General features: G+C 41.9%; 3 protein-coding genes across 5 annotated transcripts; 2 read left to right on the top strand and 1 right to left on the bottom strand.

Annotated features, from left to right (window-relative positions):
• Nucleotides 1–59,500: 59,500 nt before the first annotated feature.
• Nucleotides 59,501–82,602, bottom strand: CDCA2 (cell division cycle associated 2). 2 transcript variants are annotated; one of them, XM_070765246.1, is made up of 12 exons: nt 82,283–82,602; nt 79,431–79,910; nt 78,275–78,408; nt 76,613–76,730; nt 76,136–76,326; nt 74,966–75,056; nt 72,656–72,855; nt 72,343–72,406; nt 66,636–66,703; nt 65,975–66,082; nt 63,296–63,485; nt 59,501–61,214 (listed from the first exon to the last, which is right to left on the bottom strand). In XM_070765246.1, the coding sequence occupies exons 2-12, from the start codon at nt 79,711–79,713 to the stop codon at nt 60,319–60,321; spliced, it is 2,343 nt and encodes a 780-aa protein (XP_070621347.1). In that variant the 5' UTR covers nt 79,714–79,910; nt 82,283–82,602; the 3' UTR covers nt 59,501–60,318. The 2 variants fall into 2 exon arrangements, with proteins under 2 accessions (XP_070621347.1, XP_070621348.1); XM_070765247.1 differs by having other exon boundaries at nt 79,431–79,906; nt 82,283–82,557.
• Nucleotides 82,603–82,893: 291 nt separating this feature from the next.
• KCTD9 (potassium channel tetramerization domain containing 9) lies at nt 82,894–119,963 on the top strand. Of its 2 annotated transcripts, XM_070765704.1 has the most exons (12): nt 82,894–83,013; nt 94,735–94,856; nt 98,534–98,577; nt 98,662–98,758; nt 100,702–100,760; nt 103,385–103,513; nt 106,795–106,862; nt 108,786–108,881; nt 109,810–109,959; nt 113,822–113,927; nt 118,292–118,425; nt 119,195–119,963. In XM_070765704.1, the coding sequence occupies exons 1-12, from the start codon at nt 82,966–82,968 to the stop codon at nt 119,309–119,311; spliced, it is 1,170 nt and encodes a 389-aa protein (XP_070621805.1). In that variant the 5' UTR covers nt 82,894–82,965; the 3' UTR covers nt 119,312–119,963. The 2 variants fall into 2 exon arrangements, with proteins under 2 accessions (XP_070621805.1, XP_070621806.1); XM_070765705.1 differs by lacking the exon at nt 94,735–94,856 and having other exon boundaries at nt 82,930–83,013.
• A 10,901-nt stretch (nt 119,964–130,864) lies between these two features.
• GNRH1 (gonadotropin releasing hormone 1) lies at nt 130,865–139,154 on the top strand. The gene is made up of 3 exons (XM_070765706.1): nt 130,865–131,058; nt 133,991–134,090; nt 138,945–139,154. Exons 1-3 carry the CDS (start codon nt 130,933–130,935, stop codon nt 138,956–138,958), a joined length of 240 nt encoding a protein of 79 aa, XP_070621807.1. The 5' UTR covers nt 130,865–130,932; the 3' UTR covers nt 138,959–139,154.
• The last annotated feature ends 5,025 nt before the right edge of the window (nt 139,155–144,179 follow it).

Raw genomic sequence — 144,179 nt, 5'->3', positions numbered from 1 at the left:
ATATTTACGCAGGCTTCAAATCCGAAATATTTTTAATATCTTATGCATTCATTTACTCAATTTAACATTGCTGATCATGAAAACAATATTTTTGGGGTGGTGGCTAATTTTTTTCTGGGCAAAGAAATATAATGCATTTTGCAGGCAAAATTATCAATAAACCTAAAAAAAATTCACAAAAACGGGGGGGGGAGGCATATTTATGTGCAAAATAAACCAATAAGGATTAATTTTTTCAGTTCAATTTTCATTCCATTGTCTGCAGAAATGTTCAAACTTGTTTCCAGGTGAAAAAAGCTTTCAAAAAGACCAAATATAAGTACCTAAAATGATCAATTTGCAGTCCGGGTCAAATAGACCCGGGAACATAAGATTAGGGAGTTTTCTCAAACAGAATAGCAGGGTTGATTAGCATGGGCTAATTGATTAAAACTACTTAAACTGAGAAGTTGGCTTCAAGTCTACATTTGGAGGAAATGTAATTTGTAACCAGAAGAGGCTGTAAGTTGGTTGAAAGATTTTCCTGGCTCATTTGTCAGCCATCTCCATTTGGAAAGGCCTCAACCATAGGATTGTAGTAGGTGGAGCTCTGCATCACCTTCCCAAGGCAAATTGTAAGACAAGACTTGACATAAATCAATAGCAGGTTGGGGCTAATTCACACCAAATGTTTTCACGGGATTTTCTCATCAACCACAGAACTGCAAGGAACAGGCAGTATTATCCAGGAATTGTCCTTTGCAACTTCCATCTGAAAATCAAGGTAACAGTACAAATAATTGCCTGTGTGATTCCAGCTCAAAGTCTATGCTGATAAAATACTTCAAACTGCAAAGAACTAGAACAAAAACAAACAAAAGTCATAGTTCCAAGGCCCTTTAAACCCAAAATTCAAATCAACTGCCAAGATACTTTTTTTTTTTAATGGTACCCATTAAATTAAGTTTTGGGACATAATTTCTGTATAGCGGTAGATTTTGAATTATTTCCAATTAGAAATAGATAAGGAACCAGAGTGGCTAAGGATATCTTTGTTACTCTTTGCCAGGCTATTGTCTGTGTTTGACTGCAACTTACAATGTATGTGGAAGAAACTCGTTTGCTATTAGCATCATCTTTATTTATAAGATCACAGCAGATGGCAGCATGTGACATTGTGACAATCTTTTTTTTTTTAGGATTAGCACATGAATGGGAGACTGCCAAGAAATCTTGGATTATAAACTAGATTGGGAAATTGGAAAGCCTCCCCAGAAGAAAGTGTGTGTTTGCCAAGGTGGATGGATTACATGGATGTGTAGTTACCGGGAATCAAACTTGACTTGAAGGAGTTTTTAACCTCTCTCCTGTTGTCATGTTGGGGGACTCAACCAGATAACTTCTTAGGTTCACTTACAGCATCTTACATGGAGGGATAAGTACTGATAGGTTTAAATGAGGCCAGAAAAACAAACACAAATACCTCGTCTTACAAACCCTCGTCATACAAACTTTTCGAGATACAAACCCGGGGTTTAAGATTTTTTTGCCTCTTCATCCAAACTGTTTTCACCTTACAAACCCAAGCCGCCGCCACTGGGATGCCCCACCTCCAGGCTTCTGTTGCCAGCGAAGTGCCCATTTTTGCACTGCTGGGATCCCCCTGAGGCTCCACTCCCTGGGAAACCCCATCTCCGGACTTCCATGTTTTTGCGATGCTGCAGGGGAATCCCAGCAGTGCAAAAACGGGCGCATCACTGGCAATGGAAGTCCGGAAGTGGGGTTTCCCAGCAAGGGGAGCCTCAGCGAAATCGCAGCATCACAAAAACACGGAAGTCCCGAGGTGGGGTTTCCCATGGAAGGGAGCCTCAGGGTAATCCCAGCAGCACAAAAAGCGGCGCTTTGGCTGGCAAAAGGGGTGAGTTTTGGGTTTGCACGCATTAATCGCTTTTCCATTGATTCCTGCAACTGTTCTTCATATGTTTTAGCCTTCAGTCCCCTAATAATCTTTATCGCTCTTCTCTTCACTTTTTCTAGAGTCTCAACATCATTTTTGCATCGTGGCGACCAAAACTGAATGCAGTATTCCAAGTGTGGCCTTACCAAGGCCTTATAAAGTGGTATTAACATTTCACATGATCTTGATTCTATCCTATTATAAGTCAAGATTAAAGCTTGAAAAAAGTTAAAATTAAAATATTCGGGAATCTTGTTCTTGGACAATGAAATGGAGCCTTGGATTGGTATGACACACAGCCTTTATGCTGAATCCTACATGATTTTTCCATAGGAAAAAGGCACCTTTGTAAAACGGAGTTTGCGCAGGCATTCTGACTCTGTAAAATAATACTTAAGGGGGGCCAATGGACCCCTTAATCTTTTGGTCCTTCTAAATCCTACTCTTGGACTGGAGAGTTTGAAAGTCTCTGAAAAAGAACAGAAGAAACGGTACAATGAACCTGCGTTATAGCTTTATCTCCACCGAGACATGCCGTTTTTTGACATTTTGAGACTCCACTGTAAAGGATTGCCTCTTTACAAGAACCACCTGCCCAAAATGACAGCTTGTTCCTTTAACTTCAGAACATATTTTTAAAGTTAATTTACCACTTTTTTTAAAAAAAGCAGGAGGGAAGTGGGGTTTCCCTTCCCCAGTTTTTAACACAGAGGTCTTCAAACTTGGCAATTTTAAGGCTTGTGGACTTCAACTTCCAGAAAAAAAGCCTCTAGAGTTGTTAACCTGATCCTACGCAGCTTCTGCTCAGGCAATCTCACTCTACTCACAAGAGCCTACAAAACTTTTGCCAGACCCATCCTAGACTACTGCTCATCTGTCTGGAACCCATACCACATCTCAGACATCAACACCCTTGAAAATGTCCAAAGATATTTCACCAGAAGAGCCCTTCACTCCTCCACTCGAAACAGAATACCCTACGATAATAGACTAACAATCCTGGGCCTAGAAAGTTTAGAACTACGGCGCCTAAAACACGATTTGAGTACTGCCCATAAGATCATATGCTGCAATGTCCTACTGGTCAATGACTACTTCAGCTTCAACCGCAATAACACAAGAGCATGCAACAGATTCAAATTTAATACGAACCGCTCCAAACCTGACTGTAAAAAATATGATTTCAACAATCGAGTTATCGAAGCGTGGAACACATTACCGGACTCAATTGTATTAACCCCTAGCCCCCAACATTTCTCCCTTAGACTCTCCACGATTGACCTCTCCAGGTTCCTAAGAGGCCAGTAAGGGGCGTACATAAGTGCACTGGTGTGCCTTTCGTCCCCTGTCCAATTGTCTTTCCTTTCTTTCTCCTATCTCATATATTCTCTTCCTTTCATATATCCTCTCCTCTAAGCTCACTTTCATCCTCTTTTATATTATCGCATGTCTATTTTCTTCCTATGTATTTGTGTATTGGACAAATGAATAAAATAAAATAAATAAAATAAATTCTCCAGCCAGCTAATCCTAGTCTTTATTGGTAGTCTGTTTTGTATAGATTTTTATTTCCTTGATCGGTTGAAGGTCTTTAATATTTCATTTGCCTTCGTTTGGGGCAGAGGTACAAGTCATATCATGACTTTTCACACTAGGTCTCAAACCCTTTATCCCAGTAGGGTGGACAGGGTTACAATGGATCAGATATCTTGATCATGCAGTAGATGGGTGAGAGGCCCAAAATAGTAGGGAAAAGCAGGATACAATATTGTCCTTATTTCATTTTGGACAGACAACGAAGTCAAGCAGTTAGCAAACTATAAGATTTTTGCTTTCATTTTTTGTAACTGAAAGCAAGGAGATAAATATTGTACTGATTCAGTGAAATAAACTAATTGCTCATTTGGCTTATAATAAATAATTGTTTATTAATTTATTTCACTCAGTTGATTTTTATTGCATTTATTACTTATGACTATTAATATTAATTAGTATTAATCAGCCAAAGAGTTACTGATTCAGTGGAATGGCTTATCTTTGGAAATTGTGGATGATCTAGCACTGGAGGTTTTCAAGAAGAGGTTGCCCAATTGACCCAGGGAGATATAGGGTTTCCTGCTTGAGTGGAGAGTTGAACTATCCTGTTTCCCCCAAAATAAGATATCCCCTGATAACAAGCCCAATTGGGCTTTTGGGTGCTTGGCAATAAATGTACAATAAATGTTCTCATATTTGTGCATTTTTCAATGAACTACTGAAGATCAAAAGTCTGATCTGCATTTCCTGTTTCACATAAAACTATGTCCCAAAGTTTGCTTACTGTCATCTCGAGCTTTTCAAAAGCATTTCCAAGGTCCAATTGGGCTTTTGGGTGCTTGGCAATAAGGCCAAGCGCTTATTTCAGGGTTCAAAAAAATATAAGACACGGTCTTATTTTGGGGAAAACATGGCAGAAAACCTCTGAAATTCCTCCCATCCCTATTATTCTATGTTCTATATTCTATGAATCCAGTATTCTGTTCCAAGAGTGGTCACCCACACAAAATTAGGGTAAGGTCAGGGGTGGGCAACAGGCGGGATGGAATGGAACACAGTTCCACTGGCAGAAATGAAGCTATGTGCCCAACTCCAGCTGACTATCCCCACCCTCCCATCCTCTTCCTCCTCCTCGGAAAGCGGTAGGGAGATCAGCACTGGAAGGAGTTGCAGGGGGGCCTTTCCGCCCCCTTTTTTCTCAACAGTTGATTGACACCCATTCGCCTAGCTACCCAGCCTGAGACAGGAGACGACCAAGGAAGGAGAGTGCAGGAAACACGAAGCAAATTGTCACCCGAGAGAGCGACACTGGTGAGGTTGTAAGTCGAGGACTTAACAGTTCACTTGAACGATGATGATCGTTCAAGCCACTCCCACATGGTCACATGTCCGGCAAGCCACTCCTACCCAGTCACATGACCATTAAGCCACACCCACAAAATAAGGCACACCCACCGTTTGGCAGTTAAAATTTTGGCTGCCCATTACTGGGTAAGTTGTACCCTTCCACTTATTAATTCTAAGAACAGCACAGCACAGAATCATCAAACAAATTTACAACAAAAGTGACCTTCAATTTATTTCAACGGCGAGATAGTAATACAATATATCCAACTCTCTCAAATTTAAATGCTTATTATTTCAACTAGCTTAAAATAATAACAAACATCCTTAAAATCAATATTCACATTATATTCTTTTCTTAATTTTAACCTAACACATAACAAATGGACAAATATGAATCACCATATATTTTTTAAAAAGCAAAATGTTTATCTGATCAAATCAGGTCTAATTCTCAAATTCCTCAAGTCAAAACTTTATTCTTCTGTAGAGTAGAGTAGAAATGATTTGAAACACAAAAATTTCGTCTCCAGTACAGAAACTCCCAATGAACATGCAAACCAACAGAGTAATAATTATAATATAATACCAATAAAATCCAACAATGATGACGAAATTGCAAAAAAAAAAATTGCCTCTACACAAAGCAGTTCATTTTGCCATCTCTGCTAATCCATTAGTTTCAAGATACATTTTTCTACTGTAGATATATAATCTTCATTCCATCTTTGGTGATATTTGTTTTGATTTTTGATTTGATTTTATTGGATTTGTATGCCACCCTCTCCGTAGACTCGGGGCGGCTAACAACAGTAGTAAACAGCATAGGACAATCCAATATAAACAGTTAAAAAACCTTATTGTAAAACCAAACATACATACAGACAGACATACCATGCATAAAATTGTAAAGGCCTAGGGGGAAAGAGTATCTCAATTCCCCCATGCCTGGCGCCAGAGGTGGGTTTTAAGAAGCTTCCGAAAGGCAAGGAGGGTGGGGGCAATTCTAATCTCTGGGGGGAGTTGGTTCCAGAGGGCCGGGGCTGCGCAGTCTGCATTGGTTGCCGATCAATTTCTGGGCACAATTCAAAGTGTTGGTTATGACCTATAAAGCCCTTCATGGCATCGGACCAGAATACCTCCGGGACCGCCTTCTGCCTCACGAATCCCAGCGACCGGTTAGCTCCCACAGAGTGGGCCTTCTCCGGGTCCCGTCGACTAAACAATGTCGTTTGGCAGGACCCAGGGGAAGAGCCTTCTCTGTGGCGGCCCCGACCCTCTGGAACCAGCTCCCCCCGGAGATTAGAACTGCTCCCACCCTCCTTGCCTTTCGTAAAGTTCCTAAGACCCATCTCTGCCATCAGGCATGGGGGAACTGACACATCTCCCCCGGGCCTATACAGTTTATACATGGAATGTTTGTGTGTGTGTTTGCTTTTAATAATGGGGTTTTTAGTGTTTTTTAAATTATTAGATTTGTTCTTACATTGTTCTTGTTATTGTTGTGAGCCGCCCCGAGTCTACATAGAGGGGCGGCATACAAATCTAATAAATAAATAAATAAAATAAATAAATATTTAGGAAAGCCCATAACTGCTCTCGCAGCTGCATTCTGCACGACCTGAAGTTTCCGAACACTTTTCAAAGATAGCCCCATGTAGAGAGCATTACATTAGTCGAGCCTCGAGGTAATGAGGGCATGAGTGACTGTGAGCAGTAACCCCCGGTATATATAATATACCTATGAGGGAAAGGAGCAGAAAAAGAAGGAAGCTCAGCTCTACTCAGGATCCCTTTTCTTCCCTTTTTTCTTGACAAAGGTGAAGAATGCAACAGATCGTTTTACACTATGCAGCCCTAACGTTTTTTCCTGCCACACTAAGTGCAGTCTTGGCTTCTTTTTTTACTATGTGTGAGCTGTTTTGACATGTTTATTTGTTTAATTTGTTTATTTTGACTAGCTCTGATTATAATTGGCAGCCAGGCGGAGAATTAACATCAGACAGTGTCTTCGACTCGTCAGTTGCAATAATGCAAAAGGCATGCAAAAACAACACTTTTCTGAAGAAGTGACAATCCTTAGAGTTGGTGGAGTTCCACCTCAGTCTCAGGCCTCACTAAAAGGAGAAGAAAAGGGGATGAGAGAGCAGGAAGTTGAAAAGACACAACCTGATGAGGGCAATCCATTCTGCAGAAAATATATTTCCCGGTTGATGAAATGGAACTTCAAAACCTTTTTAAATAAATGAGATTTATATTTGCATTGGGCATAGTAACACTGTCATGATCAAAAAGATGAGCCATCACTCAATAGATGATGACAGAGATAGATAGATAGATAGATAGATAGATAGATAGATAGACAGACAGACAGACAGATAGATAGATAGATAGATAGATAGATAGATAGATACCTAGACCAGAATACCTCCGGAACCGCCTTCTACCGCACGAATCCCAGCGGCCGATAAGGTCCCACAGAGTTGGCCTTTTCTGGGTTCCGTTGACCAAACAACGTCATTTGGCGGGCCCCAGGGGAAGAGCCTTCTCTGTGGTGGCCCTGGCCCTCTGGAATCAACTCCCCCCAGAGATTAGAACAGCCCCCACACTCCTTGTCTTTTGCAAGTTACTCAAGACCCACCTATATCGCTAGGCATGGGGGAACTAAGACATCTCCCCCAGGCTTTCTTATATTTTATATTTGGTATGTATGTGTTGTATGGTTTTTAACAGTTGGGGTCTTTTATATAATTTTTATTATTAGATTTGTTTCATTGTTATACTGTTTTTATTACTGTTGTGAGCTGCCCCGAGTCTTCGGAGAGGGGCAGCATACAAATCTAATAAATTATTATTATTATTATTATTATTATTATTATTATTATTATTATTAGATAGACAGACAGGCAGACAGACACAGATGGACAGAGAATTATAATCATAGAACTGACAAATAAAAATCTTTTTCTTTTTTGTTTTTCAATTTGATCTTCATTTCATTCTCTCTAAACGATTTAACTATATCACTGTTCTTCTTTTCTCCTTGTCAGTCCTACTTTTGCAAGGCTTCAGTACATTTTAATATTTAACCCTCTCTTATCTTGCAGACGTTAAGTCCCTCATTCTTCAAACACTCAACTTATTTTTGTGTTTCTCCCAACACAGCCAATTCTCACTTCCATAGCATAGTGTAGACAGAAACAGAAATGTCCTTTTGGCAAACAGCCATGCCTCACTGCCGAACATGTAGTACCTTTTTATCAACATTGGCATATCTTAAATTATTCCATTTCCCCAATTCATCATCCTCTTCAAAATTTTCATCATTTACTGTATGTATAACTTGCAATTACCCAGTCAGCACTCACTATCCAGCACAAATACCTGTTTTTTTAATATATATATGTATATTACATTTGAGATATATATTCTCCACTGCATGTACAATATTAACTGGTACTAATTTGGGATCTCAGCTGATGTGATGGCATTGTCTGCCTGTAAACATACAAACACATTCACATCCCCAAGCAACAACCTCGTGGCAAGAAGGGGTGGCAAAAAAAAATTAATAAAGAAAAAAGAAACATACAAATAAATAAATAAATAACCACAGCTATTCCTTACACATTTATCTATGAATGTGTTAAACAGCAAAAGAGAATATCGCACATCACACATGCTTACTTTTGCATCATTTGCTAAGCATTTAATTCTTGCTCGCCCCTTTTATTTCCTTTGCAGCATATACTGCATATGTCACATTCAGTAACCTGCATTCAACTCTATACTCACCGTCTGCTTTTTTCTAAATTAACAAATGTACAATAAATGTTCTCATATTTGTGCATTTTTTCAATGAACTACTGAAGATCAAAAGTCTGATCTGCATTTCCTGTTTCACATAAAACTATGTCCCAAAGTTTGCTTACTGTCATCTCGAGCTTTTCAAAAGCATTTCCAAGGTCTTTTTAAAAGATAGCCTTTCTGGTATTTTGTCTTCACTCTTGCTATCTTTTCCTTTATATAGTGCAACAATACAAACTGAATAATCAAATTATCACAGATAATCCCCACTCGGTTAAAAACCTTGGTATACTGCAGAATGCAGCTGCAGGTATGCCCATGTTACACCAACACTCCGCAGTCTGCATTGGTTGCCGATCAATTTCCAGTCACAATTCAAAGTGTTGGTTATGACCTTTAAAGCCCTTCATGGCATCGGACCAGAATATCTCCGAGACCGCCTTCTGCTGCACGAATCCCAGTGACCAATTAGGTCCCACAGAGTGAGCCTTCTCCGGGTCCCGTCAACTAAACAATGTCGGTTGGCGGGCCCCAGGGGAAGAGCCTTATCTGTGGCAGCCCCGACTCTCTGGAACCAGCTCCCCCCAGAGATTAGAACTGCCCCTACCCTCCTTGCCTTTTGCAAACTCCTTAAAACCCACCTTTGTCGTCAGGCATGGGGAACTGAGATATCTCCCCCGGGCCTATACAATTTATGTATGGTATGCTTGTGTGTATGTCTGTTTAATAATGGGGTTTTTAAATATTTTAAATTGTAAATTATTTGATTTGTTATAAACTGTTTTTATTGTATTGTGAGCCGCCCCGAGTCTACGGAAAGGGGCGGCATACAAATCTAATAAATTATTATTATTATTATTATTATTATTATTATTATTATTATTATTATTATAACAAAAGATTTAAGTGCCAAAGCCCACTGCAACAATATAGCCAAGAAGACTTCAAGAGTTGTAAACTAATCCTACGTAGCTTCTGCTCAGGCAATCTCACACTGCTTACCAGAGCTTACAAAACTTTTGCCAGACCCATCCTCGAATACAGCTCATCTGTTTGGAACCCATATCGCATCTCAGACATTAACACCCTGCAACCTTGTAAGGCAGAGAATTATCCTCTAGGCTACAGTATCCAATCCTTCAGCTCTGCACCAGGGAAGGGTTACATATTTTTGTGTCGAATCATATACACCAGAATCTTAAGAGCCCTTCCTGAAATGCCTTGTTCTTCTGCTATTCAAAAGGGGACCAACAGTGGAGTTCCAACAGTACCAAAATGATTTCCCAACAGAATCCTCCCTGCCATCCATCATTTTTAATCTTTTTTTTAAAAAAAAAACTTTTAATATAAAACTCTCCACTATCACAAAATGACAGGGTTTTTTTTTAGTTCTTCGAGAAACATTTTCATTTTTTTTCTGACCTTTTTACTATTTTATCCTTGTGAATAATGTTTATATAATTAAAATCTATCGTGCAAAATCAGATCTTCTCATTACTGTCCTGTATTTGGGGTCCTTTCTCTATTTTTGTTAAAGCATTGGCTCGGATTGCAATTGCATTTTCCCCCCTCCTCCTTAGGTATCTTGCCCGACACCTACATAAATAATGTTATGAGATATTGAAGAAGCCAAATAAGAAAATGTCTCTTGGCATCTCTTCGCCAATCCCCAAGAAAGGCAGAATCTGAAGTGTTTGGCTTGCAGTCAGTTAACAGTGTTGCTGTAAACAGAGAAGAAGCTACACATTTCCCAATCATGCCACCAGCTAGACAAGCAATTCTGATGTGCTATTGCAGTGCATATGGTCAACAGCCTCACACTTTTCATCGGCACCTAAGTAAATGGGGATGCTAGCAAACCCTCCTTCTGTCATGTAGACAATGCAGCCATGTGCCCAGAAAATATATGGGTAATTTTCTGTTCCTTGCAAACTGCACGCCCGGCTCTGCTTAGCACATATGTACAAGTACACCCACGCACCCACACACAAATTGTAGGCCTCTTCTCTTGTGCTCTTGTGATGTCTTTCTTAGCCATCCGTGGTATGATTCTCTTAGCCTCCGTGCTATGATTCTCCAAGTTGCGTACACTTTCGAGAAAGGCAGCCTTTGAACCCATAAAGGACCTCAGGATCAGTAGCTAAATTTGGCCCTTGGTTTAAAATTCGTTACCACCTGAGAAAATTAAGTGTTGTACTTCATGGTTCTTGACAAGTGTTCTACCTCATGATTCTTTTATGTACACTGAGAGCGTATGCACCCATGATAAATTCCTTGTGTGGCAATCACACTTGGCCAATAAAGAATTCTATTCTATTCTATTCTATTCTATTTCTGAAAGTCTCAAAATGGGTGAGCAGTGTGGTCGGGCAGTAGGAAAAGCAAGTAGGATGCTTGGCTGCATAGCTAGAGGTATAACAAGCAGGAAGAGGGAGATTGCGATCCCGCTATATAGAGCGCTGGTGAGACCACATTTGGAATACTGTGTTCAGTTCTGGAGACCTCACCTACAAAAAGATATTGACAAAATTGAACGGGTCCAAAGACGGGCTACAAGAATGGTGGAAGGTCTTAAGCATAAAACGTAGCAGGAAAGACTTAATGAACTCCATCTGTATAGTCTGGAGGATAGAAGGAAAAGGGGGACATGATCGAAACATTTAATTATGTTAAAGGGTTAAATAAGGTTCAGGAGGGAAGTGTTTTTAATAGGAAAGTGAGCACAAGAACAAGGGGACACAATCTGAAGTTGGTTGGGGGAAAGATCAAAAGAAACATGAGAAAATATTATTTCATTGAAAGAGTAGTAGATCCTTGGAACAAACTTCCAGTAGACGTGGTTGGTAAATCCACAGTAACTGAATTTAAACATGCCTGGGATAAACATATATCCATCCTAAGATAAAATACAGAAAATAGTATAAGGGCAGACTAGATGGACCATGAGGTCTTTTTCTGCCGTCAGACTTCTATGTTTCTATGTTTCTATGTTTCTATTCTATTCTACTCCACTCCACTCCATTCCACTCCACACCACTTCACACCATACCACACCACACTATACTACCGTGTTTCCCCGAAAATAAGACACTGTCTTATATTAATTTTTGCTCCAAAAGTTGTGCTACGTCTTATTTTTTTGGGGGTGCTGTATATTTCTCAAATAAGACAAATTCACAGGCAGAAAAGCTGACACCCCCAAAGAAAGTGTACCGTACGGTACACTGATTACAGTATGGTACCTGTCAGTATGGCACCCACACACACAAATGATAGCACTTATATGGTACAACAGTATACTCCCGCTATTGCAGCTCCCGGCCACCAGAGGAACTACAGTCTACGCACTGTAGTGGAGACTGTAATGGCGGTGAGACAGCAGCAGATTGTGTCTGCTGTACTGGACGGTACAAAGCGATGGAAGGGGCCAGCAGGGGACGCCACATTATTACGGTACCGCTATGAACAGCTTTGAATGGTACAGTATGTTTTTCCACCGTACCGTATGTAAACTTGACTACGCCTTATTTTCGGAGGGTGCCTTATATTAGCAAATTCTGCAAAACCTCTGACATGCCTTACTTTCGGGGTACGTCTTATTTTCGGGGAAACAGGGTATGTAGAAAAGCCAATTGGTTAGTTTTCTCTGTGTTTTCCTTAAGTAGTATATCTAGATTTCCAATCTTGTTTAGATTGAGGTCTGTCCTTAAACAGCTTGCCAGAGGAGCAAAAAGTAAGTGAATCCAGAAGAAAAGAACAGCTTGGCCAGACATCTAAATTATACTTAATATGAATGTGACGCCTTGGGTATCCATTTATTTCCTATTGTCATATTCTCCAATGCAATGTTCAGAAAAGCTTTGAAAGGAACACAAACACACCAAGGGCCACAGATAGATCACACAAGTTAGATTCCGAATGACCTCTGGAAGGAGAACCTCATAGATTAGACAATAAGAGACCAATTTTACCAGTGGCAGTAAGAATTATACAGACCTTAAGTGATCCAGAAAAATAACTCCCATAAATGATAAGGCTGCAACATCTTACTCTATTCTTGTGAAGGCAACCAAACCTCCAAATTCTTATCTGCTGTTGTGGTTAGCTCTGGCCCAGCTCCTGCCCCAAGGACTGTGGATGTGGGGGAGATATCCACATGCTGCAGGCCTGTTTTGCTCCCGGTGGAATCTGCTGATGAAGGTTCCTCTGACCAAGAAGACATGAGTGACAGGGAGGAGGAGAGTGTGGTAGACAGCTCAGAAGGAGATCAATTATCTAGCTCCTCCTTGGATTCGGAACAAGAGTTAATGATACAGCCACGCATGCGGAGAGTGATGCATAGGCAACAACAACTGAGAGATTATTATCAAAGAAAATGAGGCCACCTGTGGTTGGGTAGGGCTGTGGTAATTAGTGAGGCTGCTATAAATAGCAGCCTGTGGGTTTGGCCATTGTGGAGGATTATCTGATCGTTGTGTTTTGTGCCTGCTTTGCTGACTTTGACCTTTGTGTGCTGATTTTTCCCCACTTTGAAACTAAACCAGGGCAAAGTATGTTTCACTTTGTGAAAAAAGAAGGACTGTGAATTACCTCACAGCTGCAAGCTAAGTATCACAGAACTGATAAGGGACTTGTACAAATTACCAGTTTGTTTGGAGACAAGTGCTCTTGGCTATCCCAAAAGAGGGCTTGGTTTAAGTGAATTTTCATTATAAAGAACATTGTTTTGAATTTTCAAACGTGTGTGTGTCTGAAATTGTATCTGTGCATTTTTGGGAGGATTCTACCTGAGAGCTCAACAGAACATCTGCTGGATCAGATTCTATGCTGGAGAAATTGATGGGATTGGTACAGGATCATAGCCTAAACAAAGCTGTGTCCAGTTGAATTGGTCAGGATTCCATAAAATGTTACTGATTCTAGGAAATCTCAAATGAAAATAACGCACCTCAACCCAATACAACATACTGTAGTTGAAAAACATCTCATTCAGACTTTGTATTTTCTGGAATGAAGCTAGTGGTGAGTTCCTATTGGTATGGTCCAGTGTGCCATTCTGGTAATGACCCGACAATTGCGGGAAGTGCTGTCTTCGCTAGTCCCTTGCGGTGCCGTCTTCACTAGTGATGGGCGAACCCAACGGTGTTCGGGTTCGGCAAATTCGGACGAACCCGAACCAAACCCGAACCCGAACCCGAACGGGGAATCCCTCCCACGAAGAGATTCCGGAGGCGGAGCTCTACTAAATGAATAGAATTCTTTATTGGCCAAGTGTGATTAGACACACAAGGAATTTTTCTTTGGCGCATAGGCTCTCAGTGTACATAAAAGAATAAGAAACATTTGTCAAGAAACATGAGGTGCAACACTTAATGATTGTCATAGGGGTCAAATAAGCAATGAGGAAACAATCAATATTAATAAAAATCTTAAGAATACAAGCAACAAGTTACAGTCATACAGTCCTAAGTGGTAGGAAATGGGTGATAGGAATGATGAGAAAAAACTAGTAGAAATAATAGTGCAGACGTAGTAAATAGTTTGACAGTGTTGAGGGAATTTTTTGTTTAGTAGAGTGATGGTGTTCGGGGGGGAAACTGTTCTTTTCTCTAGTTGTGTTGGTGTGCAGTGTTCTGTAGTGATGTTTTGAGGGGAGGAGTTGAAACAGTTTGTGTCCAGGATGCAAGGGGTCAGTAAATATTTTCACCGCCCTCTTTTTGACTCGTGCAGTATTCAGGTCCTCAATGGAAGGCAGATTGGCAGCAATTGTTTTTTCTGCAGTTCTGATTATTCTCTGAAGTCTAAACCAAAATTAAACTCTGAAGTTTAAATCAAATGAGATGAGCATCCATAGACTCTTGTTTAATCCTCATGCTTGAATAGAAGACTTCTAGATCTCCAATGAATGGTCCCTTAGAACCCAGGAAAGAATGGAAAACCTAAATAAGGGTAGGCAATTCAAATTCTTCCAGAAGTATTGACAAAAATCCATAATATTTTGTTTTTGAATGACACTTTTTTTATATATTTATGTTTGGATATATATGTGTTGTTTGGTTTTTAAATATGATAGTGTTTTTATGTGCTTTTAATATTAGATTTGTTTTCGCTAGAATATTGTTTTTATTGTTGTTGTGAGCCGCCCCGAGTCTTCGGAGAGGGGCGGCATACAAATCTAATAAATTCTTCTTCTTCTTCTTCTTCTTATTATTATTATTATTATTATTATTATTATTATTATTATTATTATTCTGAAGCTGTACTCCTACAATTACTATCATTAACTCAGGACAATCCCTAAATTTAATTCACTTTTGCTTTCTATTAGTTTATTATTTTTCAGTCATGAATTTTCAAAAGCCTTCTTTCAATTATGTATGTTAAAAATAAATTCTGGAGGTCTTTGAAGCCCAAACCAAAGGCGTTGTAGAATCCCATGCCATTCTGGGTCTGAAGCAAGGTAAGGACCTACCAAAATTATGCCATCTATAAACTTTCAATCTATTTACATCTCTAGGTGTTTATTTCAAATTTATGTAATGTAAAAGACAACATCGTTTGGACAGCCACAGAATCCCATTAAAATCGACTGATACCACTTCAAAGTGTCAATGATAAAATTGCACCTTTAAATACAAAGCAACTTTTTCCCTGTTGAAGTTCACCTTTAATTATAAGAATAAGAACACTAGTAGGCAGCTCTCTAGTGCCATCCTATGGCAATCCTGTTGCACTAGCTGAGAAATAGGAAATCTATTTGAAAGCCCTTCTATAAGAATATTGGAAGTGGCGTCTTTAAAAGTGCTAGGAGTTCCACAGTATTCTGGCTTTGCGAGCTAAGATTGTTTGCTCTCTGTATTTACACCACATGGAAGTTGTTAGAAAGATATGAAGCTTTGATTTGGAGATTCAATTTCAATTCAATTTCAATTTATTAGATTTGTATGCCGCACCTCTCCGAAGACTCGGGGCGGCTCACAACAGTAATAAAAACAGTATAACAATGGAACAAATCTAATAATAAAATATATAAAAACCTCAACAATTAAAAACCATACAGCACATACACATCTGTTGTGGTTAGCTCTGGCCCAGCTCCTGCCCCAAGGACTGTGGATGTGGGGGAGACATCCACATGCTGCAGGCCTGTTTTGCCCCTAGTGGAATCTGATAAAGAAGGCTCCTCTGACCAAGAAGACATGAGTGACAGGGAGGAGGAGAGTGTGGCAGACAGCTCAGAAGGAGATCAATTCTCTAGCTCCTCCTTGGATTCGGAACAAGAGTTAATGATACAGCCATGCATGCGGAAAGCGATGCATAGGCAGCAACAACTGAGAGATTATTATCAAAGAAAATGAGGCCACCTGTGGTTGGGTGGGGCTGTGGTAATTAGTGAGGCTGCTATAAATAGCAGCCTGTGGGTTTGGCCATTGTGGAGGATTATCTGATCCTTGTGTTTCGTGACTGCTTTGCTTACTTTGATCTTTGTGTGCTGATTTTTCCCCGCTTTGAAACTAAACCAGAGCAAAGTGTGTTTCACTTTGTGAAAGAAGAAGGACTGTGAATTGCCACACAGCTGCAAGCTAAGTATCTCAGAACTGATAAGGGACTTGTACAAATTACCAATTTGTTTGGAGACAAGTGCTCTTTGCTATACCAAAAGAGTGCTCTGTTTATTTGCATTTTTCGTATAAAGAACATTGTTTTGAATTTTCAAACGTGTGTGTGTCTGAAATTGTATCTGTGCATTTTTGGGAGGATTCTACCAGAGAGCTCGACAGAACACACATCAAACATGAAATATAATAAGCCTGGGGGAGATGTCTTAGTTCCCCAATGCCTGGCGATATAGGTGAGTCTTAAGTAACTTGCGAAAGACAAGGAGGGTGGGGGCTGTTCTGATCTCCAGAGGAAGTTGATTCCAGAGGGCCAGGGCCACCACAGAGAAGGCTCTTCCCCTGGGGCGCGTCAAATGACATTGTTTGGTCGACGGGACCCAGAGAAGGCCAACTCTGTGGGACCTTATCGGCCACTGGGATTCGTGCGGTAGAAGGCGGTTCCGGAGTTTGTTTGTTTGTTTTATTTCAATTATTTTTAATTTTTATTTTAATAATGAAAAACAAAACAACATAGAAATAAACATACTTACAATCATAAAACGAGCACAAGGTCAATCAACTCAATATGTTACAATTCTGTTTTCAACTATTCTTTCCTGTCCTTAGACGTTAATTCGATTCTTTTTTCTTTTCTATCCAACTATATAGTTTTCCCCAAACTGTGTAATAGTCTTTATTTTGTTTATTCTGTAATTCATGTGCTGAATTTGACACAACCTAGCATTTTCCTAATCACCATTTCTTCATTTTGATTCAGTTTGGAGACAGTTCTAGAACCTTTGGACCAAACTGACTTTATGAATGGCATCTATCACACACTGCAGATGGAATCCGACGTGGCTGACTCAATATGAATGCAGAATTTCTTTTTTTTTTTAAATGAACTGGGGAAAATGGATAACTGGATTTGACTCTTCCAATCAAAGCATCAGATTGTCAAGTCAGATTGGATAGTGTTGTATCCTGTAATGGCTACCTTGTAACTCTGTAAATAGTTTGTTCCTCTTTCGGCGCTGTCTGAGCCCAAGCAGGAAGTCGCTCCTGATTGGCTCAGACGCGGCCGGCTCTGGCTTTGGCGGGAACCGCAAATATATAAAAGGAGCGGTTTCTCCAGCCAGAGTCAGTCGGTACTCGCTGAATTGTCACTTTACCTTGCTGAGCTGTCACTTATTCTCTGAGCTGAATAAAAGTACCGATTGCTCCAAACCCTGTCTCTGGGTCTACTTCACTGGCGACGAACGGACGGAAGAAACTTCGCGTGCAACATGGACAAAATCCAGATCGGCCAGGCTCCGGAACTCTTCGATCCCGAGAAATCGACATGGGACGAGTACATGGCCACCTTCGAGATCTTCCTCGAGGCGGCGGGAATGCAGGACGCCGAAGCCGATCGCAGATGGGCTATTTTCCTTAACTACTGCGGCGCAGAAATCCGCAGACTAGCCCAAACTCTCACCGAACCAGAACAAGCAAGAGCCACAGCGTGGGACGTCCTACAACAAAAACTGGCGAGCCACTTCAAGCCGACCAAACCAGCCATGGTTTTTCGGCATCAATTCCACATGATGGTTCAGAGGGAAACCGAGTCGATCAGCCAGTTTACAACGCGGCTGCGAACGGTACTTGCTCAATGCAAGTTTAAAGACCCGGAAGCTCGCCTCACCGACGCCCTGGTTTTCGGCATGAAAAGCAACACGGTGAGAAATAAACTCCTCATCGAAGAAGAGCCGACTCTACAAACCGTAATTAAACTGGCGCAAACCGCAGAAGCAGCCGACGCGGCGGCGAGAGAATTGAAAGAGCACGGAAGGCGAGAAATCATTGCGAAAATCGACTCCGCGTCTCCCAGCGCCGTGGAAACAGACAACCCCAGCCAACAAAGTTCCAGCGGAGACAACTGCCTCCTGGTGCAAGACCAGCCGAGACACCTGAGAGCTACTCACCCAGCCCCCTGCGCGGGCTGCCGGGGAAATCACCAGCGCCATCGATGCCCCTTCCGAGACGCTACATGCCGCCGTTGCAACCGGAGAGGCCACATCGCCATCGCATGCAGAGCAACAGCGCCAGAGGACACATTTGCCACACCGCAATACCAGCGACCTCAAAACCAGACCCCCCAAGCGCGAGAAAGGAGACCATTCCGCAACGCGGGTCAAAGGAACTACTCAACCGCTAACCGCGACTACTATAGAGGTAACTCTCAATTTTCCGTGAATAACACGGCAACCAAAAAGGGGGCTAAAATTGTTATATCACTGTTACTCAACAACCAACCTTGCTCAATGGAGCTGGATACGGGCTCTAGATATACCATCATGCCCTGGGAAAAATTTAAACTGTATATGCCTAATGTATCTAAGGCTGACCTAAATCAAACCTCTTTGGTGATTAGAGACTTTCAGGGGGGAGTAATCTCGGTCTTGGGAACAGCAAATGTACCTATCGCATTCAAGAATGTTAAATGTACCCTTCCCATGCTTATTGTAACAGGGGCCAAGCACTCTCTTCTGGGTTTAGCATGGATGGAACCACTGGGGATCGAGATTTCGGGTGTGTGTAATGTAAACTGTTATGATATGCCTAACTTTGTGAAAGAATTCCCTGAAGTGTTCAGCCCCACACTGGGATTGTATAAGGGGCCCCCTATATCTTTCTCTATTGACCCCAAGGTCCCACCGATCAGACTAAAACCTCGCAGGGTCCCCCTGCCGCTCCTCCCCAAACTAGATATACAGCTGGACAAACTCATTAGCCAAGGTATTTTGGTCCCTGTGGAGCAGGGGCCATGGGAAACTCCCATAGTTACCCCTCTGAAGCCAGATGGCTCTTTAAGAGTTTGCGCTGATTACAAATCAACCCTAAACAAGGCACTCCAACACCACCCCTACCCCATCCCGGTTGTGCAACAACTGCTACACTCCCTGGGGGAGGGGAAAAGGTTCGCAAAGATCGACCTGGCGCAAGCTTACCAGCAACTTCCGGTCGATGAACAAACAGCAAACGCTCAAACAATTGTAACGCACAGGGGGGCTTTCAAATGCACGAGGTTACAGTTTGGGGTAAGCATAGCCCCAGGAATATTCCAGAGCATTATGGAACGCCTATTGTCAGGGGTAAATGGGGCCATTCCATACTTTGATGACATCTTAATTGCAGGGGAAAACCAGGAACAAGTAAACAAAAGAATAAGGGAAGTACTTAAGAGGTTACAGGACAAAGGTTTAAGAATCAAGCCTGATAAATGTGTCTGGGGAACCAACAGTATAGAATTCCTAGGATATAAAATAGATAAGGAAGGTATCCACCCCACAACAGAGAAGCTGAGAGCAATTAGAGAAGCCCCAGAGCCACGAGATAAGAATGAGTTGCAGGCATTTTTGGGCCTCCTTAATTTTTATTCCGTTTTTTTAAAGCAGAAGGCAACAGTAGCAGAGCCTCTCCATCGTTTACTCCAGAAGGAAGCCCGCTGGACATGGGGGAAAACTGAACGTGAAGCTTTTTCTCAAATAAAAAATTTATTAACCTCTAAAAGTGTAGTAGTCCAATATAGTGCTTCACTACCCATTAGGCTCACGTGCGACGCTTCGCCGTACGGCATAGGAGGAGTCCTAGCTCACGTTCTACCTAATAAGACAGAGGCCCCAATAGCATTTTTTTCTAGAACCATGACCAGCACAGAAAGGAATTATAGCCAGTTAGACAAGGAGGCTCTAGCATTAGTGGCAGGGGTAAAGAAGTTTCACAATTACATTTTTGGAAGAAGCTTTGAGCTAGTCACTGACCACAAACCCTTACTAGGCCTGCTAGCCCCCAACAAGCCCACTCCACCTTTCATGTCTCCAAGACTAATCAGATGGGCTCTTTTCCTCTCAGGGTATCAGTATGAGCTCACCCACAAGGGGGGGAAGGAAATCAATCATGCAGACGGCCTAAGCAGATGCCCCATAGCAGACTTAGTGGAAGACCCTGTTCCTTCCACAGATGTGCTAATGATAGAACTCGAGGAAAACCCACTAACCACAGCAAAAGAGGTAGCTGCACACACGCAGCAAGATCAAATCCTTAAACAAGTGGTGAACTGTGTTCTAAAGGGATGGCAAAATGATGTTGTGAAACCTGAATTGTGTGATTTTAAAAACAAAAGACTTGAATTATCGTATGTAAAAGGTTGTTTACTGTGGGGGGATAGAGTGATCATTCCCAAAAGCCTAAGGGGAAAGGTACTCAAAATGTTACATGTGGGTCATCCTGGGATTGTCAGGATGAAGAGCCTGGCAAGGGGGCATTTATGGTGGCCAGGGCTGGATGCTGATATTGAAAATTGGGTTTCAAAGTGTGATCCGTGCCAAGAGTCACGACCCAGTCCCCCCAAAACAACTCCGGCTGAGTGGGAACAGCCTGCTGGTCCTTGGTCTAGAATCCACATTGATTTTGCGGGCCCAGTGGGGTCTCAGTATTTTTTAATAGTGGTTGATGCTTTCTCAAAATGGTTGGAAATAATAGCAATGAACAACATAACCACAAGTGCCACTATCAAGGTATTGAGCAGACTGTTTGCATCCCATGGTTGCCCAGATCTCTTAGTGTCTGACAATGGGCCACAGCTAACAGCCAGGCAATTCGAATTGTTCCTAGATGGCCTAGGGGTCAGGTATGCCCTCATCTCGCCTTATTCGCCCTGGGCTAACGGATTGGCAGAACGTTACGTACGGGTGGCAAAGGAGGCATTGCGCAGATCAGGCCCTGGGGATGTGCAACAGAACTTGGACCAATTCTTACTCACCCAACACATTACCCCTAACTCGCACACACATGTAAGCCCTGCAGAGTTATTGATGGGAAGGAAGTTGAGGTCACCACTAGACAGGTTAAACCCAAGGTTCTGTGTTAATAATAACCAAATGTGTACAAAACCTGAAAGAGAAATGTATTTGGGACAAAATGTATATGTAAAAAGTTTTGATGGAAATGTAAACTGGATGAAGGGAATTATTGTTAAGCAAAATGCACCTAAGACCTATGTTGTTAAACTAGAGGATGGTCGTTTGTGGAAACGACACATAGACCACATTCGGAAACGAACAGAAAATCAATTGCCACAAACCGCTGACATGGACTCTCCCCCTTCAACAGACTTTAGTACATTGCCCGAAATAAGAGACACGCAAAGAGACTTATCGGGCCAGGGGGAACCATCCAGCGACGCCGAACCATCCTCGTCCTCCGAAGCCTTCGTTGGGCCCGCCAGGCCAAGTCCGCAACACCGGGAGAACAGCGGCGAGCCATCCTCCACAGTCGGTGGCGAAGGAGAAATTGAACTGCGCAGGTCAGCGCGAGCTCCTCAGAGGCCCCACCGATTGGACGACTTTGTCACATGGCTTTCTTGATGGATGTGTCCAACTATGAGGGGAGGGGTGTTGTATCCTGTAATGGCTACCTTGTAACTCTGTAAATAGTTTGTTCCTCTTTCGGCGCTGTCTGAGCCCAAGCAGGAAGTCGCTCCTGATTGGCTCAGACGCGGCCGGCTCTGGCTTTGGCGGGAACCGCAAATATATAAAAGGAGCGGTTTCTCCAGCCAGAGTCAGTCGGTACTCGCTGAATTGTCACTTTACCTTGCTGAGCTGTCACTTATTCTCTGAGCTGAATAAAAGTACCGATTGCTCCAAACCCTGTCTCTGGGTCTACTTCAGATAGACTAGGGGTAGGCAAAGTTGGCTCTTCTATGACGTGTGGACTTCAACTCCCAGGATTCAAGGAGCTGCTGATACAGTTCTACAGAGGAATCATTGAGTCTGTCATTTGCACCTCTATAACTGTCTGGTTTGGCGCTGCACCCCAACAGGACCGACACAGGCTTCAGAGGAGAATCAGAACTGCAGAAAAAGCAATTGCTGCCAACCTGCCTTCCATTGAGGACCTGCATACTGCACGAGTCAAAAAGAGGGTGGGGAAAATATTTACTGACCCCTCACACCCTGGACACAAACTGTTTCAACTCCTACCCTCAAAACGTCACTACAGAGCCCTGCACACCAAGACAACTAGACACAAGAACAGTTTTTTTTCCGAACACCATCACTCTGCTAAACAAATAATTCCCTCAACACTGTCAGACTTTCTACTAAATCTGCACTTCTATTCTACTTTTTTTCCTCATCATTCCTATCACCCATTTCCTCCCATGTGGACTGTATGACTGTAACTTGTTGCGTATATCCTAAGATTTTTATTAATATTGCTTCTTCATTGCTTATTTGACCCCTATGACAATCATTAAGTGTCGTACCACATGATTCTTGACAAATGTATATTTTATTTTATGTACGCTGAGAGCATATGCACCAAGACAAATTCATTGTGTGTCCAATCACACTTGGCCAATAAAATTCTTTTCTATTCTATAAGTCATAGAAGAGCCAACTTTGCCTACCCATGGGATAGACCTGTGAGGATGAACCTTTTTTGACTCAGGCGCCAAAAGGGTGTGCGCGCGCACGATAGTGTGCATGCGTGTGCCCACAACCATAATGCAATGCCCTCCCAAGTGCATGTACACAACTCCTGCCCAGTCCTCCATGCTTCCCCCCTCACACACGTATGTACATAGGCCTCACTGAAGCTTTCTGGTAGATTTAGGCTGTTTTTTTGCTCTCCCTAGGGTTCAGGAAAGCTCCATGTAGGTTTCTTCCTACCTGAGAAGAGGCAAAGGAATCTTGAACACCCAGTTCTTATCTAGAAATGTTCGTAAGTAGAGGCATTCATAGGTAGAGGTATCACTGTATATGCAGTGATAAAATAACATCTTATTTTGGATCACTTTCTCTTTCTTTGCTTTCCAATTCAATAATTCCAGTTTTCAAATTGTGATTTGCAGGATATTAGAAACTCTGAATGAGAGTGGAATTGACCTAAGCCACATGATGACAGATTTCACATTCATTCATTCATTTATTGGAGTAGGGGTAGTGATTTCTGACAGTCTCAAAATGGGTGAACAGTGCAGTCAGGTGGTAGGGAGAGCAAGTAGGATGCTTGGCTGCATAGCTAGAGGTATAACAAGCAGGAAGAGGGAGATTATGATCCCGCTATATAGAGCGCTGGTGAGACCACATTTGGAATACTGTGTTCAGTTCTGGAGACCTCACCTACACAAAGATATTGACAAAATTGAACGGGTCCAAAGACGGGCTACAAGAATGGTGGAAGGTCTTAAGCATAAAACGTATCAGGAAAGACTTCATGAACTCAATCTGCATAGTCTGGGTCCCGCCAAGCGGCATTGTTTAGTTGACGGGACCCAGAGAAGATCCACTCTGTGGGACCTAACTTGTCGCTGGGATTCGTGCCGCAGAAGGCGGTCCCTGAGATAATCTGGTCCAGTGCCATGAAGGGCTTTATAGGTCACATTCCTGAAATATAAGAGTTTCAATATCATAGTGGCTGTAACATTTGCTTGGCATGTAGAATGTGATGAGTTCAAATCCAATGAGAAACGCAAAAGTCTCAGTAAGGAAGTTACTTAAATTTTAGATATTAATGTACCTCTAGCAAAAAATTGTCCCTGGCTGACATGAAGTCACTCTCTCTCTGAACAACTTATATCACATGTTGTAGTGGCGCGAAATAGATTTTTACTGCACTTGAGTATAAGGACAAATAAAAACATCTAAATTGTTTTGTTCCATTTGGGACAGAACCCAAAATATCTTACTCCAGCAAGCCAATTTCTGTTGAATGTTGACGTTGGAACATTGCAATTTAATTGCAGAAGAGAGCAATGCCAAATATGTATTTGATATAATGTTAATTGCATGCGCTACACATCGAATCATTCTCCCCAATATTGCAGATTCACAATTCTTTGTCATAAATTTAGCATACTAGATTCAGGATGTAGAAATCTAGACACCTGCTATATGGAAGCAAAAAGAATTGTCTGTATCCATTTAAGTCCACAAGTCTTAACGTTGGACACCTCTGTTCTAAAGAACCGTTTGTGCCTCCAATAATTCCCTGTGACTTTAGCAAGAAGTGGAAAGGTTCTGCAGTCTTTGGGAAACTTCATCTCCCAAGCGATTCCACATTTGGCGGATAGTAGCAATAACTATTGTGGAGTCCTTGGTGTACTCCGAAATGGTTATTTTCTTCCAAGGGTGAAATTTAAAAATTTTCCCTATCAGTTCTGTGGCTGTGGCTTGGCAGACTGCAGCCAACCAGAGATGGTATTTGTCAGTTCTCTGAACTACTCAAAATTTCCGCTACTGGTTCTCCAGAACCTGTCAGAAGCTGCTAAATTTCACCCGTTTTCTTCCAGATGTTTCATTATCCTACTACGTAATATCATCAGTGCTAGAAAGGAGTGGGATTTGTTCCCTGTGTCTTACCCTATCTGTATCGGTGGAAGTGTTGTTTTCTACTTGATACTTCCTTCATTAGGCTGTTGTTTACTTTTTTGTATTGCTGGTCTTGGTTGGTGGTTTCTTCTTTGGATATGGTTATTAGGCCAGAGAACATTCCTTGTCCTTGTTCTGTCGAGCTCTCTGGTAGAATCCTCCCGAAAATTCACAGATACAAATTTCAGACACACACACACGTTTGAAAATTGAAAACAATGTTCTTTATACCGAAAATTCAAATAAACTAAGCACTCTTTTTGTATAGCAAAGAGCACTCGTCTCCAAACAAACTGGTAATTTGTACAAGTCCCTTATCAGTTCTGAGATACCTAGCTTGCAGCTGTGAGGCAATTCACAGTCCTTCTTCTTTCACAAAGTGAAACACACTTTGCTCTGGTTTAGTTTCAAAGCGGGGAAAAATCAGCACACAACGGTCGAAGTCAGCAAGGCAGGCACGAAACACAACGATCAGACAATCCTCCACAATGGCCAAACCCACAGGCTGCTATTTATAGCAGCCTCACTAATGACCACAGCCCCACCCAACCACAGGTGGCCTCATTTTCTTTGATAATAATCTCTCAGTTGTTGCTGCCTATGCATCGCTTTCCGCATGCATGGCTGTATCATTAAGTCTTGTTCTGAATCCAAGGAGGAGCTAGATAATTGATCTCCTTCTGAGCTATCTGCCACACTCTCCTCCTCCCTGTCACTTATGTCTTCTTGGTCAGAGGAGCCTTCATCAGCAGATTCCACCGGGAGCAAAACAGGCCTGCGGCATGTGGATGTCTCCCCCACATCCACAGTCCTTGGGGAAGGAGCTGGGCCAGAGCTAACCACAACAGTCCTATTGAACAAATGTCAGAAAAGCATATGCTTCAACCAGCCTGGATTATATCTTTGGTCCTGTTGAGAAGGAATGATGAAGGGCAAAAAAATAAATAAAAATGGAGAAGACTCAAAATAGCAACAGTTTCTCTCTCCTCCTGCCCGCCAGCTCAGAGCTGATGTTCTGCCAGGCATTGGGCAATCTGTCAAAACACACCAGATGTGTTTTGATAGAGACATCAATGGGTGCTTTAAATAAAAAGAAGGAGCAATAACTAGTTTCTTCCTCCCCCTTCTGCCGCCCCCCCCCCCCAAATAAAGAAGCCTACATTCTGTCGCTTAACATAAAATAAAAAATAAAAAGGTATCCTTTGGGAAATTAAGCATTGCCCTCAACAGAAAGCACAGCATATGTTAACTGTGTTCTCAGCTTCCTTCATCATACACTCAAACATCAATGTTAAATTATAGAAATGTGCTAACATTATTAGCCGTAGTGGAATCCTACATCTGAATGAGGACCAGTGGATGATCTAGCCCAGGAGTAGGCAAAGTTGGCTCTTCTATGACATGTGCCAGAATTCCTGAGCTAACATGAATGTTTCAGGAATTCTGGGAGTTGAAGTCCACAAGTCAGAAGAGCCAACTTTGCCTATCTCTGATCTAGCCCATCAGTTGCAAAACAAAGCTATCCCTTCTTTCTAGAGTTCTTGTAGATTATGACATTGGATCAGTGATGAAATCCACATATTTTTTTTTACTACCGGTTCTGTGGGTGTGGCTTAGTGGTTGTGTTAGAAACATAGAAACATAGAAGTCTGACGGCAGAAAAAGACCTCATGGTCCATCTAGTCTGCCCTTATACTATTTTCTGTATTTTATCTTAGGATGGATATATGTTTATCCCAGGCATGTTTAAATTCAGTTACTGTGGATTTATCTACCACGTCTGCTGGAAGTTTGTTCCAAGGATCTACTACTCTTTCAGTGAAATAATATTTTCTCACGTTGCTTTTGATCTTTCCCCCAACTAACTTCAGATTGTGTCCCCTTGTTCTTGTGTTCACTTTCCTATTAAAAACACTTCCCTCCTGAACCTTATTTAACCCTTTAATATATTTAAATGTTTCGATCATGTCCCCCCTTTTCCTTCTGTCCTCCAGACTATACAGATTGAGTTCATGAAGTCTTTCCTGATATGTTTTATGCAGAAGACCTTCCACCATTCTTGTAGCCCGTCTTTGGACCCGTTCAATTTTGTCAATATCTTTTTGTAGGTGAGGTCTCCAGAACTGAACACAGTATTCCAAATGTGGTCTCACCAGCATTCTATATAGCGGGATCATGTTATACCTCTAGCTATGCAGCCAAGCATCCTACTTGCTTTCCCTACCGCCTGACTGCACTGTGTTGTGGTGTGGCGAGCGTGTCAGGGGAAGAATATTGCAAAATCTTCGTTCCCACCCCATTCTGGGGCCAGCCAGAGGTGGTATTTGCAGGTTCTCCAGAACCTGCCACTGGATTTCACCCTGTATTGGATGCAAGGAACAGTGCTAACCAGAGTCTAAAGAATGTTTGTCCTCTGGGAGCTCAACTGAGGAAGCTTACACCAGACTCAGCTATTTAATAATATTTCAGTTATTTATTATTTCGATCTCTAGGCTGTCCTTTTCCAAAGAAGAGAAACTCTTGGGACCACTCCTCTCTCTTCTGAACTAATTGTCATTATGGAAGAAGAAAAATGGAATGTAAATGTTGTCTGGCGGGACCATGGGGAAGAGATTTCTCTGTGGTGGCCCCGACCCTCTGGAATCAACTCCCCCCGGAGATTAGGACCGCCCCCACCCTTCTCGCCTTTCGCAAACTCTTTAAAACCCACCTCTGCCGTCAGGCATGGGGAAATTGATTCCCCCAGGCCGTTCCTGTTTCATGTATGGTTTTTGACTAGGATGTATGACCGTTTCTTATATTAAGGGTTTTAAATTGCTTTTTAACTATTGGATTTGTACTGTGTTTTTTGTTGTGAGCCACTCCGAATCTCCAGAGAGGGGCAGCATACTAACTAACTAACTAACTAACTAACTAACTAACTAACTAACTAACTAACTAACTAACGAAAGAGAGAGAGAGAGAGAGAGAGAGAGAGAGAGAGAGAGAGAGAGATAGATAGATAGATAGATAGATAGATAGATAGATAGATAGATAGATAGATAAATAAATAAATAAATAAATATTAACAACTATCATGGCCAAATTGTATGAATGGTATGCATGTATGCTAATTGGATAGTTTGACCGTGGGTTTTAATTGGGGTTTTATAGTTTTAGATTTTATATTTGACTTCTTTTTTATTGTATTCATAATTTTATATTATTGTAAGCTGCCAGGATAGAAGTCAAATTAAACAAACAAACAAATACATCCCTTCTTTCATCTTGAAACACAGTACAGGAGAATCCTTATTGATTGATTGATTGATTGATTGATTGATTGTTTGATTGATTGATTGATTGATTGATTGATACATACATACATACATACATACATACATACATACATACATACATACTTCTATGCCGCCCAGTCCCAAGGGGACTGCCGCTCAGACACTATACTTTTCCGCCCACCCCGAAAAAAAATTAGAGGGAACATTGCTTGAAAGGCTGGCATTTCAGACAAGAATCTTATGTATTCAGATTTCAAAAATGAGTTTTCAACTCAGGGTTTCCTCATTAGTTCTTTAGCCTCTTTGGAAGTTTCAACTAACTTGCTTTTCACTTGGGAAGAGAGAAGCAAAATTAAATGAATGGACTGAGAAAAACTGATTGAATGAGAATGTCTGGTTTTTTAGGGTTTTTAGTTTTAGATTTCATATTTAATTAATTGGACCTGAAATGTTACATATTGTTTTATTATATGTTGTGAGCCACTTCGAGTCCTCGGAGAGGGACAGCATTAAATAAATAAATAAATAAATAAATAAATAAATAAATACATACATACATACATACATACATACATACATACATACATGCAGCTGCGAGAGCAGTCATGGGCTTCCCAAGGTATGCCCATGTTACACCAACACTCCGCAGTCTGCATTGGTTGCCAATCAATTTCCAGTCACAATTCAAAAGTGTTGGTTATGACCTATAAAGCCCTTCATGGCATCGGACCAGAATATCTCCGAGACCGCCTTGTGCTGCACGAATCCCAGCGACCGATTAGGTCCCACAGAGTTGGCCTTCTCCGGGTCCCGTCAACTAAACAATTTCGTTTGGCGGGACCCAGGGGAAGAGCCTTCTCTGTGGCGGCCCCGACTCTCTGGAACCAGCTCCCCCCAGAGATTAGAACTGCCCCTACCCTCCTTGCCTTTCATAAACTCCTCAAAACCCACCTTTCTCGTCAGGCATGAGGAAACTAAGATATCTCCCCCGGGCCTGTACAATTTATGTATGGTATGTTTGTGTGTATGTCTGCTTAATAATGGGTTTTTAAAAATATTTTAAATTGTAAATTATTAGATTTGTTATGAACTGTTTTATTGTGTTGTGAGCCGCCCTGATTCTACTGAGAGGGGCGGCATACAAAAATAATAATAATAATAATAATAATAATAATAATAATAATAATAATAATAACAACATACATACATACATACATACATACATACATACATACATACATACATACATACATACATTTGTATTTGTATTTATTAGATTTGTATGCTGCCCCTCTCCGAAGACTCGGGGCGGCATACACATATACATACATGAATGAATGAATGAATGAATGAATGAATGAATAAATAAATAAATAAATAAATAAATAAATAAACAATTCCCTTGTTCTGATGCAAACCCATTTTATTCAGGTCTAATGGTCACATGAACTCTGAAAATCCATAGAGCTGAATTCATACAACACGTCATCTTCATCTTTGACATCTCAAGGAATCCGGATACCTGGTTTTTGTTCCTGAACGTCCAACTGCCCAAGATCAGTGAGTAAACTCATAGCTGCATTCTGATTGCCACCTTTCCAAAGCCTGCATGGGTCACCTTTTAAGATAGCCATTGTTTGAGACCTGTTCTTTGCTGTTAAAAGTCCTGAAGTTTTAATTGGTTTGACCAGAGGCCCCAAGGAACTCTCTCTGGTTTCAGCTTTGCAGAAGATGTCAGAATTATTAAAGGAGACACTCTTGACCTCAGTGGAAAAACCTCTCCTTAATTTTCGTCTTTATTGCTAGTCAGAAAGATATATATTCTCCAAATAATAGTAGTTTCCTTATGGTAGAGTTATAGTGGCTTTGTGGTACAATAAACAGCACCCTGTCATAAGTCTTGTGTAAAAAATGGCCTGACATTTCTTTAAAAGTAAAGAGTAACGTGATTACGGAGATGACCTCAGGGAAAGGTCACAGATGTTTCGTATGGCCCCGAGAATGTCAGTTACATATTCCTGAGCTGCAATATATGGTTTGCTTTTATTATTTTTTTTGCAGAATGTTCGCCTGAGAAACTGCAGTATATATGGGTGGCTGGAGGATCTCCGTTCAGTCCTGTTAGTTTCTTCCGTGATATAAACCAGGGGGAGAAAAGGTTGATGTAGAGAAAGAAGAATAACATAGCGTAGGAGTTTCTGAGAGTTTGGGTTCTCTTTTTAAAAACTTATCTCCTAGTTCTCTTAAAGATATCAGACTAATCTAGACAGGAATTAAGAGATGGGAAGCTACTTCTGGGTGTTCTAAATGTTTTCTTTTTAAAAAAATGAATGGGAGTTGGGGGAGAAACCAAGTTATAATCAGAGCCAAACAATGCAATTATTTGTGTGTGTGTGTGTGTGTGTGTGTGTGTCTGTATGCCTGCCTGCCTGCCTGCCTGCCTGCCTATCTATCTATCTATCTATCTATCTATCTATCTATCTATCTATCTATCTATCATCTATCTATCTATCTATCTATCTATCTATCTATCATGTAGTTAGGTAGGTAGGTAGGTAGGTAGGTAGGCAGGGAGGGAAAGAGAGAGAGAGATCTATCTATATATCTATATCTATATCTATCTATAGCTATAGCTATAGATATAGATATATTTATGTATGTATTTATTTATTTGTTTATTTATTTGTTTATTTATTTATTTATTTATTCAATTTTTATGCTGCCCTTCTCCTTAGACTCAGGGCGGCTTACAACATGTTAGCAATAGCACTTTTTAACAGAGCCAGCATATTGCCCCCACAATCTGGGTCCTCATTTTACCCACCTCGGAAGGATGGAAGGCTGAGTCAACCTTGAGCCGGTGATGAGATTTGAACCGCTGACCTTCAGATATACAGTCAGCTTCAGTGGCCTGCAGTACAGCACTCTACCTATAGATATAGATAGGAAGAAAGTGTTTTCAATAGGAAAGTGAACACAAGAACAAGGGGGCACAATCTGAGGTTAGTTGTTATTATTATTATTATTTATTAGCTTTGTATGCCGCCCCTCTCCGTAGACTCGGGGCGGCTCACAACAGTTGGGGGGAAAATTAGAAGTAATGTGAGAAAATATTATTTTACTGAAAGAGTAGTAGATGCTTGGAACAAACTTCCAGCAGACATGGCCGGTAAATCCACGGTAACTGAATTTAAACATGCCTGGGATAAACATATATCCATCCTAAGATAAAGTACAAGAAATAGTATAAGGGCAAATGGGAAAGAAAGGCAGGAACTAGAAGAAGAAAAATAGGGCTGAGAGTAAACAGGGGAAAGATGGAGAGGAGGTTGATCTTCATCCAATTTTCCATTTCAAATTAAATTAAGAACTTTCATAACCAGTTTTACTCCTGAGAGCCCGAGCAAGACATTGACAAACTGAAATAATCATAAAGTAAAATGCACTCCCTTGTACATTAATATTTGCTCCCAAACACCAGCAAAATAAATGTATGACAAGGAATGTGCAGTTTTAAAAATGGACCAATTGGGTATTTCGACTCCTATCCATCCATTGGGATTCCTCCGCTCTTTCATCTCTTTTCATGTTTTAGCATTTGCATAGTGGCTGGGGAAACAGAATGCCCAACACACTTGCAACAATCCTCAATTTGCCTCCATGTTTCCATATACAGTAAATCCCCACTCGCACTCCTGAATGGGTCTAGAACCACTATCTCTAGGAGGGTTCACCATGGCCAACTTGATGTAGGATAAAAGTTACATTAATATTGAAGAAATGGTACAAAGAAAGGATAATAATAATAATAATTTATTAGATTTGTATGCCGCCCCTCTCCGAAGACTCGGGGCGGCTCACAACAACGATAAAAACAATATTATAATGGCACAAATCTAATATTAAAAAACTAAAAACCCTATCATAATTAAAAACCAAACAGCACATACATACCAAACATAAATTATAATAAGCCTGGGGGAAAGATGTCTCAAATCCCCCATGCCTGGCGGCATAGGTGGGTCTTGAGTAGTTTACAGAAGACAAGGAGGGTGGGAGCAGTTCTAATCTCCGGGGGGGAGTTGATTCCAGAGGGCCGGGGCCGCCACAGAGAAGGCTCTTCCCCTGGGGCCCGCCAGACGACATTGTTTAGTTGACGGGACCTGGAGAAGGCCAACTCTGTGGGACCTTATTGGCCGCTGGGATTCAAAAAGAGGGACAAAATGAAATGTCAATGACAAATAAACAGTGTAATTAATTTAAATTGAAATGTTGAAATGTCCTGCAGTGAATTGGCCCATGGCTAGTTGGCTGTGGCAAGTTGACCACAATGAGCTAGCTATGGTGAGTTAGCCGCAGTGAGTTGGCCTGGGTAAGTAGTTGTCCCATTCCATTCCTGAACATGGCCTGATCTTCTTTTAAAAAACTCTCCTACAGGTAGTCCTCAACTTACAACCACAATTGGAAACCAATTTACATCCATAGGTCATTCCGGTCATAAGTCGCGCTACCCTTGAAACCGGACCTACATCTGCTGGAACAGATTAAAAATCAGCAGCGAAAATGATTTATTTATTGAGGAAAAAATTCCTGAAAAAAAGAAAACAAAAAGGCCCAAACACCACTTCACTAACAATCAGCATCCAGATGAGCAGAGACTATTTATTTATTTGTTTGTTTGTTTGTTTGTTTGTTTGTTTGTTTGTTTGACTTTTATGCCGCCCAATCCCAAAGGACTCAGGGCAGCTTACAACAATAATAAAAATACAATATAAATAGTTACAAGAGGATAAAAAGGAAGCCAAACATTATCTAAAACAAAAACATTATCTAAAACTAGAACCCCATTAAAAAGTTATTAAAAATGGCAGTCACAGTCATACATGTGCACACCATTCATAGAGTTGGCCATCAAGGATGTAAGTTTATGGCCCCCAGGCTTGCTGGCAAAGCCAGGTCTTCATGGTCTTACAAAAGGCCAGGAGGGTGGGAGTAGTATGGACATTGGGTGGAAGTTTGTTCCATAGAGCCGGGGCAGACACAGAGAAGGCCCTCCCCTGTGGTCCCGCCAACCTGCATTGCTTAGTCGACGGGACCCGGAGGAGGCCAACTCTGCTCTCTACATGGGGCTACCTTTGAAGAATGTTCGGAAACTTCAGATCGTACAGAATGCAGCTGCGAGAGCAATCATGGGCTTCTCTAAGTATGCCCATGTTACTCCAACACTCCGCAGTCTGCATTGGTTGCCGATCAGTTTCCGGTCACAAAGTGTTGGTTATGACCTATAAAGCCCTACATGGCATCGGACCAGAATATCTCCGGGACCGCCTTCTGCCACACGAATCCCAGCGACCGGTTAGGTCCCATAGAGTGGGCCTTCTCCGGGTCCCATCGACTAAACAATGTCATCTGGCGGGACTCAGGGGAAGAGCCTTCTCTGTGGTAGCTCTGACCCTCTGGAGCCAGCTCCCCCCAGAGATTAGGATTGCCCCAACTCTCCTTGCCTTTTGGAAACTCCTTAAAACCCACCTCTACCGTCAGGCATGGGGGAATTGAAACATCTCCCCCTTGCCCATGTAGTTTCTGTGTATGATTCGACTGTGTGCTTGTTTTTTATATATTGGGGTTTCTTTTGGACTTTTTAACCTAAAACTGTAATTTAGATTGCTAAATATTAGATTTGTTACTATGTATTGTTTTTTACCATTGTTGTGAGCCGCCCCAAGTCTATGGAGAGAGGCGGCATATAAATCCGCCCCTCTCCATAGACTTATTATTTATTATATAAATAATAATAATAATAGCGTCCCTCATTCCGGCAGCTTCGAGGAAGATCTCGAACTTGGCCATGTAGGCGTCCCAGGAGGATTTCTCCGGATCGAAGAACTCAGAAGCCCGGCCGATTTGAAGGTTGTTCATCTTGCACGGGTGGTTCTTCCGTCCGTCGTCGCCAGTGAAGAGTCCAGAGACAAGGCTTAAACAAGACGGTTCCTTTATTCAGCTCTTAAGACAAGTGACAATCAGCGGGAACACGTCTCTCTCAAAACTGGAGAACAGCCGCTCTTTTTATACTTTTGCGGCTCCCGCCAAAAGAGAGCAGTCAGCGTCTGAGTCAATCAAGCGCGACTTCCGGTTTTGCACAGAGACAGCGTTTTTCATGGAACCAACTATTTACATAGGATTCAATAATAATAATTTATTTATTATTTATTTATTACTTAGATTTGTATGCCGCCCCTCTCCGAAGACTCGGGGCGGCTCACAACATGTAAAAACAAATCATAAGCAATCAGACAAATTTAAAATATTTAAATATTTAAAAAAACCCCATATGCTAACAGTCACACACACAGACATACCATGCATAAATTAAACGTGCCCAGGGGGAGATGTTTCAGTTCCCCCATGCCTGACGGCAAAGGTGGGTTTTAAGGAGTTTACGGAAGGCAGGAAGAGTAGGGGCAGTCCTAATCTCCGGGGGGAGTTGGTTCCAGAGGGCCGGGGCCGCCACAGAGAAGGCTCTTCCCCTGGGGCCCGCCAACCGACATTGTTTAGTTGACGGGACCCGGAGAAGGCCCACTCTGTGGGACCTAATCGGTCGCTGGGATTCGTGCGGCAGGAGGCGGTCTCGGAGATATTCTGGTCCGATGCCATGAAGGGCTTTAAAGGTCATAACCAACACTTTGAATTGTGACCGGAAATTGATCGGCAACCAATGCAGACTGCGGAGTGATGGTGAAACATGGGCATACCTAGGTAGGCCCATGACTGCTCTCGCAGCTGCATTTTGCACGATCTGAAGTTTCCGAACACTTTTCAAAGGTAGCCCCATGTAGAGAGCATTACAGTAGTCGAACCTCGAGGTGATGAGGGCATGAGTGACTGTGAGCAATGAGTCCCGGTCCAGATAGGGCCGCAACTGGTGCACCAGGCGAACCTGGGAAAACGCCCCCCTCGCCACAGCTGAAAGATGTTGTTCTAATGTGAGCTGTGGATCGAGGAGGACGCCCAAGTTGCGGACCCTCTCTGAGGGGGTCAATAATTCCCCCCCCAGGGTGATGGACGGACAGATGGGATTGTCCTTGGGAGGCAGAACCCACAGCCACTCCGTCTTATCCGGGTTGAGCTTGAGTCTGTTGACACCCATCCAGGCCCCAACAGCCTCCAGGCACCGGCACATCACTTCCACCGCTTCGTTGACTGGGCATGGGGTGGAGATGTAAAGCTGGGTATCATCCGCATATTGATGATACCTCACCCCATGTCCTTGGATGATCTCGCCCAGCGGTTTCATGTAGATGTTGAATAGCATGTAGATGTTGAATAATAGTAATAATAATAATAATAATAATAATAATTCCAATAAATCTAATCTAATCTAATCTGTGATTTCTTATTGGTCTCTTGGAGGTATGTGGCAAGAGACGGTCCTATATATAGTCTGGCCCTGAGCTATATAAGGCTTTTGTAGGTAATAACTAAGATTAACACTAGACCAACAATCAAAAAATTAACCAGACTCCAATCAAGGAACCTGGAAATCGAGGCATGGTAAATGGACTTCTATTTATTCCGAAGCCTTTCACGGTTTATCCAAGTAGCTCCTCTCGATGCTTAGTTACTCTTGGGGAAAACGAAATCGGAGAATAAGCTAAGGTTTATTTTGTGTCCAAGATCAATGCAGAATTAAGCACCCCTATGATAGAGCTGATGCAGTTTCAACAAATCATTGCATTAGATGTCAGGGGCTGTGTATAGATTTCATCCTAATGAGAGCTATTTAGGGATGTTTGCTTGCTTGCATTTGCTGGAACCTTAGAGATGCATCAAAAGCCAAACCCGGAGTGAAAGAGATAGAATGTTCAAAAGAGTCCTTTGAGTATTCAGGTATAAGAGCCTTTTTAATGAGCCTAGAAGTTGTTTTAAGAAACAGAAGTGCATGGGATTTTTTTCTCTATATATGAATGAATACCACACTTTCTATCAGAAGTTTAACTTAAAGTAGAAATAAATCTATTGCTTAATATTGCTGGCCCATAACAAACACGCTAAAAATTGATAGAACTTCAAGAAAATCTTAACTTCATGAACTCAATCTGTCTAGTCTGGAGGACAGAAGGGAAAGGGGAGACATGGTCGAAACATTTAAATATGTTAAAGGGTTAAATAAGGTCCAGGAGGGAAGTGTTTTTAATGGGAAAGTGAACACAAGAACAAGGGGACACAATCTGAAGTTAGTTGGGGGAAAGATCAAAAGCAACGTGAGAAAATATTATTTCACTGAAAGAGTAGTAGATCCTTGGAACAAACTTCCAGCAGACATGGTAGATAAATCCACAGTAACTGAATTTAAATATGCCTGGGATAAACATCCATCCATCCTAAGATAAAATACAGGAAATAGTATAAGGGCAGACTAGATGGACCATGAGGTCTTTTTCTGCAGTCAGACTTCTATGTTTCTATGTTTCTAATATATTACTTCTATTTTGCTGATGCCTATAGAGGGAATGGCCGCTAAAGGTTAGGTTAGATCAAATATCCGAAGAAATACAATAGCGAGGAGCTGTTGGAGGAGTTAAAAATCAAAACCAGGAAAATTTTCTCTTTTTAATCAACCTTTCTATTCCTTTCACCGCACTGTGTGATCTGATTCCAGGAGCTTCAATTAATTGTCTACCGAGAGTTTAAATTTAGGAAGAAATGCATACTTGCTATTCCCAAATTGGTGTTCTCTCTAAATCTTTTGGGACTGCAAAAGATCAAACTTTTTGTAGTGCTGATGTAAGATGTATTATATTCAAAAAGAAATGCATCCACTTGCAGAAAAAAAAATATCCCCTCATCGGAATATTGTATTGTGCCAGCTACATGTACTTAATTTACATAATTGTACAGTATCTCTTGTTTGTCCTTTGTTTGCTCGCTTTGTCTCTCTTTGTTGCATCCACGATTCTTAGACTTTATTTTTAGATTAGAAAGCACAAAGTGACCTATGTGCAAATTATTTAGGGCTCCAGATGGGCTTTTGTGGGCTTGGAACTTTAAATTACACTCACAGTATTGTTAACATGACTAGTATATAAAGTTAGCAAGAAAACTTTCAATAGACTAGAACAGAGAATAGAACAGAACAGAATAGGGAATATAGAATAGAAAATATAGAATACAGAATAGAATAGAATGGAAGGGAAGGGAAGAGAAGAGAAGAAAAAAGAAGAGAAGAGAAGAGAAGAGAGAATAGAAAAAATATTAGAATAGAATAGAACAGAATAGAAAAGAAAAATAGAATGGAATGAAATGGAATGGAATGGAATGGAAAGGAATGGAATGGAAAGGAAAGGAAGGGAAGGGAAGAGAAGAAAGAATAGAAAAATAGAATAGAATAGAATAGAATAGAAAAATAGAATGGAATGGAAGGGAAGAGAAGAGAAGAGAAGAGAAGAGAAGAGAGAATAGAAAAATAGAATAGAATAGAAAAATGGAATGGAATGGAAGGGAAGGGAAGGGAAGAGAAGAGAAGAGAAGAGGGAATAGAAAAATAGAATAGAATAGAATAGAAAAATAGAATGGAATGGAAGGGAAGGGAACGGAAAGGAAGAGAAGAGAGAATAGAAAAATAGAATAGAATAGAAAAATAGAATGGAATGGAATGGAATGGAAGGGAAGGGAGAATATAAAAATAGAATAGAATAGAGAACAGAATAGAACAGAACACAACATAATAGAACAGAACAGAATTATTTATTGGTCAAGTGTGATTGGACACATAAGGACGTTGAGGACTACCTGTAATATATATATATATATTCCACCAAAAGACTAGTGTGATACTGGGGAGAAAAATCCCCTACCCATTCTCCATTCAGTTGAATAAAAGAAAAATGGCCAAAAAAAATAATATTGTTGACGTTGCCGTGGTTTTACAGGTTTGTCTGGTTAGAGCCACTTCCTCTCTGCAGGGGTCTTCAACTTTCCTGGCTTCACGCATTCCCATTAAATCCTAGGAGGAAAACCTCTTTAAAAATGTCTCCTCTGGGTGGGTTGATAAATGTAAGCATCCAGGGAGGGTCCAAAGCAAGGAGGAAAAAAAATAACGGCTAACGGGAAATGTCCCTGACAATAAAGTCAGCTCCACAACAACCCCCCAAGAACTTCCAAAGATTTTTTCCCAAGCAGCTTGAGAAAACAATAGACACAGGAGGGGGTTGGGTTGGGGTGTGTGTGTTAATTCAAAACTGTGCAACTCCTGCAAATGAGCAAAGCACGACAATGCAAAGGTCTTCCCAGGATGATTTCCCATTTGCTTGGGCTGCTTATAACTCCTATGAAAAAAATGGATCGCCCCTCCCTATTTCCCAAGCCGTTCTTCCTTAATGATCTTCCTCGCTCCCACCACCACCAACCACCCTTTGCCCCCCCTCGGCCCGCCTTACATTTCAGACTCTGTGTTTTTAGGGATCTACGGGCTATTTCCAAGCCCGCTCATTACCAGGCCGCTCGGTGACATTAATATGAGTGACTGCAGGAAAGAGGATGAAATAAAACATATCCTATTGAAAGGAAATGAGAGCTCCTTAAGCAAGGCAAACACACATAGGCTCGGGCAACCCGGAATACAAACGAGGCCACGGGGAGCTCTGAATTCCACAAGCATGATGTTACCGAAATGTTTTGATACCAGAATAAGCACCTGCAGATATGAATTACATCCTTGTTCAGACCAGGAACGCTGGAGTCCTGACATCTCAGGAAGTGCTTATGTTATATTTCAGACCCTGCTGCCAACTGCGCCATGATCAAATAAATCAATCAGAGCTACAGGAGGCCTTGGAGGGGGGGCTTGGGGGGTGGGGAGGGGTGGGAGGAAGGTTTCCTCCTCAATAACATCACCTGCCTCTTAAACGTCAAAGAGAAAGGCCTTTTTTTCTGGGAGGATTATGTAATAATAATTAATTAATTAATAATAATAATAATAATAATAATAATAATAATTTATTAGATTTGTATGCCGCCCCTCTCCGGAGACTCGGGGCGACATCATTGTGTTGGTTTTGACCTATAAAGCCCTTCATGGCATCGGACCAGAATATCTCCGGGACCGCCTTCTGCCGCACGAATCCCAGCGACCGATTAGGTCCCACAGAGTTGGCCTTCTCCGGGTCCCGTCGACTAAACAATGTCGTTTGGCGGGGCCCAGGGGAAGAGCCTTCTCTGTGGTTGCCCCGACCCTCTGGAAGCAGCTCCCCCCTGAGATTAGAACTGCCCCCACCCTCCTGGCCTTTCGTAAACTCCTTAAAACCCACCTCTGCCGTCAGGCATGGGGGAACTGAAATATCTTCCCCGGGCCTATACTGTTTATGTATGGTATGTTGTGTGTATGTTTTCTTAAATTATGGGTTTTTAGTTTTAATTATTAGATTTGTACAGTGGTACCTCGAGATACGAGTTTAATTCGTTCCGGACCTGGGCTCTTAAGTCGAGCAGCTCTTATCTCGAACGACTTTTCCCCATAGGAATTAATGTAAATAATTTTAATTGGTTCCAGCCCTCAAAAAACTCACAAAGTTAGTCTAAATTATGCAGAAAGACATGTTTTTAATGAAGAAATGTACATGTACATATAAATGAATAATGAAGTTTCTTTCACTTAACTTGTAAACTTTCTTAAACTTTTAGATTTACATATGTTCAACTTCTCTGCCACCCAATCCTGTAGGACAGAGGTCCCCAACCCTTTTTGCACCAGGGACCGGCTTTAAGCGATCAAGAGAGGAATGGGTGAATGAATGGACGGAGGGTGGGAAGGAAGGAAGGAAAGAGGGAAGGGACAGGAACAGAGGAAGGAAGCAAGGAAACGTATGAAAGGGGAGAGTAAGAGAGGAATGAGTGAAGGGAGGGAGGGAGGGAAGAAGGTGGGAAGGAGAAAGAAAAGAAGAAATAGAGGAAGGGAAGGTAAAAGAGAGAAAGAAAAAGAGCAAGAAAGAAAGCAAGAAAGAAAGAAAGAAAGAAAAAGAAAGAAAGAAAGAAAGGGGGAAGGGACAGGAACAGAGGAAGGAAGCAAGGAAACTTATGAAAGGGGAGAGTAAGAGAGGAATGAGTGAAGGGAGGGAGGGAGGGAAGAAGGTGGGAAGGAGAAAGAAAAGAAGAAATAGAGGAAGGGAAGGTAAAAGAGAGAAAGAAAAAGAGCAAGAAAGAAAGCTGCAAGCACACACCCCCCGAGCCCCCCAGGCCGGCTGCAACCTTTTAAAACACGCGCGCCGCTTCGCAGCTGTCTCCTGAAGCCGAACGCGGAAGTTAGCGTTCGGCTTCAGGAGACAGCTCCTTGGCGCTTGTATCTCGAATTTGGGCTTGTAAGTAGAACAAAAATATCTCTCCCCTCCCAGCTCTTATCTCGAGTTGCTCTTAAGTAGAGCAGCTCTTATGTCGGGGTTCCACTGTATTGTACATTGTCTTTCTATTACTGTTGTGAGCTGCCCCGACTCTACGGAGAGAGGCGGCATGCAAATTTAATAAATAAATAAAATAAATAAAATCATCCTCCAACAGTTACCCACCACCCAATACCACATATTGGCAAGAAAGGTTTTTTCCCCCCTACCTATCAGATTACACATACCAACCACTACTTCAGCTTCAACCACAACAATACATGAGCACACAACAGATACAAACTCAAAGTAAAATGCTCCAGACTTGACTGTAGAAAATACAACTTTAACAACCGAGTAGTTAATGCCTGGAACCTCACTACCTGAGTCTGTAGTTTCATCACCAAACCCCCAAAACTTTATCCTTAGACTATCCACTGTTGACCTCACACAATTCCTAAGAGGTCAGTAACGTGAGTTCCGACTTAATAATAGTTCATAAAATCATATACCAAAATGTCCTGCCTGTTAATGACTACTTCACCTTCAACCGCAACAACACACGAGCACGAAATCGATTTAAACTAAATGTCAGCCTCTCCAAACTTGACTGCAAAAAATACGACTTCAGCAACAGAGTAATCAACGCCTGGAATGCACTACCTGATTCTGTGGTTTCTACTCCTAACCCCAAAACCTTTAACCTTAGACTATCTACAATTGACCTCTCCCCCTTTCTAAGAGGTCTGTAAGGGGCGTGCATAAGCGCACCATTGTGCCTACCGTCCCTGTCCTATTGTCTACTTTTTATCATTACTTATCTAATGTTTTATATGTACAAATTATCACCCTATAATTGTTTGACAAATAAATTAAATAGATAGATAGATAGATAGATAGATAGATAGATAGATAGATAGATAGGTAGGTAGGTAGGTAGGTAGGTAGGTAGGTAGGTAGGTAGGTTGATAGATAGATAGATAGATAGATAGATAGATAGATAGATAGATAGATAGATAGATAGATAAGATTGATGGCAGAAAAAAAACTCATGGTCCATCTAGTCTGCCCTTATACTGTACTATTTCCTCTTATTTTATCTTAGGATGGATATGTCCTATTGTCTTCTTTTGTTACTTTTTATCATTACTTATCTAATGTTTAATTTGTACAAATTGTCACCCTATAATTGTTTGACAAAATAAATAAAAAAATAAAATAAAATAAAATAGAATAAAATAATAAAAATAGAATAAAATAAAATAGAATAGAATAAAATAATAAAAATAGAATAAAATAAAATAAAATAGAATAAAATAGAATAAAATAATAAAAATAGAATAAAATAAAATAAAATAAAATAGAATAAAATAAAATAGAATAAAATAGAATAAAATAATAAAAATAGAATAAAATAAAATAAAATAAAATAAAATAAACTTAGTGATGGGGGAAATACAGGGACTGCCATGGAATGTGACTCAGAAAGCCATCCATTTGAGAAGGTGACTCATCTAGCCCAATCCCAGCTAAAAAGGGAAGCTGATCTAAGATTAAATATTACAAAACATGCCACTAGTCTCAAGAGAGCTCTCCACCGAAAGGAAGCCAAGTTTTGTCAGTTCTGCCTCTGGAATTTTGAACTGCTCAGAGAAGCAAGGAGCAAAAAAAAGCATGGTCTTTTTTTTTTTAAAGGCAGTAATTCTTGCAAACTATTCATTGATTGGGTAAGTCCATTTTTTAGTCTGCCCATCCCTACGTCATGTTCCCAGTTGGTGGTTTTCAAGTTAAAATACGATTTCACCTGGGTAAGATATACAGTGCAATTTCTCAAATTAATGAGAGAGATGGGGGGGGGGGAGACCCTGATCTGTTTCCTCTGGAAGGAGGTGGCGTAAGCAAGTTTCAGTTTGTTTTTATATATTGGCTGTTCCATAAATCCACTTCTATCCATCCAGCTCTTCTGTTGCTTTAACCCCACACCTCTCTCCCCAATTCCAGGCAGATTGGTTGAGAAAGACACAATTGAGGCAGTTCCTTATTATTATTATTATTATTATTATTATTATTATTATTATTATTATTATTTATTATTATTTATTAGATTTGTTCCCAAAGAATGACCATTTTTGTAGTTGTAATTTCATTAACAATCAGCCCCGTCCAAAGAAACCCATCTAATCAAACTTAGATCAAATGATCTAAGTGCCAAAGCCCACTGCAACAATATCGCCAAAAAGGCTTCTAGAGTGGTTAACCTGATCCTACGCAGCTTCTGCTCCGGCAATCTCACACTACTCACAAGAGCCTACAAAACTTTTGCCAGACCCATCCTTGAATACAGTTCATCTGTCTGGAACCCATACCACATCTCGGACATCAACACCCTTGAAAATGTCCAAAGATATTTCACCAGAAGAGCCCTTCACTCCTCTACTCGAAACAGAATGCCCTACGAAAGCAGACTATCAATCCTAGGTCTAGAAAGCTTAGAACTACGTCGCCTAAAACACGATCTAAGTATTGCCCACAAGATGATATGCTGCAACGTTCTACCTGTCAATGACTACTTCAGCTTCAATCGCAACAACACAAGAGCACGCAACAGATTCAAACTTAATATTAACCGCTTCAAACTTGACTGTAAAAAATATGACGTCAGCAACCGAGTTGTCGAAGCATGGAACTCATTACCTGACTCAGTAGGGTCAACCCCTAATCCCCAACATTTTTCCCTTAGACTATCCACAATTGACCTCTCCAGGTTCCTAACAGGTCAGTAAGGGGCGTGCATAAGTGCACCAGTGTGCCTTCCATCCCCTGTCCAATTGTCTCTTTTTATCTCATTTATCTTTTCTTCCTTTCAAATATGTTCACCTATACTTTTATATCTTTTCTTCTATTCTTTTCTTTATTTATATTATTGCATATCTATTCTCTTCAATGTGTATTATGTATTGGACAAAATAAATAAATAAAATTAATAAATAAATCTAATGATGTCCCTCTTAAGAGTCTAGTTTCATTTCAGTCTAACTGTCAAAGATATGAAAAGGGACGAGAACAGCAAAGTTTGAGTTTCTTTCGGAAAAAGAGAAGAAGAAGAAAAATTGCAACTTCAACTGCAGTAACGTGAAAGGCTAAATGTGGACAGAATAGTAATATGTAAGCAGTTCCTAAAGTTTTCTGATGGGAATACTTAACGGCAGAAATATGCTTCCCCAAGAGAGCTCCTCCACCATTTGGCCCAACTTCTTACTCTGAGAACTGAACCAGTTCGTGATGTAATGCTCAGGGGAAGGCATTCCTCTGTAAAGCGTGCCTTTCCAGGGAGAACTCTGGAGTAAACATCTGAATATCGCTTAAATCAGTCTGGGTGTTTGCTAGCTGGGGTCTTTGAATTGTGAAACCTGGAAACAAAAATGCAAAGGAACTCCTGAATGTTGAGGACAAGTGCATTGTGCAATCCAAGACTTCTAAGATTATTTACGGATTCCAGGAACCTAGTGCAAGGGCGTCAAACTTGATTTAGTTGACGGCTGCATCAGGGTTTATTTATTTATTTATTTATTTATTTATTTATTTATTTATTTATTTATTAGATTTGTATGCCGCCCCTCTCCGTAGACTTGGGGGGGCTCACAGAAATAATAAACAATATATAAGAAATCTAATAATTTAAAAGAAACACTAAAAGCCCATTATTAAAAGCAAACATACACACAAGTATACCATACATAACTGTATAGGCCCGGGAGAGATGTTTCAATTCCCCCATGCCTGACGGCAAAGGTGGGTTTTAAGGAGTTTACGAAAGGCGAGGAGGGTGGGGGCAGTTCTAATCTCTGGGGGGAGCTGGTTCCAGAGGGTCAGGGCCGCCACAGAGAAGGCTCTTCCGCTGGCTTAACCTCAGGGGCTGGGGTGGGCATGACTAGGGAGGGTATGACCAGCTCAATGTTACTTGTCTGGGGGCACCTGTGGTGGCCCGAGCACTTTGCCATAGAAAATTTATTTATTTATTTATTTATTTATTTATTTATTTATTTATTTATTTATTTATTTATTTATTTATTTATTTATTTATTTATTTATTTATTTATTTATTTATTTATTTATTTATTTATTTATTTATTTATTTATTTGATTTGATTTGTATGCCGCCCCTCTCCGCAGACTCGGGGCGACTAACAGCAGTAAAAAAGACAAATATAACAAATCTAATAGAAAAAGTAATTTTAAAAACCCCAATTGAAGAGACCAATCATACAAACAGACATACCATGCACAAATTTTATAAGCCTGGGGGGAAGGGAATATCTCAATTCCCCCATGCCTGACGACAGAGGTGGGTTTTAAGGAGCTTACAAAAGGCAAGGAGGGTGGGGGCAACCCTGATATCCGGGGGAGTTGGTTCCAGAGGGTCGGGGCTGCCACAGAGAAGGCTCTTCCCCTGGGTCCCGCCAAACGACATTGTTTAGTCAATGGGACCCAGAGAAGGCCAACTCTGTGGGACTTAACCAGTCGCTTGGTTTCGTGCGGCAGAAGACGGTCCCGGAGATGGGCTCCTGAGATTCATTTTTGGCTGCAACGGCCTCCTGCAACCCTCTGTCAGAGAAAATGGAACTCGGGAGGGCTGCGTGCAGTCCCTGCAAGCTCAGTTTTCTCTGGCAAAGGCATCGCATGGACCAGTCCTTTGCTGTTTCCAGGACAGTCCCACAGGCCAGATCCAGTAAAGGGCTGCATTTTTTTTTACTACCACATTGTGGGTGTGGCTTACCAGCCATGTGACCAGGTGGGAGTTGCTTGACAATCATGTGACCGGGGTGGCTTAAAGGTCATGTGACTGGATTAAAGGTGGCCAACTTGACGTCACTGACATCAAAAGTTAGGGTTAGGGTTAGGGTGCCTGGCCTCTCCTTGCCTTAAAGAGATACAATTTCCCTATCTATTTACTATTACTAAACATCCAAAATATATTATTTAATTCCATGTATATTTTATTTTATTTATTTTATATTTTTTTTATTTATTTTGTCCAATACACAATAATACACAATGAAGGTTATAGAGGATATAGTAGAGAGGAAATACGAGATATAGGAGAGACTATAGGACAGGGGACGGAAGGCACTCTAGTGCGCTTATGTACGCCCCTTACTGACCTCTTAGGAATCTGGAGAGGTCAACCGTGGATAGTCTAAGGGTAAAATGTTGGGGGTTAGGGGATGATACTACAGAGTCTGATAATGAGTTCCACACTTCAACAACCCGATTACTAAAGTCATATTTTTTACCGTCAAGTTTGGAGCGGTTAATGTTAAGCTTGAATCTGTTGTGTGCTCTTGTGTTGTTGTGGTTGAAGCTGAAGTAGTCTTTGACAGGCAGGACATTGCAACATATGATCTTGTGGGCAATACTTAGATCATGTTTAAGGCGTCGTAGTTCTAAGCTTTCAAGACCCAGGATTATAAGTCTAGTTTCGTAGGGAATTCTGTTTCGAGTGGAGGAATGAAGGGCTCTTCTGGTGAAGTATCTTTGGCCATTTTCAAGGGTGTTAATGCCATATGTGTACTTTTTTCAGGCTCAAAGACTTGTACTTGGCTGTTGAAACCTATCCATTCTTTAACATTGCTCTTCAGACACAGTTTCTTCCTTAGTTCCCAATCCGGTTTCCCATCCCACTCTCTGCCGTCTCTCCCTTTTATTAATTTCTTATGTGACTGAACAACTTGTCCAGTCAGTGAGCAGGGGACCTATAGACATATTATTTTAGTGGAGAGGGATGGAAAGATGCTGGTTTTGTGAAATTGTCTGTCTTTATCTTTCAGCTAAAACCTGATGGAATCACATATAAAAATGTATTCAATGCCCCACTGTAATGGAAGGACACTCACTATTTATATTGATTTAATATGATTTAATAATAACATTGAGTCATTCTTAACAGTACTGTAGAAACTAATGAAGAATGAAGTTCTTTTAATCTATAATATGATAGCTGTTAATTTCATTTGCATATATATTATTATATATCATATATAATTAAGTACACTGGCCCAGTTAGCTTTTGACTTATGAAACCTGACTAATTGCAGTTTTGTGGTGAGGAATAATTTGGTTTTAATTGTGTGTTATATTTAGCTTTATGACACATTGTACTTTGCATTTTATATTTTGTTTAACTAGTAGAATTGCCACTGTTCTGTTGTGAAAACATCTTAACCTTTGTTGGCTGTATAATTTTCATTGTATATCATAGACAAAAACCTATTTAAAATCTTATTTTTAAAAACATGGAAACATAGAAGATAGACGGCAGAAAAAGACCTCATGGTCCATCTAGTCTGTCCTTATACTATTTCTTGTATTTTATCTTAGGATGGATATATGTTTATCCCCGGCATGTTTAAATTCAGTTACTGTGGATTTACCAACCATATCTGCTGGAAGTTTGTTCCAAGCATCTACTACTCTTTCAGTCAAATAATATTTTCTCACGTTGCTTCTGATCTTCCCCCCAACTAACCTCAGATTGTGCCCCCTTGTTCTTGTGTTCACTTTCCTATTAAAAACACTTCCCTTCTAAACCTTATTTAACCCTTTAACATATTTAAATGTTTCAATCATGTCCCCCCTTTCTCTTCTGTCCTCCAGACTATACAGATTGAGTTCATTAAGTCTTTCCTGGTAAGTTTTTGACTTTACTTAGGTAGTTTAAAGTTTTAAACAATGTTCTTGGAATCTCAGCTGCCTTTTTTTATTACCAGTTGCCAACTGGGGTGATATGAGAAAAATAATAAAAGATTTGAAAGGTATGGGGAGAACTAACATAAGGATAATTTATTTGCCAGTTAAAAACCTGTTTGAAAAATGTGTACATGGAGAAACAATACAGAAGAATATGTCAGAAGTGCATGAAACAATGCATTTGAATATTTGTGCATCATTATTATTATTATTATTATTATTATTATTATTATTATTATTATGTCAATACAACTCAGCAAATGAGATCACTATGCTGGGTTTCGTATTTTATCACCAGCCGGGCGCTTCCCAAGCACCTAGGAATGCGTGATGTAGCGGCGAATTATGTTTGCCGATCCCAGTAAAGCGGCCTTTTGCAACTGACAGATGGAGATTTTGTAAATTCCAATGGTTTTCAAATGTCCGCTGAGATCCTTTGGCCTTGCGTCCAGCATGCCAAGGACCACTGGGACCACTTTCACTGGCTTGGGCCAGAGTCGTTGCAGCTCGATTTTTAGATCTTCGCATTTCAATAATTTATCTAGCTGCTTCTCCTCAATTCTGCTGTCGCCTGGAATTGCGATGTCGATGATCCATACTTTCTTTTTCTCCACAATCAGGATGTCTGGTGTGTTATGCTTCAGAATTCAATCAGTCTGAAGTCGGAAGTCCCACAGTAGTTTTGCTTGCTCATTTTTGACCAACAGATCTTTAGAATATATTTGGCATTTATATCCAACTATTGAGTCCTTACCAAGGATCAGGACAAGCAGATGTTCTTTGATGGTGCTAAATAATAAGCTATCCCAAGTAAAGCTGCCTTTTGCAATTGATTTTGTCTATGCCGATGGTGTTCAAGTGATACTCCAGTTGTTTTAGGATTACATCCAAGGCACCTATTACTATTACAATTGGTGCTCTTTGGTTTTTTTGCTATGGTCATACTTCTACTACTTGCAGATCTTTATTTTATTTTATTTTTTTAACACTCTCCTATACATCAACACAAATACCATAAATCATATCAAAATTTAAATAGTTATTTATTATTACCCAATATTTATTTTATTTTATTATTTATTTTATTTATTTTATTTTATTACTTTACTTTACTTTACTTACTTTACTTACTTACTTACTTACTTACTTACTTACTTACTTACTTACTTACTTACTTATTAGATTTGTATGCCGCCCCTCTCCGTAGACTCAGGACTGTTCAAATCCCAGTAAGTGTATGGCTGGTTGACGAGATCAAATAAGCTTGAAATAGATCTATACTAGTCTCCCTTCTTTTTCATTATCAGCAAAAATATGTTACACACACAAAAAACACACACACATAATAATAATAATAATAATAATAATAATAACAACAACAAACAGTTAAAAAAGAGAAGTTGCCAATAAGAGAAAAGGAGTAAAAAATCCAAAACCTTTTTAAAATACCCTCACAAACTGTTAATAGATATCAATTCAAATATTAAAAAAAGGAAAAATTCCAATATTCACTGCACAATAATAAATCGACTCACACGGAGGGGGGAAAAAGGACCAAAAAAAGTATTCCTTGTGTACTTCAGGCTCTTCCTGCCTTAACCCATCTGACAGAGTTCAAAGGAAAAAGGAGAACATGTTCCAAAACATAAAACAAACAAAACCAAAGCACCATTTATCCACAAAAAACTCAATAGTGTATGTTATATGTCTGTATCCTTATCAGACCAAAAAAGAAAATAACAGCTGTTCTTCAAGGCTATAATATATAAAGTCTTGTGACTAGATGGCAGTGTAGCCCAGCCAATAAGTCAAATAACCCAGCACAATACAGTGATACCTCGTCTTAGGAACTTAATTGGTTCTGGGACGAGGTTTGTAAGGTGAAAAGTTTGTAAGACGAAACAATGTTTCTCATAGGAATCAATGGAAAAGTGATTAATGCGTGCAAGTCCAAAACTCACCCCTTTTGCCAGCTGAAGCGCCCATTTTTGCACTGCTGGGATTCCCCTGAGGCTCCCCTCCATGGGAAACCCCACCTCCGGACTTCCATGTTTTTGTGATGCTGCAATTTCTCTGAAGCTCCCCTCGCTGGGAAACCCCACCTCTGGACTTCTGTTGCCAGTGAAGCGCCCGTTTTTGCATTGCTGGGATTCCCCTGCAGCATTGCAAAACCATGGAAGTCCGGAGGTGGTGTTTCCCATGGAGGGGAGCCTCAGGGGAATCCCAGCAGCACAAAAACGGGTGCTTCCCTGGCAACAGAAGTCCGGAGGCGGGGCATCCCAGTGGCGGTGGCTTGAGTTTGTAAGGTGAAAATAGTTTGGAAGAAGAAGCAAAAAAATCTTAAACCCCGGGTTTGTATCTCGAAAAGTTTGTATGACGAGGGGTTTGTAAGACGAGGTATCACTGTAGTTCCTAATAAGAAAAGGCTTCATGATAACCACAGAAATTAAAAGACACTTGCTCCTGGGGAGGAAAGCTAAGGCAAATCTAGACAGTATACTAAAAAGCAGAGACATCATTCTGCCAACAAAAGTGTATATAGTCAAGGCTATGGTTTTCCCACTTGCAAAGTATGTGTCAGGCCGAAGCCATCATGTGGAGTTAGAGATTTTGGCCTGTCACAGCATAAGGCGGGATGGGAGGGGTAGTGAGTAGTGAGTGGGAAAATTACTAAACCAAAGATTCCTTCCTCCAAGCCAAGGTCACAGTTTGTTCTGCCTCAACTGAAGAGAAGAGGAAGTTGATAAACCCCTGCACACGGACTGGCTCTTGTGATGAACTTGTGGGTCTGAGGATGTAAGATGAACCTTAACTTAGGTGGGATTCTGGGAAGTATTCAGAATCGGAATGACTATGGCGTAACCAACATGGTTCTGTTAATAAGAGAGAATTGGACTGGGACTTGATTTATTTCTCAGGTGCTGTTGTATCCTTGTAAATAGTTTGGTTCCGTGTGGAAACGCTGTCTGAGCGAGAATCAGGAAGTCGCTATTTGGAACGCTGACAACCAGGGGTGATCAGTAGGCAGGACAGGGTGGAACACAGTTCCACCATTGGAAATGAAACTCCAGCTGATCGGTGGCAGTCACTTCCTGGATTACTGGGCTCGGCTCGGCTCTCCCCCCCCCCCCCCCGCTGCTGCTGTGTTTGCGCTCCTTGCTTTTTTCCTCTTTTCTCCTTTCTGGCCTCAGACAAGCTTCCGTCTCTCCTGCCCGGCTCCCCTCCAGCCTCATGCAGCCACCTCCCACCTGAGGTGCAAGCAGAAGGCGTGGGTGGAAGCGGCGCTGGCAGCATTTAAGCTTCTGGCAGCACCTGTTTGCCTAGCTACCCAGCCTGAGGTGGAGAGCAACCCAGGAAGGAGAGTGCAGGAAACGCAAAGCAAATTGTCACCCCAGCGAGAGACACTGGTAAGGTTGTAAGTTGAGGACTTAACATTTCACTTGAACGATGATGATCATTCAAGCCACTCCTACCTAGTCACATGGCCAGCAAGTCATGCCTACCCAGGCACATGACCATTAAGCCACACCCACAAAATAAGCCACTCCTACAGTGTGGCAGTAAAATTTTTGGCTGCCCATTACCGCATGTATGTGCTCATACAGGCAGTTGTTGTTTAACAATGACAATTAGGACTGACAATTTGGTCATTAAGCAAAATAGTTGTTATGTGAAATTGTGACTGTGCTTACAGTCTTTCTTTAACTTTCCTAAATTTAAAACACCTGCCAAGGTCACAAATGCAAGAACTGATTGGAAAATGGTTGCTAAACAAAGATTGGACATGCTTACGTAAGCTCCCCACCTGTCCGTGCGTTTGTTTCTCTACATAGATTGAATTTGTCTGCTTATAAATATAGGCACCCATGAGCATTTAGATAAATAAGCTCTTATTACCTTGCAATAATAATAATAAGGCCTCCTTTTCAAATTGGCCATGGAAATTAAACTTACCCGGATTCAGATTCAGGCTAGGTTTTGAGCACATGCCTGTCAAGAATCAGGGAAATCAGGAGATCCAGTCACTGAATAAACAAATTCTCACAGCCAACCCACACTCAGTAAAAGACCTTGGAATACTAATATCAAATGACCTAAGTGCTAAAGCCCACTGCAACAATATCGCCAAAAAGGCTTCTAGAGTTGTTAAGCTGATCCTACGTAGCTTCTGCTCCGGCAATCTCACTCTACTCACAAGAGCCTACAAAACTTTCGCCAGACCCATCCTAGAATACAGTTCATCTGTCTGGAACCCATACCACATCTCGGACATCAACACCCTTGAAAACGTCCAAAGATATTTCACCAGAAGAGCCCTTCATTCCTCCACTCGAAACAGAATACCCTACGAAAATAGACTTACAATCCTGGGTCTAGAAAGCTTAGAACTACGACGCCTAAAACACGATTTAAGTATTGCCCACAAGATCATATGCTGCAACGTCCTACCTGTCAATGACTACTTCAGCTTCAACCGCAACAACACAAGAGCACGCAACAGATTCAAACATAATATTAACCGCTACAAACTTGACTGTAAAAAATATGACTTTAACAATCGAGTTGTCAAAGCGTGGAACTCATTACCGGACTCAATAGTGTCAACCCCTAACCCCCAACATTTCTCCCTTAGACTATCCACAATTGACCTCTCCAGGTTCCTAAGAGGTCAGTAAGGGGCGTACATAAGTGCACCAGTGTTGCTTTCGTCCCGTGTCCAATTGTCTTTCCTTTATCTCATATATATTTTCTTCCTTTCATATATCTTCTCCTCTATTGTGTATTGGACAAAATAAATAAATAAAAATAAAAATAAATAAAAATAAATAAAACACTTCAAAGAAGTATAAAGATTTATTGCAAGCTTAAGCCCTCTGCAAAAATCTGTACTACTAATGGTCAAGGGGAATTAGGAGTTAAAAATAGAAAGGAATTCAAGGTGGTCTAGTCTTAGATCTCTTGTGGGTGTGAAGGACTCATTACTGATGAGGCATTTAACCCCTTCCTCTGGTTCAGAGACAGATCATCTCCGACATTACCTTCCACCATATAGTTGAACAAAGCCAACAAATTTGGAGATTAAATTATAAACTGAAATTAATTTCTTGGTTAGGGTTGTTTAGCTTGCTTAACTTTTTATTTGCCCAAGGAGATTTTATCAAGGAGGTGAGCTGTTAGTCTTAGAAACGTTACATTTTTCCCTAAAACGTGGAACGTTTTTGGCCAATCTCTTATTTTACAGTTCCTAAATGCCCTCGTAGGCTCCCTGCCAAAAAGTTGTAAGTTTTTATTAATAAATACAGTTGTTACACCATAAAACCCGATGTTGCATCGTGCGATACCTTTTTATGATTATTGAACCGTAGACGTTCTTCACCAAAGTGATTTATGCTCACAGAAAGAGCCCTAATGGCTATTCACAAGGAGGGCATTTAAAACAAAGCAGAACTTGGAAACTAGTCCAGAGAAAGCATCTATCAGGGGATTTGATTGCCGTCAGAGTGTTTAACTGTAAAATCTGCTCAACTTTAAAACATTTATGGAAACGTCGCCTGCATAAGCACTCCCTAAAATTTAAAACTTTTGATTCTCTGCTCGGCTTCATTGCCCATCAAGGAGTGACGTTCGAACTGTGTCTTAGGAAAGAAGCACCTTTTGAGCCGAGTTTGTTTCAGTAAACCCACAAGGTGCCACAAGGGTCTGTTCTGGGTCCTATTCTTTTTAATATGTTTGTGAGTGACATAGGGGAAGGTTTGGTAGGGAAGGTTTGCCTATTTGCCGATGACTCTAAAGTGTGCAATAGGGTTGATATTGATGATTTAGCTTTACTAGATAAATGGTCAAAGCAATGGAAACTGCAGTTTAATGTTTCCAAATGTAAAATAATGCACTTGGGGAAAAGGAATCCTCAATCTGAGTATTGTATTGGCAGTTCTGTGTTAGCAAATACTTCAAAAGAAAAGGATTTAGGGGTAGTGATTTCTGACAGTCTCAAAATGGGTGAACAGTGCAGTCAGGCAGTAGGGAAAGCAAGTAGGATGCTTGGCTGCATAGCTAGAGGTATAACAAACAGGAAGAGGGAGATTATGATCCCGCTATATAGAATGCTGGTGAGACCACATTTGGAATAATGTGTTCAGTTCTGGAGACCTCACCTACAAAAAGATATTGACAAAATTGAACGGGTCCAAAGACGGGCTGCAAGAATGGTGGAAGGTCTTAAGCATAAAACGTATCAGGAAAGACTTAATGAACTCAATCTGTATAGTCTGGAGGACAGAAGGAAAAGGGGGGACATGATCGAAACATTTAAATATATTAAAGGGTTAAATAAGGTCCAGGAGGGAAGTGTTTTTAATAGGAAAGTGAACACAAGAACAAGGGGACACAATCTGAAGTTAGTTGGGGGAAAGATCAAAAGCAACGTGAGAAAATATTATTTTACTGAAAGAGTAGTAGATCCTTGGAACAAACTTCCAGCAGACGTGGTAGATAAATCCACAGTAACTGAATTTAAACATGCCTGGGATAAACATATATCCATCCTAAGATAAAATACAGAAAATAGTATAAGGGCAGACTAGATGGACCATGAGGTCTTTTTCTGCCGTCAGACTTCTATGTTTCTATGTTACCCTACAACTTGAAAGTATTCCAAAAAGCTCTTTATGAGTCCTGATCTTATCTGAATTTCACCTGCAGAGGATAAATATAATCTCCCCCCCCCCCCCGCCCTATATTTTCTTTGGCTTTAATGTACGGGGCTGAAAACGTCCAACACCAAATCTAGTCTTGAGTGTAGAACTGTAACTCCTGCCAGTTTGAGTGAAGGACACATTGAGGGCTGGGGGAACACAGTTGTGTTTGTCTTGGCAGCCTCGCAGGGTAGAAACGGTTTCCATTCCATCCGAAAGCAGTCAAACGCTATTGAAATATTGCACAATAAAAGTCATTCATTATAACTGTCTTCTTGGCTTTCTCAAAAAAAGAAAGAAAGAAAGCAAAACAGAAAAGAGGCTGACCAGTTTCAAATCCAGGAAGTGGGGAGGCGAGAGGTCACTGGAAATAGACCAACACTGAGAATTTTTTTTCCCCTTCTGGGTCTGGGTTAGGGAATACATTTCATATTTTTATTTCCATCGCATACTATATTTCCCTCGAGTTCTCCAAAGACTAGCTCAAGTAGTTAATTGCTCTGTTATGCACAATTTACAAGGTTTAATTACAAAACTAATACATTAACCTTCTGGTCTGAGTGTCAAAAGCAAAGTTATGCCTTCCCCTAAGCCCTGCGGGGCAGTTACAGCCGTCTTCAGACATCAGCGTGAGTGCGAATTCTGACATTAGGAAAGACATAGGTCTGTACAGAACGCGGAGGGAGGGGAAGAAGGTTGGGATTATTTAATCATTATGACATTTCTTTCCTGCGTTCTCTTGGGGGCATCAAGCAAAGGTTTCCAACTCATGTTAGAACCAAGAGTTCTGTTGGGTAGGTTGGAAGTGTTTGGGAGCTGAGGTTGGAGTGGAGGTTGGTCTTAGGTCTCCCTGTTGCTGACCTGTTTAACAACTGCAAGTATACATGAAGAGAGACTTGATGTAGCAAATCCTATAGGTTGGGCTCTGGTTATGCCAAATTACCTAGAATGTATGTTTTGAAAACCTGTTAGCTTTGTTTTCCACTTGACCAGTGCTTTTATTTGCCCAGGCTTTGAACTATAGTATGTTTCCCTGGGAATAAGATCAGATGCATTAGGGCTTATTTTTAGGATATAACAATAATAATAATAATAATAATAATAATTATTATTATTATTATTATTATTATTATTATTATTATTATTATTATTATTATTATGTCAATACAACACAGCAAACGAGATCACTATGCTGGATTTTGTATTTCATCACCAGTCGGGCGCTTCCCAAACACCTAGGACTGCATGATGTAGCGGCGAATTATGTTTGCCGATCCCAGTAAAGCGGCCTGCTGCAATTGACAGATGGAGATTTTGTCAATTCTGATGGTTTTCAAATGTCCGCTGATATCCTTTGGCACTGCGCCCAGCGTGCCAAGTACCACTGGGACCACTTTCACTGGTTTATGCCAGAGTCGTTGCAGCTAGATTTTTAGATGATGATGATGATTATTATTATTATTATTATTATTTAGATTTGTATGCCGCCCCTCTCCGGAGACTCGGAGCGGCTCACAACAAGAATACAAAATACAAATCCAATAATTAAAACAGGAAAACAGTTAAAAACCATTTATTTAAAAACACTCATATAATCCAAACAAACCATACATAAAATGGAGCAGCTGAGGGGAATCAATTTCCCCATGCTGGGCGGCAAAGGTGGGTTTTTAGGAATTTATAAAAGGCAAGGAGGGTGGGGGCAGTCCTAATCTCCGGGGGGAGTTGATTCCAGTTGATATGGTACTAAATGACTAATGATCTGAGCTGGGGCTTATTTTTGAGATAGTACTTATATTATGAGAATCCTGGAAAAATCATGCTAGGGCTTATTTTCTGGTAGGGTCTTATTTTGGGGGAAATATTGTAGGACTTCAAGGGATACCAAAATTTTTACCAGCTCACTGTGTGTTGTCTGGGTCCCCACAGACGCCAACACCAACCAAAAAGGGTAGCCAGACACACTGGTAAAAAGCAAAGGCAGTTTATATAATTCAAAGCAAACACAGGTAACAAAAACTGTTCTTACAGACAGGAACACTATGAAGCTTCACAGAGGTTTCACGAAGGCCAGGCAATAAAACAGGATTCTTGCTGGCAAAAACAACGCTGGAGATAATAAAACCCACGCCTCCCTCAAGTCTTCCAGACTTCTAGGCCACAAGCCAAGATCAGAGACGCCGAGAATCAAAGCAAGGTCACAGGACTCCCAATTGATAACTCTCCACAAGACTGTAAGGGCGGGCCTGCCTTTTCAACCCTGCTGAGGAGAACCACACCCAAACCCAGCTGTTGCCAATTCAGGGATGGAAATACCTTTCTAATTGGCCCCTTCTTTGAGCTGCTCGTCGCTGCCTCATGTCTATTATAGCCTGTGCGTCTTCATCCAATGAATCCAGGCTACTAGCTGGGGAGAGCCCCCCCACGGGGGTCTCAGGCTGCTCTCCCTCCTCCTCTTCCTGACGTTCCTCTCCCCCGTCTGCCTGGTCCTCCCCCTCCTGTTCACTGTCCTCCTCCTCTGGGCATGGATCCAGCAGAGATCCAGCCGGTCCCTGAGGAGCCTCAGGCTGAATCACAACACTGTGGGTATGGCTTTTTTTGTGGGTGTGGCTTGCTGGTCATGTGACCAGGTAGGAGTGGCTTGCTGGCCATGTGACTTGACCAAGGAGTTTCTAAGAACCTCAAAACAATCCCCATATCAATGGACACAAAACAAGCAGGTCATCGAATTCACCCACATCCTAGAAGTGTGCAGCTATAGAACAGTAGAATGACAGAAACATCTCTTAGAATTTTGAAAGCACATTTTGAGCATTGTCATAAAGGGGCCTTCATGATTAAAATGGCCACTCACAAAATCATCACTTAGTCAAAGGCAACAATCTAAAGTGTCCCTTGCTACATTCACAGCCTAAGTGAATATCTTAAAATGCTCCGTTCCACATGTCTTAACCCTCTTTCCTGCAGACTACCAAACAAAATCAAGGTTTCTGGCAAAACATTAGGTTTCAAGGATTATTCATTTTATTTTCTAGAGCAGGGGTCCCCAAACTTGGCAACTTTAAGACTTTTGAATTTCAACTCCCAGAATTCTCCAGCCAACTATGAAGATCTCTGTTCTAGAGAATACTATAGCCATTCGGAAAGGAGGCGGAGACAGAAACCCAGATCTTATCTCCTTAAGTGTTCCTAGACACTTTCATTTGTAGCAGAATCGCTGGCTTAGGGGTTTTTAAATACTTTCGGGAAGAACGCAGAGGCTGCCCAAAGAGGACGCCCTGCATTTTCTTTCGGTGCAAATTGGGTGCTCTGGGGTGGAGCTCCATTTTCGTTACTCAACTGCGTTCCCCCCCCCCCGTCCAGGCAGTAGCCCACCCCTGGGTGCATCTCAGAATTACAAAAGCAACAATAGATTCTGCCCACCCTTCTTTTGAAATTACCTCCTCAATGTTTGCCTTGGCAAGCCCTGAGCCTACTAATCAGAAAGGCAACTATTTCCAAGCTGATAAAATCAAATCAGATTTTATCTGCTTCGTTAAGGGTTATATTGTCATTCTATCATTAAAGGTCCTTACAATGGCATTTCTTTCCTACACTTTTTTATAAGAAGTTATTCTGAACACATTTAGAAAATTATTTTTAGAGAAATAAACCCTAGCTACTATAATTTGTAAGAGCACCTGGGCTGGCTGGCTATGGATTTTATACTAAATTCAACATATAAATATCATATACAGTGAGACCTTGTCTTACGAAGTTGTTTCTGGGACGAGGTTCGTAAGGTGAAATGTTCGTAAGACAAAACAATGTTTCCCCTAGGAATCAATGGAAAAGCAATTAACGCGTGCAAGCCCAAAATTCACCCCTTTTGCCAACCGAAGCACCCGTTTTTGCGCTGCTGGGATTCCCCTGAGGCTCCCCTCCATGGGAAACCCCACCTCCGGACTTCTGTGTTTTTGCGATGCTGCAGGGGAATCCCAGCATTGCAAAAATGGGCACTTCGCTGGCAACGGAAGTCCGGAGGTAGGGTTTCCCAGCATCACAGCATCGCAAAAACACCCACCTCCAGATTTCGGTTAAAAAAAATAGGTCTTTTGAATAAAGCAAAGATGTCCAACTACAGATGAACAATCCTTCTCCACAAGATGACAGCACTGATCAAAAATAGGATTTAAGAAAATTTTACTTGTAAAGCCACTTATAGGGTAAACTCATCCATGTAAGATTAGACTAACACTAGGGCTGGATAATTCAGTTTGAAGTGGGAACAAAGCTACTCGGTATATTGTACATTGTCCTAAAAGGGCATAATGCAATCAATATATAGTTTGCACATCAACATGTTATGTGATTTCAATTGTGCACTGTAGCTGAATTTATTAACCTTTGTGCCCCCTGCGGCTGGCAACTTTTGCTAAGTAGTACAATGCAAATTCCCATGTTTAAATCTCTCTCCCAGTAGAGGGAAAATGAAACCATGCTTGAAACAGTTAACGTTCAAAATTCATGTTGCCCTTCTGGCATTCATCCAGATTTTCCAAATGGGAGGCAGATGTGTTTGACTCCAAACCCACAACAGGGAGCTGAGAGCCTTCAGATGCTATAAAACAGTGTTTCACAACTTGGCAACTTTGTAGAATTCAGCTCCCAGAATTCCCCAGCCAGCATGCTGGCTGAGGAATTCTGGGAGTTGAAGTCTATCCATCTTACAAGTTAAATTTGAGAAACCCTGCTCTAAAATATGCTATTCTTCCTAATTCAAAGATGCTGAGGCTTTCAGTCACTGGATGAAGTCTTTTCCTTACAGTTCAGAAATGAAGAACCTCTTGCAAATTTTCAAATCAAGAGTCCCAAATATGTAAGGGAGCAAGTTGCTAAGTGCTTCAGTGAGATTTACTTTACTCTTTAATTTACACTTCAAGCCCCAATTTTGCTCAGGTTACAATGTCTAGCTTTCAATTATTTGAACTGAAAGGCTAAATAGCTGTTAAGTCATCTTGGGATCATGGCCTTATTTACACTCAATCTTTTAAAATATATATTAGCAAGAGTAGGTTCCACTTACCTTCGCCACCATTTGCATCAGTGTTTTGAGTGTGCTCTGCTCATGTGTTCCCTCGTGCAATTTGGTTTCTGTGCATGCTTAGTAGTTCATTCATTCATTTAATTTTTATGCCGCCCTTCTCCTTAGATTCAGGGCGGCTTACATGTTTAGCAACATGTTTTTAATAGAGTGAGCATATTGTCCCCCACAATCAGGGTCCTCATTTTACCCACCTCGAAAGGATGGAAGGCTGAGTCAACCTTGAGCCGGTGATGAGATTTGAACCGCTGACCTACAGATCTACAGTCAGCTTCAGTGGCTTGCAGTACAGCACTCTACCTGCTGCGCCACCCCGGCTCTTATTTCCAATATTCTCAACAAAAGATAGCAGTACCCATGGATCAGCACCGACCAAACTGGATCCATGATGCCATCATCACATCACTAGGTCGCCAATGGTTCTGCCGATCTGGTCCGAACCAGGAAGAATCCACTCATGCCAAAGTGTACCGTAGAAGTAAATCAGAGTGATAGATGAATCCCAATCTATCTTTCAATCACGTATAGCGTAAAAATCTGCCATTCCCACCCACCTACGTTTTACCTACTGCTCCTCAGTACAAATACAGTCGAGAGCGTTTCACAGCATCCATAAAACCAAAACACAAAAGGTGAAATGATTTAAGGTAATGTGCATTTCAGACCATCAGAACTGGAAAGGAACACCATGTGTTGAAATGAAACTTTATTTATTTTTTGTCTTCTGGTAGCAATAAAAGGCTCTGGGGTCATTTGACTGCTTAACCTACGAAACTAAAATATGCACACTTTTTTTAATCATTTTTTTTATAAAGACAAATAACCTTCTCAAGTCTCCTGAACTGGAAACGTCAAAACTACACCCTCCAGAAAACTAGAAATTACAAATCAGATATATTTTTACTGATCTAAAAGCAGCTCCAATCCAAGCGTTGCCCAACTTCCTGGATTGGTAAATAATAACAGTATGAATTTTCTCACAAAATTAAAACTGTAATCATTTTTAAAAAATGTTTAGAAACACTCCGGTCACTACAGATGTGTGCAATTCATGCACAACTATACATTTTGAGCAATGAGGATGAGTCGTACCACCCTAAATGTCCTTTTAGTACTTTAATGATGTCTACTTCAAAAAAGTTTGGAGACCTGTTTCCAGTGATATGTGCTTGGTGTGAACTGTTATCCACATTTCTGGTGGAACTCAAGAGTCAGTAATAAGAACCACACTTCCTACAACGGATCGGTTTTGACAGCTAAGTGCAGTCTTACATTTCCAGTTACTTCTGAGTAGAACCTATTTGATTGCCATTCTTTTCTCCATTCCTGTTTTTAGTTCGCTTAGTTATTCTCTTTATTTTTTGGTGAAAACAATGGAAAGGGAAGAAGTGAAAGGTCTACGCAGTCTTCAAAAATAAATCTGAGCAACGACATTTAAAATCTCTGCGTAACTTGAATCTTTCACACATCTCCCTTTTGGACAGCAAGAGTCTTAATTTAAAGAATAGGTTAAATCTTCAAGAATGGACTGATTTCAAAGGATTTTCGATAGCAGCGGTCACTTTTGTAACCCAGACTGGCTCTTCTATTCCTTTGAACTTTGGAGGTGACACCTTGATCTTTTTCGGCATTCAATACGCAGAAGCTCCTCCTTCTTGTTCTTGGCCCATATGGGCTACTCGCCGCATGCTTTGACTCTTGAGGACCAGCAGTGGACAGCCTTTTGGGGACTTCGCAAGGGATCTCAACCCAGGCAAGGCCCTTACCTTCTACATCTTTCTGACCCCTCATGCTGCGTCTTACTTTTTTTGTCACATTCCTGTTTTCCTCAAAATGGCTTAAGAGTCCAATGTCATCAGATGTCCAAGAACAAGGTGACAACCCGCCCAGGTTTCCTCCAGGAATATCAGTGCTGTTTCCAGGACTTTTTGACTCAGTGCTCTCGGTGCTTGGAAAGTCTTCCGTCAGTCTTCTGCTGGTTTTTGGGTTCCTTTCAAAGTTCACCCCGTTGCTATCACTCATTACCTCGGTTGCAAACTCTACGGTGGAAAATGAATTTTCTTTGCCGTTTATATTTTTACTAGGTCCACAGATGTTCAGTAACTCCACCAGCTGCATTTCTGTCCTACTTGACAGACAGTCCCTTCCTACCACCTGTTCACTTCCATTTAAAGAACTCTTCCGTTTTTCAGGATAAATTTTTTTGGGCACGTCTCCAGGAAGCCTTTGTTTTCTAGTGTTCAGAGAAAGTTCTTGAAGCTGCGTGAATGAACTAGCTAGGCCTTCTTCTTCCCGAGGGCTAGAATGTTGATCATGGCTGTCCACTCCTACAGCAGAAGGTAGACTCTTTTTGTCTTCAGCCCTTTCATCAATAAACGTAGCATGCAGGTCACTTAAAGTATCGTCTAAAACAAAGTTTCAAATGAACAAGTCAGAATGTGATTTCATTTAGTTCTGCTAATCTATATTTAACTCAATCCCATTTCTTTAAAGACATTTTGTCTTATAATATCCTCCTTCTAGCTATTTTCACCACTTAGCTATGAAAGCTTAACATGCTCTCATAGCTTGTTTTTAATACAGTGGTACCTCATGATACGAACTTAATTGGTTCCAGGAGGAGGTTCGTAAGGTGAAAAGTTCGTAAGATGAAACGATGTTTCCCATAGGAATCAATGTAAAAGCAAATAATGTGTGCAAATCCTTCAGGAAAATCCCAAACTTTAGAAGGGAGGCAAACAGAGGGCAGGGAGGAGCAGCTAAAGGGGGCGGGTGGAAGAAGCAAGGCTAGGCTAAAGGGTGAGTGGGAAGGAAGAAAGGCAAGGGGGGCGCCCCTCCCCTTTCTTTCTTAAAAAGACACCCTTTCAATTCCTTTGCAACCACCTTGCTCTCGGCAAAATTCTTCCTCCCGCAAGCTGCCCCTCCCTCCTCCCCTTTCTTAAAAAGACACCCTTTCAATTCCTTTGCAACCACCTTGTTCTCGGCAAAAAAATTCCTACTCCAAGCCACCCCTCCCTTTTCTTTCTTCAAAAAAGTTGAAAAAAAGAAACCCCTTCATCCCAGCAGCAGCTGCTTGGGTTCGTAAGGTGAAAATAGTTCAGAAGAAGAGGCAAAAAAATCTTAAACACCGGGTTCGTATTTTGAAAAGTTCGTTAGAAGAGGCGTTCGTAAGATGAGGTACCACTGTATTAGATTTGTTTACATTGTCTTTTTATATTGTTGTTAGCCGCCCCGAGTCTTCGGAGAGGGGCGGCATACAAATCTAATAAATAATAATAATAATAATAATAATAATAATAATAATAATAATAATAATAATAATGCTATGTATTCTTATTATTTTAGCAAAGTCAGTTCATTGCAATCTGGCACTTTTGAAATACTGACTTGCTTGCTGACTTATGTCTTCCTTGTTTACTTTGCCTCTTTTTGAAATATTTTATTATCCTAGGCCAGTGATGGTTAACCAATGGCACGTGTGCCACTTGTGGCACGCGGAACCATATCTGAGGGCATGTGAGGCCCTATGTCAGCACCAACTAGTGAATATAAAGAATATAGAGGGAGTCTTTGACTTATAACCATGTTTAGCGACCAAAGATGAATGGCACTGGAAAAAGCTGCTTACACACAGTTCTCACACTTGTGATTGTGATAGTGACGCCTGTCAATTGGCATGTATTTATGATAATTGCAGGAGGCTTTTACAATCACCATTTGCAACCTTCCCAGACCAGAATGGGATGGGTGCCACAGCTAACTCGCTGCAGCCAACGTGCCATGGTAAAATTTAACGATTATATTTAATTATTTTAAATAAATAAATATATGTATTTATTTTTGGCATTCACATTTCATTCTGTCCCTCCTTTTGCATCCTTTCTTTCAAGATTCTATTCCACGATTTCTTTGAGATTAGTGTAAATCCTGTCCTGCAGTGAGTTGGCCATGGCAACTTGGCCTGAGCAAATTGTCATAGGCCTTTCCCAGACAGCTTGTCAATAGAGGAAGCCAGATCTGCGTATCAACCGCATCAAAAAATAACAGTAAAATCAGGCTTGGCTATGTGATAAGCTCTCTTACAACTGCATCACTTAACGATCCAGAAGTTCTAATTGTGGTGGTGAGTCAAGGTAATGCATATGGCTAAGCTATTTTTAAATAAACTGGCCAAAACTATATGCTATATGACATAAATCCATGATGCTTAATAGAAAGACGATGCATTTTGAAAAATACTCTGCTCCAAAGTAAAGAGAGACACACAAACATAGACATTACTATTTATCGTATATCTAAACTATTGTCAGTAGTAGTTCTACTGCAATTGCAATGCAACGTCCACCCAAAGTGGGCATTCTAGTTCCTGTCTCTGACATTTCATTATTTTTACTTTGTCTGTGATCTATTCTAACATAGCAATACAAGGAACCTTGTCAAGCCACTAAAGAAAAGATGAAGAAAGGCAACCTGTAACTTTACATACCTGAGGTGGAAACGTTTAATGTCGGTGTATTTGGGCAGGAGGAACAAAAGGAGCTATTTTCTATTATTTCTAGGATCGGACTTAAGGGAGGTTTCTTCGATACTTTCTCACGCAGCCCGTAAAATACTTTCTGCTCCTGTTTCTTCTCCCCCCTCTGCCTCTTCTTCCTTGCCACTTTGGGTCGGACAGCCTGAAAATAAATGGGAAGACACCCCATTAATACAGTGCTAAAGATTGCCAATATTTCTAGGCACTGAACAAACAAATAAATTGCATGTGAAATCACGCCATGAAGTGGCTTGGCTTTTTATCTTGCGTTTTTCTTAACCTTATCACAATAAGGATTAATATAACATCTAGTTCAGTTGACCTGAATTGTAGCAAAGGATATAGATAATAACAGAAAATAATAAATATAAACAATACAGATAGGCACGAATACAGGCACGAATCCCAGCACCTGATAAGGTCCCACAGAGTTGGCCTTCTACGGGTCCCGTCGACTAAACAATGTCGTCTGGTGGGCCCCAGGGGAAGAGCCTTCTCTGTGGGGGCCCCAGCCCTCTGGAACCAACTCCCCCCAGATATCAGAACTGACCCCACCCTCCTTGCCTTTCGTAAATTGCTCAAGACCCACCTATATCGCCAGGCATGGGGGAATTGAGACATCTCCCCCAGGCTTATATAGTTTATGTATAGTATGTTTGTGTTATATGATTTTTAAACGATGGGTTTTTAGATAATTTTTAATATTAGATTTGTTACATTGTATACTGTTATTATTATTGTTGTGAGCCGCCCCGAGTCTTCGGAGGGGTGGCGTACAAATCTAATAAATTATTATTATTAGTTCTCCATTTACAACTATAATTGAGTCTGGCAATTATGAAAGTGACAGTCATAGAAGTTAACAGACTCCTCGTTTGCTATGCTTCCTGGTTTTTGTTAAATTGGAACTAGCTGGTGGTGTTTAGCAAAAACATCATACATCACAGTCAAGTGACTACAGGGCATTGCAAAAGCCATAAATATGGGTCAATTACAAGGTGCCCAAAATGCAGTCAAGTGACCATATGGATCCCCCCCAATGTCAAAACTTTGAAACTAGGTCATAACTAGCTTGTGGAGTGGTGATGGTGTCCATTGAGACTTTAAACAGTTGCTAAATGACCAAGTGTATAGATAGAGCGATATTTTTCGCAAAGCCATCTTGGTCTAGGCCAGTGAGGGCAAACCTTTCTTAAATCGGGGCCAAAAGGTGCATGCGATAGCGTGTGTGTGTGCCACACTCATAATGCAATGCCCTAACTCCACATATGGGTGCACACCCCATGCTCTTCCCCCACGCATGCGTGCAGGTCTCACTGAAGCCTCAGGACTCTGTGGATGGTGAAAAACAATCCCAATGGGCCTACTGGAAGTTCATTTTCAAACTTCCGGTAGGCTCGTTGGGCCCATTTTTCGCCTTCCCCATGCTTCAGGAGGCTTTCTGAAGCCTGAGGAGGGCAGCAAATGGCGCAATGCACCTACCAGAATTTTGTTTTCGAATTTCCAGTAGGCCCATTGGGCCGTTTTCCACCATATCTCTGGGACCGTCTTCTGCCACACGAATCCCAGCGACCGGTTAGGTCCCACAGAGTTGGCCTTCTCTGGGTCCCATCGACTAAACAATGTCATCTGGTGGGCCCCAGGTGAAGAGCCTTCTCTGTGGCGGCCCCGGCCCTCTGGAACCAACTCCCCCTAGATATTAGAGTTGCCCCCACCCTCCTTGGCTTTCGTAAGCTCCTTAAAACCCACCTCTGTCGTCAGGCATGGGGGAATTGAGATATTCCCTTCCCCCTAGGTTTACAAAATGTATGCATGGTATGTTTGTATGTATGATTGGTTTCTTAAATTGGGATTTTTAAACTACTTTTAATATTAGATTTGTTTATATTGTTTTTGTTAGCCGCCCCGAGTCTACGGAGAGGGGCGGCATACAAATCTAATTAATAAATAAAATAGATAAATAAATCCACAGGCTCTGGAGGCTTTCCTGAAGCCTGGGGAGTGGGAAAACAGCTTCCTCTTGCCTGCTGGAAGGCCAAAAATCAGCTGGGTAGTGTGCACATGTGTGCTGGAGCTGACATACAGCAACGCCTTGCGTGTCCTCAGATATGGCTCTACATGCCACCTGTGCCACAGGTTCACCATCACAGGTCTAGGGGTTAAGGCGAGAAGCCAAGAGACTGAAAGTTCCAGGCATGAACGCTGGCTGGGTGACCTTCAGCCTAATTCACCTAACGGGTTTTTTGTTGTAAAGAAAACAGGAAGAGGAAGGAATGTAATAATTACGAGTGTGGTGTAAACCAGTGTTTCCCAACCTTGGCCATTTGAAGGTATCTGGACTTCAACTCCCAGAATTCCCCAGCCAGCATTTTCTGGCTGGGGAATTCTGGGAGTTGAAGTCCAAATATCTTCAAGTGGCCAAGGTTGGGAAACACTGGTGTAAACAAATAAATAATCACTAGTGTATTTTTCTAAAAAATAATAATACTGACCTAAGAGAATGTGTGAAGCCAACCACCATAAATACCACTATGAGATTCGCCTTGAGGCAAGAGGGACAGCAAATAAGTCAAACGAACAACAACAAAAAAAGACTGTAAAGTACATACATTTATAATGTAAATTACTTACCGAGGGTTTTTTGGATTTGGTTGAAGTTTTGGCTCTCTGCAATTGGCTGAGCCGATTCTGGGCTTTAGGTTTGATTGGAAGATTTTTTTCTTCTGCTTCCACTACACACTACACATTGGGAAATATCTGAATTAAGACTCAGGGTGTGCTACCATGCGGAAACTATAACTATAAACACAGCAACGGGCGAAAAAACAGTGACATGCAACTTGGAATTTTCAAAACAGAAGAGAGATGCAATAGATTTCACATTCTCATCTATTAAACACTTGACAAATAGCCATAATGAAAAATAACTATTTTAAAAACAGGTTATCTGTAAAGTGAATGGAAACTTCCAGCAAAGCTGTTCATTTATTGATTTATTTATTCAATTTTTATGCCGCCCTTCTCCTTAGACTCAGGGCGGCTTACAACATGTTAGCAATAGCACTTTTTAACAGAGCCAGCCTATTGCCCCCACAATCCGGGTCCTCATTTTACCCACCTCGGAAGGATGGAAGGCTGAGTCAACCTTGAGCCAGTGATGAGATTTGAACCGCCGACCTGCAGAACTAGCAGTCAGCTTTAGTGGCCTGCAGTACTGCACTCTACCTGCTTCGCCACCTCGGTTCTTTATGCCTGTTAATCAATTTACGGAATATTCCTTTTTAATTTATACCTTCCTTTTAGCAGCGCTTCGAGTGGTTCTAATCAAAGGAGCCTGATGGTCAGAATTATTTTTCCTTTCTAAAAATGAACAAAACATTAAGTTAGGCACAAATCTTTGGCTCTTGTTTCAACAACATGTACAGTAATTGCTTTATTAAAATCATGTACACTTCTTATTTTTGAAACCCAGCAGCTGTTTGAAATACAGTGTTCCCTCGATTTTCGCGAGTTCAAACTTTGCGGAAAGTCTATACCACGGTTTTTCAAAAATATGAATTAAAAAATACTTCGCGGTTTTTCCCTATACCACGTTTTTTTCCCACCCAATGACATCATGTCATCGCCAAACTTTCGTCCACCTTTAATAAATATTTTTTTTAAATAAACTTTAATAAATAAACATGGTGAGTAATAATCTAAATGGTTGCTAAGGGAATGGAAAATTAGGGGTTTAAAGTGTTAAGGGAAGGATTGTGATACTGTTCATAGCCAAAAACGTACCTGCCTCCCAGCTGCGTGTCAACAGCCCTGCCTGTGCTGCTCGAAGAGGTGGCCGGGCTGGCGGTGGAGTTCCCTGGACTCATTGTCCTGGGGGACTTCAATCTGCCGTCGCTCGGCGGTTCCTCAGGATTAGCACAGGAGTTCATGGCCACCATGACAGCCATGGACCTGACTCAAGTAGTTCAGGGTCCGACTCACGAGGGTGGACACACACCCGACATGGTATTCCTCTCGGAGCAATTGAATAGTGGTCTGAGACTAAGGGGCTTAGAAGCATTGCCTTTGTCATGGTCAGACCATTTTCTACTGCGGCTCAACTTCCTGGCTCCAATCCTCCCCCGCAGGGAGGCGGAACCGATTAGGAGGTTCCGCCCCAGACGCCTGATGGACCCTGAGGGCTTTCAGAAGGCGCTTGGGGTTTTACCAGATTCGCTCGTCCACAGCTCGGCAGAGTCTCTTGCTGAGGCCTGGAACAAGGCTGCAGCGGAGGCTCTTGACCGAATTGCGCCACTGCGACCTCTCTGTGGCACTAGACCCCGTAGAGCTCCATGGTTCAACGAGGAGCTCCGGGAGTTGAAACGCCAGAAGAGACGTCTAGAGAAGCGATGGAGGAAGAGTAAGTCCGAATCCGACCGAACACTTGTAAGAGCTTTTATTAAGACTTACAAAGTGGCGCTCAAGGCGGCAAGATGCGCGTACCATGCCGCCTTGATTGCATCAGCGGAATCCCGCCCGGCTGCCCTGTTTAGGGTGACCCGCTCCCTTCTAAATCAGGGGGGAGTTGGGGAACCCTTGCAGGGCAGTGCTGAGGAATTTAACTCATTTTTCGCTGATAAAGTCGCTCAGATCCGAGCGGAACTTGACTCCAATTGCATAGCAGTATCGTCTGACAATGAGTCAGTCGAGGTGACTGGGGCTAAACGTCTTTGTCCATCTGTCTGGGAGGAGTTTGACTTGGTGACACCTGATGAAGTGGACAAGGCCATTGGAGCTGTGAGTTCTGCCACCTGCTTACTGGATCCGTGTCCCTCTTGGTTGGTTTCGGCCAGTCGAGAGGTGACACGGAGCTGGGTCCAGGAGATTGTCACCGCCTCCTTGGGGAGGGGGTCCTTCCCGGCTCCTTATAAGGAGGCACTTGTGCGCCCCCTCCTCAAGAAGCCTTCCCTGGACCCAGCCGTGTTTAATAACTACCGTCCAGTCTCCAACCTTCCCTTTATGGGGAAGGTTGTTGAGAAGGTGGTGGCGCTCCAACTCCAGCGGTCCTTGGAAGAAGCCGATTATCTAGGGCCTCAACAGTCGGGTTTCAGGCCCGGTTACAGCACGGAAACTGCTTTGGTCGCGTTGATGGATGATCTCTGGCGGGCCCGGGACAGGGGCTTGTCCTCTGTCCTGGTGCTTCTTGACCTCTCAGCGGCTTTCGATACCATCGACCATGGTATCCTTCTGCGCCGACTGGAGGGGTTGGGAGTGGGAGGCACTGTTCTCCAGTGGTTCTCCTCCTACCTCTCCGGTCAGTCGCAGTCGGTGTTAGTGGGGGGTCAGAGGTCGACCTCTAGGTTTCTCCCTTGTGGGGTACCTCAGGGGTCGGTCTTCTCCCCCCTGCTATTTAATATCTACATGAAACCGCTGGGTGAGATCATCCAAGGGCATAGGGTGAGGTATCATCAATATGCGGATGATACCCAGTTGTACATCTCCACCCCATGTCCAGTCAGCGAAGCAGTGGAAGTGATGTGCCGGTGCCTGGAGGCTGTTGGGGACTGGATGGGTGTCAACAAACTCAAACTCAATCCAGACAAGACGGAGTGGCTGTGGGTGTTGCCTCCCAAGGACAATTCCCTCTGTCCGTCCATTACCCGGGGGGGGGGGACTACTGACCCCCTCAGAGAGGGTGCGCAACTTGGGCGTCCTCCTCGACCCACAGCCGACATTGGAACATCATCTTTCGGCTGTGGCGAGGAGGGCGTTTGCCCAGGTTCGCCTGGTGCACCAGTTGCGGCCCTATCTGGACCGGGACTCATTGCTCACAGTCACTCATGCCCTCATCACCTCGAGGTTCGATTACTGCAACGCTCTTTACATGGGGCTACCTCTGAAAAGTGTTCGGAAACTTCAGATCGTGCAGAACGCAGCCGCGAGAGCCATCGTGGGGCTTCCCAGATTCGCCCATGTTTCTACAACACTCCGTGGCCTGCATTGGCTGCCGATCAGTTTCCGGTCACAATTCAAAGTGTTGGTCATGACCTTTAAAGCCCTACATGGCATTGGACCAGAATACCTCCGGAACCGCCTACTACTGCACGAATCCCAGCAGCCGATAAGGTCCCACAGAGTTGGCCTTCTCCGGGTCCCGTCGACTAAACAATGTCGTCTGGCGGGCCCCAGGGGAAGAGCCTTCTCTGTGGCGGCCCCGGCCCTCTGGAATCAACTCCCCCTGGAGATTAGAACTGCTCCCACCCTCCTTGTCTTCCGTAAACTACTTAAGACCCATCTATACCGCCAGGCATGGGGGATTTGAGACACCTTTCCCCCAGGCTTATTATAATTTATGTTTGGTATGTATGTGCTGTTTGTTTTTTAAATTGATAGGGTTTTTAGTTTTTTCTTAATATTAGATTTGTGCCTGTACAATATTGTTTTATCGCTTGTTGTGAGCCGCCCCGAGTCTTCGGAGAGGGGCGGCATACAAATCTAATAAATTATTATTATTATTATTATTATTATTATTATTTACTTCCGCATCTCTACTTCGCGGAAATTTGACTTTCGCGGGGGGTCTCGGAACGCATCCCCCGTGAAAATTGAGAGAACACTGTAATATATTTTTAAATAAGGAAATAAGAGAATGCAAAAATTACCCAGTAGTAATGGCTAGGAAACCTTATCAGCATAAGATAAGGTTTAATAGACGCAAGGCACATATGAGAGGCAGCATGAAGTAATGGTTAAAGCACCAGGCTAGAAACCAAGAACTTGTGAATTCTAGTCCCACTTTAGGCATGTAGCCATTTGGGTGAACTTGGGCCAATCACTCTTTCTAAGCTCTAGGAAAAAGGCAATGGCAAACCACTTCTGAAATCATGCCAAGAAAATTGCAGCATTTTGTCACACAGGAGTCAAAAGTGACACGTGCACACAAACACACATAGCAGATACTATATGCACATGAACAACACAAAGTGGAAGCTATTCTGTGAGACAAGTATCGCTACTAAACAATTTCTACATAAATACCAAAAAAAACACAATTTCTAAGTAATTGTGCAGAGGGCAAGTTCCCGGGTAGGCTGATAGAGTTATCTATTTAATCAATCAGCAAGCCATTTCAATTGCCAAAGGAATTAAAGGTAGCATGCAATAATAAAAAATAAAAACACTCTGAGGGAACCAGAAACAACTCTATGTTGTTTAGGGTTTTGAGTATTCACACTAATATTTAGAGTCTGGTTCTCTAGCAGAGTGATACTAAAATACAAATTGTAGCAAGAATCTTATATGCCCAGACCTGGAAACAGAAGCAAACACCTACCATATTAAACATTGTAATTAAAATCATAGAATACGCAGAAATGGCTAAATTAACTATGGAATTACAAAATAGACAAGATACAGTATTTTACTAAGTCTGGGGCAAATGGTATGACTGGCTGGAAAAAAAGGAAAATCCTTCATTTAATACAAAACGATAGTAATCCAACAAAATAACCTAATTGTGTATACAAATTCCTGCAACATACTTTACCGCACACACACACACACACACACACACACACACAGAGACATACATACATACATATATATACAGTGATCCCTCGATTAGCACGGTCTCGATTAGCGCGAAACGCTGCAACGCGGTTTTTCAAAAAATATTAATTAAAAAAATAAAATATTAAAAAATAAAAAATAAGTCCACGCTAGTTCTCTCTCTCTTTCTCTCCCTGTTGCCGGCGTGGTATATGAGAGAGAAAGAGAGAGGCAGAGGTCGGGCGCATTACCGGGAGGTGGAGGCGGCGTGGGGACGCTGGGTGCCGGGGACACCGAGGAGGGGGTGGACGTGGCCTCTCAGCTGCAGAGCCGAACAAGGGCGGAGGCAACGGCGGAGTCCGGCGCTGGGGCCATGCGGGGCCGCTCATCCAGGGGGGCGTGGACTGGCAAGTCGCCCTCCTTTCTCTTTCTTTCTCTCTCTTATACCACACCGGTAACAGGGAGAGAAAGAGAGAGAGCGGAGGGCACCTTGCCGGTCCACGCCCCCCTAGATGAGCGGCTCCGCATGGCCCCAGCGCCGCCCAGGCAAAGGGGAAACCCCAAGATCGCTTGCCGCTTGCCGTATTGCAGCGAAGGAGGTGAAGCAAGGCTCCAAGCTGCAATACGGCAAGCGGCAAGCGATCTTGGGGTTTCCCCTTTGCCTGGGCGGCGGGAAGACCAAGGGAAGGTTCCTTCAGCCGCCCAACACCTGATCCGCTCCGCAGCGCGGCAGCAGCGAGGAGCCGAAGATGGGGTTTCCCCTTTGCCTTTACCCCATCTTCGGCTCCTCGCTGCTTCCGCGCTGCGGAGCAGATCAGCTGTTGGGCGGCTGAAGGAACCTTCCCTTGGTCTTCCCCGCCGCCCACACGCAAACTCCACCATCTGCGCATGTGCGGCCATGAAAAAAAATGGCGCACATGCGCAGATGGTGGTTTTTACTTCCGCACCACTATAATGCGGAAATCGATTAGCGCGGGAGGTCTTGGAACGTAACCCCCGCGCTAATCGAGAGATCACTGTATAACACAGGAAAAATTTTAAAACTACAGTCCTAATTTAACTAATAGATATTTACAATTACTCTTTTAAAAAAAAGGGAACGACACTCCAACGATAAATATGAACTTTACGTCGTAAGGATACGATACACCAGCCGTCCGCTGGTCCTATTCTCTATCTTTTCTTTATATGCTCCCACCCTTTCTTCTCTTACCTAGCTGTTTTATTCCTTTTCCTTCTTCATTTCTTTTTCCTTCTACCCCTCTTTTTCCCTGCTCTAAGTTTTCATCTCCCTTTTCCTCCCCCATGTAAATATGTATACTATTTTAGAATTGCATACTTTAAAACTGCACGAATTTGTACCAATGTCTAAATAGACCTTCCCCCATTTATTTGTAATAAAGATTATATATTTTTTTAAAAAAATAAAAAATAAAATACAAATTGTAAAAAATATAGGAACACATCTTCACCTTCAAGGTCAAACGATCCAGCACATATCAGTGTGGCCTTTTCCTCTGACGATCCTTGAAGATCCTTTAATAAGCAAGCAACATTTTAAGAATTAAGTTCTCGAAAGACTTGAATAAGGTTCTTTAATTCAGGGGTCTCCAACCTTGGCAACTTTTAAGACTTGCTGGCTGAGGAATTCTGGGAGTGGAAGTCCACAAGTCTTAAAAGTTGCCAAGGTTGGAGACCCCTGCTTTAATTGCCTTCAAGGTATTTATTGAAGATTTGCAAGAGAAAATAAACCCTAATTAAATAATTAAATTTATAAACACCAACCTTCAAGCCTTCGGATACAATTTTGACTGGTGTTTTCTTCAGAGCAGAATGAAGGGAATCGGGAAAGAACTGGCCCTTTCCCACAGGTGTAATGGGTGGTTTGCTTTCATCAAAGATTTGGAAGCTCTGTTTTTCTGAAAACCGAACCTTCTTACTGCTGGTTTGAGACGTGTCGTTTCGGCTCAGCTCTTTGTCTTCACCTCCATAGTACAACAAAAACAACATTTGCAAGCAGTTATGACAACGCTCACTCAAATGATAAGCCAGAAATAACTCTGTAGAACATGAGTCTATTGCTAAAATAAGGTTATCCCTTTCCTCTGCAGTTTATAAGCAATAACGTGCTTAAAAATTTGTTATCAGTCTTCATGCTCTGCATTTAAATTAAATAACAGTGAACAACTGTTGGGACTCAAGTGATTAGAATTTAATGTGCAGCTTCCATCACTGCAGAGAGTAGTCCTCGACTTACAACCATCTGTTTAGTGACACTTTGAAGTTACAACACTAAAAAAGTGAGTTATGACCATTTTTTTGCATGGCCATTGCAGCATCTCTATTTTTTTAATAAAGTGTTTTTTTACTTATATTACAGTTAAAAACAAAACATATATACAATAATTTATTTATTTAATTGGACTCTCCGAGGACTTGACGCGGCTCACAACATATACAAAGAGACAGTAGTAAAATCAATCCAATTAATATACACAAAAACAATCCTTAAAAATCTAACTTTAAAAACTTCCATTAACATTCATTCAACATAATACAACAAATAGAAAATATAAGGAAAAGTGTACTTGATGAACTATTAGCTTACTATATACATTAATCATTCCTTTTTTCTATTGATTTTTTCCAATTTCCATCTAAATTTAAGTTAATTTATAAACCTCTCTCTCATATTCGTTAACACTTAATTTGGGTTCCCTTTTTTCCATCCGGTTATATAATTTGTCCCAGGTTTCAAAATAGTCTATATCCAATTTGCCCTTCAGCTGTAGTGTCAATTTGCCCATCTCTGCACATGATAGAATTTTGAGTAGAATTTCTTCCTCTGTGGGGACATCTTTACTTTTCCATTTTTGAGCATATCCATTGCAGTTTCCCTATTGATCATAGGAACATAGAAGATTGACAGCAGAAAAAGACCTCCTGGTCCATCTAGTCTGCCCTTATACTATTTCCTGTATTTTATCTTAGGATGGATATATGTTTATCCCAGGCATATTTAAATTCAGTTACTGTGGATTTACCAACCGCATCTGCTGGAAGTTTGTTCCAAGCATCTACTACTCTTTCAGTCAAATATTTTCTCATGTTGCTTCTGATCTTTCCCCCAGCTAACCTCAGATTGTGCCCCCTTGTTCTTGTGTTCACTCTCCTATTAAAAACACTTCCCTCCTGAGCCTTATTTAACCTTTTAACATATTTAAATGTTTCAATCATGTTCCTCCTTTCCCTTCCGTCCTCCAGACTATACAGATTGAGTTCATGAAGTCTTTCCTGATAGGTTTTATGCTTAAGGCCTTCCACCATTTTTGCAGCCCGTCTTTGGACCCGTTCAATTTTATCAATATCTTTTTGTAGGCGAGGTCTCCAGAACTGAACAGTTTTCCAAATGTGGTCTCATCAGCGCACTATCCAGCCGGATCACAATCTCCCTCTTCCTGTGATCATGTGATTAAATGTTGACGTTTGGCAACTGGCTCATATTTATGACGGTTGCAGTTTCCCAGGGACATGTGATCCCCCTTTGTGACCTTCTGACAAGCAAAGTCAATGGGGAAGCCAGATTCACTTAACAATCGTGATACTAACTTATTAATAAATTCACTTAAAAATTGTGGCAAGAAAAGCTGTAAAATACGGCAAAACTCAAGTAACAAATGCTTGCTTAGCGACATAAATTTTGCTACCAACTGAGTTGGGTTGTAAGTCAAGGACTACCTTTACATGAACCTTTAACTTAACTACTTTCTTGTTATTAAGCAGCCATTTATAATCGAGCATCCCTGAAGGTATTGATAGGAACAACTGCAGATGTTGTTCAATATATTTAGAAAGTGGACTGTTTCTAAGAATCGGTGACATACATTAACTTACAAAGTTAAGTCAGCATTCAAAAGTATTTGTGTACCATTTTCATATTTGTGGCCAATATTCCAAAAACACAGTTAATGAGAGTTGCTATAAAATCACCATCAAAATGGATACTACAGAATTGTTGTCTTTGCTTTTAACTAGAAGGAAAATCTACACACTTTTGTATTAAAATAAAGCTTTAAAATGCAAGTTCATTCTTACCATTCTCACTCTTTGGTATGTCCATACTTGGAGTAGTCACCAAAGATGCACGTGTAGATTCCACAATATTCGCTGGCGAGACCAGAACGGCCTGGGAATACACAAGTCAAGTTTCTATTCTGCCACATTATTTTAGGTTTTATAGATAATAAATGGCCATCCTTGGGGTTTGGGTATGTAGCCATTCAAAACAATGCAAAAAAAAATCATTGGGAGTGGGGAAATAAAGGCTGCTGTGCTACCAATCCATTCGCTGGTTGTTTGGTTTCTAAGATTAAGGCCATAGAAAAACTTAAGAAAAAGAAATTAAAATTGGCTTCATTTCCTACACTTAGGTTAGATTAATTGTTGGAAGGGACATTGTAAGTCATCTAGTCCAACCCCCCACCCAAACAGGAGACCCTACACCAGTGATGGCGAACCTATAGCACGGGTACCACAGGTGACACGCGGAGCCTTATCTGCCCTAGCTCAGCTTCAACATGTATGTGTGTGCCGGCCAGCTGATTTTTGGCTTGCAGAGGCTCTGGGAAGGCGTTATTGGGTTTCAGAGAACTTCTGGAGGGATTGGGAGAGCGTTTTTACCCTCCCCTGACTGCAGGGAAGCCTTTGGAGCCTGGGGAAGGCAAAACATGAGCCTACTGGGCTCACCTGAAGTTGGGAAACAGGCCATTTCCAGCCTGCAGAGGGCCTCCGGGGGGAGGGGGGAAGCAGTTTTCGCCCTCCCCAGGTATTGAATTATGGGTGTGGGCACTCATGCATGCGTGATAGTGTGCAGGCACACTCTTTTGGCACCCCAGGGAAAAAAGGTTTGCCATCACTGCCCTACACCATTTCTAACAAATGGCAGTCCACTTTCTTCTTGAAAGTCTCAAGTGATGACGCTCCCACAACCAACCCCTATTAGATGAGCTTCACAGGCAAGCTGTATGAATTCAAAGGTAAGCAAGTAATATCACTACTCTTTTAAGTAGTCTGAAGCTACTAATAGTCTATAACAGTATTTCTCAACCTATGCAAATTTAAGACATGTGGACTTTAACTCACAAATTCCCCAACCAGCATAACTTAAAGGCTAAGAAACACTGGTCTTATACCATATTGTTTAGGGAGTACAGTTGGCAAAATCATACAACCCTACCTAATCCTACAGATATATATAATTCATACCTTAGGCATAACATTTGTGCCAGACAGAAGGGGTTTCCATGATGGAAATTTGGGGCTGTGCATCTGGATATCTACTGATCTACAATCTCCATTCATAAATTTATTATTTAAGTTTTCTTCTGAAGCATTATTCGTATCCTCCTGGGACCGTGTCTGGTTCAACGCTGATGGCTCAGGCTGTCTTGTGTTTGCTGCATTCAACACAAATGTAAACATTACTAAATAATACCCATTGTAAAGGACTGAGTTTTTTCAGCGATACAAATTTCTACAATGCAACTCATCATTCAGTTTCTCTCAGTGCCATATCCTTCACCCCCCCCCCCCCCCCAAAATAATCATAATTTAAGCCATGGGGGCAAAAACAAATCACCACATTTTGGTTAAAATACTCTGTACTTCTTTAACAAATCTTCTTTGTTCAATAATAAAAAAAAACTTCTTATAACTAACTAAGATTAGATGTGCGTTACTTACAAGTAGAAGAAATATGGACTGCCTTTTCTTCAGTTTCTTCAAGGACTTTAAATGAGGATTGGAAGGCAGCTATTTTGTCTTTCAGCAACTTGTTCCGATATTGACAAGGGCTGGACTGCTAAAAATACAGGGAAATATCCAAATGGGTATTATGTGATGGCAAATTTGAGAAGTCACTAAATAAATTTACTTATGTTGAGTCATGTAGAGGGTTTGCACTATGCACAACTAATCCAAACATTTAAGTTTTATTTTAGTAAAGTGTCATATTCTTATTTATTCAAAGTCGGCTTTACATATGTGTGTGTGTGTATGCATTATCTATGATAGATTATAAACACTTATTGATTGAATAAGATACATATGCTGGCTTCATGAAAAACGGGGTCCTCAGGTCCATGACCTAGTGCTGGGCTGCAGCCATTCAGAACCGGGCTGCAGAAGTGGTGGGCGAGCACACACATTCCAAGCTGCATTTGTGACAGTAGTGCATATAGGCGTGCAAAACCATCCCATCTGCCATTATACTCCTGCGCCAAGCAGAAAATGTTGGAGACCTCTAATCTGCAACATTACATGAGAAGCTATAATATACTGACCCTTATCTAGATATACACTGCTCAAAAAAAATAAAGGGAACACTCAAATAACACATCCTAGATCTGAATGAATGAAATATTCTCATTGAATACTTTGTTCTGTACGAAGTTGAATGTGCCCAACAGCATGTGAAATTAATGGTCAATCAGTGATGCTTCCTAAGTGGACAGTTTGATTTCACAGAAGTTTGATTTACATGGAGCTATATTATTGTGTTGTTTAAGTGTTCCCTTTATTTTTGGGGGACAGTGTACTTACAAATACACACATACCCACACATATATGCATTTATTTATTTATGGGAGATTTTAAACAATTGTTGGTTGATAAGCTACATTTTGCTCGCTTCATCTGCAACACTTAAAATGGTAAGCCATGATAGACGGATCTCTAGAATGAGATTCATATGCTATCCTAAAGGAGAATTCAACAAACTAAGTTTTGGCTTAGTACAAACCCAATTCCAGCCAACAAAACATATAATGCAGTTAGCTACTCCAGAACTTCTGAAAAGCCTTTCAGTTCCAGAGCGACAAGGGATTAACTCCTGTCAGCACCTACTTGGAAAAGGGAATAGGGGAAGACCTCCAGCATGGAAGCAAAGACACCACCGCCACCCAGTGGCAAACTGAAAGTGTCATAATCCAATATCTGAACTTGCCTCTTAAAGCAAAACTCCAAAATAGATCCCTGTTGAATATTGAAAGCATGACTTTCTCAGCACAGGCTTTTAGCCTATGCTAGATTTCAGAAATGAATCAATACTGAAAACAAAAGCTTCCATAGCCTTTTGTCAAAATATCCAAACTAAAACTACGAGTCTTCGGAGAGGGGCGGCATACAAATCGAATAAATAATAATAATAATAATAATTCTCCCCCCACCCCCACCAAAATTGGATCTGATTTTATCACCCATGTCCAATGTGGCTAGTTACTTGATCTGGGCTACAAAAATCTGTTTCCTTTTCTTTTCCTATCTAGCAATTATCTGGAGTTTTGCAGCCCAGATATTAACCTTTGCTCATTTTGAACTAAAGCAACATTTTTGTATACCACTTACTTGTGACAAATTTTCTTGCACCTTCATTATCTTTTGCCGAGCAATATATTGGATGAGAGAATTATTTTCTGGAGAACCTCGGGTTCCAATTGTAGACCGGCGTCTTAATTTTTTCAATGTATTCTTCAATTCCTCTAAAACAAAAACAGGCTATAAGAAAACACCCAGTGAAGATAAAACAGAAAAAGCAATTTGAAAACCCACTTTCATTGAGGGAAAATCTTTAATATTCTGCTTAGTTTGGGGATAAGAATTAAAATATCCATAGCATGTTCTTACTAATTTTCTTACTTCAGTCAAACCTTATGCTGTGATGCTCTCTGAATTTAGATGTTTGTTTACAATAGCTTGCCCTGCCAATGACATTAATTCTGGACAAACTCAGTCAGAATTTCAACTGGGCAACTATCAGCATTTTAGATCAAGCCAAATCTTAAATTAGGCCAAAATGCTAGAGTCTAGACCAGGGGTCAGCAACCCATGGCTCTGGAGCCACATGTGGCTCTTTCATCCCTCTGCTGCAGCTACATAATTGATAGAACTTTTGTTTAGGATAGGCAGAGGAAAAAAGAATGCCACGCTAGGAGACTCTATGGTAGGGGAAGTGGACTTCTGGTTGGCTCTGGAATTGAGCAAAGGGCTTCCAGTTGTGGCTCTCTGAATGTTTAAGGTTGCTGATCCCTGGTCTAGAAAATTAGTGGAAGCTTGGTATACAGACAGATCAAAACAGTAGACACAGAGACAAACCACAATCACACACCATTTAAAAGAGACAGTTAAAATACCTAGAAACAAAAACACTAGACAGCATCCCCTCAGAATCTGATTAGGGATCAGCACCAGACTCAAAAACCATCCTCTAATCAAAGAGCTACGAAGAAAGAAACTGCACCCTCACTGGCAGGGTAAGCTATTGAATATAAACAGGCAGCAAAGCCCGCTCACTTGCACTGATGACATTACCAAGTTGGGTAGTAAAACATCTGCAAGCAGGCAAGCTCAGAGAGCATAAATGACCCCAGTTCATTCCAGATTATTTTCTATCATAATCCTAATTCCGCTGTATGGCAGAGATAAATTATGAATATACTATTCTTCAAAATGCCAGCTGCCTGATGGTAATTTCCTAACCACCCCTGATGTTCATAATCCTTACCTTTATTCTGGCTTGTAGAAAACTCTGGGTTAATTTTATTATCAACACCCGTACTGTCAGACAAGCCTCTACATGGTGTAACTTGGTTGCTTGCAATTTCAACATTTGTATTATCTTCTGATTTTCTCCTGCGAGTTGTTAAATCATCTATATCATTCATGACGATAGGGCGATTTTTTATGAGGATGCTTCCCAAATTCTCAGAGACGACAGTGCTTGTACACAAATTTGCTGCTGGAACATCAGATGAACCACTTGCGAAGAGAGTGTCCATCTTCTTCATGTTATTGGGTTTCCCGGCCCCAAACACAAGTTGTGTTGTGTACTGGAACGCTCAAAAAGTACCTTTTAAGTATTCTGATTCTCCATCAGGAAACTGTTGCCAACTCATCAGTGATAGTGCTTCTTTCTTGAGAAATAGTTCGGTCTTCAGAGTGGGACTTTTAAACAATATTGTACTGCAGGAGTCTGGATATCTTTCTTTTGAAAGAAAGGGATAATATTAGACAAGGCAGATAACTAGTCCTTTGCCTGGTTATCTATATAGCACAGGATCTGCTCCATGATGAATTGTCTTTTTCAGGCTTCTCAAGTTTAGGCATTCAAAGTTCAACAAGGCATTTAAAAAGCACAATTCCCCTCCAAAAACCTCCCCATAGTGGGCAAAGTTTCCAATGCCCTCCTTCCTTCAATGGGATGGGATTCCTTTTGCATGACAATTGTCTTGCCTGCAGAAATTTCTCCTGTCTCCCAAACCATTGTCAGGATCAGGGCCTACCTAATGTAATATTCCAAATTGCAGAGGGAAGAATTGTAATCATTGTAATGACTTTAACAATGTAAAACTGCTTAGTCTTAGTCAAATATGCAGATTGTAATGTAACCTGATTGGTTGAAAAATGTATATATACCATGATGCACTTTAGCATAGGTGTGGCTTAGCTTGTGCCTTGGCTTGAAGGCATTATGGCTTAGTATGGTTTAGAGTGGCTTGTGAATTAGTGTGGCTTGTGGTGGCTGAAGACTTATAGATGAATATTGTAACTGAGTATAGTAGGTAGAGTATTGTGAGTATTTTGAATAGTAACTTCTAGAGAGAAATAGCTACAGTGTAAATAGTTACTGTAGGTTTGCTACAAAAGCAGTAAATATTTTCCTAAGAAATTCTGCAGTACTTGTCTTCAATTATCTTCAAGACAACAATTCATGATATCCTGGTCTGAGGCAGGCTGGCTGGCTGGCTGCTTTGGCTGAGCTAGCTTTTGCAAAACATTACTCCAACAACCAGACCTGGACATTTTATAGTTCCCAAATCACATCCCTGCCTGGACCACAAGAGGTCATATGGAAATGAGAAATCAACCGTAAATAAGGGCCACTGTCATGCCCGCAGTACAATTGTATTGCTTTTATTTTGCAAGTGACTTTCCACCCCCCACCCCCACCCCCAATTTCTGTATGTGTGTGCATGCTTATGCACAGTGAAGGGCTGCAAAAAATTTTGCTACCACACTGTGGGCGTGGCTTGACGATCATTTGACCGGACTGGCTTAAAGGTGGCCAACTTGCCATCACTCACATCAAGGGTTTGGATTAGGGTGCCTGTCCTCTCCTTGCCTTAAAGAGATGCAATTTCCCTTACTATTATTGAATGTACAAAATATACTATTTAATTATGTGTATTTATGTCCTATGTGTACGGACATATTACAAAAAGGCACACAAAAATATACATTATTTACTATGTAAAATGTATGTACACACACCTATGCACAACTCTTCTAAAATTAGTGGTACCTCTACCTAAGAACGCCTCTACGAACCGGGCGTTCAAGATTTTTTTGCCTCTTCTCAAGAACCATTTTCTACTTACAAACCAGAGCCTCTGAAACTGTAACGGGAAAAGGCAGGGAGAAGCCTCTCTAGGAATCTCCTGGGAGGAAACAGGGCCGGAAAAGGCAGGAAGAAGCCTCCGTGGGGCCTCTCTAGGAATCTCCTGGGAGAAAGCGGGGCCTCACCCTCCCTGTGGTTTTCTCAATTGCAGGCATTATTTGCTTTTACATTGATTCCTATGGGAAAAATTGCTTCCTCTTACAAACTTTTCTACTTAAGAACCTTGTAACGGAACGAATTAAGTTTGTAAGTAGAGGAACCACTGTATACACATTCAACCTCATTTACTGCAATAGGAAAAACATATCCAGAGCCCAGAAGGGGGAAAAAGAAAAAAAAATTCAACCATTTCTGTGTACCTGACTGTACCCATAAGAGCCCATCAATGCCAATGCAGGTTCACAGCCTTGTTAGACAGGGCCCTCCACAACAATCTCAATTTTCTCATGTGCCCCCACTAGGAAAATTAATTGCCCACCCTATCTCAGACCACTGCAATCCTGGACCAAGAGGTTGTCTAAACTTCTGCATCTGGCCACACTCCCTCTTGTACATCCAAAGAAGGGAAGGTGCTTTGCTTTCTCCTTCTTAGGGATTGTCTCTGGCACAGGGGTAGGCAAAGTTGGCTCTTCTATGACATGTGGACTTCAACTCCCAGAATTCCTCAGCTAATCATTCTAGTTCAGGACTTCTGGGAGTTGAAGTCCACATGTCATAGAAGAGCCAACTTTGTCTACCCCTGGTCTGGCATATGCAAATACTGTAACGCCTAGTTTCAAGCTTGGCCACTTTAAGATGGATGGCCTTCAATCCCCAGAATTTGTTTTGCTGTCTGGAGAATTCTGGAAATTGAAGTTCATTCATCTTAAAGTGGCCAAGCTTGAAAAAACACCCCATTCTAGAGCTTCGCTACCATAAATTTAATCCTTCGAAGCTTTCAGAGCTGCTGTTGGGCTTACCGTAAGTATGAAAAAGAATGCGCCCTCGGGCAACTAAAGAAACACGACCCGACCGCTCCGACCAGAGTTGACTAACTGCCTCAGCTCGCGCTCTTCATTCAAAATCTTTTCACACCGCTTGCCAGAGCCGTGTATCCCTCCGCCGGAGGAGGTGGCGGCTCCTCCTCTCCACTCAAACGGAGTCCGAGACGGTCAACCGGTCTTAGATACGAAGCCCACTGGGGGATGCCTGCCCTCTCCTCCGTTGATGAAGGAGACAAATCAAGAGGCCAGTCGCGGACTACTTTTTCGCCCCCTCCCCTTGGAAGAAATCCCGGCCCAGCGGATGGGTCCGTTGGTTCAGAAACGATGAAAGAACGGTTGGCGGTATCACGTGACGCCAGCCCGACCAATGCGGAGCGAGGCTCGCCTTTCGGTTGAGGAAAAAGACGAAAGTCTGCCGCGCCCGCTCGTCCGCCCCGCCCTTCTCCGTAAGCTCCGCCCTTTTCTGCTTCTGAAAAAGCAAATTGCAACAAACAGACGCCTTCCCAGCCTCAAAGTCCCGCCCTCTTTATTTCCTCCGGATCCGATTGGACGGAGGCAAAATCGAGCGGGGGGCGGATTGGTGGGTGGGCCTGTTGGTTAAGGAACGCCACTCTTCCGGGTTTGTAGCCAGGCTGGTACAGCGACTCCGGAGGGAGGACATGAAGAGAGTTACCCTGTTTGTTAATGGCAGCCCCAGAAATGGGAAGGTAAGCCGGCCAATGCCTCTCGGACGGGGCAGCGGGGTGGGGAAAAAAGGCCCGGCGTGGCTTTTTTGCAACAGGACTGACCCTTCCTCTTTGATTCTGGGTGCATCGGGATCACCACGAGGTCTCTACTCCTACAGTCTCCAGTAGGGAAAACAGCCGGGCAGGAAAGCTGCAGATGGAAGGGCTTTTTTTGTTTTTCCCCTGGGAATCCTGGAGTAGTTTCTAATGGGAGTAATTCCCATGGGATTTGATGAGAGTGGAAGTGCTCAGCGGGATTGCAATAGAAATCCAAGCTTGGCAACTTTTTAAGACTTGTGGACTTCAATTCCCAGAATTCGCCAGCCAGCCATGGCTGGCTGGGGAATTCTGGGAGTTGAAGTCCATAAGTCTTAAAAGTTGCCAAGTTTGGGGACCCCTATTTTACCTACATAGATGCTCTGAGATGCTCTAAGTTACTTTTCCTCATTATATCTGCTGATCTGATTGATATTTCCTTTTGATTTTAATGATCAACCTTTAAGAATCAAAAAGACACAAGTCATTTCCTGAATGCATTACGTAAAAAGAAAAGGCTCGACGGGTGGAGTTTATCTTCTAAATTATCTGTAAGGCCAGAAGGCTGCAGCTTCAAAGTTGCAGCTTTTCAGAGATGCTTTTCTGCATTGGATAACACAACATCTTTACACCTTGGAAGTTGGCATACTGCTGAGTTGAAGTCCACAAGTCTTAAAGTTGCCAACAGTGGACGCTCTTGGAGTAGTAATGCTTTCCAGCGCTGAGCTGATGATAAAATGATTGCAAAACAGCCAATGTCTGCTTTTAGCTTTTTTTGAAATTCCTCTCTCTATCCCCCAGAATTTTTTGAGTTACTTCCTCCAGGGTTGGCTGGAATTCCACCCCACCCTTCTCTTGAGCTGGCCACCTTCCCAGACAGGGGATGAGGAAGTCTGTCTTTGCAGAAAGAGAAATCTACGTAGGGTTTGGGAGGTGGAGGTGACTGGCTTCCCTGTTTTGCTTTTTTAAACTTCCTGATCTTAGCTGCAGCCCTTGGATTTCCTGGTGGTCTCCTAACCCTCCCTCCCCCCCGCAAGGATTTAAACAGCTGTCATCCTGTTTGGAATTTGGGATTAATCAGAGGAGGGAAACCACCTCATTTGGCAGGGCTTGGCACTCCCATTCCTGGTTTCACTCCCTATGAAGAGTGATGGGATGGAATGTTTGGCAGATCTGGAGGACATGAGAATATTAAAATAGAGGCATTGGATGTACTGTGTATTGGCTGGCATATCTGACTTGCAAAAATGTGAAAAAACGCCAGAAGAAAAGAGAAAACTTTGAAAGCCACCTGTCTCACCTTTTTAGATCAGCTATGTATATATTTCTTAGTAGTGAAGTTTAGCCCACAATAAAGTAATTAGTACTTATCCTATTCATTTTCTGGTGATTGCATTGTATTTCACTCAGTGATGACCTTAAGATTAGAAATAAGTATTTAAAGCATTTTTGATAAACAGTGCTGTAAAACATCATGTTACACGGAATCCACAAAATAAATAAATGATCGCTTTGATAAAAATGCAAACCATCCGAACTGATATACGTACAACAATACTGTATTAACTTTTTGATTAAAACTTTCTTCCCCCAACAAATTGTCAAACAATTTAAATTTTGTCCTTCTCCTTGGTAGTAATTTAATACCAATTATTGCAAAAGGAAGGACATTTGTTTGTTTGGTTAGTTAGTTAGTTAGTTAGTTAGTTAGTTAGTTAGTTAGTTAGTTAGTTAGTTATTAGATTTGTATGCTGCCCTTCTCCGAAGACTCGGGGCGGCTCACAAGTTTGCATTTACAGGTTAACACTCTTAACCTGTTTATTAATTTTTCTGTATTTTCACAGTGTATAAATTAAATGGACTGGTGCATGCAAATCACAGAGCCACAGAAATCCTATTATAAGTGTAATGTATTGTGCAGATACAGCCACCACATCTAATTCTCCAGTTACAAATATTTATACCCTTGAGCCCTCATGCATCAGACTTATTTCCTTCCCCTGTTTGCCTACCCTCAATCCCTAAACCCGGCTGGATTAAATATACAGGGGTATAAGGAGTGCACTGAATTATCATTGGTTGAATTAATAGAGGATCTTGATTTAGGAGAAAGAGAACAGGAGGAATTGCAGTAGAGTGAGGGACAAATTGGTCTAAGGTTCATTTGTTTAGGACAATTTTCTAAGGTCAAATTCTAGATTAGCCTATTGTGTTTTAGAACTGTGTTTGAAATTAGCCAGTGACTTAGCTGGTTGTGTGCCAGTCCCTTTCACATGAATGAAAATGCAAGCTTTGCATCACTTTTTCCTAGACCAAGGAACAGGCATAAATTAATGAACGCTGTGTACACTTATAAATCTGTTTGGAGACTGTTGCTGTTTTTCTTTTTTGGGGGGACAGAATAGACTAGAATTCTTTATTGGCCAAGTGTGAGTGGACACACAAGGAATTTGTCTTTGGTGCATATGCTTTTCTCAGGACGTAGCCTTTAAAAGGTCTGTGTCAGCACCCAGCTGTACAAATAATGTGTGTATGTTTATTTTGATAAAATGGAGCTTGGTTTCCTCCCAAAAATTTTCTTTTTCTGCACATTGTTTTTAAGGAGAAGAATGCAGTTCCATATTCCAACAATTTTGTACGGCTTTGCTCCACCTTCCCAGTACAGTGAAAAAATCCCAAAGGTCTAGCACAATGATGGCTAACCTTTTTTTCCTCGGGTGTCGAAAAAGGATGTGTGTGTGCTATCCCACATGCATGAGTGTCCACACCCATAATTCAATGCCTGGGGAGGGCAAAAACAGCTGCCCCCGTCCCATGGAGGCTCTCTGGAGGCTGGAAATGGCCTGTTTCCCAACTTCTGGTGGGCCCAGTAGGCTCATGTTTTGCCCTCCCAAGGCTCCAAAGGCTTCCCTGGAGCCACGGATAAAACACCTTCCCCTATCCCCCTGTAGGCTCTCTGGCAGCCAAAAATGCCCTTTCAGAGCCTCTGTTAGAGCCAAAAATCAGCTGGCCGCCACACATGCATGTTGGAGCTGAGCTAGGGCAACGGCTTGTGTGCCGGCAGATATGGCTCCATGTGCCACCTGTGACACCCGTGCCATAAGTTCGTCATCACTGGTCTAGCACAATGATGGTGAACCTTTTCGGCACCGAGTGCCAAAAAGGGAGCGCGGATATGCGCTGGACGGCCGTGCAACCTGGAAGAGCAGCTGCGAAGGGGGCATGCGTGTGCCGGGAAATTAACATCCGGTTTCCAACACGCGCATGTGCATCAGACACCTAGTCTTCTGGTTATTGGTGCACGGTGACCAGCTGGCCAGTGTTGCATGCCCACACCAGAAAAATTTCCGGCACGTTGTTTTTATTACTGTTGTTAGCCGCCCCGAGTCTACAGAGAGGGGCGGCATACAAGTCCAATAAAATGAAAATGAAATGAAATAAACAAAGGCCAGCTGATTGTTGTGTGTGTATGCACCCCAGAAACCCAGAAGAAGAACCGGCCCCGCCACACCTGTCAAGGGAAATGACTTCAGGCACATGTGCTATAGGTTCGCCATCACCGGTCTAACACATACCAAGATAGATTTTTGTTTTAAATTTTCCAAAATAGCTACATCATTTCGCAATACAGTGTTCCCTCGATTTTCGCGGGAGATGCGTTCTGAGACCATCCGCGAAAGTCGAATTTCCGCAAAGTAGAGATGCGGAAGTAAATACACCATTTTTGGCTATAAACAGTATCCCAAGCCTTCCCTTAACACTTTAAACCCCTAAACTGCAATTACTCACCATGTTTATTTATTAAAGTTTATTAAAAAAAATATTTATTAAAGGCGGACGAAAGTTTGGCGATGACATATGACGTCATCGGGCAGGAAAAACTGTGGTATGGGGGGGGGGGAAACGCAAAGTATTTTTTAATTAATATTTTTGAAAAAACCGTTTCGCGAAAATCGAGGGACCACTGTATTTGTATTCTTTTACCAATTTATAGCTAGAGTTTGTCTTTGTTATTTCCAGTGTTTGGCTGTTACAGTCATCTTTCCCACAAATTGTTTTGTCTGATGTTGTGCATCAAGGACTAATTATTTGGAAACAGCTGTCTCTTGTCTAAATTTCATTTCCTCCAGTCACTCTCTTCTGATTCACAGTGTAATAAAGGAAGCAGAGTTTAGGATTTAAATGTGACTCTTCTAAGCAGTGATAGTCACAGGAAGCTTCTGACCAGCTTATGGCTGTGGCAAAAGTTTATAGAATTTAAACTTATATGCCGATTTACAGCCCTGTTTAAGCGGCTTATAAAGTCAGCATATATCGCCCCTAACAATCTGGGTCCTCATCTTACCAACCTTGGAAGGATGGGAGACTGAGTCAACCTTGAGCATGGTGAGATTCGAACTGCTGACAGCTGGTGATCAGCAGAAGTAGCTTGCAGTATTGTACTCTAACCACTGCAGCCCCGTGGCTCTTTATAAAGAGAGCCTGTGAAAGCTAAACAAAGATTTAGGAAAATCTTCCCTTATTTTTCTTTGAAATACCTCCGGAACCGCCTTCTACCGCACGAATCCCAGCGGCCGATAAGGTCCCACAGAGTTGGCCTTCTCCGAGTCCCGTCGACCAAACAATGTCGTTTGGCGGGGCCCAGGAGAAGAGCCTTCTCTGTGGCGGCCCCGGCCCCCACCCTCCTTCTTCCGCAAATTACTCAAGACCCACCTATATCGCCAGGCATGGGGGAATTAAGACATCTCCCCCTGGCTTTCTATTTTATGTTTGGTATGTATGTACTGTATGGTTTTTAAATTATGTATATATTATATTTATATATTTATTCGATTTGTATGCCGCCCCTCTCCGTAGACTCGGGACGGCTCACAGCAATAATAAGAACAATATACGGCAACAATCCAATAACTAAAAACCTAAATAATTAAAAAACTAAAAAACCCTTATTTAAAATAAAACATACACTCAAACATACCATGCATAAAATATATAGGCCGGGGGAGATTTTATAGTGTGGTGACCAATTACATGTTTAATGTTTCACGGGAATTAGGTAATTGTGTGAAAACATATTGCATTGTAATGTCTTAAAATACAAAACTTTCATCATTTTTTAAAAAGCTTAGCAGTAAGTTTCATTCCATAAAATATTTTTTTTTAGAAAAAGCTTTGGCTTGTTAGGTTATTTGTAGCTCTCCTTTCCTGCAAGAAATATTTCAATTCAGGTATGCTTTGCACCAGTGATTTTCAACCTTTTTTGAGCCAGGGCACATTTTTTATATTTACGAAACCCTGGAGCACATTAAGTGCCCGGGGAGGGGGGGGTGTTAAAAAAAGTTTGGACCAAAAAATTATATATATCTCTCTTCCTCCCTTTCGCTCTATTTCTCTCTCCCTCTTTCTCTCCCTTCCTTCCTCTTTTTTTTTCTCTCTCTCCATCCCTCTTTCTCTTCCTTCCTTCCTTCCTCTCCTTTTTGTTCTCTTTCTCCCTCCCTCCCTCTTTGTCTCTCTCTCTCTCTTGCTCTCTGTGTCTCTCTCTTTCTTTCTCTTGTTCTCTTACTCTCTCGGTCGCTCTCTCTCTCTCTTGCTTTTTTTCTCTTGCTTTCTCTCTCTCTTCCTTTCTTTCTCTTTCTTTCTCTCTCTCTCTTGCTTTCTTTCTGGAACCAACTCCCCCCAGAGATCAGAATTGCCCCCACCCTCCTCGCCTTTCGTAAGCTTCTTAAAACCCACCTCTGTCGTCAGACATGGGGGAATTGAGATATTCCCTTCCCCTTAGGCCTATACAATTTATGCATGCATGGTATGTTTGTGTGTATGTTCGGTTTTTAAAATAAGGGTCTTTTAATTATTTTAAATATTAGATTTATTATATGTTGTTTCACTATTGTTGTTAGCCGCCCCAAGGGGCGGCAAAGAAATTTAATAAGTAAGTAAGTAAGTAAGCAAGCAAGCAAGCAAGCAAGCAAATACATACATACATACATACATACATACATACATACATACATACATACATACATAAATTTCTCTCTCTGAGCTTCGCGGCACACCTGACCATGTCTCGCGGCACACTAGTGTGCCATGGCGCACTGGTTGAAAAACACTGCTTTACACCAACTAAAAAGAAACAGCGTTTTGCTTTTTGTCATTGACATAATGCACAGCTCGGGCCCTGATCGGTTTTTTAGGAGAGGCAAGGAACCTTCTGGAGGACGTTGCCACTTGAAATTTCCCAGATGTTCCTCTCGCTTGACGTTTGCTCATTGTGATGGAGTGGGGACCCAGGAGGGCTGGCTAGGAAACGGTGGGGTGACGTTTGGACCGATCAAAAGTTTCCCCTTACTTCTGTTTCTGCTCACTCTAACAACAGGTGGCAGGGCCGTGATTGGGAACAGGTATGGAAACTCTGGATTATAAACAGCGGATGACTGGGGATTTTTTTTAAAAAAAATAAAAATCCGTGCATCAGATCAGCCAGCACCTGTGAAACCCTGTTGCTTTGGGTTTATGAAGTGACTGGCGTTTTTAAATGATGGCCCTTGACATGCGGATCTGCGCTTTACCTTGTTGGGAATGGAAAACAAATGAGAAGCATAGGATGTGGTTTGCCATCTGTGGTGGAGAGATGCACAAAATAAAACAGGAACAGTCCTCTCTTTGCCAGGGTCGACTCACAGAAACATAGAAGACTGACGGCAGAAAAAGACCTCATGGTCCATCTAGTCTGCCCTTATACTATTTCCTGTATTTTATCTTAGGATGGATATATGTTTATCCCAGGCATGTTTAAATTCAGTTACTGTGGATTTATCTACCACGTCTGCTGGAAGTTTGTTCCAAGGATCTACTACTCTTTCAGTAAAATAATATTTTCTCATGTTGCTTTTGATCTTTCCCCCAACTAACTTCAGATTGTGTCCCCTTGTTCTTGTCTTCACTTTCTTATTAAAAACACTTCCCTCCTGGACCTTATTTAACCCTTTGACATATTTAAATGTTTTGATCATGTCCTCCAGACTATACAGATGGAGTTCATGAAGTCTTTCCTGATACGTTTTATGCTTAAGACCTTCCACCATTCTTGTAGCCCGTCTTTGGACCCGTTCAATTTTGTCAATATCTTTTTGTAGATGAGGTCTCCAGAACTGAACACAGTATTCCAAATGTGGTCTCATCAGCGCTCTATATAAGGGGATCACAATCTCCCTCTTCCTGCTTGTTATACCTCCAGCTATGCAGCCAAGCATCCTACTTGCTTTTCCTACTGCCCGACCACACTGCTCACCCATTTTGAGACTGTCAGAAATCACTACCCTTAAATCCTTCTCTTCTGAAGTTTTTGCTAACACAGAACTGCCAGTACAATACTCAGATTGAAGATTCCTTTTCCCCAAGTGCATTATTTTACATTTGGATACATTAAACTGCAGTTTCCATTGCTTTGACCATTTATCTAGTAAAGCTAAATCATTTACCATATTACAGACCCTTCCAGGAATATCAACCCTATTGCACACTTTAGAGTCATCGGCAAATAGGCAAACCTTCCCTACCAAACCTTCCCCTATGTCACTCACTCACTCTGTTGCATTCTTGCATACACCGAAGTTATAAACATAAATATCGGAAGCTGTAAACTCTTAAGAAAAAGAGAGAAGAGAGAAAAAATAATAATCTCAAATGATAAAGCTAAAGAATTCTATATGGGATGATTAACTCTCCACCATCCTTCCATCTAATAGTGATGTGGCCTATTAATAGTTCTGAAACCAGTTTGACTTCTGATTGCTTAGTGACCCAGCTTCCTTCAATTAATAATGGGGCTGTTCTGAAATCATTTGTAACTCAGAAGAATCTTCCCAATTTAGAAATAGTTCCACCAATTGCTTTTATCAGCTACACAATGTATTTAATACGTACAATACTAGTTACTATATGATCAATATATACAATCAATTCTGGAGAGAATGGTATATTCATTCATTCATTCATTCAATTTTTATGCCGCCCTTCTCCTTAGACTCAGTGAAGGACTGCTACCGGAACGGTAAGGAGCTCCCTTCCGGTAGCGATTTTGAGAATGCGTGTACAGATAATAATTATTAATAATAATAATTTATTAGACTTGTATGCTGCCCCTCTCCGAAGACTCGGGGTGGCTCACAACAACAATGAAACAATACAAATAGAAATCTAATAATTAAAAACTGTAACTAAAACCCATTACTTAAAAAAAAACAATCAACACTACACAATCCCAACCACACATAGAGTAACTTTCAATGATTGGGGGGGGGGTACACTAGTTATCCCATGCCTGGTGACATAGATAGGTCTTGAGGCTCTTGCAGAATGCGAGGAGGGTGGGGGCAGTTCGAATCTCCGGAGGGAGTTGATTCCAGAGAGCCGGGGCTGCTGCAGAGAAGGCTCTTCCCCTAGGCCCCGCCAGACGACATTGTCTGGTCAACGGGACCCGGAGAAGGCTAACTCTGTGGGACCTAATCGACCTCTGGGATTTATGCAGCAGAAAGTGGTCCCGTAAGCATTCTGGTCCGATGGCATGTAAGGCTTTGTAGGTCATCACCAACACTTTGAATTGTGTCCGGAAACTAATCGGCAACCAATGCAGGTTGTGGAGTGTTGATGAAACATGGGCATATCTAGGAAGACCCATGATTGCTTGCGTGGCCCACGTGAGACTTTGCTTCTGTGCATGCGCAACAAGCGATATGTTGCATGTAGTTGCTCATGCAAGTGAGATTTCGGCAATTTTCGCTGGTTTTTTTGCTACTGTGCAAATCACCCAGTTTGCAGAAGGCGGTGTATCAAAGCAAAATGAACCATATTGAAATACAGGTAGTCATTTAGTGATTGCCTTGTTTAGTAACTGCCTCATTTAGTGACCGTTTGAAGTTATGACAGTGACTTTATGACCAATTCTTGCATTTACCACCTGGGCAGATCTGGAAAAGCTGAAATAAGATCGTAAGCAGAGTTGCATTTCACTTTGTGATTGCTTTGCTTGAATAACTAAGTTGCCAGTTCCTTTTATTTATTTATGTATTTATTTATTTATTGGATTTGTATGCCGCCCCTCTCGCAAGACTCGGGGTGGCTAACAACAGTGATAAAAAACAGCATGTAACAATCCAATACCAAACAACTAAAAAAACCTTATTATAAAACCAAACATACATACATACAAACATAACATGCATAAATTGTAGAGGCCTAGGGGGAAAGAATATCTCAGTTCCCCCATGCCTGACGGCAGAGGTGGGTTTTAAGAAGCTTACGAAAGGCAAGGAAAGTGGAGGCAATTCTAATCTCTGGGGGGAGTTGGTTCCAGAGGGTCGGGGCCGCCACAGAGAAGGCTCTTCCCCTGGGTCCCGCCAAACGACATTGTTTAGTTGACAGGACCTGGAGAAGGCCCACTCTGTGGGACCTAACTGCTCACTGCTCGTGCAGGTTTATTACACAAACTCGATTAATTGTGGCTTATTGCTGAAAACTGAAATAAATAAATTCACATTGCTGGCCACCAGTTTGCACAAACTGGGGCCCTTAATTCTGCAGGATAATACCTTGACGCTGTTTGGAGGCAATGCGAATCTAGAAATTGACTTCATTTAATGGAAAAGGCAGCACGACTGTTCTCTAAAATGCCTTAAATATATTAGATTTCAAGGGTAGATCAAACTATTTCCTTAGAAATATAGAAGTCTGATGGCAGAAAAAGACCTCATGGTCCATCTAGTCTGCCCTTATACTATTTCCTGTATTTTATCTTAGGATGGATATATGTTTATCCCAGGCATGTTTAAATTCAGTTACTGTGGATTTATCTACCACATCTGCTGGAAGTTTGTTCCAAGCATCTACTACTCTTTCAGTAAAATAATATTTTCTCATGTTGCTTTTGATCTTTCCCCCAACTAACTTCAGATTGTGTCCCCTTGTTCTTGTGTTCACTTTCCTATTAAAAACACTTCCCTCCTGGACCTTATTTAACCCTTTAATATATTTAAATGTTTCGATCATGTCCTTGTTGCAATCTACATTGTGGAAACTGGGAATGAGAAAGAAGCAGAGGTTTTCCAAGGCTGATCCACGTCTTCAGGGGAGGGGGAAAAAATTATCTCAGACTGACTCCAAAGCAGATCAAGAGTGCTGCATAACGCATGGATTTGCATACTACTGTAAAATGTAAATACAATGTTCCCTCGATTTTCGCGGGTTCGAACTTCGCGAAAAGTCTATACAGTGATCCCCCGATTATCGCGAGGGTTCCGTTCCAAGACCCCTCGCAATAATCGATTTCTCGCGATGTAGCGGCACGGAAGTAAAAACACCATCTGCGCATGCGCGCCCCTTTTTCCATGGCCGCACATGCGCAGATGGTGGAGTTTGCGTGTGGGCGGCAGGGAAGACCCCTTCGGCCGCCCAACAGCTGATCTGCTCCGCAGCGCGGCAGCAGCGAGGAGCCGAAGATGGGGTTTCCCCATTGCCCAGGCAACGGGGAAACCCCATCTTCGGCTCCTCACTGCTGCCGCGCTGCGGAGCAGATCAGCTGTTGGGCGCCGCCCAGGCAAAGGGGAAACTCCAAGATCGCTTGCCCGTTCGCCCCGCCCGCCCGGCTGCTCGCTTGCCGCTCACTTGCAGCTCGCTTGCAGCGCGGCAGCAGCAAGGAGCCGAAGATGGGGTTTCCCCGCCGCCCAGGCAAAGGGGAAACCCCAAGATCGCTTGCCGCTTGCCCGTTCGCCCGCCCGCCCGGCTGCTCGCTTGCAGCGCGGCAGCAGCGAGGAGCCGAAGATGGGGTTTCCCCCGTTGCCCAGGCAAAGGGGAAACCCCAAGATCGCTTGCCGCTTGCCCGTTCGCCCCGCCCGCCCGGCTGCTCGCTTGCCGCTCGCTTGCAGCGCGGCAGCAGCGAGGAGCCGAAGATGGGGTTTCCCCATTGCCCAGGCAATGGGGAAACCCCAACTTCGGCTCCTCGCTGCTGCCGCGCTGCCGAGCAGATCAGCTGGTGGGCGGCCGAAGGAACCTTCCCTGGGTGCCGCCTGCCGCTCGAGAGCAAGAGGGGGAGAGATAGAGAAAGAGAGAGAAGGAAAGAAAGAGATGAGAGAGGGAGGAAGAGAGTGTGAGAGAGGAAGAAGCAAGATAGAGAAAGAGAGAGAGAAAGAAAGATGAGAAAGGAAGGGAGTGACGTCATCGGGTGGAAAAATCGCGATATAGCGATTCGCAATGATTGGGATCGCGAAACTCGGGGGATCACTGTACCACGGTTTTTCAAAAATATTAAATTAAAAATACTTCACAGTTTTTCCCACCTGATGACGTCATATGTCATCGCCAAACTTTTGTCCATCCTTAATAACTATTTTTTAAAATAAACTTTAACAAACACACGTGGTGAGTAATAATCTGAATGGTTGCTAAGGGAATGGGAAATGGTAATTTAGGGGTTTAAAGTGTTAAGGGAAGGCTTGTGATACTGTCCATAGCCAAAAATAGTGTATTTATTTCCGCATTTCTACCTCGCGGAAATTCAACTTTCGCGGGCGGTCTCAGAACGCAGCCCCGGCGAAAATCGAGGGAACACTGTAGATGAAAAATCCAGAGCAGCTAACTATGTATTGAACTAAAAGACTAACTTTCCTCTTATAGGTTGTGGCTGTTTATGGAACACTGTCTGATTTGCTTTCTGTCGCAAGCAATAAGCTTGGAATAAAAGCAACCAGTGTCTACAATGGAAGAGGTGGACTTATTGATGACATTGCCTTAATTAGGTAAGATTACCCTGTATTGGAAATGTGTTCTTTAGAGCCCTTTTGAATAATAATAATAATTAATAATAATTTATTAGATTTGTATGCCGCCCCTCTCCTAAGACTCGGGGCGGCTCACAACAGACGATAAAACAATATATATAGGCACAAATCTAATATTAAAAAAAACTAAAACCCTATCATAATTTAAAAACCAAACAGCACATACATACCAAACATAAATTATAATAAGCCTGGGGGAAAGGTGTCTCAAATCCCCCATGCCTGGCGGTATAAGTGGGTCTTAAGTAGTTTACGAAAGACAAAGAGGGTGGGAGCAGTTCTAATCTCCGGGGGGAGTTGATTCCAGAGGGCCGGGGCCGCCGCAGAGAAGGCTCTTCCCCTGGGGCCCGCCAGACGACATTGTTTAGTCGACGGGACCCGGAGAAGGCCAACTCTGTGGGACCTTATCGGCTGTTGGGATTCGTGCGGTAGCAGGCGGTTCCGGACTTTAAATAAGCCTGATAGGCGCGGGAATTGCTTGGAAGGTGGAATAAAAGCGGATTCAGGAATCGTTGTTCTACAATAGAGTACAGTGGTACCTCTACTTATGAACTAATTTTTTTCCGTGACCAGGTTCTTAATTAGAAAAGTTTGTAAGAAGAAGCAATTTTCCCCATAGGAATCAATGTAAAAGCAAATAATGGTTGCAATTGGGGAAATCACAGGGAGGGGGGAGGCCCTGTTTCGTCTCATGATTTTGCTTTCACACATGCTCAGGAAGGGGGGGGGAATCACCAAACTCTTGCAAGGAAATGTTTATTTATTGATTTTTTTATTGATTTGATTTGATTTGATTTGTATGCAGCCCCTCTCTGCAGACTCGGGGCGGCTCATAGCAACAATAAAAACAATGTACAGTAACCAAATCTAATATTTAAAAATATCCAAAACCCCTTATTTAAAAACAAAACATACACACAAACATAGCATACATAAATTATATAGGCCTGGGGGAGATATCTCAATTCCCCCATGCCTGACGGCAGAGGTGGGTTTTAAGAAGTTTACGAAAGGCAAGGAGGGTGGGGGCAATCCTAATCTCTGGGGGGAGCTGGCTCCAGAGGGTCAGGGCCGCCACAGAGAAGGCTCTTCCCCTGGGTCCCGCCAAACGACATTGTTTTGTCAAAGGGACCCAGAGAAGGCCAACTCTGTGGGACCTAACCAGTCGCTGGGATTCGTGTGGCAGAAGTCAGTCCTGGATATATTCTGGTCCGATGCCATGAAGGGCTTTATAGGTCATAACCAACACTTTGAATTGTGATCGGAAACTGATTGGCAACCAATGCAGACTGCGGAGTGTTGGTGTAACATGGGCATACCTATGTGTGTTGGTGTAACATGCCCATGATTGCTCTCGCAGCTGCATTCTGCACGATCTGAAGTTTCCGAACACTCTTCAAAGTGAAATGCTCACTCGTGTGTGTTTTTGGCAATTTCTTGCTTCTGGGAATGTGTGAAAGCATCCCCTCGTGAGATTTTGCTTCTGAGCATGTGCAGAAAGCAAAAAATGCCCCAATTTTTTTTAAAAAAGATGGCGCTGCAGGACGGACTGGCAAAGACGGCACTAAAACCATGGCACGCAAATTGTGCAATCGGCGGGCCGTTACCGGAACAGCGCACCCTAGCACACCGGTAGGAACCCAACCCTAGTCTGAAAACCTCACACTGAAAATCATAACCCCAGCCCCATTTAAGCCATGATTTGATTCTGATTTGGAAATGACCCAAGATTAGCTAAAAAGTGAGTGAAGAATTCAAAATCCTTGTGAGCTAAGAGTAGGCAACCTGATGTCTTCCAGATGTCCAGAAATATGATTTTCATGCTGCTTGGACATGGCGAGAGCTGTAGTCCAAAGCATCTGGAGGGCATCAAACATTTATCCTTGTTGCACACTCTGATTACAATGAACGAAAAAACAGAGGAAGGAAAAGTGAGCTTCGGAGTCAAATTACATGATTTATATAGTTTCTCAACTGGGACAGGATTGTATGTGGATTCCATTGTGTAATAGGTTTGCATTCCATCTCTCTTGGCCAGAAAAATTGCTATCCCATCCTATAGTTTGCCTTCTAATAAATAATTTCTACTAAAAAGGTTTGTTTGTTCCATGTGTCCTATACTTATTGAGTTTGTTGGAGAATAGACTGTAAACAAAGCCTCGTTACCAGAGTATCTTTGCTTGACTCTTAACTCTCCAACTTTCCCAAACATGAATGTCATTTCATTTAAGGAGTTTGGATCAAAACCACCTGCAAAAGCAATTGAATTTAGAGCAGGGAGAGTTTGTTAATTTATCAGTGTATTTTTCCCCCTGACACTAAAGCAGTAGAGGATAAAAAAACAAAAAATCAAACTCTGAAAATGGATGATTTTAGATTGTGGTGCTCGTTTCCTGTTTTGAAAAGAATTTTAAAATAATAATAATAATAATAATAATAATTATTATTATTATTATTATTATTTTATTTTTTTATTTTTATTGGATTTGTATGCCTCCCCACAAATCACCAGTCTTAGTGATTTCACATTTTTTAAACTTTTCTTGCTCAAGCACTGCATTTCAGAGCAAGTCTTGATATACAGAATACCCACAAAGGACTGGCTCAAACTCCTTCCTATGAAGACACTTGACTTGGTTGAATTGTTATCTAGATCAGAGGACTCCAACCTTGGCAGCTTTAAGCTTGGAGGACTTCAACTCCCAGAATCCCCCAGCCTGGGGAATTCTGGGAGTTGAGGTCTTCCAGGCTTAAAGTTGCCAAGGTTGGAGACCCCTGATCTAGATCTCCATCATTTAAACCATTATCATAAGAGCAGTGGTTAGAGTGCAGTACTGCAGGCTACTTCTGCTGATCACCAGCAATTGGCAGATCGAATCTCACCAGGCTCAAGCTTGACTCAGCCTTTCATCCTTCCGTGGTGGGTAAAATGAGGACCCAGATTGATTGGTTGGTTGGTTGGTTGGTTTGACTTGTTGGGGGCAAGATATGCTGACTTTATAAACCAGGGCTATAAAGCACTGTGAAGCGGTATATACAGTGTTCCCTCGATTTCCACAGGGGATGCGTTCCGAGACCGCCCGCGAAAGTCGAATTTCCGCGAAGTAGAGATGCGGAAGTAAATACACCATTTTTGGCTATGGACAGTATCACAAGCCATCCCTTAACACTTTAAATCCCTAAATTATCATTTCCCATTCCCTTAGCAACCATTTACTCACCATTATTACTGGTACTCACCATGGAATAAGACACTTAGTGATCCTGATATTTATAAACATAATTATTTATTAACAATAATTATTTTTTTTGTTATTTATTTGCAAAAATTATTAGTTTGGTGATGACATATGACGTCATTGGGTGGGAAAAACCGCGGTATAGGAAAAAAACTGTGAAGTATTTTTTAATTAATATTTTTTGAAAAACCGTGGTATAGGCTATTCGCAAAGCTCGAACCCGCGAAAATTGAGGGAACACTGTAAGCCTAAATGCTAATGTTAATAATGCAATAGGATTGATTTTAGCCACTCTAAAACCTTGGAATCTTGAATTAACAACTGCTGTTTTCCAAAACATTTGTCGGGCTTATTCTGAATCCCTGGTTTTCTTTTCTCCTTTCCTTCAATCTATAGAGATGATGATGTTCTTTTTGTATGTGAAGATGAACCATTCATTGGTAAGTACACCAAGTTGTTTTCCTCCTGAAGAACAGGAAGTCTAAAGTTTTTACTGTATGTTGATATGCTTCCCATGTTCATAGATCCTCAGAATGACGTCAACTCTCTAGAAACATTAACAGGATCTCATTCAGATTGGATAACACTCAATGTAGGAGGACGGTTCTTTACAACTACCCGGTATGTATCTGTTTTGTAATTGTGAAGTTCATCATTGGAAAGATAAAATTGCTAAGGGTGAAATGTTCGGTTGAGATCGGCATATGTGGGACTGATTGGGATAGATTGAAGGGATGACTCCGAAATATAATTTTGTCGTATCTTATTTCTACATTAAATTATTGTATTTTATTCCAATTTCATTTTAAATTCTTTTTTTTATCAGATTTTAATAATAATAATTTGTGTCTGGAACTCTGCACTTTGATATGGCCCAAGGGCTAATCAATAAACTAAGATAAAATAAGATCAGGGTTAAATGCGTTGTCAATGAATAGAATAGAATAGCATTTTTATTTTTTTTATTTTTTTTAATAAATCTTTTTATTAATTTTCATAAAAGGACGCACAAACTTACAAACATTAAACATATAGTTTGGGGAGGTATCCTCCCCACTTATCTCAAAAGTATAAATGCAGATATAGAAAAAAGAATACATAATTGAATACATAGTTGAATATTAATACATAGAAAATAGCTAATAATAAAAAAACTAATAACAAGTAATTTAAACTAGGATAAAATCAAATATTCTTCTCATCTTATTACTATTGTATATATAAACTAATTCTAATACCATTCTTTAAAAAAGGTAAATCTCAACCATTACATATATATTTGCTTCTTTACATAGAATTTTATTGGCCAAGTGTGATTGGACACACAAGGAATTTGTCTTTGGTGCATATGCTCTCAGTGCACATAAAAGCAAATATACATTTGTCAAGAATAATGAGGTACAAGTGGTTGGATTAAGGCTTCATGCTAAACTGTAAGGTTGTTTGTGTAGCATGCTATGTGAAGGCAGTTGTTGTTATGATGGTGTTGATGATGATGATGGTGTACAACTCAGATCAAATGATTTTTCAAACATCCATGATTTTAAAATGTTGTTTAATATGACATTATCTTGGCTTTCTCCATTTTTTAAAAAAATTAAGCAATTCCGTTGTTCTGCCAGGCTCTATGGTATGAGTCTCCCGAAAATTCAAGGATACAAATTTCAGACACACACACACTTGAAAGGTCAAAACAATGTTCTTGTATTGCCAAGAGCACTCGTCCCAAAACAACCTGGTAGTCTGTACAATCCCCTTAATCAGTCTTTAAGTACTTAGCTAGCAGCTGTGAAGGAACGTCACAGCCCTCCTTCTTCCACGAAGTGAGACCCCCACACTTTGCTCTGCTTTGGTTTCAAAGTCATGAAAAATCAACAAACAAAGTCTAGAAACAGCAAGGCACGGTCCTGAAAAAACAATGATCGGATAATCTTCCACAACGGCCAAACCAGCATGCTGCTATTTATATCAGCAGCTCTAATTACTGGAGCCTTACACAAACACAGGTGGGCCTCTCTTATCTCCTGTAATATTTCCTCAATTGGTCTCTTCTATGCATAATTCTGCGCCCGCGTGGGTCTAACACTTCCTCATCCAAATCGACCGAAGATAATGGAGATTGGCTTCCTGGGCTGTGTGCCAAGCCCCCCTCTTCCAAGTCACTCCCACCTTCTTCGTCCGAGGAAACTGCACTACCTGACTCTGTCGGTAATAAAACAGGCCTATGACATGTTGATGTTTTCCCTGTATCCACCTCCACATTCCTTGGGGCAGGAGCTGGGCCAGAGCCAACCACAACATCCATAAATGAAAAGCTCAATCAACATTTCTCGATCTGATGTTGAACCATATTTCCCATTACTTAAGTCAATATTGGGACCTAACTTGCTTATCAAGATAAGATAATCTTTAATGTCACTTCTTTCTGTGGACATAAGAAGAAAATAAACAATAAATAAATAATAAGTAATAAATAAGCCAAGTGCTTTTTTAATTCCCCCAATGCTACTCCAAATACCAAAGTGGCCAATTTATTCATTAATTTCTCTACATTTCTTCCTTAGGAGCACTTTGGTTAGTAAAGAACCTGATAGCATGCTGGCTCACATGTTTAAAGATAAAGGTTGGTATGACTTGAGATACATATTTGAAAGCTCCATCCAGTACCCATTTTGCAAATCCATGTCACGTAAACTGTTCTTTGTTTCAAAATAAAGTTTAATGTAGATGATTCTACACTGGATCTACATGGACCCCAGTTTCTAAACACACTTTAGATTTGTGTCTATAAATAAGAGTTTGGTGTTGAGTGTTGTCTAGCTAGCTCTTTTTGAGGAACATATCCAAAGGTGCACGAAAAAGGAAGGAGCAGTTGAGCAGTTCATTTAAGTCAGGAATGAGGAATGATTTTCAGGCTATTTTGTTGGCGACAGACTACAGAAGTGCCACTAAAGAAGAACATAGTTACTAGTATCTTTACATACCACATGTAAACAGGTTCCGGGGCTCTTTCCTGAATCGGGGTTGGAGGACCTGAAGCTCTCTGGATGATGCCAAATTGCATCTTCCAACATTCTTTCCCCCAGGCTCTTTATATTTTATGTTTGGTATGTATGTGTTGTTTGGTTTTTAAACATGATAGGGTTTTATATGCTTCTTTTTTTTAATATTAGATTTGTTTCACTATAATATTGTTTTTTTATTATTGTTGTGAGCCGCCCCGAGTCTTCGGAGAGGGGCAGCATACAAATCTAATAAATTATTATTATTATTATTATTATTATTATTATTATTATTATTGTTGTTGTTGGAAGCTATTCCAAGTTCTGGAACTATATTTTAGATTAGACTTTCCCAGTGGGTGGCCCTTCACATAAGTGGGCTTCAATAACAATTCCTTGAATTATTAGCAGTCTCCACATTCAATGGGTAATGTAATTATTGAATGAATGCAAATGAATGTTTTAAAGTTAGAATTTAAAAAAATCTTTTTAGCATATTAATTGGATAAACTGTATTGTTATGTTTTTGCTATATGCTGTGAGCTGCCCCGAGTCTGCAGAGAGGGGTGGCATACAAGTCCAATTAACAACAACAAGAACAACAACAATAATATTTAGTTAGTTAGTTAGTTAGTTAGTTAGTTAGTTAGTTAGTTAGTTAGTTAGTTAGTTAGTTAGTTAGCGGCTCACAACAGTAATAGAAAAACAATGTACAATACAAATCTAATAATTAAAACTAAAAACCCATAATTTAAGAAAACATACACACAACATACCATACATAAACAGTATAGGCCTGGGGAAGTTATCTTAATTCCCCCATGCCTGACGGCAGAGGTGGGTTTTAAGGAGCTTACAAAAGGCTAGGAGGGTGGGGGCAGTTCTAATCTCAGGGGGGAGCTGGTTCCAGAGGGTCGGGGCCGCCACAGAGAAGGCTCTTCCCCTGGGTCCCGCCAGATGACATTGTTTAGTCGACGGGACCCTGAGAATAATTCTAGAAAACCACCCATGAGGAGATACTCAAAATGCAAAATAGAAAGTTTTGGTCAGATTATATAAATAGTTTGTTAGAACCTTTTCTGCAGCCTCGAGAGCACCTGGTTCAGACTGGGGCCAAAAATGTAATTCTATTGCATGGAATTGGAGGAGTATTAAGTTTTCTTCTTAAAACCATGACTACCCATTTCCCTGGTCCTGCCTGCCTTTAGAAGGTAAATGCAGTAGAACCACCATCAAACCAATAGAACACGTATTTCCAGTTTGAGAATGTCCTTTCCTTCTTATTTACTGTGTCCCCATTCTAAATTTGTGGTGGCCACCAGCAGCACTTAAGTCTAATTTCTACACTTTGCTTCAGATGATCCATTTTAATTGCTTGGAACAGAGAAGGGGAGGGTGGGTGAGAAATGGATTTATCTCAGGCTAAGGCAGTGTTGGCCAACCTATGGCACGGGTGCCACAGGTGGCACGCAGAGCCATGTCTGCTGGCAAGTGAGCTGTTACCCAGTTCAGTTCCAATGTTCATGTGTGTGCCGGCCAGCTGATTTTTGGCTCAAATAGAGGCTCTGAGAGGGCATTTTTGGCTTCCAGGGAGCCTCTGGGGGCATGGAGGAGGGTGCTTATATCCTCCCCTGGCACCAGGAAGCCTTTGGGGCCTGGGAAGGGTGAAACACAAGCCTACCGGGCCCACCAAAAGTTGGGAAACAGGCCATTTTCGACCTCCGGAGGGCCTCCAGGGGGCAGGGGAAGCTGTCGCCTGGGGGGACATGATCGAAACATTTAAATATGTTAAAGGGTTAAATAAGGTTCAGGAGGGAAGTGTTTTTAATAGGAAAGTGAACACAAGAACAAGGGGACACAATCTGAAGTTAGTTGGGGGAAAGATCAAAAGCAACGTGAGAAAATATTATTTCACTGAAAGAGTAGTAGATCCTTGGAACAAACTTCCAGCAGACGTGGTTGGTAAATCCACAGTAACTGAATTTAAACATGCCTGGGATAAACATATATCCATTGTAAGATAAAATACAGGAAATAGTATAAGGGCAGACTAGATGGACCATGAGGTCTTTTTCTGCCATCAGTCTTCTATGTTTTTGCACTCCTCAGACATTGAATTATGGGCATGGGCACTCGCGCATGAACAATAGCTTGCACACACCCTATTTCAGCACCAAAGGGAAAAAGGGTTTGGCATCACGGGGTTAAGGAAAACATTTTTTTTTAATGTGTCCATCTGCAACAGATGCTTGGGGAAACAAGCGAGATCACAGCGGAGCTTTTTTGATTGACCGAAGTCCAGAATACTTTGAACCGATCTTAAACTATTTGCGGCACGGACAACTCATCGTGAACGAGGGCATTAATTTGCGAGGTATGTATTGGGACGTGTAAAACATTTTGTTGCCTTTGTTATAACCAGTGATGGCCTGCTACCGGAATGGTAAGGTGCTACGTTCCGGTAGCGATTTTAGAGACATGCGCGCAGCTGCGTGTCCCTGATGTGCGCCCCTGCGTGAGATTTGGCTTCTGCACATACGCAGCAAGGGAAATCTTGTGTGAAGACACTCGGGCGAGATTTCTTATTTTTTTTAATTTTTTAATTTTTTTTTTTAAAAAAATAATTTATTGGATTTGTATGCCGCCCCTCTCCGCAGACTCGGGGCGGCTAACAACAGTAACAAAACAGTATAATCCAATACTAAAAACAGTTAAAACCCATTATATAAAAACCAATCATACATACAGACATACCATGCATAAAATTTTAAAGGCCTAGGGGGAAAATGTATCTCAATTCCCCCATGCCTGGCGGCAGAGGTGGGTTTTAAGCAGCTTACGAAAGGCAAGGAGGGAGGGCCGGGGCCGCCACAGAGAAGGCTCTTCCCCTTGGTCTCGCCAAACGACATTGTTTGTTTGACGGGACCCGGAGAAGACTCACTCTGTGGGACCTAACTGGTCGCTGGGATTCGTGCAGCAGAAGGTATAGAGATAGTCTGATCCGGTGCAGAAGGCAAAATATCGCCAAAAATCACCAAAATCTCACTCGCGTGCACATCTTCACATGAGATTTCGCTTGATGCGGATGCCCAGAAGCCAGTCTCGCACCAACGAGTAAGCGCCCATGCGCCGGATGTCGTCACAACGGTCTCAGAGGGAGCACCGGTAACGCCGAAGACAGCAGCCCTTCGCTGGTTACAGCCATGCTTGTTCTCAGACAATTTTAAAGCTAAGCTTCCTAAATGTGGATAGAACGGTGATCAATGTTTTTCAATTATATTGAAGCTTTTAAAGTCTTTGTAGTCATATTAATTGGGTTTTTAGATGTGTTGCTATGTTCTTTTGATAGGTTGTGAGTTGCCCCGAGTCCTCGGAGAGGGGCGGCATACAAATCCAATCAGTCAATCAATTAATCAATCATTAATAGAACCAAGGTTGTGAAAATGTCACACAAATTGTTTGGCGTTTTGGTGCAATCTTGGATTTCTCCAGTACCTAGTCCAACACCATAACCAGGACACTATGCTATACTCATTGAAGTCACTGAATGATTTGGGCCAGTGGTTCTTTCTCTACCCTAACTGATGGGGTTGCTGTTGTGGGGCAACATTGGAGGAACAGGTATTACCTAAACAGCCTATTTATTTATTTTTTTATTTATTTTATTTATTAAATTTGTATGCCGCCCCTCTCTGCAGACTCGGGGCGGCTCACAACAGCAATAGAAAACAATACAGTGTTCCCTCGATTTCCACGGGGGATGCGTTCCGAGACCGCCCACGAAAGTCAAATTTCCGCGAAGTAGAGATGCGGAAGTAAATACACCATTTTTGGCTATGGACAGTATCACAAGCCTTCCCTTAACATTTTAAACCCCTAAATTACCATTTCCCATTCCCTTAACAACCATTTACTCACCGTTATTACTGGTATTCACCATTGAATAAGACACTTAGTGATCCTGATATTTATAAACATAATTATTTATTAACAATAATTATTTTTTTTGCTATTTCTTTGCAAAAATTATTAGTTTGGCAATGATGTATGATGTCATCGGATGGGAAAAACTGTGGTATAGGAAAAAAACCGCAAAGTATTTTTTAAGTAATATTTTTTGAAAAACCGTGGTATAGGATATTCGTGAAGTTCGAACCCGCGAAAATCGAGGGAACACTGTATATAATACAAATTCAGTAATAAGAAAGCTAAAAACCCATAATTTAAAAAACATGCACACAACATACCATACATAGACAGTATAGGCCTGGGGAAGATATTTCAGTTCCCCCATGCCTGATGGCAGAGGTGGGTTTTAAGGAGTTTGCGGTAGGCAAGGAGGGTGGGGGCAGTTCTAATCTCAGGGGGGAGCTGGTTCCAGAGGGTCGGGGCCGCCACAGAGAAGGCTCTTCCCCTGGGACCCGCCAAACGACATTGTTTAGTCGACGGGACCCGGAGAAGGCCAACTCTGTGGGACCTAATTGGTCGCTGGGATTCGTGCGGCAAAAGGCGGTCCCTCTTGAGCTCTTCAGAAGAAAATTTGGGTTAATCAATCAATCAACATGTGGGCAAACAGAGGGAGTTTGGGAGTTTTAATCAAACATCTGGAAAAGAGATTTAAAATTAAGATGACTAGATAGGTTTTGTTGTTAACATGTGGATGCTGACTTGGCTTCCAATAAAACGGCAAGCTGCATGAAGCTGGGGTGTGGCGCGGTGGCCTAGAGGTGGCGCTCTCACTTCACAATCAGGAGGCTGTGTGTTCGATCCTAGGTGCCTCTCTGGGCACACTGGGAATATATCTGCTAAAAACACCTCCGCGTTGGTGACATGACGGGCATCGGGCCAGACTCCACCCCTCAAGGGATTATGGGGTCATTAAATGAGGATGATGGTGGCGAGTGCATGAAACTGGGGAATTGTGGTTTACAGTTCATCTTCAAACTGTTGTTTCAGGTCACAATTCAAAGTGTTGGTCATAACCTTTAAAGCCCTACATGGCATTGGACCAGAGTACCTCCGGAACCGCCTGCTACCGCACGAATCCCAGCGACCGATAAGGTCTCACAGAGTTGGCCTTCTCCGGGTCCCGTCGACTAAACAATGTCGTTTGGCGGGCCCCAGGGGAAGAGCCTTCTCTGTTGTGGCCCGGCCCTCTGGAACCAACTCCCCCCAGAGATCAGAACTGCCCCCACCCTCCCTGTCTTTCGTAAACTACTCAAGACTTATTTATACCGCCAGGCATGGGGGAGTTGAGATATTCCTTCCCCCTAGGCCATTACAAGTTATGCATGGTATGTTTGTGTGTATGTTTGGTTTTATAATAGGGGTTTTTAGTTGTTTTTATTATTGGATTGTACATATTGTTTTTATTATTGTTAGCTGCCCCGAGTCTACAGAGAGGGGTGGCATACAAATCCAATAAATTATTATTAATTATTATTATTAATTATTATTAAGTACTAAATCATGGTTGATATCTAATACTAATTATGATTGAAACCAGTCCTGGCAAAGCATCTTGGCCCAGTGAAACAGTCTGATCCTGTGCATGGTTCGTATAACTTGCATTAGACAGCAGGGAGGTTGAGTGGTGATTCTTGTCATTATCCCTATGTATTGTTAGCTTGTATTGTATCCCTCCTCTTTTGCTAGGTATCTTAGAGGAAGCGAGATTCTTTGGAATCGACTCACTAATTGAACACCTGGAAGTAGCAATTAAGGTAATGCTAATTTTTGTATCTCCTTCCTTTCTGATCATTCGCTTTTGTTTTGGTTTTTCTGTTGTATTTTGGTTTTTTGTGAACATGGAAATGTTTCTATATCTTAAAAACAAAAACATTTTGCAGAGAAAGATTTTTTTCCCCCCACTTTGTATTTTTTTGTTTCTTTGTTCATATTATATCGTATTATCTCTTAGCATTGTTAGAATCCCTAATAAAAAAAATATGAAAAAGGGAACAAAAGCGAGTGACATTTAATTCACAACATTCTGAATGGATCCCAGTCAGGTTAGTTATTTTCAAAGACATGCACACCTACTGTATATGGCTTAACATAATTTCAATTTAATTTTCTTGTATATCATAAAGAGGATTTTCAAATTGCTGCACCACAGTAACTTGGCATGCCAACAATGTACAGTGATACCTTGTCTTACAAACTTAATTGGTTCCAGGACGAGGTTCTTAAGGTGAAATGTTTGTAAGACGAAACAATGTTTTCCACAGGAATCAATGGAAAAGCAATTAATGCGTGCAGGCCTAAAATTCACCCCTTTTGCCAGCCAAAGCGCCCGTTTTTGCACTGCTGGGATTCCCCTGAGGTTCCCCTCCATAGGAAACCCCACCTCTGGACTTCTGCGTTTTAGCGATGCTGCAGGGGAATCCCAGCAGGGGAATCCCTTCATCGCAAAAACGAGCGCTTTGCTGGCAACGGAAGTCCGGAGATGGGGTTTCCCAACGAAGGGAGCATCAGTGAAATTGCAGCATCGCAAAACCACCGAAGTCGTCGAAACCCCACCTCCGTACCTCTGTGTTTTTGCGATGCTGCGATTTCACTGAGGCTCCCCTCGCTGGGAAACCCCACCTCCAGACTTCTGTTGCCAGTGAAGCACCCGTTTTTGCGATGCTGGGATTCCCCTGCTGGGATTCCCCTGCAGCATCACAGAAACACGGAAGTCCGGAGGCATAGTTCCCTCTAAGCTGAGCAGTGAGCAATCGCTCACTTAAAAATCATCATCAACTCAGAGTTTTCCAAACCTGCCCAGAAGCCGAGAGGGAAAGAGTGAGAGGGAAGGAGAGAGAGAGGAAGAGAGAGAAACAGATAGAAAAAAGAGAGGAAGGAAAAGAGAAAGAAAAAGAATGGGAGTAAGGAAGAGAGAAAGAACATCAAAATCTAGTTTGAAACTAGCTCAACTATTTAAGTGGCATTTTGATATTGATAGAGTTGCCCTATTATGAGCTCACTGTTATAGACACACAGTACAGTATTTTATTTTGAAATTCTCTGAGGCAAAACAGGGTGGGTTTTTTATTTGTTTGTTTGTTTATTTATTTATTATTTCTGTGCCACCCAGTCCCGAAGGGACTGCCGCTCAGACACTATACTTTTCCGCCCACCCCCCCAAAAAATTAGAGGGAACACTGTCCGGAGGTGGGGTTTCCCATGGAGGGGAGCCTCGGGATTCCCAGCAGCACAAAAACTGGTGCTTCGCTGGCAATAGAGGGCCAGAGGCAGGGCATCCCAGTGGCGGTGGTGGGTTTGTAAGGTGAAAATAGTTTGTAAGAAGAGGCAAAAAAATCTTAAACCCCGGGTTTGTATCTTGAAAAGTTTTATGACGAGGCGTTTGTAAGACGAGGTATCACTGTATATTGCTTTGTTCTTCAGACATAGAGATTAATGGGCTCAGACGTACAGCGCAGCCAGAAGATGTAAATAAGAAAAACGAATAATTTCTAGATGTGGTTTAGACTAGGAAAGAGACAGAATTAGATGTAACAAGCCTGCAGTGTTAAAATCCCCAAGAGCTTTTCTGTGAATAGTAAATATCCTTGAAAATGCCTCAAAAATCCCCACACAGTATTTTGCCCAGTTATTCCATCTTGTATTGTTTAGGCTTAAGTGCTTCTTCCCTTCCTTGACAGAATTCCCAACCTGCAGAAGACCACTCCCCGATTTCCCGAAAGGAATTTGTCAGGTTCCTCCTTGCAACCTCAACCAAGTCTGAGCTACGCTGTCAGGTACTATGATTGTCACTGGAAATAGACAGACAGACAGACAGATAGATGGACGTCTTTGCAGAACTATTTTGCACAACTTGTAAAGGGAAAAGGTCCCTCTGCTACATTCAAAATCCATCACAGGCAACATGCAACCTTGGATAGGTAGTAATTTATTTATTTATTAAATTTGTATGCCGCCCCTCTCCACAGACTCGGGGCGGCTCACAACAGCAACAGAAAACAATATTTAATACAAATTCAATAATTAGAAAGCTAAAAGCCCATAATTTAAAAAACATGCACACAACATACCATACATAAACAGTATGGGCCTGGGGAAGATATTTCAGTTCCCCCACGCCTGACGGTGGGTTTTAAAGAGTTTGCGGAAGGCAAGGAAGGTGGGGGCAGTTCTAATCTCAGGGGGGAGCTGGTTCCAGAGGGTCGGGGCCGCCACAGAGAAGGCTCTTCCCCTGGGACCCGCCAAACGACATTGTTTAGTTGACGGGACCCGGAGAAGGCCAACTCTGTGGGACCTAATCGGTCGCTGGGATTCGTGCGGCAGAAGGCGGTCCTGGAGATATTCTGGTCCGATGCCATGAAGGGCTTTAGAGGTCAAGGCCAACACTTTGAATTGTGACTGAAAATTGATCGGCAACCAATGCAGGCTGCGGAATGTTGTTGTAACATGGGCATACCTTGGGAAGCACATGATTGCTCTCGCAGCTGCATTCTGCACGATCTGAAGTTTGGGAGTTGAAGTCCAAATATCTTCAAGTTGCCAAGGTTGGGAAACACTGGTGTAAGCCACCCAGAGCCATTCAGTGAGATGGGCGGAACTGGGAATTGAACAAATAAATACATGAGAATTGAATTGAAACAGTAGTTTTGAACTTAGATTCTTTGTGAACTAGGTGACCTGACCTCTGCTCTCTTCTTCCTCCAGGGCTTAAATTTCAGCGGAGCAGACCTCTCTCGTTTAGATCTCCGGTACATCAACTTCAAGATGGCCAACTTGAGCCGATGCAACCTGGCCCACGCAAACCTCTGCTGCGCAAATCTTGAACGGGCTGATCTTTCCGGATCCGTCCTAGATGTGGGTGTTATTCGGATAAGGCCTGACACACATGCAAACTGGATTAACCACTTCATCTGATGAGTGGTTAGCCTTGTTCCGTAGTAGTATGCCTAAAGTAGTGAGTATACCCTTTGAAAAAGACAGAATCTGAAGAGTAGCTGCGCTGTGGGGCATGCATGGTCTAGAAATAAATCTTAAGAGATGACTAGTAATGACAGTTGTCAATCACAGCAAATGCCCTACTCATCAGTGTGAGCAATGCTATGTCTAGCATAACTAGAACAATATCCAGATGTCTACCTGTTGACAGCTTCTAGCTCTATAAATGTTCCATGTCTCTCTTCTAGTTTGCATTTGTTTGCAAAGAAATACAGTGGTACCTCATGATATGAACCCCTTGCCATACGAACAACCTGAGATACGAACCCGGGGTTCAGAAATTTTTTGCCTCTTCTGACGAACTTTTTCGTCTTACGAACCCGATGACGACGACGAGAAGCCCCGCCGCCCAGCTGTCACTTTTTGAAACAGCCGGGGGGCTTCTCAGCGTCCTCCTGAACCCGAATGCCAAACCCGAACTTCCGGGTTCGGTGTTCGGGAGGCCGCCGAGAAGCCCCCCGGCTGTTTCAAAAGGTGACAGCCGGGCGGCGGGGCTTCTCGGCGGCCTCCCGAACTTTTGCTGAACTTCCGGGTTCGGCATTGGGAGAACGCTGAGAAGCACCCGGTTGTTTCAAAAGGTAACAGCCGGGCGGTGGCGTTTTTTTGCGGGTTTTTTTGTTGTTGTTGTACGCATTAATTCATTTTACATTGTTTCCTATGGGAAACAATGTTTCGTCTTACGAACTTTTCGCCTTACGAACCTCCCCCGGGAACCAATTAGGTTTGTAAGACAAGGTATTACTGTACCAAGAAACGAGGGAGGTGGAACATACTGTACTTCAGGGGTGTCAAACTTAAGGCCCCTGGGCTGGATGCGGCCCATGGGGTACTTAGATCTGGACCATAGTGCTACCCTGGAAACAGCGAAGGACTGGCCCGCAGTATCTAACAGTGGAAACTGAGCTAGGGAGAGCTGCCCGTGGCCCTTCCAGTTCCATTTTCAGCCACAACAGCCTCCTGTAGCCATGTGACAGTGAAAATGGAGTGCAGGGAGGCTGCACCCTGTTTTCCTTTGCAGAGGGCTGCAGGAGACCGTCTTGGCTGAAAATGGGCCTCAGAGGGGCGGCTTCGTTTTTGCTGGCTGAGAGCTGCAAGAGACGGTCCTGGCTGAAAACAGGGCCCTGGGGGAGAACTGCTCTGTTTTTGCTGGCAGAGAAGTACAGGAGGTTGCAGAGGGCTCCACTCTGGTCACACCCATCTCCCTGCCCCCCATCCCACCCCCTGGAGATCAAACACAACCCTGATGCAGCCCTCAATGAAATTATATAAACGTGGGTTTTTTTTCTCCACAACAAAAACATACATAACATTACATATAACATCAATGCAAATCGGTATGCATAAACTGGACATAAACTGTTTCAACTCCTACCCTCAAAACATCTATCTATCTATCTATCTATCTATCTATCTAATCTATCTATCTATCTGTCTTCTATCTATCTATCTATCTATCTTCTATCTATCTATCTATCTATCTATCTATCTATCTATCTATCTATTTTTTGATTTGATTTGATTTGATTTGTAGGCCGCCCCTCTCCGTAGACTCGGGGCGGCTAACAACAGTGATAAAAGCAGCATGTAACAATCCAATACTAAAACAACTAAAACCCCTTATTGATAAAACCAAACATACATACAAACACACCATGCATAAATTGTATAGGCCTAGGGGGAAAGGAATACTGTATCTCAATTCCCCCATGCCTGACGACAGAGGTGGGTTTTAAGGAGCTTACAAAAGGCGAGGAGGGTGGGGGCAACTCTGATCTCTGGGGGGAGCTGGTTCCAGAGGGTCGGGGCTGCTACCAAGACAACTAGACACAAGAACAGTATTTCCCCCAATGCCATCACTCTGCTAAACAAATAAAACTATTTACCAAGTCTGCACTTCCATTACTACTAGTTTTTTTCTTATCATTCCTATCACCCATTTTCTCCCACTTGTATGACTGTAACTTGTTGCTTGTATCCTTAAGATTTTTATTAATACTGATTGTTTCCTAATTGCTTATTTGACTCCTATGGCAGTCATTAAGTGCTGTACCTCCTGATTCTTGACAAATCTATATTTTATTTTATGTACACTGAGAGCATATGCACCAAAGACAAATTCCTTGTGTGTCCAATCACACTTGGCCAATAAAGATTTCTATTCTGTTCTGTTCTATTTGATTCTATTCAATTTTATTCTATATTATCACTTAAAAACAATAATGCAATAACCTAAGTTACATTCCAATTTTAATTTTTAGTATACCATCTATCTTAATCATCCCTCTATCCACTCCATTCTTTCTATCCCAGGTGGCTATTCCACCTCTAATACTACTTTCTTACACCTTCTCTCCCCTTTCCTACTACCCTCTCCTCCTCCTTCTCTACCTCCCCTTCTACTCTCTCCTTTTCTACTTCCTCTTACACCCTCTAAATCCTTCCCTGAGTGGATAATTCTAATTACAATTTTTTTAATTATTTTTCTCCCCACTGAAAACATACATAGACTATCATATACTTCAATACAACTTAATAAACAGATATCATCTACTAAATATAATCATTAATACTTTTTAATTTCATATCGATTAGTCTCGGTATATGTCATTAATCCCATGCTGCCTCCTTTATCTGATTTCGTCACCCGGATAACACAGAATATTTTATTTTCCAATTAAATTTTGATGCTATTGTTTACTTCCTCTGCTGGTTGCCTTTGTCATATACACGAAAACAACCCTCAATGAAATTGAGTTTGACACCCCTGCTGTACATGATAAGGACTTGGTATGATGGACTTGAAAAGATGAAAGAGATGATTAACCATGGAATGAAGCACGAGGCAAATTTAAAGAGAGTAGACAAAAGTGAAGTGCTATAAACTTCCTCTGCATGAGTAGTTCACATTTTGAATAAGAATTATATGTCACGTGGGTAGAAGGGTTCAGGATTTTAGAAATGCTTAGGTGGGGCATGGCCAAAAACCACTGGTTTAAAGAAAGATAAAGTCCTTTATCTAAAGTTCTGGAGAGTTTAGATAAAGGCAAAGTCCCTTAGTGTTGGTAATGACCTTTAAAGCCCTACATGGCATTGGACCAGAATACCTCCAGAACCGCCTTCTACCGCACGAATCCCAGCAGCCGATAAGGTCCCACAGAGTTGGCCTTCTCCGGGTCCTGTTGACCAAACAATGTCTTTTGGCGGGCCCCAGGGGAAGAGCCTTCTCTGTGGCGGCCCCGGCCCTCTGGAATCAACCCCCCGGAGATTAGAACGGCCCCCACCCTCCTTGTCTTTCACAAGTTACTCAAGACCCACCTGTATCGCCAGGCATAGACATCTCCTCCAGGCTTTTATATTTTATGTTTGGTATGTATGTGCTGTATGGTTTTTAAATTGTTGGGCGTTTTATATATTTTTATTATTAGATTTGTCCCATTGTTATGCTGTTTTTTATTACTGTTTTTTATTACTGTTATAAGCCGCCCCAAGTCTTCAGAGAGGGGCAGCATACAAATCTAATAAATTATTATTATTGTTATTATTATTATTTAGATAAAGCACTGTGATTTGACACCTGCAGACTCTGCCAACAAAGGCTGTGGAATTTTCTTCGTAGTACTTTAAGCAAATATGATCAGTGCAACGCATTTCAAATTTCTAGATCAGATGAAATGTGGCCTTTTCTCCATCTGAGATGTTTGTTTTCCTTTTTCTTTGGCAGTATGCCAACCTCCAAGGTGTAAAGATGTTGTGCTCCAATGCAGAGGGAGCATCCCTGAAAAGCTGCAACTTTGAAGACCCTTCTGGCCTTAAAGCTAATTTGGAAGGTGAGCTCCAGCCGTCGAGCCTCTTCTTTTCATGTAATGCAGTCTGCGTCGTTCAGGAAATGACTGTGTCTTTTTGATCATTAAAGGTTGATTGTTAAAATCATAAGGAAATATAAATCAGATCAACGGATAATATGAATATCTGCGAGACCGCCTTCTGCCGCATGAATCCCAGCTGCCGGTTAGGTCCCACAGAGTTGGCCTTCTCCGGGTCCCGTCGACTAAACAATGCCGTCTGGCAGGACCCAGGGGAAGAGCCTTCTCTGTGGCGGCCCCAACCCTCTGGAACCAGCTCCCCCCAGAGATTAGGATTGCCCCCACCCTCCTTGCCTTTCGTAAACTCTTTAAAACCCACCTCTGCCGTCAGGCATGGGGGAACTGAGACATCTCCCCTTGCCTATGTAGTTTTATGTATGATATGTTTGTGTGTATGATTTTTAAATAATGGGGCGTTTAGACTTGTTAGATTTGTTATTTTAGACTTTTAATATTAGATTTGTCATTGTATATTGTTTTATCACTGTTGAGTCTGCGGAGAGGGGCGGCATACAAATCTAATTAATAATAATAATAACAATAACAATAACAACAACAACAACAATAATAATAATAATAATAATAATAATAATAATAATAATAACAATAACAATAATAATAATTTTAAAAAAGAAGAAGAAGAGGAAAAGTTGCTTTCAGAGCAGAGGAAAAGTAACTCAGAGCATCTGCTATGTAGATAAAATAGGGGTCCCCAAACTTGGCAACGTTTAAGACTTGTGGACTTCAACTCCCAGAATTCCCGAGCCAGCCATGGCTGGCTGGCAAATTCTGGGAATTGAAGTCCACAAGTCTTAAAAAGTTGCCAAGCTTGGATCTCTATTGCAATCCCTCTGAGCACTTCCACTCTCATCAAATCTGACAGTCTCGAAATGGGTGAGCAGTGTGGTCGGGCAGTAGGAAAAGCAAGTAGGATGCTTGGCTGCATAGCTAGGGGTATAACAAGCAGGAAGAGGGAGATTGTGATCCCCTTATATAGAGCGCTGATGAGACCACATTTGGAATACTGTGTTCAGTTCTGGAGACCTCACCTACAAAAAGATATTGACAAAACTGAACGGGTCCAAAGACGGGCTACAAGAATGGTGGAAGGTCTTAAGCATAAAACGTATCAGGAAAGACTTCATGAACTCAATCTCTACAGTCTGGAGGACAGAAGGAAAAGGGGGGACATGATTGAAACATTTAAATATGTTAAAGGTTTAAATAAGGTCCAGGAGGGAAGTGTTTTTAATAGGAAAGTGAACACAAGAACAAGGGGACACAATCTGAAGTTAGTTGGGGGAAAGATCAGAAGCAACGTGAGAAAATATTATTTGACTGAAAGAGTAGTAGATCCTTGGAACAAACTTCCAGCAGACGTGGTTGGTAAATCCACAGTAACTGAATTTAAACATGCCTGGGATAAACATATATCCATCCTAAGATAAAATGCAGGAAATAGTATAAGGGCAGACTAGATGGACCATGAGGTCTTTTTCTGCCGTCAGTCTTCTATGTTTCTCCAGCCAGTGTAAAACTGCCAGGTTTGAGGACCTCTGAGAGAAAAGGTCCAGGTTAAATGACCAGGAAGCAGAGAAGGAAAACAAGACTACTTCAAACCCAACCCAGCGAATACATATTTAACAATTAAATGACATCTGAGCATGTTGCATGAGCCGAGGTGGCACAGTGGGTTGAGTGCAGTACTGCAGGCCACTAAAGCTGACTGCTAGATCTGCAGGTCAGCGGTTCAAATCTCATCACCGGCTCAAGGTTGACTCAGCCTTCCGTCCTTCCGAGGTGGGTAAAATGAGGACCCGGATTGTGAGGGCAATATGCTGGCTCTGTTAAAAAGTGCTATTGCTAAGATATTGTAAGCCGCCCTGAGTCTAAGGAGAAGGACGGCATAAAACATCAAATAAATAAATAAATAGTATGTGGTTTGGATACCACAGTAGCTAGGTTTTCGTGGCTCTGCCCCACGTCTGATCCCAGGGGTAAGTAGATTTTAAAAAGAAAAAGAAATATTGACAAAACCCACTTCACAAATATTGACTAAACATACACGCAGCATAACATGTAGTGTTGCAAATTCATGGCCTCTTCAACCATTTCTGAAGGGCTATGACTTCCATTGCTTATACACTTGCACTTTGATTAATAATGAGGCAGGGCCTGGAGACTGCAGAATGCCCTGTTTCCCCGATAGTAAGACACCCCCGATTGTAAGACGTATCGGCGGTTTCAGGGGGGTCGGCTAATATAAGCCGTACCCCGAAAGTAAGACATATGTCTTACTTTCGGGGAAACACGGGGGTATTGCCGGGGGGGGAGCCCGATGACGTCGCTTCCAAGCTCCCCGCGCGCCCCTTGCCTTCGCCTCGCCGCGGCGCCACCGCCTCTTCCCCGGCTTGGCAAAACAAAGGACGGCGCTGGGCCGAAGCGAGCCGAGTGGGCAGCGGCTTGCAGCGAAGGCGCTCGTCCCAGCAACCGAGTCCTGCCGAGGCTCGGCTGCAAGTGGCCAGCGAGGCCGACCGGCTCCGAGGCGAGCGGCCGGAGCTGCGCCCTCCTTCGCCCGCCTCCTTTCCGGCAGGCAGGTGGGGCTGCCCAACTGCGTAGAGTGGCTCCTCCCCTCCAGACACACGCTTCCCCGACACGCGTCTGCGGCTCCACGCATGCACGCCGCTTGGAGCCCTGAGGTTGAACTTGGAAAAGGGCTCACGAGGCTCCTGTCCCGCGGCTGCCCTTCTGGACTCTGGGGAGATGCCTTCGGGAACGCGACCCTTTCAATTTTTTTCCAATGTAAGACATACCCCGAAAGTAAGACGTAGTGGGGCTTTTGGGGGTAAAAAGAAAGTAAGACACTGTCTTACTTCTGGGGAAACACGGTAGAAGTGAAGGAGCTGGAGCAGATAATACAACTTAAAGACTTGCAATTAGAAATAGAACGACTGTGGCAAAAGAAAGCAAAGATTGTGCTAAAAGTCAGAGGCATCTTGGGTACAATCCTAAACCCACTGGACCGCAACATGAACACTATCGGCATTGACAAATTCACCATCAGTCAATTGCAAAAGGCAGCTATACTCAAAACAGCTTACATCTTGCGAAGATATCTGTAATGCCATTAAACATCCATATAGACCAGTGATGGCGAACCTTTTTTTTCTCAGGTGCCGAAAAAGCATGTGTGTGCGCTATCACACATGTGTGAGTGCCCAAAGCCATAATTCAATGCCTGGGGAGGGCGAACACAGCTTTCCCACTAGAGGCTGGAAACAACCTATTTCCCAACTTCTGGTTGGCCCAGTAGGCTCATGTTTCAACCTTCCTAGGTTTGAAAGGCTTCCCTGGAGCCAGGGAGGGTAAAATGCATTATCCCATCCCCCTAGAGGCTCCCTGGAGGCCAAAAACACCCTCCCAGAGCCTCTGCAAGCCAAAAATTAGCTGGCTGGCATATACATGCTCATTGGAGCTGAGCTAGGGCAATGGCTCTCATGCCAGCAGATATGGCGACACGTGCCACCTGTGGCACCCATGCCATAGGTTCACCATCATTGATATAGGCCATCCCAGTTCATTGGGAAGAACTTGACAGGCAGGCAAAAATAATAATAATAATAATAATAATAATAATAATTATTATTATTATTATTTATTTATTAGATTTGTATGCCGCCCCTCTCCGAAGACTCGGGGCGGCTCACAACAATAATAAAAACAATATTCTAGCGAAAACAAATCTAATATTAAAAAGCACATAAAACCCTATCATATTTTCAAAAGCAAACAACATATACATACCCAAACATAAATATATATAAAAAAATGCTAAAATCCAGTCTGAGCATCTGCAATGAACAATAATAATACTAACAATATCAGCCTATCCCAACTCTTAGGAAGGACTTGATAATAAAAATGCCAAATCCAATCCAAACACCTGGCTGACTATCCAACCAACTATAATAATTGATTAAATTTGTGTACCATCTGGCTCTCAATGACTCTAGGTGGCTCACAACATTAAGTAAATAAATTACAATAAAATAAATAAAACAGAAATATAAAATATGACCAACTTTTATAATTGCATTCCTTTGTTAATGAATAACGGTGTCCTAAGGTTTTTATGATTTTTTTTACTGGAAAAGGAAGAAGAACACGAGATAATTTAGCTTGTGTATAATATTTACAATGGTTCAATCAATATACAGTAAAAGTCAGCATCTTTTGCTATATCTGGTAATAGGATGCTAAAGGGACCAGTGAGAGAGAAAGGAAGTTCTACTTTTTGTTTTTGACCGGCTTGGATTTTGTGGCTACAGGTGCTAACTTGAAAGGTGTTGATATGGAAGGAAGTCAGATGACTGGCATCAATCTCCGAGTCGCAACGCTAAAGAACGCAAAATTGAAAAACTGCAATTTAAGAGGAGCAACCTTGGCAGGAACTGATTTGGAGGTGAGATTTCCATCTTTTGATATCTATCTATCTATCTATCTATCTATCTATCTATCTATCTATCTATCTATCTATCTATCTATCTATCTACCTACCTACCTACCTACCTACCTATCTTATCCATTCATCCATCTACCTACCTACCTACCTATATTATCCATCCATCCATCCATCTAATCTATCTATCTATCTATCTATCTATCTATCTATCTATCTATCTATCTATCTATCTATCTATCTATTTGAGTTGAAAGGGACCTTGCAGGTCATCTAGTCCAAGCCCCTGCTCAATCAGGAGACCCTATATCACCCCAGTCATACGGCGTCCAATCTCTTTGAGCATGTCGAGTGTTGGGGCGTTTACAACCTCCACTGGCAAGTCGTTCCACTGGTTGATCTTCCTTATCTCCACGTGGAATCTCTCTTTTGTCAGTTTCCATCCCTTGCTCCTGGGTCTGGCCTACTGGTGCCCTGGAAAATAGGGCGAATCCCTCCTCTCTGTGGCAACCCCACAGGTACCTGTATACTGCTATCATGTCCCCCAATAGTCCTCCTTTTTGCTAGACTATCCATGCCCAGTTCCAGCAACCTTTCTACGGGACCACCTTCTGCCGCATGAATCCCAGCGACCGGTCTGGTCCCACACAGTCGGCCTTCTCCAGGTCCAGTCAACTAGACAATGTCTTTTGCTGAGGCCTAGGAGGAGAGCCTTTGTAAGCGAGTCATCCGATATCTGGACTTCTGCTAATATCTCGCTCTGTTGTTTCAGAACTGTGACCTGTCCGGCTGTGACCTACAAGAGGCCAACCTGAGAGGGTCGAATGTGAAAGGCGCCATCTTTGAAGAGATGTTGACCCCACTGCACATGTCTCAAAGCGTCAGATAGGGGGTGCTGCTGAAGACTTTTGGTGCTCAACAAGGGAACGACGTTCCTTCCACAGCCTATTTTTTTTTGCTCAGTGATATCTGAGAAGCTGCTGCTGGACAGAGAGAAGGACCTTCTCTCGTCTTAGATATAGGAATAGCTATTGAATCCAGTTGGGACAAGAAGCTTGCTCGTAGCTCCCAAAGACACTGCTATCTTGGCCCTACCTTGCTTTAGAATGCTCCTCTAGAAAAACAAAAATATTTATGAAAGCACAATATATGCAATTTATATTTATTCAACTTCCAGTGAGGGTTTTTAAAAACATGATGAGTTTCACACACAGTAGCAAACTTTCAGCCTGGATCAGCGAACTTTTATTTACGGTGGCTTATTAAATGGAGGAGGAGGAAGAATTGGAAGGTCGAAAGGTTTGAATCTTCTTGGCAAAACAGAAAATAGCTGCATTTCTTTAAAAAGATATATTGCCTGCGTGGGTTCCTTGACTTAGAACAGTGTCATAAGTATTAATTGCAAAAGGGGAACACTCAACTGTTCCATTTTTTAAGATCATCTGCTCATCCCTAATAATCAGGAATTGAAGGTGCAAATGTAACATTGTGAGCCCTGAATTGCTAGGTTGTACTTCTTAAATTGTCACTGGACCTACAAACCTTGTGGACTAGAAACATTAGTAGTTAGCCATTTGCTCTTATATCAGCATCGGGGAAGTACGTCCTGAACATTTTAATATAGGCTGAACATCATTACACGCTTCCATCGCAGTGATTAATACCTCACCATTGAATTCTCCTGGTCAAAAGTTGGGCGATATACCCTGGGGATCCTGGATAAAATAGGGAGCAATCAGAAATAGTTCAGGTCATTTTACATAGGGATGTAAACCTTGTTTGGTAATGAAACCTCCATTAGATTAAGGATCGGACAGTTCATATTCTCGTTTGTCAGTACAGTGATACCTCATCTTACGAACTTAATTGGTTCCGGGACGAGGTTCGTAAGGTGAAAAGTTTGTAAGACGAAACAAAGTTTCCCATAGGAATCAATGGAAAAGCGATTAATGCGTGCAAGCCCAAAACTCACCCCTTTTGCCAGCCGAAGTGCCCGTTTTTGTGCTGCTGGGATTCTCCTGAGGCTCCCCTCCATGGGAAACTCCACCTCCGGACTTCCGTGTTTTTGTGATGCAGCAAGGGAATCCCAGCAGTGCAAAAATGGGTGCTTTGCTGGCAACGGAAGTCCAGAGGTGGAGTTTCCCAGCCAGGGGGAGCCTCAGCGAAATCGCAACATTGCAAAAACACGGAAGTCCTCGAAACCCCACCTCCAGACTTCCTTGTTTTTGTGATGCTGCGATTTCGCTGAGGCTCCCCTCGCTGGGAAACTCCACCTCTGGACTGCCGTTGCCAGCGAAGCGCCCGTTTTTCCACTGCTGGGATTCCCCTGCAGCATCGCAAAAGCATGGAAGTCCGGAGGTGGTGTTTCCCATGGAGGGGAGCCTCAGGGGAATCCCAGCAGTGCAAAAACGGGCGCTTCACTGGCAACAGAAGTCCGGAGGTGGGGTATCCCAATGGTGGTGGCGGTGGGTTTGTAAGCTGAAAATAGTTTGGAAGAAGAGGCAAAAAAAATCTTAAACCCCGGGTTTGTATCTCGAAAACTTTGTATGACGTGGGGTTTGTAAGACGAGGTATCATTGTACTAGGAAATAAAGGGCTAGGAACATACGCAGCCAAAAGAGACCCTGAAAATTTTGAAATGTTATGAAAAAAGGAAAAGTCACATACTATATCGTTGCACACCATCCACGACTCTTACGGGTTTTTTAAAATAGAAAAACAATTCTACAAAGTTTCCAAAAAGTGGTGGAAACGTTCAGCTCTTTCATTCCAATTATGTCAATACGAAAAACCTCAGCAGCCCTCTATGTCAAGAAGTAAAACAGGGTTAACTTTGACCCAATTCAGATATCACAATGTTAAGATTGGATCTTAAAATGTACTTCCTACCTCACTCCCAATTCTTTTTATGTTCCTATGCAAATAAAAACATGAACCACCTTCATAGTTTTATAGGGGTGGGGGGGCAGAAGAAATCAAGGAATAAGGCTTGTTTTAAAATTGCAAATGGAAGTTGATGTTTCATCAGCCTATAAATCAGAGCTCAAATGCTCCCAATTCGCTCATGCCTGTCTATTTATTGATTTATTGATTTGATTTGATTTGATTTGATTTGAATGTCGCCCCTATGGAGAGGGGCGACATACAAATCTAATAAATAATAATAATAATAATGCCGCCCCTCTCCGCAGACTCGGGGCGGCTCACAACAATAACAATGTATCACAAATCTAATATTAAAAAGTCTCTAAAAACCCCTTATTTAAAAAAACAAGACGCACACACAAACATACCATTCATAAATTATATAGGCCAGGGGGAGATGTCTCAGTTCCCCCATGCCTGACAGCAGAGGTGGGTTTTAAGAGGTTTGCAAAAGGCAAGGAGGGTGGGGGCAATCCTAATCTCTGGGGGGAGCTGGTTCCAGAGAGTCGGGGCCGCCACAGAGAAGGCTCTTCCCCCGGGTCCCGACAAACGACATTCTTTAGTCGACGGGACCCGGAGAAGGCTGACTCTGTGGGACCTAATCGGTCACTGGGATTCGGGCGGCAGAAGGAGGTCCCGGAGATCTTCTGGTCCGATGCCATGAAGAGCTTTATAGGTCAAGACCAACACTTTGAATTGTCACCGGAAACTGATTGGCAACCAATGCAGACTGTGGAGTGTTGGGGAACATGGGCATACCTAGGGAAGCCCATGATTGCTCTCGCAGCTGCATCCTGCACGATCTGAAGTTTCCGAACACTTTTCAAAGGTAGCCCCATGTAGAAAGCATTACAGTAGTCGAACCTCGAGGTGATGAGGGCATGAGTGACTGTGAGCAGTGATTCCCGGTCAAGATAGGGCCGCAACTGGTGCACCAGGCGAACCTGGGCAAACGCCCCCCTCGCCACAGCTGAAAGATGGTTCTCTAATGTAAGCTGTGGATCGAGGAAGATGCCCAAGTTGCGGACCCTCTCTGAGGGGGTCAGTAATTTCCCCCCCAGGGTAATGGACGGACAGATGGAATTGTCCTTGGGAGGCAAAACCCACAGCCACTCCGTCTTATCAGGGTTGATTTTGAGTCTGTTGACTCAACAGATATTGGAGACCTGGTTGTGAAGGGAGCGCAAAGCTCCGCCCACCTGCCTGGATGCCACCATTTTGGATTCTTTTACCCTCTGCACATGTGCAAAGCGCACAAGGTAAAATAACCCAAATGGCGGCAGGTGGGCGGAGCCTCACACTCCCTTTGTGAACGGTTTTCCAGTGACTGACAATCACAAGCGAACCGAGAGCATTTCACCCCTGCTATAAATCTGGAAGTGGTTTTACATGCTCGGATTGCCGTCCTCATCATTCATTGTCATCAGCTAATTCACTAGGTCTGTTGGGAAAGGTAATTTAACCCCACCTATATAAATCTGGCCTTCTAGATAAACACATTTCAGCTGCAACAGGAATAAGATTCCAGCTATATTTTTCTTGCTAGAATATAATTAGGGAATCCGACCTCTCTGGATACATGCCAATGGAGCATGGGGCTGCATGCAAACCCTTAACCTATGCACATTTCTAGCTGAGTTACAGAAACAAAAGTAGTGGGTCTTCCTGTTAAATGTAACCAGAGCACCCATGATTCAAGCGGTCTTAGAAAATGTGACCGGGACCACAAATCCATGCTAAGCTATGGGCTTGTAATTCAGCCCAAATTGGAGAATTTGTATCACATGCTCAAGTCGCGCAAACCAGATCATGCTTTACAAATTCCCGGGGTTGTCAATACAGAATCTTTCAATGCTCTCTGTGCCTGTGGGCCTGTAGCCAGATCGTGCAAACCCAGATATAAATGAATCTCGGTGAGCACTTATCAATCAATATCAACTTTATTTGATTAGTCAATCGACCATATCAAAGCGAGGAAAAGGACCACATCGGTCGTCATAAAACTCACCGGTTAAAATACAATACAATTGGCTAAAATAGAGGGAATTTGAATAAATAATAAGTTAAAATGCAGTATAATATTCTAAAATTGAGTAGTAAAACATGAGAATATAACTCGTGCAAAGGATTATATTAAACAAATCTAAGACACTGATATAAAATATTCTTAAGTGAGTTCATCTCCTTTGCATGCCACCCCAATATGTTCTATAAAACGTATTCTCATCTGAACAGCCCTGACTATAAACTTAGCGGTTCTAGAAACTACATATATATTTGTACCCTGAAGAAAATATGATAATTGTTTATTACAGTCCCAGTGTATGATTTTGTCAAGTAGGGGCTGTAAATACTGAGGTCTTACTGAGGAGTATAGTTTACAATTGAGTAGCACATGTGCAATGTCTTCTATTTCTGGTGCACCGCAAATGCATGTTCTCTCAAAATATGGTACTTGGTGGAATCGTCCATATTTGACCATAGAATCTAACTGCTCAAATCTTGCTCTAGTGAGTGCTGTTCTATGGTATTGGGTCAGACCCATTGTCAGGTATTTTTCTAGTTGAAAGACTGTTTTGTTCTTGGCTAACCATTTCAGTGACCTGCACTTAGAAAGTGCCTCAATATCAGTTCGTGCATTAACATCTAAAACTCTTTGTTTAAATATTGCCTTGGCCTGATGTCTGGCTGAAAGCAGGTGTTGCATTGAGAAACCGAAATATAGGGGAGCACTTATCGTAGACTCAGAGCTACAATCAGCATCAAAGTGTAGAGATTGAAGGAAATTTCCCACCAATGAGATAAGGCAGTGATGGTGAACCTATGGCACCGGTGGAACATGAAGCCATATCTGCTGGCACACAAGTCGTTGCCCTAGCTCAGCTCCAACATGTATATGTGTGCCGGCCATCTGGCTACCTGTTCCTTAATCTGTTCAGCCAGGAAGATCATTAGCATCTTGTTAGGGCTGAAAAGAAAAGCTGCAGAAAAGCTACATCCGGAGTATAAGACGCACCCAAAATTTTCAACCTCTTAGGAAGGAGGAAGCTCCATCTTATACTCCCATTGTACTTAATAGTTTTTAATTCCGCTTGTGAATGGGGAAGGGAAACAGGTTGGGGAATATGGGAGTACCCTAGCCTAGTGTTTCCCAACCTTGGCAACTTGAAGATATCTGGACTTCAACTCCCAGAATTTCCCAGCCAGCAAATACTGGCTGGGTTGGCCACGCCCCTGAACAAGCTCTAATGGCAGCACCATAGGTGGCACCATTTTGTTTTTCGCACAGAAACTTGGTTTTTGGCAATGCGCCCATGTGGCACAGGAGGAAGCGAACCAGTGGCGAGGTAAGTTAGAACTCACCCCGGATATAGGATATTATAACAAAAACAAAACTAAATCCTGGTGCTTATAATTTCACCAAAGTTTTTTAAAAAGCAGGGTGGGGAGAGTAATAATGACATTGTTTCAAGGATACCAAACTAATTTACGCAAGAATATATAATGAGACTTTTCAAGTTTGAAGAAATCAGATTTAGGGTGATTTGGTATTGATCGATGCTAAATTGAGGAAGAAACCGATTTAGCTATATTTCCCCTCCCCTGCGTTTCTATTAAACACCTATTTCTCACAAAGGAATAAGATCTTCCATTGCAGAATTCTATTTTCTTAATTCTTTCTGTGTAAGTCCCATCCATTTTGTTGCAGCTTGTTTGTCTTAAATAATCACAATATCTTCACCTATGCATAAGAGACCTTCGTGACTTCTTTCATCAAATCACGGAATACCTTCTGTTGTGATTCAGCCTGAGGCTGCTCAGGGACCAGCTGTGTCTCTGCTGGCTCCATGCCCGGAGGAGGATGACAGCGTAGAGGAGGGGGCTGAACAGTCGGACGGGGGAGAGGAGAGTCAGGAATGGGATGAAGGAGAACAGCATGAGAGCCCCGGGGGGGGGGGGGGGCTCTCCCCAGCCAGTAGCTTGGAGTCATTAGGTGATGACGCACAAGCTGTCATTGACATGAGACAGAGACGTTCAGAGCAACGAAAGGAGCAGTTAAAGAAATATTTTCATCATTGAATTAGAAACAGCTGGGTTTGGGTGTGCTCCTCATCAGCAGGGTTTAAAAGGCAGGCAAGGCCTTGAAGCCATGTGGAGTGTTATCAATTGGAGTTGCGGTGACCTGTTTTGATTCTCAGCGTCGCTGATCTTGGCTTGTGGCCTCGCAGTCTGGAAGACTCGATGGGAGGCGTCTGTTTGCTATCTACAGCTTCGTCTTGGCAGCAAGAATCTGGTATTGCTTCATGGGCTATTCCCTTCGTGTATATATTTGAAGTCATAGTTCCCTCTAAGCTGAGCAGTGAGCAATCGCTCACTTAAAAATCATCATCAACTCAGAGTTTTCCAAACCTGCCCAGAAGCCGAGAGGGAAAGAGTGAGGGAAGGAAAGAGAGAGGAAGAGAGGAAGAGAGAGAAACAGATAGAAAAAAGAGAGGAAGGAAAAGAGAAAGAAAAAGAATGGGAGTAAGGAAGAGAGAAAGAAAATCAAAATCTAGTTTGAAACTAGCTCAACTATTTAAGTGGCATTTTGATATTGATAGAGTTGCCCTATTATGAGCTCACTGTTATAGACACACAGTACAGTATTTTATTTTGAAATTCTCTGAGGCAAAACAGGGTGGGTTTTTTGTTTGTTTGTTTGTTTGTTTGTTTGTTTATTATTTCTGTGCCGCCCAGTCCCGAAGGGACTGCCGCTCAGACACTATACTTTTCCGCCCCCCCCCCAAAAAAAAAATAGGGGGAACACTGCTTGAAGTTCCAGCATTTTTCCTGTTTGTAAGGACATTTTCTGTGACCTGTGTTTTCCTTGAATTCTATAAACTGCCTTTGCCTTTTACCAGTGTGTCTGGATTCTCTTTTTGGGTTGGTCTTGGCTTCTGGAGTGACCCAGACAGAACACCTTCAATATAAATAAAGAACATCAGAAATCTGCAAGCGTTTGTCTATGAATTTGGAAAATAACACTATTTAGGCTGAGTTTGGGAAGTTTAATCAATTAATCCTTAGATATAAAAGTAATTTGATATTTTGCAGCTAAGTGCGTTGAGGGGGTTCCTGGAATTGTAAAACGTGGCAAGAGTTTCCTCTGATTTTGCAAATAAGTGCCATCTTCCACTATAAAAATTCAAAATTTATTCTTTTTACTCAGAAAACATTTCCGGGGTCTTTCAAATTATAGTTATTTTTAAATGTACTTTGTTCAGGTTTATCCAGGTGTGTTGGATGTGTTCACCACCTTGTGTTGTTTGTTAAAAAAAATGAAGGCAGGATATAATTTAGCATAATGTATCCTTCTGTTTCTTTTATATGCTGTTATCCACCCCAAGTCCTCGGAGGGTGTTCTGTCTGGGTTCCCCCAGACCTCAACACCAACTGGAAAAAACAGCCAGACACTCTGGTAAAAGCAAAAGTACTTTATAGCTGGAAAAAATAAACACAGAGGAAAACCTGTTCTTCCCAACAGACAGGCTATAATACTTTACAGCAGAGTCCTGATGTCCAGACAATACAGCAAGCTTCTTGCTGGCACACCCACCCCAAGGTTTCAGTAGTCAAAGGCACAAACCAGGATTCCAAGACGCCAAAGTTCACAGCCAGGTCCCAAGACTCTCAAAGATAAAACTCCACAAGCCAGGAAGGGTGGGTCTGCCTTTTAGCCTTTCCAAAGAGCACCACACCCAAACCCAGCTGTTGCCTCTTTAATGCTGAAAGTACCTAGCCAATTGGTCCCTTCGCTGTGTAGCTCTTCTCTGTCGCAGATCAATTATGGCTTGTGCATTTTCCTCTAAGGAATCCAGGCTGCTTGCTGGGGAGAGCTCCCTCTGGGGGGACTCTGGCTGTCCTCCCTCTTCTTCAGCCTGGGATTCCTCATCCTCATCTGCCTGAACCTCCTGTTCCTCATCCTCTCCCTCTGAGCTGGAAACTGACAGAAGATCAGCCATTCCCTGAGGGGCCTCAGACGGAACCACAACAGAGGGGAGGGCATATAAATCTGGTGAATGAATGAATGAATGAATGAATGAATGAATGAATGAATAAAAGCAAACAAGTTATAAATCTGTATGATTGAGATTTCTCAAGGATTCATTCAGCAGTGAAGGGAATTAAACGAACAAATAATAATAATAATTTATTGCATTTGTATGCCACCCCTCTCCCAAAACTCGGGGCGGCTCACAACAATAATAAAACTGACAATGTAAACAAATCTAATATTAAAAAAGCTTCTAAAAACCCACCATTTAAAAACCACAAGAACAAGGGGACACAATCTGAAGTTAGTTGGGGGAAAGATCAAAAGCAACGTGAGAAAATATTATTTCACTGAAAGAGTAGTAGATCCTTGGAACAAACTTCCAGCAGATGTGGTTGGTAAATCCACAGTAACTGAATTTAAACATGCCTAGGATAAACATAGGTCCATTGTAAGATAAAATACAGGGAATAGCATAAGGGCAGACTAGATGGACCATGAGGTCTTTTTCTGCCATCAGTCTTCTATGTTTCTATGCGACAAATGTAACCAGAGTCACCATGTTCCCCTGAAAATAAGACTTCTCCCCAAGTGGGTTTTTTTTTAATAAAATAAGACCGGGTCTTATTTTCGGGAAAACACGGTATCATTGGATACTTCACCTGGCCATCGAACCCATTCAGCCAAAATGCATATGGAGCATTATGCCACAAATATCCCACTTGCTTACGGCAGCCCCGTTTTTCTTTTAATTGCAAATAAACAGCTTTCACAGCTTGAATGTTCGCTGTCCTACAGGAGTCCTTGCCAACGCGCTGAGATTGAAGGAAAAAATACATTAACCTTTAACAAATCCTCATGAAATATTTTCTGCAAATTACCCTTATCCATTAACACCCCGTGGAAACAGGAGGGAAACGCTGAAAGAAATTACAGTGTAAAGCCTTATAAAATCTGAGAGGCGTGGAGTGTAATAATAGTCTTGTTCACATCTAAAACGCAGTTGACAATATTTTAGAAGTTAATTCTCTTGAATGCTCTAGGGCAGTTGATTATACCTCCGTTATTTTTCATTTATTTGTTATTTCAGGCGATGATGGACCAAACACCTTCTGCAAGACTGAAATATTAAGCTGCTTCTAGGTGGTGGTCAGGGTTAAGATTGTCCTGACTTATCTATCTATCTATCTATCTATCTATCTATCTATCTATCTATCTATCTATCTATCTATCTATCTATCTATCTATCTATTTAGTCCAATACACAATACACATTGAAGAGAATAGACATGTAGTAATATATATAAAGAAAAGGATAGAAGAGAAGATATAAAAATAGAGGAGAAGATATATGAAAGGAAGAAAAGATAAATGAGATAAGGAGAGACAATTGGACAGGGGACGGAAGGCACACTGGTGCACTTATGCACGCCCCTTACTGACCTCTTAGGAACCTGGAAAGGTCAATCGTGGATAATCTAAGGGAAAAATATTGGGGGCTAGGGGTTGTTACTACTGAGCCAGGCAATGAGTTCCACGCTTTGACAACTCGATTGCTGAAGTCATATTTTTTACGGTCAAGTTTGGAGCGGTTAATATTAAGTTTGAATCTGTTGTGTGCTCTTGTGTTGTCATTGACAGGTAGAACATTGCAGCATATGATCTTATGGGCAATACTTAGATCGTGTTTTAGGCGTTGTAGTTCTAAGCTTTCTAGACCTAGGATTGATAGTCTGCTTTCGTAGGGTATTCTGTTTCGAGTGAAGGGCTCTTCTGGTGAAGTATCTTTGGACATTTTTGAGGGTGTTGATGTCCGAGATGTGGTATGGGTTCCAGACAGATGAACTGTATTCAAGGATGGGTCTGGCAAAAGTTTTGTAGGCTCTAGTGAGTAGTGTGACATTGCCGGAGCAGAAGCTGCATAGGATCAAGTTAACAACTCTAGAAGCCTTCTTGGCGATATTGTTGCAGTTGGCTTTGGCACTTAGATCATTTGATATTAGTATACTTCAAGCAGTTCCACCTCAATGTTGCACTTTGCTCTTTTGATAGTAGACACATTTATTGTTGTAAGCTGCCCTGAGTCTCCGGAGAAAGGTGGCATAGAAATCCAACCCAATCAATCAATCAATTCTTATTTGCATTATGGTTTGCCTATCAGAGTGATTCTCAAAGCAAGGTCTGGGGAAGTCTTATAAATAAATATTTTAACATTGCTCACTTTTAATTTCTAATACTGCACATATCAATAAATGGAAACAAATGAAATCCAACCAAAGCTCACTGGAGTCCTCAATCACACTTTGGAATTATATTGTATGTACCTCATGTGTCTATTCTTGAAGAGCATCCAGAGACTTCTGCTGTTGCAAAAGGCAGTGGCTCATGCAATAATGGGCGTATCAAGATAAGCGTGCATCATTCCAACTTTACACGAGCTGCACTGGTTACCAGTCAGTCCCTGGATGCAATTTAAGGTGTTCCAATTCCTATTTTAAAAGTAAATATCATATTAAGGTACTACAGAAGGAGGGACAATAAAAAAACATATTAAGTATTCAATAAATAGTGCATAAACTTACTATCCCCCACTGCCCCCCAGCAGGCCATTAGTGGAGTTAATGCAGGGATGCAAAAAGGAATGAGAAAAGGCAGGTTATAAATCATGCAACAGATATAAAAATACAATACATTTGTAAGATAGGAACAGAAGATGATTCTCCCTCGCTAGATCCTGAACTCATAGCCCTATCCTGTGGCTGGCCTCCCACCTGTTCTACTACCTGTAACCCCGGGCCCCCCACTACTTCATAAACACTATCTGAATCCGAGTCCTCAATATTTTCATCATCCTCCAACTGATCAGGAGTATGTACAACAGTCATAGGAACACCTAGTGGGAAGATTTTCCTCCCTATTTTCCTCCACCAAAACTAAGGTGCAGCTTATATTCTGGTTCATCTTAATCACTAAAAACATGGCGCTTGGAGAAGCAACGAAATGCTTCAAACCAAAAGAGAAAAGAAGTCCAGTTGCTGTGACTCATTTTCCAGACTCAAGAAAAGTTGTTAGGCTTTTAAAGAGAAAAGATCAACTTTGTTTACCAGCTAGCCAGGAAGGACATCCAAATCCTTTCTTCTCATTATGACTTAAATAAGGCCACAATTATAGTCAGCATGGTGCTTCCTGGGGCAAATGCGTCAAGGATGGGGAAGCGGTATATTATATAAGGCAAGGATGCACATTATCCCACACCTAAGAAGGTCTATCTTTGACCATCAATCAGGTAACATATTTATTTATTTATTTATTTACTTACTTACTTACTTACTTACTTACTTACTTACTTACTTACTTACTTGTTTACTTACTTACTTACTTATTTACTTATTTATTTATTATTTAGATTTGTATGCCGCCCCTCTCCGAAGACTCGGGGCATAATGCACGTTGGCATCGTCAATAATAACTGTTCAGAGGAACCTGTTAAGATTTTTCTTTATTTCTTCTGCATTAGCAGAGCTCCTTCTTGGTCTCCAGATTGTGCCAAAATGCAGAAGATCAGCTTCTTCTTGTTGCTCATCTCTTTGTCGACCTGCTTTGCCCAACATTGGTCATATGGCTTCCAACCAGGTGGGAAGAGAAATGTGGAAAACCTAAGAGACTCCTTCCAAGAGGTAAGTTAGCTTTTGGTAATTTCAACCACATTATGATGCGGTTTTTTGCCATTTATGGTGGTCTTGTTTTTTTGTTTTTTTAATTAATATTTTTATTGATTTTTATAATATAAAAACACACACACAACATATAACATGTGCTCAGTGACTATGCCCACCACCAGACAATCAATCATACCCCACCACCAGTTGGGGGTATTTCTTGTATAAATCATTTAAACCAAAGAGTGAAATATTTCTTTATATATTATAGAGTGATTCCAACTTGTTTTTTATAGCTTGGTCTCGGATCCTACTCACCTTATATCGTCTTACCTTGCCCCATCGCCCCATCAGCTGTTGCAAATAAGTTTCATTAATCGAATTCATCCTTTTATCCATAATCTCGAATTGAATGTGGTCCACCATATGCCTATACCAATTTTGCATTGTCCATTTTGTCGCGTCTTTTCACCCCAAGACTATTACCGCCTGAGCGCTTTCTATCGCTGCTTGTTTTATTTCCCTGTATTCTCCCATCTCACTACTTTTTACTAATACTGCCACTTCCTTAGTAATCGTCCATCTTATATTTAATATCCTATTAATATCCTCTTGCACATTTAGTTCTGCACCACTGGGCATTCCCAGAGCATATGCATAAACACTGCTTTATCTTGGCACCCATGCCAACAGATACCTCGTTTTGCTGAAAGTGTGCAAGTTGAACGGGTGTGTAATACAACTTATGTAATATTTTCCTTCTCATTTCCCTAACTCTTGTATTCTTGATTTTCCTTATATTCTCTACTATATTTTCCATCTCTTGCACCTCTACTTGAATCTCATTTTGTCACCATTTAGTCAATCCTTGGATCACATCCCCATCTGACTTCACTAACATCTTATATATATTGCTTGCTTGCGCCTTTGTACCCTCAGTTTTTTCTCTTATTATTTTCTCTAGCTCTATCTCCTCCCTAAATAGTTTTGATTCCCACAATGGATGAATAGTTGTGAAAGTTGGTGGAGTTAGCAGAGATGGCTTAATTGATTGCTTTGATTGAAGAAAAGAATACAATTAATTTTGTTTCTAATTGGAAACCCCTTTTGGACTTTGTGCTTGAGGTGGAAAAAAATGAAACGTTGATTTTAGATTTTGCTGATTACATCGATTGGTTATTACAGAAATGACACTGCTCAAAAGAATAAAGGGAACACTTTAACAACACAATATCACTCTCAAGTAAATCAAACTTTTGTGAAATCAAACCATCCACTTAGGAAGCAACACTGATTGACAATCAATTTCACATGCTGTTGTGCACATTCAACTTTGTATAGAACAAAGCATTCAATGAGAATATTTCATTCATTCAGATCTAGGATGTGTTCTTTGAGTGTTCCCTTTATTTTTTTGAGCAGTATATTATTATGTAAAAGTAAAAAGTCACGGTTGTATGTTATTACCTCATTTGCACTCCGGGGCATCGGAGGGTGAAGTGGCCTTCCACAAAGTCAAAAATCTATTGGCTAGCACATTATTACTATTATTATTATTATTATTATTATTATTATTATTATTATTATTATTATTATTAATTAGATTTGTATGCATGCATGTGTACTGGAGCTAACATAGGGCAACGCCTTGCGTGCTTTCCAACATGGCTCCACACGCCCCCTATGGCATGCATGCCATAGGTTGGCCATCACTTCCTAGAATATTTCGTTCTTCTGTGAGATAGGTGGGTGTTAACATTCTACACAGGAAAGGAGATGTTGCTTACATTCTGTTGTTGGAAGATACTTGGAGCCAGTTATGGGCAGCCAAACTTTTTAATGTGGGTGTAGCTTATTTTATGGGTGTGGCTTAATGGTCATGTGACTGGGGAGTGGCTTACCAGCCATGTGATCAGGTGCGAGTGAATTGAACGATCATCATCATTCAAGTGAGCTGTTAAATCCTCGACTTACAACCTTACCAGTGTCGCTCACTGGGGTGGCAATTTGCTTTGTGTTTCCCGCACTCTCCTTCCTGGGTCATTCCCCCACCTCAGGCTGGGTAGCTAGGCAAACGGGTACTGCCAGAAGCATAAATGCTGCCAGCGCCGCTTCCACCCACGCCTTCTGCTTACACCTCAGGTGGGAGGTGGCCATGTGAGGCTGGAGGCAGGGGTGGGCTGCTGCCCGGATGCGGGGGAACACAGTGGGGTAGCAAAAATAAGAGCCGGGGTGGCGCAGCAGGTAGAGTGCTGTACTGCAGGCCACTGAAGCTGACTGTAGATCTGAAGGTCAGCGGTTCAAATCTCATCACCAGCTCAAGGTTGACTCAGCCTTCCATCCTTCCGAGGGGGGTCAAATTAGGACCCAGATTGTGGGGGCAATATGCTGGCTCTGTTAAAAAAGTGCTATTGCTAACATGTTGTAAGCCACCCTGAGTCTAAGGAGAAGGACGGCATAAAAATTGAATAAATAAAAAAAATAAAAATGGAGCTCCACCCCAGAGCATCCTCTTTGCACTGAAAGATGTTGAAAGAAAATGCAGGGCGTCCTGCATAAGCCACACCCACAGTGTGGTAGAAAAATTTTTGGGCAGGAGAGAGGGAAGCTCGTCCAAGGCCAGGAAGGAGGAAAGAGGAAAAAAGCAAGGAGCGCAGATGCAGCAGCAGCAGCAGCAGAGAAAAAAAAAAGGAGAGCCAGGCCGAGAGCAGTAATCCAGGAAATGACAGCTGCCAATCAGATGGAGCTGTGCATTTCCGTGGGTGGAACTCCATTCCACCCCATCCTGCCTGCTGCCCACCCCTGCTTGGAACACTAGAGTATGTTCCACTGATTATTCTCCAAACGTGGCAGAGACACTAAACAATTCCACTGCACAGACTTTGAGGTTTCCAACCCAAAATTACATAATTCCAGACCGTCACTTGTGAGTCCTTTTTCTCTAACGCAGGTTGAAAACGAGATGGACAAAGCTGGGGAACTGCAGCCCTTTGAATGCAGTGTGCCACACCAGCGTTTCACACTCAGAGGGCTAAAAGGTGTTCCTACAGGTGAGCTTTCTTTTAAACGTTATTTTCAACTTTGCCGTATTTTCTGTGAAGGTGATTTAGCAACAGGAGAATGTAATTGTCAGCCCCATCGGGCTGATGAGAGCAGAAAATCATCACCCCGTAAGATTAGATTAGATTAGATTTATTGGATTTATATGCCGCCCCTCTCCGAAAACTCAGGGCGGCTCACAACAAGATAAAAACAATACATAATAACAAATCCAATACCCACCAATCCAATTACAATTTTAAGCTAAAAATTTATAAAAACAACCCCAGAATATTAAAACACGCATACAATCAATCTAACACCAAAACAACATGGGAAAGGGGGAGATGTTTCAGTTCCCCCATGCCTGACGGCAGAGGTGGCTTTTAAGGAGTTTGCGAAAGGCAAGGAGGGTGGGGGCAATCCTAATCTCAGGGGGGAGCTGGTTCCAGAGGGTCGGAGCCACCACAGAGAAGGCTCTTCCCCTGGGTCCCGCCAGATGACATTGTTTAGTCGACGGGACCCGGAGAAGGCCAACTCTGTGGGACCGAACCGGTCGCTGGGATTCGTGCGGCTGGAGGCGGTCCCAGAGATATTCTGGTCCGGTGCCATGAAGGGCTTTATAGGTCATAACCAACACTTTGAATTGTGACCGGAAACTGATCGGCAACCAATGCAGACTGCGGAGTGTTGGTGTAATATGGGAATGCAGAGTGCAGCTGCATTCTGCACGATCTGAAGTTTCTGAACAGTTTTCAAAGGTAGCCCCATGTAGAGAGCGTTACAGTAGTTGAGCCTCGAGGTGATGAGGACATGAGTGACTGTGAGCAATGACTCCCGGTCCAAGTAAGTCTAAAAACTACCTTTATTGAGATGGACTGTAGAAACCGAATCTTACAAATCTGATTGTGTTGCATCACCTCTCTTTCTTATACGTTTGTGAAGTAGTGAGATGCATATCTGAATCCCTTCTGAATATTTTCTGGTTTTTTGAGGACCCAGCAGGTTTTCCCCTTTTGTTCTTTTGCCAATAGAACTAATCAGGAGTGGGTGCCACTTACCTTCGCCACCAGTTTGCACCGTGATGTTTCACATGTGCTTCCCCTCTTGCAATTTTATTTATCAGCCTTGAAGATAATTCAGACTCTTTGGCAATAAACAGACATTATTTTGACATCATTGCAACCCTCGGCCAATTTGCTAAGAAGGCAGTATATTTTGGTGTTTCGGAAACTCCAGTCTGTGTGTTTGATTTTGACTTTAATTATTGCTCATCTATCACGCCAGGCAGAACATAAACTCAGAGTCCCCAACTCCCATCCCACTACCGGGCCAGTGCCAGTTTGGAAGTGGGCCATGCAAGTGCAGCTTGACTTGTAGGAGTGGCAGGTTGGCACACATATGCATGCATGCACCAAATCCTGTTTGCATGAGCCAGTTCCCTCTCCTCTCCAGTAGACTGCTAAGCCATAATGGCTGGGGACCACTGGTCAAAACTATTTCTCTAGACTTGGAGAAGGAGAAACAAATAAAGCCAAGTATAAGTTCTAAGTTTCTTTCATTTCTTTTCTTTTCTTTTCTTTTCTTTACTTTACTTTACTTTACTTTACTTTACTTTACTTTACTTTACTTTACTTTACTTTACTTTACTTTACTTTACTTTACTTTACTTTACTTTACTTTACTTTACTTTACTTTACTTTACTTTACTTTACTTACTTACTTACTGTTATGCCAGACTTCACATTACGAGCCCCAATTAAGTCAGAAATGTAAATTCAAACACACACACTGTTACAAAGTAAACAGAAATGCAGTTTATCCAAAATAAAGCTGTGCACACGCACTTTAAACTGAGCAAATTAGCTCACACAGAGATAACAGTCTTTGAAAGCTGTGAGAGACAAAAACAAACAGAGCAGATAAGAGCAGCTATAAGCAGCCAAACCTCTTCGAGGGAGTCCACAAGATTTACTTAGCTATGAAATCCCCAAAAGTCCAGGAACAAAGCAAACATGATGTATCCTTCTCCAGATGGATAAACTCCCACATGCACTCTCTGCAATGCTGGTAATTTATCAGCAACCCATTAGCCTAATTGCCTCAGCCACAGGTGTTCTCCCTTATCTCCGATGATACTTGTGCAGTTGGTCCCTTCTAGCCATGAGCCTGCACATACTGGCATCTATCCACCGATCCTCCTCCTCTGAGTCCGATGTCCCACTAATGGGGTCACTAATTAATGGGCTGGCTGCATCCATCTCTCATTTCTTCTTCTTCCCCAGCATCTGACCTTGGCAAAGAATCCTCACTGTCAGAAGCTGATGGCAGTAAGACAAGTCTCTGGGAACCTGAGGACTCTCCTAAGCCAACATCCAAATTCCCAGTTGCAGGAGCTGGCCCAGAGCCAACCACAACACTTAGTTACTTAGTTACTTAGTTACTTAGTTATTTACTTACTTGCTTACTTACTTACTTACTTACTTACTTACTTACTTACTTACTTACTTACTTACTTACTTATTGGACTTATACGCGGCTCCTCTTCGAAGACTTGGAGTTAGTTAACTTTAGTTAATTAAATCAATTACGTTAGGGCACGGTGGCCTAGAAGTTGAAATGCTGGGCTTGTCGACCAGAAGTTCAGCAATTTGAGACCCAAGCACCACATAATGGGGTGAAGCCCTGTTGTTGCCCCAATTCCTGCTAACCTTCCAGTTCATAAGCATGCAAATGCAAATAGATAAATAAGTACAACCGGGGAAGGTAACAGAATTCTGTGCATCTTTGCCATATATGATTTTTTAAAGTTTAGATATTTTATATATTGTATTATTGTATTTATTTTTGTTCTGAGCTGCCCTGAGTCTGCGGAGAAGGGTGGCATAGTAAGTAAGTAAGTAAGTAAGTAAGTAAGTAAGTAAGTAAGTAAGTAAGTAAGTAAGTAAGTAAGTAAGTAAGTGTTGTGATTCAGCCTGAGGCTCCTCAGGGACCGGCTGGATCTCTGCCGGATCCATGCCCAGAGGAGGAGGACAGTGAACAGGAGGGGGAGGACCAGGCAGACGGGGGAGAGGAACGTCAAGAAGAGGAGGAGGGAGAGCAGCCTGAGACCCCCGAGGGGGGGGCTCTCCCCAGCTAGTAGCCTGGATTCATTGGATGAAGACGCACAGGCTATAATAGACATGAGGCAGCGACGAGCAGCTCAAAGACGGGGCCAATTAGAAAGGTATTTCCATCCCTGAATTGGCAACAGCTGGGTTTGGGTGTGGTTCTCCTCAGCAGGGTTGAAAAGGCAGGCACGCCCTTACAGTCTTGTGGAGAGTTATCAACTAGGAGTCCTGTGACCTTGCTTCGATTCTCGGCATCTCTGATCTTGGCTTGTGGCCTAGAAGGCTGGAAGACTTGGGGGAGGTGTGGGTTTTATTATCTCCAGCGTTGTTTTTGCCAGCAAGAATCCTGTTTTATTGCCTGGTCTTCGTGAAACCTCTGTGAAGCTTCATAGTGTTCCTGTCTGTAAGAACAGTTTTTGTTACCTGTGTTTGCTTTCCAGTATATAAACTGCCTTTGCTTTTTACCAGTGTGTCTAATACTCCTTTTGGTTGGTGTTGGCGTCTGGGGGGACCCAGACAGAACAGTAAGTAAGTAGATAAGTAAGTAAGTAAGTAAGTAAGTAAGTAAGTAAGTAAGTAAGTAAGTAAGTAAGTAAGTAAGTAAGTAAGTAAGTAAATAAATAATATAGTCACGCTGGTCACATGACCATGGAAGCATGATGTGCTGGCTCCCTTGGCTAGGAAAGAGAGGTGAGCACCACATCCTACAGTCGGACACAATTAGGCAGTGGAAACCTTTACCTATTTTTTTTTTTAAAGTTCTTCAAGGAAACCACTGAGCATGATGGGACAATTACAGACTAGTATGAAAAATGGTGATTCTTTCAAAGCTCAGAAAAAAAATCTTACTTTTTTTGACCCTGCCTCCTAAGGATTCTGATAAAACACAGACCGATCTGGACATTATGTTAGACAGAGACGGAAATTCTATTGCCTGATTTACTTTTTATTTCCCTCTTATTTTTCTCCTTCCGTTTTGCCTTGTTTCTGTTTTGAGTCTGTCAACACCGACCTGTAATAGCTTTACAATATTGAGAAAAGCGTTGGTACTTCAGAAAAAAAAGTATTAACAATTCCAAATGATGATTAAAATTATTTTGAAATGTTGAATGGTATTGGGAAAAAAGACTTTAAAAGTGATTTTTTTTAGAGATCTTTAAAACTGTCATCAATGTGTATTTTAGGCAAGCCTAATTGAAGACTTGAACAATGGGTGACTGTAACGCTCACTACATGGGGCTACCTTTGAAAAGTGTTCGGAAACTCCAGATCGTGCAGAATGCAGCTGCAAGAGCTATCATGGGCTTTCCTAAATATGCTCATATCACACCAACACTCCGCAGTCTGTATTGGTTGCCGATCGGTTTCCAGTCACAATTCAAAGTGTTGGTTATGACCTATAAAGCCCTTCATGGCATCGGACCAGAATACCTCCGGGACCGCCTTCTGCCGCACGAATCCCAGCGACCGGTTAGGTCCCACAGAGTTGGCCTTCTCCGGGTCCCGTTGACTAAACAATGCCCTTTGGTGAGACCGAGGCGAAGAGCCTTCTCTGTGGTGGCCCCAGCCCGCTGGAACCAACTCCCCCCAGATATCAGAGTTGCCCCCACCCTCTTTGCCTTTCGTAAGCTCCTTAAAACCCACCTCTGCCGTCATGCATGGGGGAATTGAAATATTCCCTTCCCCATGGCTTATAAAAAAAAATTATGCATGGTATGTCTGTATGTATGATTGGTTTTTCAATGTGTATTTTAGGCAAGTCTAATTGAAGGAACAAAGAGACGAAAGAAGATCCTAAGCAACGCAAACCCAGATGAAAAATAAAGCAGAATGGAACCTTTGCAAATCAGACATTTAACTGCACCATCTCACTTAAGTATGCAGTAAATGAAACCAAGAGGGGGAAAAAAATCCAGTTTGCCATTGTGTTATTGAGCTTCAAATAAAATACCCTTAAGCTACCTACCAACAGACTGCAATTCTCTTTTGGAAAATGTAAACACACCTATTCTGATTTGGTTGAGTCAAACATGCTTATGATCGCTTGCAGATCACTTCGCTTAGTTGACCTAGAATAGGGGTCTGCAAACTTGGCAACTTTACAACTTGTGGACTTCAACTCCCAGAATTCCTCAGCCAGCAGAGGAATTCTGGGAGTTGAAGTCCATAAGTCGTAAAGTAGCCAAGGTTACAGAGCCCTGTTCTAGAAGACAGGCTCAATATCCTAACAATGGGTGATTGTTCAAGAACAGTCCAAGAAAATTTGGGTTATTTACCCGTAGGCCAGTGGTTCCCAAACTTGGCAACTTTAAGACTTGTGGCCTTCAACTCCCAAAATTCTTCCGCCAGCTATGCTATGCTATGCTGGCTGGAGAATTCTGGGAGTTGAAGTCCACAAGTCTTAAAGTTGCCAAGTTTGGGAACCACTGCCGGCATGGGCTGTTCTCTCAAAGTTTGGCACACCAACGACATCACTGAACATGAATGCTGCCATGATTGGTCCTTGTCATCTCTGCTGATATAAATCACGCCACGAGAGAACATAAATTTTACTTGGTTGATTCCTATTCACTTTTCTGCTACCAAGTGTTCTGTCTGGGTTTTCCCAGACCTCCACACCCACTGAAAAAACAGCCAGACACTCTGGTAAAATCCAAAAGTATTTTATAGCAGGAAAAAATAAGCACAAAGGAAAACCTGTCTTCACAGCAGACAGGTTACAATACGTTACAACAGGGTCCTGATGTCCAGTCAATTTCACAAGCTTCTTGCTGGCACCCCCCCCCCCCCCCAAGGTTTCAATAGTCCAAGGCACAAACCAGGATTGTAGCCACCAAAGTTCACAGACAGGTCTCACGAATCTCCAAGATAAAACTCCACAAGCCAGGAAGGGTGGGGCCGCCTTTTATCCTTTCCCAAGCACCACACCCAAACCCAGCTGTGACCTCTAATGCTGGAAATACCTAGCCAATTGAGTTCGTCTCTGATTAGCTCTCCTGTGTCGCATATCTATGATGTCATGAGCATCTTCCCCCAGGGAATCCAGGCTGCTTGCTGGGGAGAGCTCCCCCTGGTGGAACTCTGGCTGTCCTTCTTCTTCAGCCTGGGATTCCGCTTCCTCGTCAGTCTGCACCTCCTGGTCCTCAGCCTCTCCCTCTGAGCTGGAAGCCGACAGCAAATCAGCCATTCCCGGAGGGGTCCCAGGCTGAACCACAACACCAAGGGACTTTTATAGTTTGATATAATATGGGAAAAAATATGGATTTGGGCTGCTACCTACACAATCAAAAGCTTTTAGCCACTGTCTTGCAACATCTTCGTAGTAAGTCAATCCTACATCAAAATAATAATAATAATAATAATAATAATAATCATCATCATCATCATCATCATCATAATTTATTAGATGTATATGCCGCCCCTCTCTGAGAACTCAGGGTGGGTCACAACAACATAAACAGTGTACAAATCCAAAGATGGGTGGGGACAGTCCTAATCTCTGGGGGGAGTTGGTTCCAGAGGGCTGGGGCCGCCACAGAGAAGGCTCTCCCCCTGGGTCCCGCCAGACGACATTGTTTAGTTGACAGGACCCGGAGAAGGCCAACTCTGTGGGACCTAATCGGCCGCTGGGACTTGTGCGGCAGAAGACGGTCCCGAAGGTATTCTGGTCCGATGCCATGTAGGGCTTTATAGGTCATTACCAACATTTTGTGACCGGAAACTGACCGGCAGCCAGTGCAGGCCGCGGAGTGTTGTTGAGACATGGGCATATCTGGGGAAGCCCACGATTGCTCTCGCGGCCGCATTCTGCATGATCTGATAGCAGCCCACACCAGTTAATATTCATTTTCATTCCTTAAGAATGCAACTCAGTGCTGGGTTCTGGATTCTCTGCTGCACGGGCTACTGGAGAACCACAACACACTCAGGGAAACACCAGGGACGCAATTTGCGCATGCACATGTGCAGCACTTAGAAAAAAGCTTCTGCGCATGAGCAGAAGTAAAAAACAAGATAGTGGCACTTACGGCATTGCCAAGAGAACCAAAGTTTGGCAGGCCTGGGTCGCTGCTGATTCTAGCAACCCAAGCCGCCAAGTTACTACCGGTTCTATGAGACCAGTCCGAACCGGGAAGAACCCACCACTGATGCAACTGAATGGCAGGTCCATTCAGCAACAATCCTCAATTCTTTTCTCACATTCTTAATTCATTCATTGATGAAGGATGTTCATCAATTAGTTAAGCAATGTTCTGTCAGGCTCTCTGGTAAACTCCTCCCAAAAATTCACAGGTGCAAATTTCAGAAACACACACGTTTGAAAATTCAAAACAATGTTCTTTATAATGAAAATTCACTTAAATTAAGCCCTCTTTTGGTATAGCAAAGAGCACTGGTCTCCAAACAAACTGGTAATTTGTACAAGTCCCTTATCAGTTCTGTGATACTTATCTTGCAGCTGTGAGGCAATTCACAGTCCTTCTTCTTTCACAAAGTGAAACACACTTTGCTCTGCTTTAGTTTCAAAGCGGGGGAAAATCAGTACACAAAGGTCGAAGTCAGCAAGGCAGGCACGAAACACAAGGATCAGATAATCCTCCACAATGGCCAAACCCACAGGCTGCTTTTTATAGCAACCTCACTAATTACCACAGCCCCACCCAACCACAGGTGGCCTCATTTTCTTTGATAATAATCTCTCAGTTGTTGTTGCCTATGCATGCGTGGCTGTATCATTAACTCTTGTTCCGAATCCAAGGAGGAGAGAGATAATTGATCTCCTTCTGAGCTGTCTGCCACACTCTCCTCCTCCCTGTCACTCATGTCTTCTTGGTCAGAGGAGCCTTCATCAGCAGATTCCACTGGGGGCAAAACAGGCCTGTAGCATGTGGATGTCTCCCCCACATCCACAGTCCTTGAGGCAGAGCTAACCACAACAATAAAGGATGTTGCCTATGTGGATTTCCCCCCACAGGATTGTTAACTTTGCACATTTAATTTATTTATTTAACTTCTCCCTTCAAGACCTCTTAACCCTATTTCCTAGAATCTCATGGTCATTCGGGCATGTAAGAATGACTGCTTAAACTCAAATTCTAGATAATAATAATTTTAAAAAATCACTCACCTTAATACTGGGTTTTCTTGAAATGTAAGAATAGCAATAGCACTTGGGCTTATGTACCGCTTTACAACCCTCTCTTAAGTGGTTTACAAAATCAGAATATTGCCCAGAACAATTTGGGTCCCAATTTTACCTACCTCGGAAGGGCGGAAGGCTGAGTCAACTTTGAGCCTGGTGGGATTCGAACTGGTGAACTACAGCCCGCCGGCGAGTCAGCACTGCGCTCTAACCATTGCACCACTGGGGCTCATAGACAAAATTTTGATGGAATCATACTATTTTAAAATTTTAACCTTCAGAATCATAGACTTTTGATTCATGCAACTGTTACATAAAAGCTATATCGTAACAGGAAACAGTAGTTTTTAAAAAAAATAAAAAAGCCAAAACCACGTCTGCTGGACGTTTGTTCCAAGAGTAGTAGATCCTTGGAACAAACTTCCAGCAGATGTGGTTGGTAAATCCACAGTAACTGAATTTAAACATGCCTGGGATAAACATATATCCATCCTAAGATAAAATACAGAAATACAGATCCTAATGAAAATAACAATTAGACGTATATGATAAGAACACCATGTCCTGTTTATACTGTTATGTATTGTTTTTTTTGGTGTACAGTTCTGTATTTATTCAATAAATATTATTTTTTTTAAAAAAATAAAAAAATAAAAATAAAAATAAAAACTACATTACTTGTAGTTTAAGAACACTACTAAATTAATCAATACATAAAAGTACATTTTATAATCTACCCGTCTCTAGTATTGTAATTTAATTTTAATAAATATTAATACTAGTGATTAATAAAATTTTAAATTATTTTTAAAATTCTATCACGGGTATGCAAAACCATAATTTTATCTAATTTTATCTAATATTTCTAACCAATTATATTTGAATTATCAATAATTATGACCCAAGAAGAATAAATTCTGTACTACTCCAAAAAAAATAAATAAAATAAAATACAGAAAATCGTGTAAGGGCAGACTAGATGGATCATGAGGTCTTTTTCTGCCATCAGTCTTCTACGTTTCTATGTAACTTGCATTTAAAAAAAAAAATTAAGTCCAAAACTGATAGATATGTCATTTGCTGCTTCCTGATTTGGCATGAAAAAAGCAAAAAAAAGATGTTCCACCTAAAACAATTACTATTTTCACCAATTGCTACTTTCTTATTAAAAGAAATATTGACACGTGCAATTCTACAATAAATCCTTTGGATACAAAGACAGGCGAATAAACATAGAATAATTTTTTTTAATAGTTTCATTTACAATTATAAAAATAAATAAGGCAAGTCTGCTGCAATAAATCCTGTACTGAAAATAACATTTTAATGTAGTGGTCAGTCAATAGGCACAACGTCATGGTGCTATAAAACCAGCCAGATGTAAGATCGCATGCTTCAAACATTACCAAATCTTTGGAGGCGCCCTGTGGATCACAGAAAAAAAAAACACCCTTTTCTCTAAGGAAGCTGTTACCTAACAACCATTAATCTTCCACACTAACTCTTGGGCATGGAATTATGGTCTATGTTGCCAAACGTAGACCATAAATAAAACAGTTCAGGAGGTAATATGTACCTACAGAATGCCAAGCTGGAGAAAGGCTTTAGTAATGTTCTCGGACTTGGGATAGAAAAGGAGTGTGGGTTTATAAATCATACAGTGCACAGATCAGCTGTTTGCAGAGATTATTTTCCTACATAGTTGTTAAAACTATCAACAGGATAAAACTGAGCACAGCTGGCATATAAAAATTTCAGATATTCCCTGGAGAATTATATTTAAAAACTTTATTCATGTGCCCCCAGACCTCTAGAAAGCTCAGGCATGAGATCCTAAGTGGTTATCT

The sequence above is a fragment of the Erythrolamprus reginae genome, chromosome 12 (assembly GCF_031021105.1).
Source record: "Erythrolamprus reginae isolate rEryReg1 chromosome 12, rEryReg1.hap1, whole genome shotgun sequence".
NCBI classification, from domain to species: Eukaryota; Metazoa; Chordata; class Lepidosauria; order Squamata; family Dipsadidae; genus Erythrolamprus; species Erythrolamprus reginae.
Note: the sequence above shows the minus strand (reverse complement) of the source record. Positions and strands in the feature narration are given on the sequence as shown.

Excerpts from the sequence above, each read along its gene's own strand:
- GNRH1 (XM_070765706.1), top strand. The coding sequence starts at position 130,933 with ATGCAGAAGATCAGCTTCTTCTTGTTGCTCATCTCTTTGTCGACCTGC. Across the intron at positions 131,059-133,990 it reads TAAGAGACTCCTTCCAAGAG|GTTGAAAACGAGATGGACAA; the intron begins GTAAGTTAGCTT and ends TCTCTAACGCAG.
- CDCA2 (XM_070765246.1), bottom strand. The coding sequence starts at position 79,713 with ATGAAGAAGATGGACACTCTCTTCGCAAGTGGTTCATCTGATGTTCCA. Across the intron at positions 78,409-79,430 it reads TTCTACAAGCCAGAATAAAG|AGGAATTGAAGAATACATTG; the intron begins GTAAGGATTATG and ends TTTTTGTTTTAG. Across the intron at positions 66,704-72,342 it reads TGGATCGTTTGACCTTGAAG|AAAGGAAAAATAATTCTGAC; the intron begins GTGAAGATGTGT and ends GTTCATTTTTAG.
- KCTD9 (XM_070765704.1), top strand. The coding sequence starts at position 82,966 with ATGAAGAGAGTTACCCTGTTTGTTAATGGCAGCCCCAGAAATGGGAAG. Across the intron at positions 100,761-103,384 it reads TCACATGTTTAAAGATAAAG|ATGCTTGGGGAAACAAGCGA; the intron begins GTTGGTATGACT and ends CATCTGCAACAG. Across the intron at positions 103,514-106,794 it reads CGAGGGCATTAATTTGCGAG|GTATCTTAGAGGAAGCGAGA; the intron begins GTATGTATTGGG and ends CTCTTTTGCTAG.